General features: G+C 54.3%; 10 protein-coding genes across 28 annotated transcripts in view; 5 read left to right on the top strand and 5 right to left on the bottom strand.

Annotated features, from left to right (window-relative positions):
• The window catches only part of NR2F6 (nuclear receptor subfamily 2 group F member 6), a 12,126-nt gene extending 1,923 nt beyond the window's left edge, over window positions 1–10,203 (bottom strand). The window contains exons 1-4 of one of the 2 annotated variants that reach the window (XM_085012447.1): window positions 9,205–9,470; window positions 5,676–5,752; window positions 5,491–5,585; window positions 295–879 (exon numbers count right to left, since the gene is read on the bottom strand). In XM_085012447.1, the coding sequence (XP_084868573.1) occupies window positions 295–879; window positions 5,491–5,503 (598 nt within the window). In that variant the 5' untranslated portion in view covers window positions 5,504–5,585; window positions 5,676–5,752; window positions 9,205–9,470. Of the gene's footprint in view, window positions 1–294; window positions 880–5,490; window positions 5,586–5,675; window positions 5,753–9,204 lie in introns of both variants that reach the window. The other variant, XM_021083574.2, reaches the window with a different exon arrangement.
• Window positions 10,204–13,681: 3,478 nt separating this feature from the next.
• On the bottom strand, window positions 13,682–24,606 carry USHBP1 (USH1 protein network component harmonin binding protein 1). 4 transcript variants are annotated; one of them, XM_085012442.1, is made up of 13 exons: window positions 24,106–24,606; window positions 23,870–24,018; window positions 23,201–23,639; window positions 20,379–20,465; window positions 19,862–19,987; window positions 19,396–19,517; window positions 19,091–19,231; window positions 18,536–18,709; window positions 17,698–17,947; window positions 15,827–16,045; window positions 14,531–14,637; window positions 14,199–14,321; window positions 13,682–13,942 (listed from the first exon to the last, which is right to left on the bottom strand). In XM_085012442.1, the coding sequence occupies exons 1-13, from the start codon at window positions 24,265–24,267 to the stop codon at window positions 13,753–13,755; spliced, it is 2,289 nt and encodes a 762-aa protein (XP_084868568.1). In that variant the 5' UTR covers window positions 24,268–24,606; the 3' UTR covers window positions 13,682–13,752. The 4 variants fall into 4 exon arrangements, with proteins under 4 accessions (XP_084868568.1, XP_084868569.1, XP_020939232.1 ...); XM_085012443.1 differs by having other exon boundaries at window positions 23,201–23,482; XM_021083573.2 differs by lacking the exon at window positions 20,379–20,465.
• A 4,084-nt stretch (window positions 24,607–28,690) lies between these two features.
• Window positions 28,691–38,089, top strand: BABAM1 (BRISC and BRCA1 A complex member 1). 3 transcript variants are annotated; one of them, XM_021083572.2, is made up of 9 exons: window positions 28,691–28,765; window positions 29,680–29,986; window positions 32,075–32,133; window positions 32,751–32,871; window positions 32,954–33,032; window positions 34,158–34,182; window positions 36,167–36,296; window positions 36,746–36,832; window positions 37,587–38,089. In XM_021083572.2, the coding sequence occupies exons 2-9, from the start codon at window positions 29,693–29,695 to the stop codon at window positions 37,788–37,790; spliced, it is 999 nt and encodes a 332-aa protein (XP_020939231.1). In that variant the 5' UTR covers window positions 28,691–28,765; window positions 29,680–29,692; the 3' UTR covers window positions 37,791–38,089. The 3 variants fall into 3 exon arrangements, 2 of the variants coding, with proteins under 2 accessions (XP_020939231.1, XP_020939230.1); XM_021083571.2 differs by having other exon boundaries at window positions 29,642–29,986; XR_014837428.1 differs by lacking the exon at window positions 34,158–34,182 and having other exon boundaries at window positions 29,642–29,986; window positions 32,954–33,695; window positions 34,674–36,296.
• A 1,581-nt stretch (window positions 38,090–39,670) lies between these two features.
• ANKLE1 (ankyrin repeat and LEM domain containing 1) lies at window positions 39,671–45,151 on the top strand. Of its 3 annotated transcripts, none has more exons than XM_021083569.2 (9): window positions 39,671–39,939; window positions 40,017–40,169; window positions 40,592–40,697; window positions 40,802–40,940; window positions 41,336–42,067; window positions 42,210–42,387; window positions 43,233–43,392; window positions 43,506–43,635; window positions 43,881–45,151. In XM_021083569.2, the coding sequence occupies exons 1-9, from the start codon at window positions 39,719–39,721 to the stop codon at window positions 44,099–44,101; spliced, it is 2,040 nt and encodes a 679-aa protein (XP_020939228.2). In that variant the 5' UTR covers window positions 39,671–39,718; the 3' UTR covers window positions 44,102–45,151. The 3 variants fall into 3 exon arrangements, with proteins under 3 accessions (XP_020939228.2, XP_084868571.1, XP_084868572.1); XM_085012445.1 differs by having other exon boundaries at window positions 43,216–43,392; XM_085012446.1 differs by lacking the exon at window positions 42,210–42,387.
• Window positions 45,152–47,270: 2,119 nt separating this feature from the next.
• ABHD8 (abhydrolase domain containing 8) lies at window positions 47,271–55,507 on the bottom strand. 2 transcript variants are annotated; one of them, XM_021083570.2, is made up of 5 exons: window positions 55,351–55,507; window positions 53,458–54,205; window positions 50,265–50,435; window positions 49,913–50,129; window positions 47,271–47,971 (listed from the first exon to the last, which is right to left on the bottom strand). In XM_021083570.2, the coding sequence occupies exons 2-5, from the start codon at window positions 54,195–54,197 to the stop codon at window positions 47,801–47,803; spliced, it is 1,299 nt and encodes a 432-aa protein (XP_020939229.1). In that variant the 5' UTR covers window positions 54,198–54,205; window positions 55,351–55,507; the 3' UTR covers window positions 47,271–47,800. The 2 variants fall into 2 exon arrangements, 1 of the variants encoding a protein (XP_020939229.1); XR_014837426.1 differs by lacking the exon at window positions 47,271–47,971 and having other exon boundaries at window positions 50,265–51,431; window positions 51,531–54,205.
• A 1,904-nt stretch (window positions 55,508–57,411) lies between these two features.
• Window positions 57,412–58,355, top strand: MRPL34 (mitochondrial ribosomal protein L34). Its single transcript, XM_021083568.2, has 2 exons — window positions 57,412–57,520; window positions 57,704–58,355. Exons 1-2 carry the CDS (start codon window positions 57,447–57,449, stop codon window positions 57,915–57,917), a joined length of 288 nt encoding a protein of 95 aa, XP_020939227.1. The 5' UTR covers window positions 57,412–57,446; the 3' UTR covers window positions 57,918–58,355.
• A 936-nt stretch (window positions 58,356–59,291) lies between these two features.
• On the top strand, window positions 59,292–69,096 carry DDA1 (DET1 and DDB1 associated 1; the record flags this gene model as incomplete). The annotated part of the gene is made up of 5 exons (XM_085011688.1): window positions 59,292–59,427; window positions 63,978–64,054; window positions 64,224–64,275; window positions 65,108–65,169; window positions 66,368–69,096. Coding segments are annotated over 5 exons (438 nt in total), but the record flags the coding sequence as incomplete, so codon positions are not given.
• Window positions 69,097–69,185: 89 nt separating this feature from the next.
• On the bottom strand, window positions 69,186–78,963 carry ANO8 (anoctamin 8). Of its 4 annotated transcripts, none has more exons than XM_021083564.2 (19): window positions 78,679–78,963; window positions 77,799–77,909; window positions 77,554–77,686; window positions 77,233–77,371; window positions 77,056–77,152; window positions 76,302–76,418; window positions 76,097–76,224; window positions 75,837–75,998; window positions 75,357–75,509; window positions 75,112–75,238; window positions 74,931–74,986; window positions 74,753–74,827; window positions 74,394–74,525; window positions 73,184–73,996; window positions 72,749–72,940; window positions 72,516–72,647; window positions 72,325–72,435; window positions 70,542–71,208; window positions 69,186–69,713 (listed from the first exon to the last, which is right to left on the bottom strand). In XM_021083564.2, the coding sequence occupies exons 1-19, from the start codon at window positions 78,782–78,784 to the stop codon at window positions 69,334–69,336; spliced, it is 3,831 nt and encodes a 1,276-aa protein (XP_020939223.1). In that variant the 5' UTR covers window positions 78,785–78,963; the 3' UTR covers window positions 69,186–69,333. The 4 variants fall into 4 exon arrangements, with proteins under 4 accessions (XP_020939223.1, XP_020939224.1, XP_020939225.1 ...); XM_021083565.2 differs by having other exon boundaries at window positions 78,733–78,963; XM_021083566.2 differs by lacking the exon at window positions 74,394–74,525.
• Window positions 78,964–80,901: 1,938 nt separating this feature from the next.
• On the top strand, window positions 80,902–84,246 carry GTPBP3 (GTP binding protein 3, mitochondrial). Of its 3 annotated transcripts, none has more exons than XR_014837420.1 (9): window positions 80,902–81,005; window positions 81,345–81,598; window positions 81,709–81,795; window positions 81,889–82,091; window positions 82,243–82,315; window positions 82,408–82,551; window positions 82,703–83,007; window positions 83,099–83,377; window positions 83,550–84,246. XR_014837420.1 is itself a non-coding variant. In XM_021083562.2 (9 exons), exons 1-9 carry the CDS (start codon window positions 80,953–80,955, stop codon window positions 83,773–83,775), a joined length of 1,485 nt encoding a protein of 494 aa, XP_020939221.1. In that variant the 5' UTR covers window positions 80,902–80,952; the 3' UTR covers window positions 83,776–84,246. The 3 variants fall into 3 exon arrangements, 1 of the variants encoding a protein (XP_020939221.1); XM_021083562.2 differs by having other exon boundaries at window positions 82,703–82,868; XR_014837421.1 differs by lacking the exon at window positions 82,703–83,007.
• A 7,593-nt stretch (window positions 84,247–91,839) lies between these two features.
• On the bottom strand, window positions 91,840–111,047 carry PLVAP (plasmalemma vesicle associated protein). 5 transcript variants are annotated; one of them, XR_014837422.1, is made up of 6 exons: window positions 110,590–111,047; window positions 101,633–101,729; window positions 100,822–101,534; window positions 97,984–98,041; window positions 95,615–97,836; window positions 91,840–92,875 (listed from the first exon to the last, which is right to left on the bottom strand). XR_014837422.1 is itself a non-coding variant. In XM_021083560.2 (6 exons), exons 1-6 carry the CDS (start codon window positions 110,956–110,958, stop codon window positions 92,513–92,515), a joined length of 1,326 nt encoding a protein of 441 aa, XP_020939219.1. In that variant the 5' UTR covers window positions 110,959–111,047; the 3' UTR covers window positions 91,840–92,512. The 5 variants fall into 5 exon arrangements, 1 of the variants encoding a protein (XP_020939219.1); XM_021083560.2 differs by having other exon boundaries at window positions 91,840–92,519; window positions 97,755–97,836; XR_014837425.1 differs by lacking the exon at window positions 91,840–92,875 and adding an exon at window positions 94,207–94,287 and having other exon boundaries at window positions 95,691–97,836.
• Window positions 111,048–115,699: the final 4,652 nt, after the last annotated feature.

Here is a 115,699-nt window from a genome sequence, read left to right as displayed (position 1 = left end):
GGGTGGAGGTCTTCGGGAGCCTGGGAATCAGGGAGAAAGGTTTTTGGGACCTGAGTTACAGGTCAAGGGGATCCGAGCTCCTGGGGAGACCTAGCATCACGGAGTAGGGCCACCAGGGTGCCACATTGTATCACCTCCTCCACTATCCCCCATCAGCGCTCAAGCCGCGTGCTGGGATGCAGGTCTGGATGGCTGTGGGTCGGGGAGTTGGGGGCTAAGGGGGCCAGGATCAGGCTCTAGGTCGCCCCCTCCCCTTCCCATGGCCGCAGAGGCCCCCATTCCGGCGCGTCTCACCAGGCGTGAAGAGCGCGATGGCCTTGAGGCAGCCGTATTCGGCCGAGTCGACCTGGAGGCGGCCTAGCTTGTCCACCTGCTCCTGGAAGGCGCGCACCTGGTCCATGAAGGCCACAGCGCGTTCAGCGGCCATGGGTGCAGCGTGCAGGCCAGCAGCGGCCAGCAGCGGAGCCGTGTGCAGGGGCAGCGCTGCCTGCGCCGCGTTCAGCACGAAGAGCTCGCTCCAGCTAAGGCGCAACAGCGCCACCTGGTCGGCCACCGGCAGCTCGGGGAAGAAGGGCGCGTGGCGCGCCCACTCCACGGTGCTGAAGAGCAGCCTCGCCGCCAGCTCGCACACGTTGTCGATGCCCAGCACCGCGCCTGCCGCGCCACCCCCGGCGCCGAAAGCGCCCGCTGCGCCCGCGCCGAAGCGCCCGGCCGCCGCGGGATAGGGCTCCGCGCGTAGCAGCTGCGCGATCAGCTCCGACACCGGCTGCCCCGGGAAGAGGTCTCCGCCGGCCGCCGCCAACGCCGAGCCTGGAGGGCTTCCCGAGGAGGCTGCCACCGCGCCGGGCAGCGAATGCGGAATCCGGCCCCGCTGCACCGCTGCGAAGGGGCGATGGGGATAGAGGAAGAGGAAGAAGAGGCGGGGAGGGAGGGAAGATAGGCACCCCAGCAGAAGATGGGGTAGGAACAGGAGAGGGAGGAGGGGAAGAGGGAATGGGGGGGTCAGGAGATGCCAGAGGGGGAGTGACAAAAATGGGACAGGAAGGAGATTGGGGAGCAGAGAGGGAAGAGTGATGTGTGAGGGAGGAGGAGGGAAGGAATGAGGGGGAAAGAGGGTACCAGGAGAGTCATGGGGGGCGGATAGGGAGGAATAAAGGGAGGAGATAAAGTTATCAGAGGGTCATTCAGCCCCCTCCCCTCCAAGGCCTCCAGCCCAGCTTTTCCCTGGACCCCTCATCCCCCGCCTTGGTCGAATAGCTTGTGGGGAGACAGAGACCAAGGTCCTGCAGGCTCCCTCTGTTCTGGCCAGTGCCCTTGGCCTGAGTCCATGTCCAGTCACCACTAGACTCCTATCTCCTGCAAAGGACTCTGTAGGGAGGGTGGCGGGGGCAGTAGGGGCCTTCTCCTGTGGGAATGGGACCACTGGGTGAGGGCTGATTTAATTCACACCTGGCCCCCTCCTACCGGCCTGTGCTCCACCTGTCAGTCATGTCCTCATCAGTGAATCATAAGGGGTCCAAGAACTGAGAATGGGTCTAGGTTTGGGGCTTTTTCTTTTTTTTTTTTTTTTTTTTGGCCTCACCCCACAGCGTATGGAGTTGAGATCCGAGCCACAGTTGTGACCCACACAACTTTAACCTACCCTGCTGGGCCTATAATCAAACCTGTCTCCTGGTGCTGTAGAGACACCACCAATCCCATTGTGACATAGGGAACGCCAAGAATGGGTCTAGGGAGCAGCACCTTCCTAGGACTTGTGGCCAGTGGTCAGCCCACCTCTAAAACAAGTGATCAATAAGGGCTAGGCAGAGTTCCCACTGAGGCCTAATGGAATCGGCAGCAGTTCCTGCAGTGCCCTTCATTCACAGGATGAATCAGGCCCCACACAGGGGTTAAAGGATGTGGAGCCGCTGCAGCTACAGTGTAGGTCCCAACTGTGGCTTGGATCTCCCTGGCCCAGAAACTCCATATGCCCCAGGGCAGCCAAAAAAGAACAAAATTAGAAGAAAAAAAAAAAAAATCAAGGCTGGGCATTGACCTCTCCTATGGAGATGGGATTTTGCTCTATCTCCCAGCCCCACTCTCCAGGTCATGGCTCTCAAGATCTGGTCTCATCTGTCTGGGTCTCTGCAGTGACCTCAGTGCTAGGAGTGAAGTTCTGGCCAGTGATAGGTGCTCAATAAACATTAGATGCCAGAGTTCCCTTCGTGGCTCAACGGTTAACGAACACGACTAGGATCCATGAGGATGTGGATTCAATCTATGGCCTTGCTCAGTGAGTTGAGGATCCGGTGTTGCCATGAGCTGTGGTGTAGGTCGAAGACTCAGCTCAGATCCGGAATTGCTGTGGCTGTGATGTAGGCCATCAGCTATAGCTCCATTTCAGCCCCTAGCCTAGGAACCTCCATATGCTGCAGGTGTGGCCCTAAAAAGCAAAAAACAACAACAAAAACAAACAAAAAAACCATTAGATGCCATCAGTAGCCTTGCAGCCTTGCCTATGAAAGGGTTCCCTGCTGGCCTTGGCCAGTGTCCCCAGTGATCAGATAGTTAAGAAGAGGGAACCTGAGGCACAAAGGGGGGGTGGCTGTATGCCAGCCTGGCCTGTGCCACAGTGGGCGGGGTGGAGGGGCCGACTGGGCTGGATGCCAGGCAGCGGCTAATTAATGAGTTTTAATGACTGGCATGCCCTGTCTCAACACCTCCATGAACTCCTAGTCAACCCACCACAGAGAGGGGGAGGGGGACGTGAGTGGGAGCCAGGGGCTAGCAGGGCTGATCAGGGAAGTAAGAGCTTGGGTTCAAGCCTTGCTCCATGTGATTTCAAAGTCTTAGGATCATCTGTCAAGTGGGTGTAGCCAGATAAGGCCTGAGAATGAATCCAGTCAACCCCTGGCCCACTTGGTTCTAGACCCCACCCCAAACATTCCTCCATCACCCAGCCAGGTTTCCACCTCAGGGCCTTTGCACTTGCTGTTCCCACTTCCTGAGAGCCCCTTCCCCAGCTCTTCCTCCTTGCTCAGCCTAGACTCTGTAGGTTCAAATCCCAACCACAGTTCTACTGCTCTCCATACTGTTTCCCCATCTATAAAATGCAGATGATAATAATAGTTACTAAATAATAATATATAATTACTAAATTAAATGTGGATGTATCAAACTTGCCAGCACAGCACGTGGCACATAGTAAGGGCTAAATGGATAGTAATTCAAGCCAAGTAACATTTATTAAGCACCTTCTTAATGTTTTGGGATCTAGTCTAGGCACTGGAGATATGTCAGAAAACTAGACAGACAAAAAGTCTCTGACCTTGAGGAGCAGCCATTCTGATGCAGGAGCAAGTAAATTATTGAGCAAGATAGATGGCTCGAAATAAAAAGGGCATGGTAAAGGGTAATCAGGAGGGCTTCTATAAGGAGGTGTTGTCTGTGCAAATCTTTTATTTTTTTGTCTTTTTATTGTCTTTTTAGGGCCGCACCCATGGCATATGGAGGTTCCCAGGCTAGGGATCTAATGTGAGCTTCAGCTGCCAGCTTACACCACAGCCACAGCAACACCGGATCCGAGCTGCACCTGCGACCTACACCACAGCTCACGGCAATACTGGATCCTCAACCTACAGGAAGCCAGGGATCAAATCCATGTCCTCTGGATGCTAGTTGGGTTCCTTAACCGCTGAGCCACAACAGGAACTCCCCATCTGAGCAAATCTTTTTTTTTTTTTTGTCTTTTTGTTGTTGTTGTTGCTATTTCTTGGGCCGCTCCCGCGGCATATGGAGGTTCCCAGGCTAGGGGTCCAATCGGAGCTGTAGCCACCGGCCTACGCCAGAGCCACAGCAACGCGGGATCCGAGCCGCGTCTGCAACCTACACCACAGCTCACAGCAACGCCAGATTGTTAACCCACTGAGCAAGGGCAGGGACGAAACCCGCAACCTCATGGTTCTTAGTCGGATTCGTTAACCACTGCGCCACGACGGGAACTCCCATCTGAGCAAATCTTAAAGGAGGTAAGACAGGAAGCCATGCAGGTATCTGGTGGAAGAGTGTTCCAGACAGTGGGAACAGCCTATGTAAAGGCCCTGAGATAGGGCTGTGCTTGGGGTATGAGCTGAGATGATTATTTCTACCCCAAGACTGTGAAGATCTGAAACCCTGATTTGAAATACATCAGGGGAGTTCCTGTCGTGACGCAGCAGAAACGAATCCAAGTAGGAACCATGAGGTTGCGGGTTTGATCCCTGGCCTTGCTCAGTGGGTTAAGGATCTGGTGTTGCCATGAGCTGTGGTGTAGGTTGCAGATGCGGCTCGGATCCCGCGTTGCTGTGGCTCTGGTGTAGGCCGGCAGCTATAGCTCCGATTAGACCCCCTAGCCTGGGAACCTCCACATGCCTCCAGGGCGGCCATTAAAAAAAAAAAAGAAATACATCCGGAATTTTTTAGGTCAAATGAACAAGTGGAGGGAAAAATCCAGCTGGGGGGGTCAGTCACCCCCAAACTTAAAAGGACCGAAGGGAGGAGTTCCCTGGTGGCCTAGCCAGCTAAGGATCGGTGGCATTGTCACTGCTGCTGTGGTGTGGGCTCATCCTTGCCCTGGGAACTTACGTGCATGCTACTGGTGAGACCCCCCACCCCCAGCCAAAAAAAAAGAACCAAAGGGAGTGATCAGATTCTGGGCAGCTGCTGCCACCTTCTTCCACAGAGGCCCAGCAGAGAAGAAACCAACTTAAGAGCAAGAGACTCGGTTGAGATGCTGGGAAGAACTGCCGGCCCGGCTCATGAGACTCCAGGCAAAGTCATGAAGCTCAGCATGGTAGCCATCAGTCAATGAGCCAGGTTCTGCTACGGAGCCCAGGGAGGGCTGTGTGTGGAAGTGTCTGGGTTCCACTTGAATTCTAAAAGCATTTGGTGGAGCTCTAGACTCAGCTGCCCTGCACATACCCGCCCAAGTCTCCAGGGCAGGAACAAGGGGCTGGGCCTCCTTCTGGCTCCCAGTGCCCCAGGTCAGGGAGAAGGGTAAGCTGCCCTTTGCCTTAATCGGGTGAGTTCCTGCCTTGGGCAAACACAAGGCAGGGGGTGGAGGGTGGAGGGAAAGCAAATCAAATAAAAAAATATATCCTTGTTTAGAAAGTAGTGGCCAGACTAGAGGGCACGGGGGCTCACCAGGGTGTCAGGGCCAGGGAACCTGCCTCAGAGGCCAAAGGGGTCTGGGGAGAGTCTGGGGTGAGGTAGGGGGAGAACAACTCTAACACGGGCTGGACTCAAGGGAGTCCCTTGCATCCCAAGCTCCACTGCAGCCACCAGGCAGCCATGGATAATTGGATTCCTCCAGCCCAGGGCCAGACCCAGGCTCACAGGATCTCAGGATCGGTGCTAATGAGGTTAGCAGGCGCCAGACCCCGCCCCCTGCTGCTCCCAGACCCTGGGAGAGGGAGCAAAGGGCAGGCCGTTTGTTCACCCCCTGCCTGCCCCACCCCAGCGGGTACTCACCCTCCTTCCTCATGCCCACCCGGAAGCACTTCTTGAGGCGGCAGTATTGGCACTGGTTCCGGTGATGCTGGTCAATCTGGCAGTCACGGTTGGATCTGTGGGCATGCAGAGGTCACCACGGGGGTTACCGTGACACCCATATCCTGCCCTCGGAATAACCTTGTGAGCCACCTTGGAAGCTGTACCTGAGAACCACCAGTGCTCTCCCGAACCAGGGCTGGGTAGACGGCCCCAAATGGGCACAGGGGCTAAGCCTACAGGTCTGCCAAGAAGAAAAGAACTATTTGGGTCAGTGGTGAAAGGTAAAGAACAGTCTGTGGCAAAGGGGATTCGCACACACCAGGGAAGGTACGTTAGAACTGGGTTTTGAAGGGTGAGTAGAAGTTCCCCAGATGAATGGAGAGGCAATTCCAGGGAGAGAGTGCAACGAGAACAGAATGTCGGCAATGCCAAAATATGGAGGCCTCAATGCGTTCATTTTATTTGGTCACTGTCTGGCCAAGGGGCAGGGCCTTTGTCTCAAGGAGATGCCAGAGAAGAAACACAGTCAGGGAGCAGGGCCTTGACAACTGACTAAGAGAGGGGCCAGTCTTTTATGGGGTCACAGCACTGTGGGGCCCCAGCATTACTGCCCTGCACAAAGCCACCACTGATGAACAAATAAATAAATGAATGAAGAACTCTTGCACACTCCTTTCAAGATCCCAAACCCCTCCTCTGGACAGAATTTCCAACTCCTAACTGATCCCACGAAGCTTCCTCTGGGTGGCCCTCAGGGATTATTGTTGCCTCTTCCAGGGATGGAATAGGTGGCCCTGCCCTGTGAGGCAATGAGCTCCCCGTCCAAGGTCAATCCCAAGCAGGAAGGTTCAGGCCCTGGTTCTTCAAATGTCCCCAGCACTTTTTCCTGCCCCTGCCCCTGCCCCTGTGCTCCCTCCATCTCTCCCTCCACCCTGGGGTTGGGGCATTTTGAGGCCCAGGCCTGGGGCAGACACCTTGGAGTCCCAGCAGGGCATCAAAAGGGTACCCAGAGACAGTCACAAAGTACAATACATACTGAATGAAGTTAAAATCAAATACATCCCAGCTGCAGACACCCAGCCCCAACTCTTGGGCTGCGACCTTTCTGTGGAGTCTTGGATTCCTCGTTTGGACATGGGAGACCAGAGGCCAGCTCCTTATGGGACGCGCTCATTCTGGAGAAATTTGGGGCTTTGGGGAAGGGCATCAAGATCCAGGCCCCAGCTGCAAGTCCAGTGGCAGGTCCAGTTGCACTGAGGCTCTGGAGCGCCTTCGTCCTGCAGCACCAGCCTCTGAGACCAGGCCTCTGCCCCCTACCCAGCCCGAGCCCCCAGGAAGAGGCCCTGCTAGGGCAAAGGGAGCTCAGGCAGAACCAGAACAAAGCCCAGCAGGCAGGCGGTGGGAGGGTCCTGGGCAGCCGGGTGGAAACAGCGAGGCTTCAGGCAGGCAAGCAGGGGCCCAGCTCAGGGCCCCCTGACCTCAGGGGAGATGCTGAAACTTTTGCCTCAACTTCTCCAGTTGTTAAGTCTGGACAGATCTTCTGTCCCTTCGGATGGGGAAACAGTTAAGTTCTACCTGTTATCCCACCTAAAAAACATATGCTTTGCCCAACCCCAAAGCCCAATTCAGTCTTCTCCCTGGGCTTCTGGCTTCCAGTCCAAGCTGATCATAGCTCTCCCATGCTCACACACCCTCCAGGGCTCCCCACTGCCCTCAGTCCAGCATTTCAGGCCCACTCAGCTGTAACTTCTCCCACGCCTGGGTGGTCTCATCTTACATCACTGCTCCCCAAACCTGCCACTGAGCTGAGTGTTCGCTGGAGCCATGCTCTCTGCAGGAGTGCCCTTCCACTTGCCAAACCCCTCATGCTTCAAGGCCCACGTCCTGTGGCCTTCCTGTGACCTGCAGAGTCCCCTGCTCCCCCCACTGGGATCCCAGACCATCCCCCCCTCTGGCCCAACCCAGAACCCACAGACTGGGAACATCTGTGTCTCATTGTGTCTCCTCCAAACTGGAAGAAGGCTGGGCTCGAAGCTGGGGTCTCTCTAGTGGGCCTGCATCAAATCACCCAGGCCAGGCCCTGAAGGGACTTTGCTGAATCAATAAGGAGCTCAGAGAGGAGCAGTGACTTCACCAGGTCACACAGCACAGGCCTTCTGAAGAACCTGCCAGCCCCCAACAATGCCCCCTCTCCCCCACCTTAAGGCTCCCTGCCTCCAGTGTAAGGGAATCGCTGGGACCCCAAAACTACATGAGCCCCTCCCCTGCCCTCCCTAAAGACCTGGCCAGAGAGCAGACTGTTATATTCCAGGAGCAAGAATGAGGCCAAAGTCTGGTGGCCCAGTTACCTCTGGAGGAGGGAGTAAGCCAGCTCCCCCCACGACACACACAGCCACCCCAGACAGGCCTTGATACCGGACCAGATGCCAAATTCCTGTTTCAGGTGCCTAGGGCCCCACCCAGTGGCCCTGCCAACAAGCCCTCCATCAGCAGCTCTCCCCGGGGACACCCTGACCCAAACTCTCCTGTCCCTCTTCCCAGCCCCACAGTCCCTGGTGCTAGGCCCCAACCGGGGCAGGGTCTCTTCCCGGATGATCCAGGACAGCCACCAAGGCGTTCCTGGGCCTCAGTTTCCCCTATCTAGAAAATGGGACTCTCAATACTGGCACCAGAGCCCAAGCAGGTTCCTGGAGGACACAGAGTAAAGGTTTAAAAATGGAGCCAAAGAAGGCTGACCAAAGAGTGGTAGGAAAGGGGGTCCTGGGCTGGACACCCAATGCCAGCAGCTTCTCCCCCAGACCTAGTGCCCATTATCAACCGGAGAAGCTAGCAAGGCCACGCCCTGTCAGTGGGGGCTCCAACTGAGGATAGCTCAGGGTTCCTAGGTTTCCCAGGGGAGGAAACATTCACCCCCCACCCTGTCTCAGAGCCCACCAAAGTTTCAGGGATTTTCCAGGAGCCCAGGTCTGCACCCATTTCTGGCTGGGGGGTGGGGCAGCCAAAATGTGGTCAAATCCAGCCGTCCTCCCTGACCTAGAGCAGCAGCTTCCAGTGACCCAAGGCCCAGGGTGAGCTCTGGGGGGTAGGGGGGGGTGTTCCCCCCTGATGGGCAGGTCCGACCCCAGAGCAGGGGCCCCCATGCAAAGGAAGCTGCTCTGTGCCACCCCGGTTTCACTACAGCCGCCACCTCAGTGGCCAGGGCGACTTTGGAAGTGATATTTGACCCCAAGGGCGCGCCGTATCGATCCGCGCGGATGCAGACAATGGCCCCTCGAAGCTGCCAGCTCCACAGTCCAAGTTCCACGTTCGATTCCCGCGGGGTCCCCCGCGCACCGAGATTCCCAAGGGAAGGGATGCCCTGCGGTTGGGGGCCCACTCCTGACAGCACCCCAACCCTCCCCGCACGGAGCTGGCCCTTCTCAGGAGAAAAAGAAGGGAGGGAGGAGGAGCAAGTAACTGGGGCGGAAGCCACAAGGGACCACCTGATGGGGGGACCTGCAACGATACAGCGCCGACTGTATACACAATCCCAGGAATGCAATGAAGAGGGGGAGAGGGAGCTGTGCCCCTATCTCAGAGGGGGAGTGGAGGCCCAGAGAAGGTCAGTGCCAGGCCCAAGGTGACCGAGCAGGTCAGAGGCCCGGCCCAGGCCGGGCCGGGTGCCCAGCGGCTGTGCGCTGATAGGGGGCTCACCGGCAGGTGTAGCTGAGGTTGCGGCGGATGCTCCGCTTGAAGAAGCTCTTGCAGCCCTCGCAGGTGAAGACGCCGTAGTGCTTGCCGCTCGACTTGTCCCCGCACACCACGCAGTCCACCTGCAGCCCCGGCCGCTCCTCGTCGCCCGGTTCAGCGTCGCTGGCAGCCCCGGGGGGTGAGGCCGAGTCTTCCTCCGCCGCGCGCGGGTAGCCGCCCGCCTTGTCCACGCCGTTCGTGTCGCCGCCGCCGCCGCCGCCGGGGCCGCCCCAGCCGCCGGTCACCATGGCCATAGCCCCAGGGCAGCGGGGCCGGGGCGCCCCCTCCGCGCTCCTCCTTCGGGGCACCCCTTTCGGCCCGGGAGACCCTACCCGGTGCGCATCCGGCCCCGGCGCGCGGGGGGCACCCGACTGCACCCCCCAAAAAAGTTTTGCAGTAACTTCCTGCGGCCGGTCCGCGCGCCCGGGCGGAACTGGTCGGGCCGGTTCCAGGCCAACTTTCCCACGCGTGCGCGGGGCCGGGCCTGGGGCCGGGGGGGCAACTAGAGGTGCGGGCCGGGGGCCCCGGGGACTCGCGCCCCGGCGCCCTGGGGCCCCGGCGGGGGAGCACGGGCCATGGCCCGGCCCAGGCTGCGCAGGGGGCGCCCTCTGGCCCGGTTGCCGCTCGGCCGAGGGCTGCGGCCAACTTAGCGGGCTGCCATCCGAGCGCGGGAGGCCAGGGGGAAAGTTTGGCCGCAAGTTGCTCGGCCGCCCGCGGCGGGGGGGAGGGGCGGCGGGCACGCGCCGGGGCCGGTCACCGCGCCCCCTGAGGCCGTCGGGCCCCCGGGCGGCCGCTCCGGGCCTGCAGGGCCGCGGGCCGGCGCTTCCTGAGCTGCCGCCCCCGCTACGGCCGCGCCCGCCCGGCCTGGGCCTGCGCCTGGGCCCGAGCCTGGCTCTCGCCGCCGCCGCCGACCCCGCGCGCCGGCCTCGCGCTGCGGCCGGTTTGACACACAACGTTCCATTCGCGGGGCGGGCGGGGGGCGGGGGCGGGGGCAGGGGCGCGCGCCGCGGGCTGGGGGCGGGCGCTCGTTGCCCCGGCGACGACCGCCCTTATAAGGACATGGGTGGCCGTGCGCGGCGCCCGGCGCCCGGGCCGGCGGGAGGGGTGAGGGCGGAGCGCGGGGCCGCTCGGCCTGACCCTCCCCCTCCCCCTCCCACCCCATCCCACCCCCGCCCTCACCCCGCTCCAGCCTTAACCCCTGCCGGGCCGCGGCGGGAACCTGGGCGACTGCTGCCCTCTGCCCTTCCGCAGCCTCGACAAGATGTCTCTCTAAGGCCCTCCCCTCCACCTCCGGCCTTGGACGTTGCGTCGCTCTACCGCCCTCGAGGTGCCCCTCGGCACCACCCCCCTGCCTTCCCGGCATAAGCAATAATGGGGGGCCAGTTGCACGCGGGGGGCACGCCCCTGCGCAACACACACACACACACACACACACACACCCCGGGCATTTCTTTGCACAGTTGCATGATGGATTGTGTTTGCTTCCTCTTCCAGAAAGTCGCTGCGTCCGACCCCCACCCCACCCTTTCTCTGCTTGGGCTAACACCTGGTGCTCGGAATCTCCGGGGGGAAGGGATGTTGTGGTCTGCAGCCGGCGGGGGCATGAGGTCAGGGGCCCCCTTACCAGAATTTAAGGCCTCTGGGGGCAGGGCGCCACCCGCCCAGCCCAGCGAGGCTGGAAGCAACAGGAATGCCCACCACCCCTGCCGGGGGGCCTGCCCCTTTTCCCCTTTAATTTCCTTTTCTTTCTGTGCTTCACCGAAAGGGCCTGGCCAGGCAGCCGGCTGGACTACAGATGTCTCTTCCAGGGTCTCCAGAGCCTCCCAGCTGCCATTCTGCCTCCACGTCACCCACCAAGAAGACCCTGGGCTGTTGTGGCCAGCATTTATTAAGCACACTTTGTATGCCCCCTTGCCGTCCTGGGCAAGGAAGCCTGAGCCTCTGTTTCTGGGCCTGTTAACGTTTAACTGGCTGGAAAAGCCCTTCCTGCAGTGACCTTTCACCTTGGAGTCCTGCAGGTCCAGGCACCCAGCCTTATCTATCGCCCTGCCCTGGATTGAGCTGGACACCAGGACACGTGGCTGGGCCTCTGACGGCTGCTGGCAGGATAGCTGTGCCCTCTGCCTCCATGGACTCCTAATCCCTCTCCTTTCAGGAAGGGTCTTTGGAAAAAGGCATTCCCCTCTCCAGATGACATCTGGGGATACACACTCCATGGTCAGGGCAGGAGATACTTGGAGATCATACAGCACTAACCAGGACACCAAGGTTCTGGAGATGCCAGGCAGTACAATGGCCAAGCCCTGGGCCTCTGGACCTCCCTAGGGAGTCTGGCTGGGTGTGTGTGGTGGGGGAGGTTTCAGCAAGTACAGAAAGCAAGAAGGACTAGGATTAGACATGAGCAAGGACTTTCCATGGGTCTGACTAGAGTGGAATTCTCTGCAGGGTAAGGTGCTCTAGGAGAGAGGGACCAGGATGGTTAGAGAGGACCCTTTGGTTCTGGAGCTGCCTGGGAATCTGGGGGCACTGGTTGGGTATTTGGGGTGAGGACAGGAGTCCTAGGCCCCTGGTCTGGACTTTCCAGGATCTTTGATGGGGCTGGGGGTTGATCTCAAAGAAGAGATAAGAGAGGGAGACTTGGAAGAGAAGGCTCAAAGAAAGGAGTCAGAGGGGGGCTAGAGAAGGGAGGGGGCAGGGAACTGGGACTTGAAGGACACAAGTCTGGGGAAGGGGGAGGGCTAGTGAGTGGCGGTGTGGGGCCAGGTTGGAGTCTGGGGGAAGGTCTGTGGTACATCCCAGAACCTCGGGTGGGTTCAACGTCTCGGCGGCCGCACCGCCCCCTCCCAATAGCTCTGCCGCCCCCACACTCCCTGGGGCCCTCCTGGGGGGGGTGAGGTCCAGCCCCGCCCCCCTGACCCCTGCCCGTGGCCCCGCGGTGATATTTGACCTTGCAGCGGCCGAGGACTGGGGACAAAGAGGCCTGGGCCCATCTGCCACGGGGGCACCCGTGGGAACCGCAAGACCCAGCTGCCGGCGGCCTGGGAACCTGCCTCCGCCCCCCAACCGTGACCTCAGCTCCCGCCCCCACCTCCGGCGCGAACTCCGTCCCCATCTTCCAACAGGTGACCTTGTCTTCTCTTGGAACTCCCCCTCCACGGGCAACCTGGTGGGACTCGGGGCTAAGGTCATTTATGGATTCTTGTAGAGAGAGAGGGACAAGAAGGGCTAAAGTTAGCCCCTCTACCCCACCACAGGCGACCTTGCCCGCCTGAGTTTTCCTGCTTTCTGCAAAGCCAGCCTCGATCCAGAGAACGGGAGCAGGGTTCGAAGGTCACCAGTCCCAGCGCCTGTCCGAGGCGTCTGTGGGTTAGGAGGATGAGGCTGAGTCCCAGCGGCAGACTAGCGCCGACCTCAAGCCAGCCTTGCCCGCCCCTGAGAGAGGCAGCAGCGCCGCGCACACACCTGTACAGGTGCTGCCTGAAAATCCCACAACCACCACCACCACCACCACCAGGCTGGGAATGAAAATCTTCCTAATCTCTGACTTGGGTTTCAGCTACCGCCCAGGAGGGGACAGCTGGCCCGTAGTCCCAGGCGACTGGATCGAGCCCAGCCCCCACTCCCTAACCCTGCCAGTATCCGGGTGGAAAGGCAAAGAGGTGTGGCCTATTCAAATGACATGCTAATAACTTGCCTGCTATTAGTCTGACACTAACACCTACCACAGCTCCCATCTCCGGCAGGTGAAAGTTGCAATTTAGCCTGGCCAGGGGCGGTCCAGAGCCCCTAGGGCAGTGTGCCTAGTTGTCCAGCATTAGCACCACTCTGAATTTCCTCATCAACAGCTGGGATATACAAACCTCCTGATTTCCCACTTGCAGTTTTTTTTTTTTTTTCTTTTTCTAGGTTCGCCATCAGAAGCCCTTTACCTTAGCTCCACATTCTTTGCATGCAAGTTCCAAAGCCACCTCTGATTCCTCCTCCCCCTGACCTCCTCTCAGGGAGCAATGCTCTTCCTGCTGATGTTCCACACCCTGAACCATTCAGGACTCAGTCTTCCTTCTGGGTGATGGGAACCTTCCTCTGTGCCAGGCCAAACCCAGCATCTCCCTAGAAGAGGATGGGCAGGGGAAGGTGTGCCTGGCCCCAGTGGGCTCCTCCCTGGGCTCCTGGGGACAGATGAGGGCTGGAATTTCAGCTCTGGCTATGTAATTTCACTGAACCCTGAATCCCCCTAGCCAGCCCTGCGGGAGAGCCCAAGCTGCTTCTGGCATACCCAGCTGCCATGTCATATGCACATGCCATACTGTGTGAGGCCAAAGATACTGGGTTTTCTCAAATGCCCAGCCAACCACCTCTGTCAGGCCCCAGACCCAGTTACATCAGCCCACATCCCTCCAAATACGCCTCAACATGCAAAGTCATGCCCCATGACATAATATCACTCCGGGACAGTTTATGGCATGACCTGCCACAACTATTTGGCATGTCCAGGCACGGACAGAGCAAGGCTTACAGAAAGGTCTCCCCTGGCCGGGGAGGGTGACAGGGACGTCTGGCCCTCCCCAGGGCTCTTGCTGTGGCTTCTAGTGCTGCCAGCTCCTCTGCCTGTCGGGTCTCCATTAGTGCCACCTGCTGCTCCAGCTTCCGCCGTTGTTCTTCCTGCTTCCGGTGGGCACCCCGGAAGGCCAGGACCAGGACACTGGAGGGGGTAGGGAGGTGAGCCAGGAAATATCCCTCCATTCTGCCCAAGACAGAGGCTATGTATTCCCAGCCCGAGGTGGGTGTTCTTTGAGATTGGATCTTCCTGGGGTCCCAGCATCCCTCAGCAGGTGCTGACACACATCTGGCACCCAAGGAGGTGTGGAATGGTTTGAACCTGCCACCCACCTTACAGAGGGAGAGCTGAGGCCCAGGGAGAACCAGGGATGCTTCTGAGGTCACACAGGGGGACCCACCTGTGAGCTTGGCATAAATCACTATTCAGCTCAGTACTCTGAGCCCGTCTGGCTCGCCCCTTCTGAGCCACCTCTTCCAGCTCTTCCCACAGGGTCTGCAGCTGCTCCCTCAGGCCCAGAGCCCTGGTACAGGGGTGGAGAGAGAGGGGTTCATAGCCACGGCCAATGTCTTCTTTCTCCTCCTCCCACCCATGTGCCCAAGATGTTTCCATGTGAACTCAGCTGTACACAGGTGTACATCCAGCCACAGGTGTACACACAACAGTTCCATGAGTGCTTACATACCCACCCCCCAGTCTGCATATCCCCCAGTCCAGGACCCAGGCACAGACCTGGTAAGTGACGCTGACAGTTCCTGGGCCAGCTCCTCCGGGTCCTGCACTTTGCCCATCTGGCCTCCATCAATACCCCTGCTGCCACTGGGGACAGCAGGCAGGCTCTGTGGGAGGTAGAAGGGAGGGTAGCGACATTAGCATAGCCTGAGTGTGGGCTCAGCCCAAGCTGGACACTGAAATCACCCAGAATGTTGTGGCCACGTGGCCACAGCCCTCGCCTTCAGAGCCCCCACTCTGGTTAGGTACCTCCATAAGGGTACAGGTACTCCCTAACAAGGGAAAAAAATTACAGGGGATCTCCTTTTTAGGCAATCCAGGAGAACTTCCTGGAGGAGGTGATGTCTGAGTTCAGGCCTGTAGGAGGTTGAGAATTTAATTAGATAAGGAGGGAAGTGACTGGTGTTCCCAGCAGGGTCACAGCATTTCTAAAGGCTTGGAGGTAGGAGAGGTGATTCAAAGGAAGGTTCCGGAAGCCACTAAGGCTTTAAGCAGAGAACAGGCATGATTAGACAGTAAGGGGCAAAAAGGAAAGCCTCAGAGAGGAAGCTGGAGCCAAAACTTCGGAAGAAATGAAGCATAGGCTGGGACCGTTGGAATGGAGAAGGGGAAGTATGAATAAGACTGGGGGTGGGAAGGAGGAGGCACAGGTTTGAGTGGAAGACACTAAATCCCTTGGGGCTTATTGGGCTCAATAAATACCCTCAAAGAAAGAAACCCCAAAGTAGAAGTGGGAATTTTGAAATGTAGCTTAACCATTAGCTCTTTTTGTGTGTGAAGAAATGGAAACTGAGAGGTTCCCGTCATGGCTCAGCGATAATGAAACCAACTAGTATCCATGAGGACACGGGTTGGATCCCTGGTCTTGCTCAGTGGGTTAAGAATCCAGGGTTTCCATGAGCTCTGGTGTAGGTCACAGATGCAGCTCAGATCCTGTGCTGTGGCTGTGGCCTAGGCCGGCAGCTGCAGCTCCAATTCTACCTCTAGCCTGGGAACTTCCATATGCTGCCTGTGCAGCCCTAAAAAGCAAAAAAAGAAAAGAAATGGAAACTGAGACTCAAAGGGGGCTATGATTCTTTTTTTTTTTTTTTTTGTCTGCACCCACAGCATTCGGAAGTTCCCAGGCCAGGGATTGAACCCACACCACAGCAGTGACCTGAGCCACAGAGGGGATAACACTGGCTCCTTAACCTGCTGAGTAACCAGGGAACTCCCCAAAGGGGGCAATGATTAACCGGAACCACACAGTCACTAGTATACAGCTATTCCTACCAGGTCCAGGCACGGCCAACTCACCTGGGACCACTCCTCCTCTCCGCTGGTCGCGCCTCCACTGCTGTCTTCACCGCTGCTGTTGGCCTCACCCGTCTGGAGCTGTGCCCGCTCCCAGCGCAGCTGCTCCAGCAGGAGTACATGGGCTGGGACCTGTGCTCGGAGGGCAGCCTCTCGCAGCTCCAGAGCCCGCTTCTCCCGTCGCACCAGCTGTAGCCTCAGCGTCAGGTCAGCCAGGGTCTCCTGGCAGACCAGGGAAAGGGGAGAGAATTTTCACCTCTAGGGTCAACTGCTGGGGAAACTGAACTCCAGGGGGCACCCACTGAGGGCTGGTCAGGCAGGAACACAAACCGTCCCTGTGATCTTGTCTTTTTTCTTTTCTTTTTTTTTTTTTTTTTGGTCTTTTTGTTATCTCTCTGGGCTGCTCCCGCGGCATATGGAGGTTCCCAGGCCAGGGGTCGAATCGGAGCTGTAGCTGCCAGCCTACGCCAGAGCCACAGCAACGCGGGATCCAAGCTGCGTCTGCAACCTACACCACAGCTCATGGCAACGCCAGATCGTTAACCCACTGAGCAAGGGTAGGGACCGAACCCCACAGCCTCATGGTTCCTAGTCGGATTTGTTAACCACTGCGCCACGACGGGAACTCCTTCTTTTCTTTTTTTAAGGCCCGTACCTGTGGCATACGGAAGCTCCCAGGCTAGGGGTCCAATTAGAGCTGCAGCTGCTGGCTTAGATCACAGCCACAGCAACTGGGGATCTGAGCCACGTCTGTGAACTACACTGCAGCTCACAGCAATGCGGGATCCCTAACCCACTGAGCCAGGCCAAGGATCGAACCCGCATCCTCATGGATATTAGTCAGGTTCGTTACCGCTGAGCCATGAAGGGAACTCTCCCTTCATGATCTTGCATGATGGGAAATATCATCTTCCCATTAAAAACAACAGCTTGTGAAGTTCCCGTTGTGGCTCAGTGGTTAATGAATCCGACTAGGAACCATGAGGTTGCAGGTTCCATCCACGCCCCTGCTCAGTGGGTTAAGGATCCGGTGTTGCCATGAGCTGTGGTGTAGGTCACAGATGCAACTCGTATCCCACATTGCTATGGCTCTGGTGTAAGCTGGTGGCTACAGCTCCGATTGGACCCCTGGCCTGGGAATCTCCATATGCCACGGGTTCAGCTCTAAAAAGACAAAAAGACAAAAACAAACGAACAAACAAAAAAACACAACAGCTTGTAGGGAGTTCCCTTTGTGGCGAAGCAGAAATGAATCTGACTAGTATCCATGAGGATGCAGTTTGATCCCTGGCCTCGATCAGTAGGTTAGGGATCTGGCGTTGCTATGAGCTGTGGCGTGGGTGGCAGATGAGGCTCAGATCTGCCATTGCTGTGGCTGTGGCATAAGCTGGCAGCTGCAGTTCCCATCCTACCCCCAGCCTGGGAACTTCCATATGCCATGGGTGCAGCCTTAAAAAGCAAACGCACAAACAAAAAACAGCTTGTAGAAATGCCAGTTCATAGAGAGCAAGTATCCTAAACAAGGTCAAGTAGCAGCTCAGTGGAAGTGTCCGGAGTTTCTCCAAATTCAAAACCTCAGCTCTTTCATGCCAGGCTACAAACCTCAGATTATGGCCCCTTCCTCTTTCTTTTCCATAGGAGGGGCATTTTGGGAAGCTAGATTTGGAATCTTATGAGAAACTGAAAGCCGGAGGACAAATTCCTATTCATCCCTCAAAACCCCAGCTCCAAATCTCCTCCCTCCAGGAAGCTAGTCCCCAGTCCAGCAAAACGCTCCCTTTCTACTGGGTCCCCCAATCACATTTCTCTCTGACTCAGCAAAGAGTTTGGTTCCACCAGGAAAGACTGATACAGTGACCACAGCCCTTGTGTACCCGTGTGGCTGCCAGTTCCTGCTGGATCTGCGTCTTCTCTAGCCGGGGCAGCGACGGGCCAGGCTGTGTCCCCAGAATGGCCTGCACCATGGCTTCAGCATGGGGCACAGTGGACGTGGGTGCCGAGGTAGGGCCAGGTTCTGGAGGAATCTTCACAAGAGCACGGCGTTCCTGGAGACGCTGAACATAGCCTTGGAGCTGGGTAGCCACCTCCTGCAGTGTGGGCTTATCCACACTGTTGCCCTCGCGGCTACAGGAAACAGAAGAGGATCCTATGTCAGCACTGGTGGGCTCCATTGTCTTCCATCCTATTGACTGTGATGGGTCCTTCCTATGCCATCTGTGGTGGGCATGGTCAAACCAATATGGTGGGTACCACACTGTAAACCTCAATGATCAAAATCATCTATCAGTGATGAATGATGGATGAACACTATCATGCCAATGGGTACAGTCACTCATGCCATCGTGGTAGATGCCATCATGTCAACCCAATGGGCACCATCACACAACTTGCCGACCCTGCTAGGCAGCATCATGCCAACTCCAGTGGATACCAACATCAAGCCAACCCCACTAAGTACCATCATGCCAGTTCTAATCCATGGGCACCATCATCCATCATCATCATGCCAACTCTGATGCGTCCTAAACCAACCCCAGTGGGTGTCACCATCACCCCAACTTTGTTGAGTAGCAACCAGCCAACACCAGTCAGGTTTCATGCCAACCATAAGAGCCATGGAACTTCCCAGTGTGGGACTGATTCTGGGAGCCCAGTTCTCCAATCAGAACCTCACTCATTGGCTCACCCGGTACCCAGGGTTCCCTTGGGTACCTTGGATGTGGAGCCTGAAGTGTCCCTCCATCCATGGCAGCCTTCTCTTGCATCAGCAGCCTCTGAGCTTCCTTTTCAGCTGCCTCCAAGTCACTCGTGAGGGCTTTCTCTCCTGCTCTGGAATCTGCCTCCCGGAGAGTGAGCAGGGCTCCATACGCCTCCTCACAGTGTTCACTGTGGGACATGAGCTCTAAGCACTCCAGGACACCCATCTTGCTGTGTCGGTGACATCCCCACTTGCTCTGGGACCCCCTCACTTCTCCTCCCCTCCCCCACACCTGGGAGTTCATAAACTCCTCCAGCCTTTTTAAGGCTGCACCCACGGCATATGGAAGTTCCCAGGCTGGGGGTAGGATGGGAACTGCTCCTCCAGCCCTCTTGGACTAAAATCGCCTGAAGTTAAGTTCCCTGGTAAGGGAAAAGTACTTTTCTGTGAGGGCCCTGCCTCTCTCTAGGGACGTGTGAGGTCCCTGCCTCTCTCTAGGGACGAGGGCCATCCTTTGAGGATGCCCATTTCCTTCCCAGTCAGTGACATCATGGGTGGGGTGCACTGACCTATACTGCAAGGCTAGATGCAGCGCAGTGGCCTCAGCCTCCAGCTGGCCCAGCTGCATGCTGAGGCCCTCACACCGGCCCTTGTACTCCTGGAGCACAGCCGACAGCAGACGGTTGAAGCATTTGAGCTTTTCAATGTTCCTGCCTCCCGAAGTGGAAAAGAAGGAAAGTGAGATGCCTTGAAGGACAGTTAGGACCTGATTGACTTCCACCCTCCCTCCCCCTCCAGCTCCAGACTCCTGGAGACTCCTCTTCCAGCTGGGAGGCACCAGTGCCCTTACGAGCTCAGCATTTGTGGCTCTTACCCTCGCAGCTGCTCCATCTGGGCTTCCACGATGTGCATCTCAGGGGCAAGCGGTTCAAGCATCTGGGTGCTGGAATCACTCTGGAGGCGCCGAAGCAGGGGATGAGCTGGGGAGAAAGGATCCTGCCAGAAGGCAGAAGGAGGTGAATTTTTTAAAAAAATACACTCCTGTGTGAATCAATCTCTCTCTCTTTTTTTTTTTTGGAGGTGCCAACAGCATATGGAAGTTTCCATGCCAGAGATCCAACCAGTGCCACAGCACTGATAACACCAGATCCTTAACCCACTGCACCACCAGGGAACTCCAGAAGGTGGCTGGATTCACCCAGATTGTCACCAAGAGCCCAGCATCATGGCTTTAGGGCTTTTCCAACCTCACAAGCTATTGGATCCATGACCAGGAACTGAGTCCCATGGCCTAAACCCTAAGCATCTTAAGATCATGGTTTTCAGCTTCCCACACTCACCTGAGTGTCCCAGGTCTCCCTGTCAGCCCCAGAGCTGCTGGAACCACTTCTAGAGCCACCTGCTTGGTCACCAGAGGGCGATGAGAAGGGCTCCAGCCTCAGCAGGGAATCCTGCAGCTCCTGGACCTGTATGGGAAAGGGGGGTGTCAGGCCTGGGGGCTCTAGCATTCTTACCTAAGATCTGTTCCTAGGGCAGTGGCAAGAGCCCTGGCTGGAAGGCAGGACCCCAGATACTCATCCTACCAAATCCCTCACTATACAACCTTGGGCAACTCACTCAGCCACTTAAGACTTCCCTTTTTTTAGATATACAGATAGCCAACAGGTATGTGAAAAGATGCTTAATATCGCTAAGTCTCAGGGAAATGCAAATCAAAACCACCATGTGGGGAGTTCCTGTCATGGTTCAAGGGTAACGAACCCAACTAATATCCATGAGGATGTGGGTTTGACTCCTGGCCTCACTCAGGGGATTAAGGATACAGCATTGCCGTGAGCTGTGGTGTAGGTCACATACACGGCTTGGATCCCGTGTTGCTGTGGCTGTGGTGTAGGCCTGCAGCTGCAGCTCCAATTCGAGCTTCCATATGCTGTGGGTACAGCCCTAAAAAGACAAACAAACAAATGAACAAACAAAAAAACACAATGAGGAGTTTCTACTGTGTCACAACTATGGCGACCTCTTGGGAGCACTGGGACACAGGTTCAATTACCAGCCTGGCACAGTGGGTTAAGGATCTGGCATTGCTGAAGCTGTAGCTTAGGTCACAACTGCAGCTTGGATCTGATTTCTGGCCTGGGAACTCCATATGCCATAGAGCACCCAAAAAAGAAAAGAAAGGGAGTTCCTGTTGTAGCTCAGCAGAAGTAAGTCTGACTAGTATCCATGAGGATGCAGGTTTGATCCCTGGCTTTGCTCGGTTAGTTAAGGATCCAGTGTGTCCATGAACTATGGTGTAGTTTGCAGATGTGGCTTGGATCTGGTTTGGCTATGGCTGTGGCGTAGGCCAGTGGCTACACCTTCAATTTGACTCCAGCCTGGGAACCTCCATATGCCTCAGGTGCAGCCCTAAAAAGGCAAAAAAAAAAAAAAAAAAAAAAAGATAAACACTGTATGATCTCACTTATATGTGGAGTCTAAAGAAGGAGTTTCTGCTATGGTGCAAAGGGATTGATGGCATCTCCTGCAGCATGAGGACATACATTTGATCCCCAGCTCATGTGGGTTAAAGGATTTGTCATCGCTGCAAGTGTGTCATAGGTCTCAACTGCATCTCAGATTTGATCCCTGGCCCAGGAGCTCCATATGCCGCAGGCCAGCCAAAAAATAAAAGGAATAAAATAAAATAAAATAAATGAAATGAAATAATAAAATAAAATAAAGCAAAATTGGAGTTCCCTGATGGCTCAGTGAGTTAAGGATTTGGCATTGCCACTGCATGGCTCTGGTTATTACTGTGGCAAGGGTTTGATCCCTGGCCTGGGAAAGGAACTTCTGCATGCTGCAGGTGTGGCCAATAATAATAGTAATAATAATAAATTAAAATTTTTAAAAAATTAAAAAATTGGAGTTCCTGTCATGGCTCAGTGATTAATGAATCTGACGAGGAACCATGAGGTTTCAGGTTCAATCCCTGGCCTCTCTCATTGGGTTAAGTTGTCGTGAGCTGTGATGTAGGTCACAGACGGGGTTCAAATCCCAAGTTGTTGTGTAGGCCGGTAGCTACAGCTCTGATTAGACCCCTAGCCTGGGAACCTCCATATGCCACGGGTGCAGCCCTAGAAAAAAAAGTTTAAGAATTGAACATGCAGATACAGAGAACAGATTGATATTTGCCAGAGGCAGGGGGTAGGGGGTAGGCAAACATTTTTTAAAATATATTTTTCTTTTCCATCTTGGAAATGGGCCCCACTCTGTAGGGAAATGGGCCCCACTCCTTGCACTGGCACCTGCAACCCCTAGTGTCACCACCTGGGTCCTTCTCACTCTGACATCTGCTGAGTTCTGAACTCAGATGTAGGACTGTTCCTTTTTTTTTTTTTTTTTTTTTTTGTCTTTTTGCCATTTCTTGGGCCGCTCCCACAGCATATGGAGGTTCCCAGGCTAAGGACCAAATCGAAGCTGTAGCCACCAGCCTACGCCACAGCAACGCCAGATCCAAGCCGCGTCCTTAACCCACTGAGAGAGGCCAGGGATCGAACCCGCAACCTCATGGTTCCTAGTCGGATTTGTTAACCACTGAGCCACGATGGGAACTCCTAGAGCTGTTCTTTTAATGGCCCCATGTGGGTGGCTCATGGCATCTGGAGCTAATCAGAGACCACAACTCGGGTTTCCCTCCCACCAAAACTGCCCCTCTGGTAGACTCCCCATGCCTCCACTGCAGTCTCCCAAACCCCCAACCCAGAACTCGTTCTCAAGCCCTCTCTAGCTTTCACACCCACGCTTGCCAACTCCACCTTCAACATTATCTAGAACCTGCCCTCTTCTAGGCACCTGCACAACTTCCATTGATACACCTCTGGACCAGTGTCTCTTCCCTTATCTCCAAGATTCCACCCTCTCCCTCCACCAGCGGTTCCTCCCACAGCCGCCAGAGGGCGCCTGCGTGAGGTCTCAACCCTCCCTCCTTCATAATCCTCTGTGCTTCTCACCTACTGCAGAGCAAAAAAAAAGCTCAAATCCTCCCTGTGACCCACAGGCCCTGAAGAATCTGCCCCCATCACCTTCATACCCTGTATCCTCCCACTCAGCCCCACACCGATCTCCTCACTGTTCCTTGAACACATCAACCACACTTCAACTTCAGGGCCTTTACATATGCTGTTCCCTTTGCCTGGAATGCTCTTCCCAACACTAGCATGGCTCCTACCTTGCCTCCTTGTGTGTGTGTGTGTGTGTGTGTGTGTGTGTGTGTGTGTGTGTGTGTGTGTGTGTGTGTTTCTAGAGGTCAAATCGGAGCTACAGTGCCAGCCTACTTCACAGCCACAGCCACTGCAAGATCTGAGTCTCGTCTGCAACCTACACCACAGCTCACAGCAACCCCGGATCCCCAACCCACTGAACCAGCATCCTCATGGATACTAGTTGGATTCATTTCCACTGCACCACAACAGGAACTCCCCTCCTTGTGGTCTTTATTCAAGTGTCACCTCCTCAGTGGGCCTCCCTGATCACTTTACCTAAGATTGCAAGCAACCTTTGTCTGTTTGTGGTTCAGCAGCCAAGCCTCCATAAAAGCCTTACAAATACACAAATGATTGAACTTGATCATGTCCTGTGCCAAACCGCCTCCTCCCTCACACAGGGAACCCTGGGAGGCAGGCTGCCCCACTCACCTCTCTCTGCAGCCTCTCCTTCTCAGCCTGGAAGGCCTTCAGGGAGGACTGGGTGCGGATCAGCTCGTCCTCGCGGCTGCCCAGGGCCAAACGCAGCCAGGTGTTCCTTTCAGCCAATCGGGCTGCCTCCCGCTGGCAGCTCCCAGCCCCCTCCTGCTCCAAGCCTGGCATCGGTCCCCCCTCGCTTCTGTCCTTTGCCTCCATTGGCCCAGCACAGCTTGGGGGCCTGTGGCGCCAGGCAGCAGCAGCCGCTTCCAGAGAGCTCAGAGCATGCTGTAGAGTCTGAAACACATCGGGGGCTCCAGGTTCAGAAGGGCTGGTCTCCCTTTCCCGTGGGGCTGCCTCTGGGGCATGACGGGCTTCCTCTGCAGGCTCATGGGGCCTCTCTGGAGCTAGAGCTGGCCCCCCGTGAGAGTCCCCATCAACTTCTTTGTCAGGCCTGTGAAGAGGTGAGAGATGGAAAGTTCTAGAAATGGGGTCATCTGGGGTGGCTAACACACAGAGGCTTTGTAACAAGGCTGTGACTGCATTGCACAGGGCCTTGAAAGTCAGGCTGAGGGCAGTGGGAGCCATGACATGCATGTGAGTAGGGGAGGGACATAAACAGATCTATGGGTGGGAAAGATGTGCCCAGCCTGGAGTAGGGGTCACAGGACAAACAGGCCTTACCTGCTCTCCAGGCTCTTTGCTTTGGCCTCCACCTCATGGCCCAGCAGCTCCGGCTTACAGCTATCCTGAGATGGCACAGGGCCCAGGTGAGAGCTCCCACTGGCTGCCTCGGCCTCCTCTGAACTCTCTGCCACAGGGTCCAGCTCACCCTGCAAATGATCCCTAGGACTGAGCCAGGCAGGTCTGGGTCCTGAGGTCCCACAGAGATGGGTGTGGCAGGGACAGGGGACACTTACGGGCAAAGCATGCCTCCCTCGCCGGCTTCGGGGCCGCGTGGCCCTGGCACTCATTGTTATCCAGAAATCAGTGTCTTCTGAGTCTTCCTCACCCCCTAAAATCACAACCTGATCCCAACTCAAAGTGAATGCCAGCCTCAATTTCTTCTGTGTAATGGACATCGATTTCACTTCTCTGGAAGGATCTTGAGTTATCAATGATGGTTTGGCACTTTTAAATGCCTCCCTTGACGGGAAGCTCACTACCTCTCAAGGTTGCCCTGACCTCCCCATTCTCCTCTGCCTCTCTTATTCTTCACTGCGTCTTTGTTCCCCTCCCTCCCCTATCTGGGCTTATGGCAAGGACTTCAATGGTCCCCTCTCCCTGCCAGGGCTCTCCTGAACCGGAAGTTCCAATCCTGGGGTTTGGTCCCCTCAGCCTGCTCTACTTCTCTATTACTCTGGGGGCACTTTGGTCAGAGGACCAAGTCCTTGGACACTCTTGGGGTAACTCTGGCTACTGCCTGCTCAGACTTGGGCTGGCCAAGGCCAGCCTGGGAGGGGCCGGAAAACAGGAAACCCCCTCCCAGGGCCATGTGACTTGTTATTGTGCAGTTTCCTCCTGAAGGACAGAGGCTTCCTCGAGCCCCAGCAGGAGGACACATGTCTAGCTCCCAGGATGTCAGTCCCTCCTTGTCTCACCAAGCCCATGGCTCCTCCATCTCTGACTCTTGGATTTAATTTCCCAGAAGCCAGGATGTTCCCCTGAGCTGATGCTCTTCATCTTGCTCCCCTGCAAACTTCTTTTCTCTGCCTGTCAGGGTCAGAATTCTTTTTTTTTTTTTTTTTTTTTTTTTTTCTGTAATTTCTTGGGCCGCTCCCTCGGCATAGGGAGGTTCCCAGGCTAGTGGTCAAATCGGAGCTGCAGCCACCAGCCTATGTCAGAGCCACAGCAACGAGGGATCTGAGCCTCGTCTGCAACCTACACCACAGCCCACGGCAATGCCGGATCCTTAACCCACCAAGCAAGGTCAGGGATCAAACCCACAACCTCATGGTTCCTAGTTGGATTTGTTAACCCTTGAGCCATGACGGGAACTCCAGGGTCAAAATTTTTGTTCCACTTCAGTCACAGACCTGGGATTGGTAACCTTGAGCAAGTAATGATCCCCTCTGAGTCTCAATTTCCTTATCTTCCTACAGTGTCATAGGAGTTTTTGGTTTTTGTTTTTTTTCCCAATATCAACAACTTTTTCTTGGAGTTTAATTGATTTAAAATGTTATATTAGTTTCAAGTGTACAGCAAAGTGATTGTTATATATGTGTATATATACTATATATTCTTTTAAAGTTATTTTGAGGTTCTTTCCATTATACATTATTATAAGATATTGAATACAGTTCCCTATGCTATACAGTAGGTCCTTCTTGTTTATTTTATATACAGTAGTGTGTCTGTTAATTCCTCTCCCTACCTTTCCCCTTTGGTAACTGTAAGTTTGCTTTCTATGTCTGTGAGTCTATTTCTGTTTTGTAAATAAGTTCATTTGCATCTTTTTTTTTAGATTCCACATAAAATGATATCACATGATATTTGTCTTTTTCTGTCTGACTGACTTTTTTTTTTTTGGCTGTGCTTGTGGCATATAGAAGTTCCTGAGCCAGGGATTGAACTTGCATTATAGCAGCAACCCAAGCAGCTTGCAGTGACAATACCCAATCCTTAACCTGCTGTGCCACAAGAGACCACCTTGCTTTGTGTGTGTGTGTGTGTGTGTGTGTGTGTGTGTGTGTGTGTGTGTATTTCACTTAGTATGATCATCTCTGGGTCCATCCATGTTGCTGCAAATGACATTATTTCATTCTTTTATGGCTGAGTAGTATTCCATTGTGTGTGTGGGTGTGTGTATGTGTGTGTACTGGTATATATACATTTACCAGTGTTATGAGAGTTTTTTCCTTTTTCCCTTCTTTCTTTCTTTTTTTCTTTTTTGGCCGCCCTGCAGTATATGGAGTTCCTGAGCCAGGGATCATATCCGAGCCCCAGTTTCGACCTATACAGCAGCTGTGGCAACGCCAAATCCATTGTGCCAGCCATGGATCAAACCTGCCTCCTGGCACTGCAGAGATGTTGCTGATCCTGTTGCACTACAGAGAGAAGTCCTCACTTGAGTTTTGTTTGTTTGTTTGTTTGTTTGTCTTTTTGCCATTTCTTGGCCCGCTCCCACGGTATATGGAGGTTCCCAGGCTAGGAGTCCAATCGGAGCTGTAGCCACCGGCCTTTGCCAGAGCCACAGCAACTCAGGATGTGAGCCACTTCTGCGACCTACACCACAGCTCATGGCAATGCCAGATCCTTAACCCACTGAGCAAGGCCAGGGATCAAACCTGAAACCTCATGGTTCCTAGTCAGATTCGTTAAACACTGAGCCATGACGGGAACTGCCTCATGGGAGTTTTAACAAGCAATTTGCACATGGTCAGGCACCATCAGGGAAATGAATGGTTAGACATCCTCCTTGTTTCCTACTGACTCTTTATCCATCTCATCTCTGCTTCCTCTGCCAGCTGCTATTTCTCCTCTATAAATGTTGGATTCCTCAGAGCCCAGCTGGACCCTATATCCTGCTCATTTTTCCTGCATGTACCTCTAAAGGCCACCTCCTTGTCTCGTCTCCATCCACAATCACAGCCCAAGCCTCTCCTCCCCAATCTGGATGCCAGCCAGCTCCCTCCCTGGGCTTCCCGGCTACCCCTCCACTCCCTTCCCCACCCAGACTCCAGAGACAGAGATACCACTGTTCTCTTCCCCTGCTCATACACCCTCCACGGCTCCCCATTGCCCTTGGGAAACATTTCAAGCTCTTCAGCCTGGCATTCAAGGTCTTTAAAAACAATATGCTTTCTGCTAGCACCAGTATGTACTCCATGCTGCAGCCACAATGACCTCCTCTGTGAAGGAGGTCAATTCTCTCACACTCAATTCTCTCACACTCTGGAGACATTGGCCGTGCCATAACCGCTACCTGAATCACCCCTTCCTTCCTTCTGCCTTTGGTTTAAACTGTGCAGAGCCTAGGGCAGCATGAATGTTCTTGAATCTCCCACCGACAGACCCTAGGAGGCTGAGTCTTCCTGCTTCTGTGTCCCCAGAGACACAAGGAGAGAAGTTGAAATTCTCTGATATTAGGGGTGTGTACCCAGGGGCAATGAAATTCTCTCTCTAACCCTCTGCTCTGGCCATATTAACCTGTGAGAGGCTCCAGCCCTCCAAGGCTCCTCAAAGTCTCCAGACCTTTGCCCAGGCAGTTCTTTCTGCCGAGAATGACCTCCCTCTTCTTGTTTTTTTTTCCAACAAATTCTCCATTTTCAAAGCAGTGATAGCCCCTCTGGGCTACCACTGAACCAGAGCCTGGCTGATTTGGGTAGGCTTTTACAAATAAAGAAACTGAGGCTCAGCTTTAAAGTGGTTATGGTGGAGTTCCTGTGTGGCTCAGTGGTAACAAACCCCAGTGGTATTCAAGAGGGTGCGGGTTCGATTTCTGGACTAGCTCAGTGGTTAAGGATTTGGCATTGCGATGAGCTGTGGTGTAGGTTGCAGATGCGGCTCAGATGTCAAGTTGCTGTGGCTGTGGTTAGGCTGGCAGCTGCAGCTCGCATTAGACCCGCAGCCTGGGAACTTCCATATGCTGTAGGTGCTGCTCTAAAAAGCAAAATAAAATAAAATAGTTATGGGGCTGAAGAGTAAATTCCGCATGAAGAAGGAAGAGTAGTTTGAAATAGTTCTGGCTTAGTGTTGTTGGTTTTTTGTTTTTTGTTTTTGTTTTTGGTCTTTTTGCCATTTCTTGAGCCGTTCCCGCGGCATATGGAGGTTCCCAGGCTAGGGGTGGAATCGGAGCTGTAGCCTACGCCAGAGCCACAGCAACGCGGTATCCGAGCCGCGTCTGCAACCTACACCACAGCTCACGGCAACGCCGGATCGTTAACCCACTGACCAAGGGCAGGGATCGAACCTGCAACCTCATGGTTCCTAGTCAGATTCGTTAACCACTGTGCCACGAGGGGAACTCCTGGCTTAGTGTTTTTTAATTTCTGCAGATGTATGTAAAATAAGGAGAATTAAATAATTGGGCGGGGCCTTGGGATCTAGACCACGCCTACCTCCGCGGCAAAAAAAAAAAAATCCCTCACTGAGGTGCGGTCAACTTCATCAATCACCAACCAGCCCGCCCCTTCTGAACTCTGCCCAACTGTTCCACTCCATTTAATTACGCTGCCAGCTCGGACTCCTCCATTTTTCGAACCCAATCCCACTAAAAGTCCTACTCCCCTCTGCCTCGTTCCAGCCTATCAGGGTAGAAGCATTGACCAGCGCAGTGGGAATCAGTCAGAAACATGAAAAGTTCCTCCTCATCTCTCTTTAGCCAATCACTTTCCAGATCCCTCTCCACTCGGCTCCACTCCAGTTTATCGCAATCCAAACCCCACCGCCTAGCACAGTCCCAGCCTATCAGCATCCAAGACTCTCCGGCTTCATCCCATTCACATCTCCGCGCGGCTTGAGGCCTGATGAACTACATTTCCCAGGAGATGTGGCGGCCGCGCCATACCACTTCCGGCTGCTAAAGATGGCGGCTTCCTAGCGAGTCGACAGCCGGGTTGGAAGGAGGTTCAGGCTACGGTGAGAAGTTGGGTGGTGAATGCTTGTGGGATTCGTCTCCAGAGGCCTAACGTCCCTAGCCGCAAAAGTTTTAGCCCCTCGCCTGCCTTGAGGCTTCCGCCTTCCGTTCTGGTTTCTCCTGCAGTCTAGCCTTCATCCCTCTTGCTGCAGCTAAGCTTTGTTTTCCTTAGAGATTGTGGGGGCTGCAAGGCGCTCAGAGATCATCCCCAGCAGCCCGCACCCATTGCGCAGTTAGGCAGCCCGCTCCACTGGCCTCCTGTTTTTCCTCAGAGGAAATTGTAGCACACAGATCTGTTCCCCTCCCTAGGCAGCCAGCGCCCAGTAGGGAGAACCCTAGAAGTTATTATTCCTTTCTTCACCAGGACATTTTCAGTTTCAGGTAACAAAAAAACCAACTCAATCTGGCTTAAGCAAGAAAAAGAATTTAGTTATAGATGGATCTAGGTGCTCAGAAGTCTATTTGTTGTTTACTGGGTGAGCATCTCTTCAGGCTCTCTTTCCCATCTTAGAAGCTTCTACCAGCTCTCTACTTGTAACCTCCCATCTCTGCAACTCTGATGAGTTCCCCTTTTCTAACAGCACTTTTGCAAGTTTCAGAGCGACCCCTCACTGGCCTACATTGGGTCATATCCCCATCTCTGAGCCATTCACAGTGGTCAGGTGTGCTCACTGGACAAAATAGGGAGGGGTTGGGTTAGCCCTACAGGAAAAAATAGACTGTTACCTTGAGTCAGAGTGGATGCTGCACTAAGTGTAAAAGGTGTCCATCCCATAGATGGGGAAACTAAGACCCTGGGAGGAGTGACTCTTACTGTCAGTAGGCAACTCATGCCTTGTTCTCCTGCCCAGTAACTAAATGCTTTTAAAACCCTTCAGGGAAGAATCCTGGCTTCTCCCATCCCTACTCCATCTAGCCACTCAGGAGCCATGGAGGTGGTGGAGCCCAGCAGTCCCACTGAGGAGGAGGAGGAGGAGGAAGAGGAAGAGGAGCAGTCTGCTGAGCCCAGGCCCCGCACTCGCTCCAACCCTGAGGGGGCTGAGGACCGGGCACTGGGGGCCCAGGCCAGTGTGGGCAGCCGCAGTGAGGGTGAAGGTGAAGCAGCCAGTGCTGATGATGGGACCCTCAACCCCCCAGGAGCCGGCCCCAAGCCCTGGCAGGTGCCTCCACCAACCCCGGAGGTCCAGGTACGGACGCCAAGGGTCAACTGTCCAGAGAAAGTGGTAAGTGAGGGGCTTGGCTTGTGGCTTTGGGGTGTTAGGGAACCTTGAGTTAAATGTTGTCTTTCTGGATTCACTCTAGAACACAGTCCCTTTGTATTAGTCTCCTAAGTTTCCTACAACAAGTTATCACACTGGGGGAGCTTAAAGCAACAGAAATTTATTGTCTCACAGTTCTGGAGGCCAGAAGTCTGAAATCAAGGTGTCACATCCCCTCTGGAGGCTCTAGGGGAGGAGCCTTCCTTGCCTCTTCCAGCTGCTGGTGGCTCTAATTGTGCCTTGGCTTGTGGTTGCATCATTGCAATCTGTCTTCACACAGCCTTCCCGTCTGTGTCTCTGAGTCTTCTTTGTTATAAGGACATGTGTTGTTAGATCAGAATGATTTTTTTTTTTTTTTGGCCTCATCCATGGCATATGGGAGTTCCTGGGCCAGAGATTGATTCTGAGTGGCAGGTGTGACCTACACTGCAGCTGGGGCAACGCTGGATCCTTAAACCCACTGCGCCAGGCTGGGGATCTAACCAGTGCCTCCATAGCAACCTGAGCTGCTGCAGTTGGATTCTTAACCACTGCAGCACATGGAAGTTCCCAGGCTAGGGTCAAATTGGAGCTGCAACTGCTGGCCTATGCCACAACCATGGCAACACCAGATCTGAGCTGTGTCTGTGACCTGTGCCACAGCTTGTGGCAATGCCAGAGCCCCAACTCACCGAGCGAGGCCAGGGCTCAAACCTCCATCCTTCTGGACACCATGTCAGGTTCTTAACACCCTGAGAGGAGTTCCCGTCGTGGCACAGTGGTTAACGAATCCGACTAGGAACCATGAGGTTGCGGGTTCGGTCCCTGCCCTTGCTCAGTGGTTTAACGATCCGGCTTTGCCGTGAGCTGTGGTGTAGGTCGCAGACGCGGCTCGGATCCTGCGTTGCTGTGGCTCTGGCGTAGGCTGGTGGCTATGGCTCCGATTAGACCCCTAGCCTGGGAATCTCCACATGCTGTGGAAGCAGCCCAATAAATAGCAAAAAAATAATAATAATAAAATAAATAAATAAATTAATTAATTAATTAATTAACACCCTGAGCCACAATGGGAACTCCAGAATGATTAAAAAAATTTTTTTTTATTATACTTGATTTACAATGTTCTGTCAACTTCTGCTGTACAACAAAATGACCAGGTTATACATATATATACATATACATATATATGTGTGTGTGTATATTCTTTTTCTCACATTAACCTCCATCATGTTCCCTCACAAGTGATTAGATGTAGTTCCCTGTGCTACATAGCAGGATCTCATTGCTTATTCACTCCAAATGCAATAGTTTGCGTCTACTAGCCCCAAACTCCCAGTCCAGCCCACTCCCTCCCCCCCGCCCTTGACGACCACAAGTCTGTTCTCTATGTCCATGAGTTTGTTTCTTTTCTGTAGGTAGGCTCATTCATGCCATATATTAGATTCCAGATGTAAGTGGTATAATGTGATATCTGTCTTTGTCTTTCTGACTTCACTTAGTATGAGCAGAATGACTTTTTTTAAATCGAAGTGTAGTTGATGTACAGTATTGTGTTAGGTTCAGGTGTATAACAAAGTGATTCAGTCAGATTTTTTTTTCAGATTCTTTTCCATTACAGGTTATTGCAAGATATTGAGTATAGTTCCCTGTGCTGTACAGTAGGTCCTTATTGGTTATCGCTTTTACATACAGTAGTGTATATATGTTAACCCCAAAACTCCTAATTTATCCCTGCCCCCCAGACCAGAAAGATCATACTTCAAGATCTTTACCTGAATTGCATCGGCAAAGACCCTCATTCCAAATAAATTCATGTCCTGAGGTTCTAGGTGGACATATCTTTTGGAGGGACACAAATTACCCACTATTCCCTTGTTTCCGTGTTAAATGTTCTCTGGTTGCTTTATTCACTCATCAACCTGGACTCCTAGTCCAGTGCTCTTTTCCCTGAGCTGCCTGCTTCCAAAGTGGATGTCATCAAACAGCCTTTTCAGTTGGGGCTGCTTGGAGAGGCCCAGCAGAATGTCGTGGGGGCCAGTTGCCAGCCCTCATCTCCCTCCAACTTTGTTGCAGATCATCTGCCTGGACCTGTCGGAGGAAATGTCGTTGCCAAAGCTGGAGTCATTCAATGGGTGAGAGGGATATGGGGGTGAGGGTGGGGTACTTGAATGTGCAGCTATGGCTGGGAGGGGCCAGGCCCAAAAAACCCGGGGCTGTCTTTCTGAGACCCACACCCATGTGGCCTGGTCTAGGGCCTGGCTTTATTGGAGAGTAAGCAAAGCTAACTGGTAAGGATACAGCTGCAGCCCATTGGAGCTCTGTTCCATGCACTGGAGAGCTGTCACGCACTTTCCATGTCAGAGCAATGACTGGGAAACTCCAAGAAGCAGAGTGACTTGCCCAGGGTCTCACAGCAAATGGACAGAGCCTGGCTTGATCCCAAAGCCCTTGTCCTGAGTAGCTGGGTCGGGCAACAGGGTCTGGATGGGGCCTGTAGAGCCCTGGGAGATGCTGGGAATGAGCCCACTTTCCCCTCCATGGCCCTCCTGAAGGCCCATGGCTGAGCAGAGGTGGAATGATTCCCAAGGAGCAGACATGAGACCCTGGCTGGTCAGAGGGACCCATTAGGAGAGGGCAAGAGCTGGAGAGGGTCAGCTGGGCTGGCCTTGTGGCTGGGCTCTGCCACCTGCCCTGTTGCATGACCTGGGCCTTAACCCCTGTCCCTCTCTCATTCTCTGGCCCTCTCCAGCTCCAAAACCAATGCCCTCAACGTCTCCCAGAAAATGATTGAAATGTTTGTGCGGACAAAACACAAGATCGACAAGAGCCATGAATTCGCATTGGTCGTGGTGAATGACGACACCGCCTGGGTGAGGCTGGGCATGGGGCCAGGTGCCCTGGGGTCTCCTGGGGCTGCGGGAGGACCTCACTGAGTCCCATCCTTCCCTGCAGCTGTCCGGCCTGACCTCTGACCCCCGTGAACTCTGCAGCTGCCTCTATGACCTGGAGACGGCCTCCTGCTCCACCTTCAGTATCCTTTCCATGCGGGGGTCCCTGGGGAGCGGCCTGGCTGGGACCAGCTCGGTCCAGATCCCAGCTCTGCCACATCGGGCATGGGCCAGCCATCCCCTCTGAGCCTCAGTTTCTTCATCTGTAAAATGGGAGCCATCCTTAGGATGGCTGTGAAGACAGAGTTTGTATACAGAAGCACAAATAGCTGATACAGACTCGATATCAAAAGTGCACCCACATGAGGAGCACTTCAAAGGCCAAGCGCACCATCAGTGCTCAGTACGTGGCCATTTGAGACGGAAAAGTCACAGTCATTGCTACAGCCCCTTTGACCTGGGCACGGCACATTTTATTTTATTTTGCTTTTTAGGGCTGCACTTGTGGCATATGGAAATTCCAAGGCTAGGGGTTGAATCAGAGCTCCAGCCTCCAACCCACACCACAGCTCATGGCAACACTGGATTTCCAACCCACTGAGTGAGGCCAGGAATTGAACCCCCATCCTCATAGATACTAGTTGGATTCATTTCCGCTGTGCCACAGTGGAAACTCCTAGCACATTTTATGTTAAATTGAACATTCAAGGCTGGAATTCCATCGTGGCTCAGCAGGTTAAGAACTGGACTAGTATCTATAAGGATGTGGCCTTAACTCTGTAGGTTAAGGATCCAGCATTGCCCTGGCTATTGAATTGGCAGCTTCAATTCAACCCCTAGTCTGGGAACTTCCATATGCCACGGATGTGGCCCTTAAAAGGAAAAACAAAAAAACATTCAAGGCTCACTGCAGCCCACAATTTAGATATAGTATGAATCCTGTGAGTTACAGAGAGGGAGGAGGGACACAGGGAAACCCATGGCTCTTTGATTGTGAGGAGACTAGCCCCAGCCCTGAGGGAGAGGGGGGCCTTTGAATCACTAAAGGCCTTCAGGGCATCTCATGCCAGCCCCCTAGTTCATGATCTATGCTGAGGGAAATCATGCTCAGTGGTAAAGAGACTGGGACAAGAGGACCATAGCGTGTCTCCTGGCAACAGTTTCAGAAGCACCTGCGCTCTCTTGGCATGAGGAGGAGGGAAGCCACTCGCCCATGTCCACCTGTGTGCTGCTTTGCCATTGAGTCTTCTCCTTAGCATTCCCCCCAGATCTGGAAGGTCTCTTCAGCCTCATGTAAGTCCCCCATGGGGACATTGTTGTTCACCTTTGAAGAGAAGAAATGGGCCGGAAATAGACCTTTAGGGAGGCCTGAAATCTTCCTTTCTCACTCTCTGTCCCTGGAACAATTGCTCACTTACCTGTCTGGAAGCATTTTTGCAAAAGAGGCTCTTCCTGGTATCAGGGCCTCTGTGTTATTCTGTGACAGCCCAGTGGTCCTCCACTGCTTTGTTTAACTTGGGGGTAGCCAACTTTTTCTTTAACGGGCCAGATAGTAAATATTTTTGTCTTGGTGCATCACCCGGTCTCTGTTGAGGCAGCTAGACTGCTATTGAAATCAGAAAGCAGCCTTAGACCATAGGTATGCAGGTGGGTGGGGCTGTGTGCCAGTAAAACTTTATTTACAGGCACAGATTTGAAATTCACATCATTTCTACATAATGTAAAATATTATTATTATTATTTTGCTTTTTAGGGCCGCGCCTGCAGCGAATGGAAGTTCCCAGGCTAGGGGTTGAATTGGAGCTGTAGCTTCTAGCTCTGCAACAACCACGGCAACGCCAGATCCTTAACCCACTGAGCGAGGCCAGGGATGGAACTTGCATTTCATGGATACTAGTTGGATTTGATGCTGCTGAGCCACAATGGGAACTCCCTTTATTTTTCCCTTTTTTTCTTTTTTTTTTTTGCACCGGGGGCATGTGGAAGTTCCCAGGTCACCAGGTCAGGGATCATACCTGTACCATAGCAGCAATCTAGGTTGCTGGAGTGATAACACCAGATCCTTAACCTGCTGCACCAAAGGGGAGTTCCCTAAATATTCTCCTTTTGATTTTCTTCTTTCCAAACTGTTTACAAATGAAAAAAAAAAAACAAAAAAACAAAACAAAAAAAAAACTATTCTTAGTTTGTGGGCCCAAGTATTCCAAGCCCTGTTTTTGTCATCCCCCTGATGGTGGCCACAGAGCTTGTTTTGCCTTTTCCACCATGACTGAACTGGTACAACCATCTCAGCAAATTTTGCAAGTGAGTCTATGAGATAAATTCCCAGTGGAGGACACTCTGGAACACTGTGGTGTGTGTTTTTAATTTCACTAGACTTTGCCAAAGCACTTTCCCAGGAAATTGACCCTGTTTACCTCTGCCAGCACTGGGGTTGATCATATTGCTAAAAGTTCTTGTCTGATAAGTGGGAGGCGGCCACATCTTCTTTTGCTGTGCTTTTCTTTTCATTTCATTTATTTTCATACCATTCCGTATTCCCTCAGCAATTTGTCCTTTTGTCCCATTTAACTATTTTTCTAGGGGGATGTTGGCTTTTTTCTTGTTGATCAGATTTGCTTTTTGCATATTAAGGACATTAGCCCACTGTCTGCCTCTGCCTTGTACCCTCTGCTCAATGTGAGAGCCAGCTCTGGGTGAGTGGGAATCTGTTCCCTGCTTGAGAGTCTCCTGGCTTGGTAGGGCAGGTCCAACTCAACACAGTGATTGGGGACACTCATGGTGCTGAGGGTGGACTGTCAGGCTCTCGCTTTGGGGCCAGCAGTGGCTCTGATGGAGCAAGAGAGATCAGGCAAAAAGGCAAAGCTGGGAAGGCTCAGAGGCAACTGGGAGGGGTCAGGTGACACTTCACATACCCAGTGAGGAGCTGGGTTCTCCATGGGTGACAAGAGGGGGTGAGCTAGGAGTTCCCGTTGTGGCTCAGCGGTAATGAACCCAGCTAGTATCCATGAGGATGTGGGTTCAGTACCTGGCCTCTCTCAGTGGGTTAAGGATCCTGCATTGCCACAAGCTGTGGTGTAGGTCGCAGACTCGACTTGGATTTGGCATGGCTGTGGCTGTGGTGTAGGCTGTGGTGTAGCTCCAATTTGATCCCTACCCTGGGAACTTCCAAATGCCACAGGTGGCCCTAAGAAGCAAAAATAAAAAATAAAAAAGTGGGGTGGGCCACCAGGGCGTGCTCTGATTTGTCCCTCTCCCCAATCCCCCTGCTGTGCAGCCAGCAGAAGACGGAGCTGCCAGTCACAGAGAACGTGCAGACGATTCCACCACCATACGTGGTCCGCACCATCCTCGTCTATAGCCGTCCACCCTGCCAGCCCCAGTTCTCTCTGACGGAGCCCATGAAGGTGAGTGAGGCCTGGGAGAGGGATGCCTACAGCCAGCAAGATGGTTAGGCAGGAGTTCCCGTTGTGGCGCAGTGGAATCCGACTAGGAACCATGATGTTTTGGGTTCGATCCCTGGCCTTGCTCAGTGAGTTAGGGATCCGGCATTGCCGTGAGCTGTGGTGTAGGTTGCAGATGCAGCTCAGAGCCTGCATTGCTATGGCTGTGTCATAGGCCAGCAGCTGTAGTTCCTATTCAACCCCTAGCCTGGGAATCTCCATATGCCTTGGGGGTGGCCCTAAATAGCAAAAAGAAAAAGAAAAGATGGTTAGACACTAGGAGGGACTTTCTGACTACAGGAGCTGGGGTGCCTAGAGTCACATTCCCAGAGCCTAAGGCAGAAGCTGGGGAATTATGGTCATGAGAGAATGGGGTGACCGGAGTCCCAAAAGCTGGCTTTCTTCCCCTGCAGAAAATGTTCCAGTGCCCGTATTTCTTCTTCGATGTTGTCTACATCCACAATGGCGCCGAAGAGAAGGAGGAGGAGATGAGCTGGAAGGTGAGAAGTTGCTCTGTGTGTGGGTGGCAGATGGAGGTGTCTATGGCGTGTCTCAGAACCCACTTGCCCTGGTTGGGGGGTGGGGATGTGGATACACCTCCATTTTGCAGCCCTGGCCTTGCCTGATCATGGCCATTCAACAACCATTTTCGACATGTCTGCAGCGAGCCAGTGGGGCTGTTGGGACAGTGGCCCAGGAGTACATGGGTCCCTGTCCACCTCATCCCCCAGCATCCCCTGCTTCTCTCTTCCTGCCTTTGCCTTCTCTGTGCCCTCTGCCTGGAGCACCCTCCCCTCCCTGCCTCGCCAGGCTCAGCTGGGCCTTGACATCCCAGCCCTGAACTCATTGTAGCATCTTAAGTTGGCCACTGGTCTCTCTGAGCCTCCGTTTACCCAACTGTGAGCAGGGGGTGTTGGGGGTCTTGAGCCCAGCTCCTGCTTATACTTCACTATCCAAACCAGAAGTCCCTACACTGCCTTCCCTGCTCCTCCAGGCAGATCACCATGGGGGCTGGGGGTCATCGTATCTGACTGGGTCTCTCCAGACCAGGGGCATCAGTACTGGGACCTCTTGGGGTCCCTAGCACTGGGTGGGTGGCCAAGAATGTTTGCTGAATGTGGGAATGTTTTCTTCTCGGCAAACTCTTGTTTACCCTTCAGAACCTCTCCCTGAGGCCCCTCCTGGGAGGTCCTCAGGACAGGGAGGGGGCTGTTAGGGGAACTTCTATCTGAACAGCCATTCCTTGGCCCACAGGACATGTTTGCCTTCATGGGCAGCCTGGATACCAAGGGTACCAGCTATAAGTATGAGGTGGCGCTGGCTGGGCCAGCCCTTGAGCTGCACAACTGTATGGCCAAACTGCTGGCTCACCCACTGCAGCGGCCTTGCCAAAGCCATGCCTCCTACAGCCTGCTGGAGGAAGATGATGAAGCTACTGAAGTTGAGGCCACTGTCTGAACCATCCCCGTACAGCCAACCATCTTGTACAATGAAGCCCTGGCCTAGGACTCTGGTTCTTAAACTAGGCTATGGATGACCACCAGATGGGGTTTCCAGGAGGTACCCAAGGCACCTGAGGAGCCCTGAAGGATACCCAGGATTCCAGGAAACATCCCAGGGACTCTAGGCACCCCTTCCTCATGTTTCTCAGCCCACATCCCACCCCCAATTCTTCAGTTGTAATTTTTATTGTTCCCTCTGTGAGTTTTGACATCAAAATAAAAATCTCAGAATCTCTAACCCAGGTCCACAACAAACAATTTGTGTTAACTGGAATCTTTTTGGTTGCAAGTGATAGAAAACCCACCCACTGAACAGAAAGGAGAATGGCTTGGTTCTTGTGGATAAGAAACCAAGGTGCAGGGAGTTCCTGTTGTGGCTCAGCAGGTTAAGAACTTGACATAGTGTCTATGAGGATGCAGGTTGGATTGACTCAGATTGGCCTCACTCAGTGGGTTAAGGATCTGGTGTTGCCACAAGCTTTGGCGTAGGTCACAAATGTGATTGGATCTGATGTTGCTGTGGCTGTGGTGCAGGCCTCAGCTGTAGCTCCAGTTCAGCCCCTAGCCCAGGAACTTCCATATGCCAAAGGTGCAGCCGTAAAAAGAAAAAAAAATTTTGTTTTAATTAAAAAAACAAACAAGCAAAAGGAGTTCCCATTGTGGTGCAGCGGAAACGAATCCAACTAGGAACCATGACGTTTTGGGTTTGATCCCTGCCCTCGTGCAGTGGGTTAAGGATCCGGTGTTGCTGTAAGTTGTGGTGTAGGTCGCAGATGAGGCTCAGATCCCATGTTGCTGTGGCTGTGGTGTGCGCTGGCAGCTGTAGCTCTGATTCAACCCTTAGCCTGGGAATCTCTGTATGCCACAGGTGCAGCCCTAAAGAGAAAAAAGAAAAAAAAAAAAAAGAAAAAGAAAAAGAAACCACAGTGCAGCCTCAGGATTGGCTATATCCAGATGTTCTGATGTTGCCATTTTAGAGAGGGCTGAAATACCCTGCATTGTTGGTATTCAGCGTGCCCTACTTTCCTTCCAACCCATGGAAAGGGGTGAGATGGCTGTGACCACTCTCCAAATCCCAACCTAGGTGAACTGAGGGCTCTCCCAGCACCCCAGTATGACCGGCCATGCGTAGGTTACGTAATCTTGCAATGGGCCAGGTATGTGCCAGGGTTGAGGGATACTCTGTTTGCTAGGCCTTGATCAAACTTCTCTGGGAAGAGAGGTTTATAGTTCCATAAGCAAATAGTGTGGGTGCTCCCCAGAATAAGGAAGATAGGAGACAGATCCTATCTCTCCACCCCTCAGCTCCCTTCCTAGATAATGAACAACTGTGAAAAAAGTTTACCAGCCAGGTTTTCCTAGTTCCATATATAAAACAAAATCAATTTTATCGAGAAATGGCATTTTCTGCCATAAGCATTTATTGGCACCTGTATGCCAGTACCTCCGTTCAACTTCCACACCAGCCTGAAAGCAATTATTCTCCCATTCTTCATATGAGGGAACTAAAGTCCTAAGATAGACCTAGTGCTCCCAAGTAAAGAACTTCGGACTCCGCAGGACTGAAAACCGGCGACCCATTTCTTCTGCAGGCAGGAGCTATTAATTAAAGCCTTACATACTCTCAATATGGAGGCACTGTGCGCTAGCGGAGGCCACCTAGGTAGACGGTTCCGGAAGACATAACGTCCTGTGGGCAACACGGGTCCCAGAGATCGTAGCTCCACCCTCTCCAACAGGGCGCGTACATGTTTACATCGTTTTGAGAGATAATGTCACACACGGCGACCTCCACCCTCCCAGGTCCTTATCAGCGGCCCCAAGACCTGCCTGGGCATCACTCGGTGTCGCGAGCTCGGGTAAGCACTAAAGCCCCCGAACTCGATGTGGACAATGTGGCGCCGCTCAGCCCGTCTGGGGACCCTGCACTGCGCCGGGGCGCTGGCAACCGAGCCGAGGGGCGGAGCGGCGCGTGCGCACAAGGGCGCCGCGCGAAATTGGAACTCCACAGGCCGGGCTGTCGGCCTGGGAGACCGCCCGGGCATGGGCGCCGCGACTGGCCTGGCGCTGCGGCTTCGCGAGGCGCTGCGGGAGGAGGAGTTGCGGTGAGGGCGGGGCCCAGGGTGGGCGGGCCGGGGGTGGGGGGCGCGTGTCGCTGTCCACTCTGACCCTCCCTCTGTAGGACCGTGGAGGAGCTGCTGCGCCGCGGTGCGGACCCCAACCTGGTCCTCGAGGATGGCGCGGCCGCCATGCACCTGGCGGCCAGAGCACAGCACCCGCGGGGTCTGTGTTGCCTCGAGGCCCTGCTACGCCGAGGCGGGGACCCCAATGCTCGGTGAGGCAGAGCCTGGGCTCGGGGCGGATCTTCCGCGAAGGGGAGGGGTCTCTGAGTCCTAGGGCGAGATCTGAGAGTTCTGGAGAGAATGTCCCTCAGTCCAAGAATGGGGACTTGATGCCCGAGGCGGAGCTTGGGAGACCTGGGAGGGATCTTGAGAGTCCAAGGGCAGAGGCCGGGATACCACACCCAGGGTGGGCTAGGAGGTTGCGCCGGGGCCAAAGTGGGGATCAAAGGTTCCAATCTGGTGGTAGAAACACTAGAGGCAGAGATCAGAGGTTTGGGTCCCCGCCCGAGGATCCAGGATCAAGGTTCCTAGGATAGTGTCTAGGAGATGGGGGGCTGAGAGCCAAGGCTCTGGGACCTGGGAGGGGAGATCGAGTTCCCGCCTCCACTGACCCCTTCTTCCACTCTTGCCCCAGATCAGCCGAGGCGCTAACGCCGCTGCACGTGGCCGCTGCCTGGGGCTGTCGCCGTGGTCTGGAGCTGCTGCTGAGCCAGGGAGCGGACCCCACACTGCGGGACCTGGTGAGGGCCCCTGCGCTGGTTGTAGCAGGGCTTATCCCAAGTGAGCGAGGGAGGAAGGGAGGGAAGAGAACCTTGGGCGCCTCCTGCTGACCGTGCCGCTGCAGGACGGACTCCAGCCTGTGGACCTGGCCAAGCAGCAGGGGCATCAGAACTGTGTGCGCCTCCTGCGGGAGCTGGAGACCAAGATCAGGACCCCGACCAGGACACAGGCAGACACCCAGGGGCCAGAACCTGAGCCTGGAGGTGAGTGGGACCTGCGTGGCTGGGGGTGCTTAGCCTCTCATCTAGCTTTGTGTGTCTGTGTGTCCGCATGTCCATTCTCCCAACCGTTTCTGTTTCACATCCGGGGTCTCTGGTCTCAGCCTCTGGCTCCTCTCTCTTCCTTTCAGTTGTAGTGGCCTCTTTCTGTCTGATCTAACTTCCACCTTTGTCTCTCACTTCCTCCTCCTCTCCTCTTTCTCTCTCTCTCTCTTTTTTTTTTTTTTGGCTGCTCATGCAGCATAAGAAATTTCTGGGGCCAGGGATTGAACAGCAGCACCACCGCTGTAACTAGAGCCCCAGCGGTGACCATGCTGGATCCTTAACCCACTGAACCATCGAGCAGCTCCTCTGACACACACCCTTATCCCCTGCTCTAGGCCCAGGACCTTGGGGAAAGGGACTGGATGCCAGCACCTTTGGACCTCCCAATGTGACACTGGACTCCACAGCACTGGGCAGAGGTGGTGGCAAGGACATGAGCCTGCAGGCTGGCCCTCGACCCAGCAGCCTCCTTGACCACCCTGACACAGATCGCAGTTTGGAGTCCCCCCTAGGGCACCGGGACTGCAGCTCAGTTGCCTCCTTCATCACCGCAGTTGAGGCCTCTGAAGCTGAGGACCCAGCCCCCAACACCTCCTCCTCAGCTGGTGTCCAACGCTCCCAGAGGGTGCCAAGATCTTTGGGTACCCCACAGCTGGCATATCGAGCCCTCATGGAGGGCAAGGAAGAAGAACTAAATGCCCATCTACAGGCTCTGACTCTGACCTTGCCAGATGCCTCCCCCCCTCCCAAGTTCTTCCCAGACAGGAGCCCAGTCCCTAATTCCCCTTTGGAACCAATGTCTGGACTCTCCGACTTACACTTCCGAAAAGATGACCAGTTGTCCCTCGAAAGTGATGATATGGCTGCCCTATGGCTGACAGAGGATGAGGCAAGCTCTACAGGAGGCAAGGACTCTGTCCCCTCTTGCCGGTGCCCACCAGACCCCACCATATCTGACCTGGAGCTGCTGCGAGGGCTCCGGGCACTTGGTGAGAGCCCCGGCCCCATCACATCCTTCACCAGACCATTCTACCTCCGGCGGCTGAAACAAGCCCAGGCTGCTCCTGGTTAGTCTCTTCCAAGTGTCCAGAGTCCAAGGTGCCTCCAGGAGTCCTGGGAGGCCCCTGGCACTCAGTACAACCTACTTCTCCCTTTGTCTCTTGGAGCCACCCTTTCCTTTGTCTCTCTTGACCCAGTTTCCCCTCCCAGGCCCAGAATTTTCAGGGCACAGCCCAGAGCTGGCTGAAGCCCTGCGGACGGGCCGTATCCCAGATGCCCAGGCAGATGAGGACGCACTTGCCCAGCAGTTTGAGCGGCCAGATCCCACCAAAAGGTGGCGGGAGGGGGTTGCGAAGTCCAGCTTCACATATCTGCTGCTGGACCCCAGGTAACTGGAGCCAGAATGACCCAGAAGTAGGAGGTGGAAAATTCTGGGATTGATTCTTATATGCTGTGTGTCCTTAGGAAGGGAACTGGCCCTCTCTGGTCATTAGCTTCTTTATTTAAAAAAAGCAGTTGTTGGAGTTCTCGTCATGGCTCAGTGGTTAAGAATCCAACTAGGAACCATGAGGTTGGGGGTTCGATCCCTGGCCTCGATCAGTGGGTTAAGGATCCGGCGTTGCCGTGAGCTGTGGTGTAGGTCACAGATGCAGATTGTATCTGGCATTGCTGTGGCTCTGGTGTGGGCCAGTGGCTGCAGCTCCGATTAGACCCCTAGCCTGGGAACCTCCTCATGCCGCAAGTGGGGCCCTAGAAAATACAGAAATACAAAAAAAAATAAAAAAAATTTTAAAAACCAGTTGGTGCCAATTCAAGCTCTGAGTTTCCTTGGGGAAGAGCCACCCCCTGCCTTTTATAAAACAAGCATCACTGGACATGGGTTCAATTTGCTCTGTGACTTTATTTTATTTTTGTCTTTTTAGGGCTGTACCTGCAGCAGCATATGGAGGTTCCCAGGCTAGGGGTCATATCCAGAGTTGCAGCCGCTGGCCTGCGCCACGGCCATAGCAACGCCACATCTGAGCTGCATCTGTGACCTATACCACAGCTCATAGCAATGCTGGAACCTTGACCCACTGAGCGAGGCCAGGGATCGAACCTGTGTCCTCATGGATACTAGTCAGATTCGTTTCCACTGAGCCATGATGGGAACTCCCTGAACTGTGATTTTAGAAACTGTCTCTGGGGCAACTCTTGTCACTTTTCCCTCTCTGAGACACCTGCTTCATCCAGGGAGACTCAAGACCTGCCAGCCCGAGCCTTCTCACTCACCATGGCTGAATGCCTTCGGATTTTTGTTCATGCCATCTTCTACGTGGGCAAAGGAACACGGGCCCGGCCAGATGTCCACCTCTGGAAGGCCCTTAGCCACCGAGGGCAGCCAGGAAAACAGGTGTGAGGATAAGGTCCAGGGTCATGAGAGGCAGTCCGTTTGTGGGCACGTAGGAGAAGGAAGGAAGTGGTGGGCAGACCTCTGACTCAGCCCTGCACAACCCTTACTCCCAGGCCTGCCCTAAAGTGCGCCGCATCTTGGACATTTGGGCCAGTGGTCGTGGCATTGTCTCCCTGCAGTGCTTCCAGCATGTGGTTGCCGTGGAGGCTTACACTCGAGAAGCATGTCTTGTGGATGCTTTAGGTAGGTGCCTGGTTTGTGGAGTGGGAGAGTATATGAAGGGTACTTGATCTGCTGATTCCCTCACCCCTAACCTCTCAGGGTTATTTATTCATTCAGTGAGCACCAACTGTGTACTGGCATGTACACATATTTTGTTCCATTGATTTCTCCCTGCTCAAGGGCAATGCCTACTGGGTTCACTGGCATATACTTCTGCCACTGGTTCCTGGAGGCTACCTTTTTGACCTCACCCTCAATCTCCTCAGGGATCCGGACCCTGACCAACCAGAAGCAAGGACACTACTACGGAGTAGTGGCTGACTGGCCACCCACCCGGCGCCGCCGCTTGGGGGTGCATCTGCTGCACCGTGCCCTCCTTGTCTTCCTGGCTGAGGGTGAGCGAGAGCTACGGCCCCAGGACATCCAGGCCCGTGGCCGAGCACTGGGGAATTGGCTATCCAGCCTTGGTAGAGATCAGGGTGTCTGAATGTTCCAGCTGCCCTGTACTGAGAGCAGCCCATCTCCTGCTCCAGAAGGCTGGTGGGGGAACACCAGGCCAGATGTCCCCCGGAACAGAGGAAAGACTTTTATTACATATTGGAACTGCTGGAGAGGTAGTGACCTCCCTGTCATGGGATGAGAATAAGGGTATGTGGGGGGAGAAACATACATTTGGAACATTCTGGTGCTTTGAAACATGCCAGTGCTTTGGTAGTTTGATTCTATCTGGGCTTATCTCCCAGACACAGGGGACCCAAAATGTAGGCTGGCCTGAGGGCTTCCCCAGCCACCCAGCTCAAGAAGGGACTCTGCCCAGCTCAAGAGTCAGGCTTGGAGTTCCTGTTGTGGCACAGCGGGTTAAGACCACAGCGTAGTGTCTGTGAGGATGCAGGTTTGATCCCCAGCCTCACTCAGTGGGTTAAGGATCCAGCGTTGCTGCAAGTTGTGGCATAGGTCACAGATGTGGCTCAGATCTGGTGTTTCCACAGCTGTGGTTTAGGCTGGCAGTGCAGCTCCAGTTCGACCCCTGGCCCAAGAACTTCTGAATGCCTCAGGCGTGGCATTAAAAACAGCAACAACAACCAAAAAAAGGCAGGTTTTGCTGCTTCCCAGCTGTGTGGAACCTCGGACCAGTAATTTCTCTGAGGCTTAGAGTCCTCAGTTGTACCCAATGGGGAAAGCAGGAGGTTCCACCTTAGGAGGTCACTGAGGGAATCAGAGTACACCAAGTCATGGGGTAAAGTGTTTGGCTCAGGCCCTACAGCCCAGGTGGAAAGTCACTAGGGGTATGGCGCCAGAATGTTGTCGAGGGACCGACTGTGCATGGTGAGGGGTGGGCAGAGCTGGGGAGGTGGTCATGGTGTGGTGTGAGACACCAGCCCTCCTTGGGATGACTGTGTGGAGCTTCCTGGCATTGCTTCTCTGAACCAGTTTTTTTGTTTTGTTTTGGTTTGGTTTTTTTTCGCTATAAAATGGGGCTCACTAACTCCGACTTCATGCAGAGAGCTTCAGTAAATGTTAAGCGGCTATCTGGTGAGATGTTGGCGGAATCCTTCAGAGCCGTCCCGTGGGTTTATGGGCTTGGTGAGATCTACTGCCTCATTGGGTTCACCACCTGCCAGTCATCAGGGCTCAGCGAATTAGGTCCTGTAGGGGGCGGGCCATAGCTGCACCTGACTCCTTGATTCCACCGCTGAGCCCTGGCTACTCTGGCTATTACGGTAATTGGGGTCCCTGCCGCTGGAGTGGACTTGGGTCCTACCATTTTTTTGGGGGGGAGGCCTTTTTTCCCTTTCTAGGGCTGCTCTCGCAGCATATGGAAGTTCCCAGGCACTAGGGGTCTAATCAGAGCTGTAGCTGCCGGCCTACACCAGAGCCGCAGCAACGCGGGAGCCGAGCCGCGTCCGCAACCTACACCACAGATCACGGCAACACCGGATCCTTAACCCACTGAGCAAGGGCAGGGATCGAACCCGCAACCTCATGGTTCCTAGTCGGATTCGTTAACCACTGAGCCACGACGGGAACTCCGGGTGCTACCATTTTAACTAAACTGAAGAAGCCTCTCTCAGAGCTTCCCTTTCCTCATGTGTAAGACGTAATTCTTCTAGACACTGGGTAGTTGCTCCATAAATCAATAGCAATTAAAACAGCATGCTGGTGTTCCCTTCATGGAGGAGCAGAAAAGAATCTGACTAGGAACCATGAGGTTGAGGGTTTGATCCCTGGCCTCACTCAGTGGGTTAGGGATCTGGCGCTGCCGTGAGCTGTGGTGTAGGTCGCAGTTGTGGCTCGGATCCTGCCTGGCTGTGGCTGTGGCGTAGGCCAGCAGCTGTAACTCCTATTTGACCCCTAGCCTGGGAACCTTCATATGCAACAGGTGCAGCCGTAAAAAGCAAAAACCAAAACCAAAAAACCCCAAAAGACAGCATGCCATCTCCCAGGAATACACAAACAGAAGGAATACAGAGACACCCCTCCACACACACACCAAAAAAAGGCCCAGAAGAAAGTGGATTTGTCTAACACAGAGTTTTCCAATCTCGGCCCTACTGACTTTTAAGGCCAAGATACTCCCTGCAGTGGGAACCATCCTGTGCATTGTAGGGTGCTGGATGACATTCCTGGGCTCCACCCACTAGATGCCTGGAGCACCTCGCCCCCGCCCCAGTTGTGGCAAGTCTTCAGACTTTGACAACTAACAACAGTGCCCCTGTAAGAACCCCTGGTTTAAACTAAAGGTAGGAGGATTTGGGGAGTTCTCACTGTGGCTCAGTGGGTTAAGAACCCTGACATAGTGTCTGTAAGGGTTTGGTTCAATCCCTGGCCTCACACAGTAGATTAAGGATCCGGCTTTGCCAAAAGCTTCTGCGTAGATCGCAGGCGTGGCTCGGATCTGGCATTGCTGAGGCTGTGGTGTAGGCTGGCAGCTATAGCTCTGATTTGACCCCTAGGCTGGGAACCTTTTTAGGGTTCAGCCCTAAAAAGACAAAAAAAAAAAAAAAAAAAAAAGAACGGTAGATGCACAAACCAGTGGGGAAAGGACCAAAGGTGCAGCAACTGAGCGGACAAATCTCTCCTCCCACCATGTGCACAAGCCTCAGGTGAACCTAGATATACATATGTTAGAATAAAATATAGAAGAACAAGAGCTTGGCAATGGAGCAGGGAAGTCCTGCCAGGCCTGAAAAGGAAGATTCAAAAAAAAAAAAAATCTTTTTTTTCTTTTTGTCTTTTTGCCATTTCTTGGGCCGCTCCCACCACATATGGAGGTTCCCAGGCTAGGGGTCGAATCAGAGCTGCATCTGCTGGCCCACACCACAACCACAGCCATGCCAGATCTGAGCGGCGTCTGTGACCTACACCACAGGTCATGGCAACGCCAGATCCCTAACCTACTGAGTGAGGCCAGGGATTGAAACTGCGTCCTCATGGATGCTAATCAGGTTCATTTCCACTGAGACACAACGGGAAGGACAGCCTCTGCGTTTTCAGGAGGAAGGGGTAAACTGGAAGTAAGCCTAGATAGCTGATGTCCTCAGGTCCCTGTGGGCCAGCCCTGAGGGGAAGGCCCTCGTGTCAGTTCAGTCTGCATATGGGGAAACCGAGGCTCAGGGATGCCTCGCCCTATGGTCACCCAACACAGGCCTGGAGACTCAGATTGTCACTTCTTTTTATTGAGTTACAAGTTGAGATGTGCAGGTTCGGTGGCGCCAGCCCCCTCCCAAACCCTCCCCCCTTGGGCAACAATAGCTCCCAGCGCCAAGGAATGGGGGGGTTAAGGGGTCTTGGGCATTGGGGGAGGGTCCCTGTGGGGCTCATGGGTCCCAGGATCAAGCACGGCTGACACGGAAGACAGAGCGGGGGTGGGGGCCTACTTCGGCCCTGGGGTTGTGGGGGAGGGGGTTTCTGTACAAGGTCATCCTCTGCAGGGGTCCTGGCTATGGCCCGGAAACAGCGATGGGCCCTGCAGGACTAGCAGAGAGCAGTGTGTCCACCACCTGGCTCCCACGAATGCCACGTCCTGCCCAGCCGGCCTGGGAGCATCTCCGTAACCTGACCCTGCCTACTGGAGCGAATGGCACCCCAGGCGGTCTGCGCTGCAGACCTGATGCCGGCTCTGGCCTCCTCCTCCTGCTCCTCGGCTCACTAAGGCTCACTAAGCGATACCCAGCCAGCTCAGCGGCTACTTCTTTTCCTCCAGGGGCGCGGGCAGGGGCTCAGGCAGGGCCTTGGGCGAGGGCTCCGGCTCCCAGAGCAGGAATTCGTGGAGGAGTGTGTTGACCGTCTCTGGACACTCCAGCATCACCATGTGGCTGCCTTCGTCTATGAGCTTTAGGAAGGCCAGGAGCAGGATCTGCCGAGAACATAGGCTCAGAGTGGGCAGAGGAAGGATGGAAGAGCCGGGGTCGGATGGGTATGTGGCTGCTCTGGGATTCCCTATGCATGGTCTGCAGCATTAGGAAGTCCCTCTTGCAATCTACCCTATATTCCTCCACTTCCACCCAAAGGGGGTGCTGGAAGACGGCCTGTCACCCTGCTGGAGCCCAACTCGATATTCATTTATTCCACATTTATTAAGGGCCTACAGTATGTCCAGAGGATTTATCAACTAATGACATTTGGGGGGCATCATTCTCTGGGACGGGGGCTGTTCCATGCACTGTAGGACGCTGAGCAGCATCCCTGGCCTCAATCCACTGGATGCCAGTAGTAACGTCCCACTCCTCCACCACAGTGAGACAATTTAAAATTTCTCCAGACACTGCAAAATGTCTCTAGGGTGCAAAGTCACCTCAGAAATCGCTGAGACAGATGCCCAGGGTCTCTCATGCTAAAATACGGTTTCTCAATCTCCACACTATAGACACTTGGAGCTGGATCATTTTCTGTGATGAGGCAGTCCAGTTTATTGCAGGGTGGTGGGCGGCTCCCCCCCCAGTCAGATGCCTCCACCCACAAGATGCCAGTAGCACCTCCCTTCCCCATTCGACAATCAAGAGTCTGCAGACAGGAGTTCCTGTCGTGGCACAGCGGAAATGAATCCACCTAGGAACTATAAGGTTGCAGGTTCGATCCCTGGCCTCACTCAGTGGGTTAAGGATCTGGCATCGACGTGGCTCCGGCGTAGGCCAGCAGCAACAGCTCCGATTAGACCCCTAGCCTGGGAACCTCCATATGCTGCAGGTGTGGCCCTAAAAAGACAAAAGACAAGAAGAAGAAAAAAAAAAAAGTCTGCAGATATTTCCAAGTGTCCCCTAGGGGGCAGAATCATCCCTGGTTAAAAACTGCTGGCCCATAAATTTCCTGCTGTGGCTCAGGGGTAACAAACCAGACCGGTATCCTCAGTGTGTTAAGGATCCCTCATTGCTGTGAGCTGTAGTATAGGTCACAGATGTGCTTCAGATCTGACATTGCTGTGGCTGTGGTGTAGGCTGGCAGCTGCAGCTGCAGCTCAGATTCGACTCCTAGCCTGGGAACTTCCATATGCTGCACCTGCTGCCCTAAAAAGACAAGACAAACAAGCAATTGCTGGCCCGGAGCTGTTCTAAGCACCAGGGATACTGAGACCCTTTCTGGGAAATCTGATTTGAAGATCCCCAGCTTGCCCTCACAAAGTCAAATTGTCAAGAGTGCGTTTTAAAAAAAATTATTTGTTTTTAACTTTTCAGGGGCATGACATTTGGGGGGCATCATTCTCTGGGATAGGAGATGTGGAAGTTCCCAGGCTAGGGGCTGAATTGGAGCTGCCACTGCCAGGCCTACACCATAGGCACAGCAACCAGCTCAAAGCTGCATCTTCGACCTATGCTGCAGCTTGCAGTAATGCTGGATCCTTAAACCACTGAGCAAGACCAGGGTCTGAACCTGCATCCTCATGGGTACTAACTGGGTTCTTAACCCACCAAGCCATAATAAATAGGAACTCCCAAGAGTGCCTTTTTATGTGCAGTGGGGATAGCACATAATCTTACCACCTGTCCACAACAGCCCCGCTTTCTGGATTCCACCTTTGAGTCTTTTTTCCCTCTCTCTCTTTTTTTTGGGGGGGGGGGATTATGGCCATGTCTTGCAAAAGTTCCCAGGTGAGGGATCGAACCCTCGCCATAGCAGTAATCACAGCCACAGCAGTGACAATATTGGTTCTTTAACCTGCTGAGCCACCAGGGAACTCCCACTGCCTCTGAGTGCTGATCTAAGCTCTGATCTCTCTGGGGCTGGAGCACAAGGCAGAGTCCCCCTGGGCCACGCAAGGGGAGTCTGGGGGCGTGTGGTGGTCAGGGTGCCATGCTCCTACCTCGGCCATGCGCTGGTCTTCCTCCACCGGCACAAATTTGTCGTGCATGCCATGGACGAGCAGGACGGGCACAGTGAGCTCGGCGTGGTAGACCTCGTCGCCCTCAGGCCAGTACTGGCCACTCATCATGGCCCGAAGCACAAAGGAAGACACGTTGAACGCGTTACCCTCCTTCAGCAGCTGCTTTTCTTTGGCCCCTTGGCGAGCAAAGCCGGCCCTGGGGGTGAGGAGGCACCGCTGGAGCCCTCATGCCAGCTCAGCCACCAGTGGCACCCCCATGCCAGCCCCTACCAAACAGCCTTCCCTCCTACCCGACTTGGGGAGATGCCGGGGCCCGGCCAGGGTCACTCACTTGAGGAAGCTCCAAGCCAGGCAGGGTGACAGGCAGTGCAGGACACACGTGGGCATGTTGAAGATGGAGCAGAAGCTGGGCTCCAGTGCTGTGGGGCCCCCACCGTTGATCATGATCACTTTGTGCACCAGGTCTGGGTACTCGTGCGCCAGGAACGTGCAGAAGGAGACTCTGTCCCGTGAGTGGGTGGTGGGGAGGGTTGAAGGGCATTGGTCAGCAGGACACAAGCAGTGAGGGGATTCATGCCCTCCCCTCACCCAGAGGCAAGTCACTGAATGCCAAGATTCTTCCCCTGAGGTCCAGGGGCACCCAGATGGGGGGTGAGGGATGGACAGGTCATCTCCAGTGCCCTGAAACTGTGAGATTGTGTGTGTGTGTGTGTGTGTGTGTGTGTGTGTGTGTGTGTGTGTGTGTGTTGAGGGTGGATTTTTTTTTTTTTTTAAGAGAAAGGATCCAAATCCAAAACTTTTAGCAGTTTCTCAAAGCTCAAAGTCATCATAACCCCCACAGGAGTAAGGACTACTAATCACCAAGTGTTAGGAAAGGTATTTGATTAAATAAACCCTTTGGCTTCTCAGAGGTCACGGCTTGCAGCGTATCCCTTCCCTTTAAGGATCTCTCTATGGCCTCTGGGTGTGGCATATCTGCCTGCATAATGCAAAGTGCAAGGATGCAGGTACGGCTCCTCATTCCCCCTAAAATAGGATCTATTTGTCAAACTATGGCCTGTAGGCTAGCTGTTTGTTTTTGTAAACAAAGTTTTATACATAAAGATTTATGGGAACAAAGCCACGCCCATTTGTTTACAATTATGGCTGCTTTCCTGCTACAATAGTAGATTGTGAAGTTCCCATGGAGACCAAATAACCTGCAAACCTAAAATATTTACTATTTGGCCCTTTAAGAAAAATTTTGCCAGGGGTTCCCACTGTGGTGCAGTGGGTTAAGAATCTGACTGCAGGAGTTCCCGTCGTGGCGCAGTGGTTAACGAATACGACTAGGAACCATGAGGTTGCGGGTTCGATCCCTGCCCTTGCTCAGTGGGTTAACGATCCGGCTTTGCCGTGAGCTGTGGTGTAGGTTGCAGACGTGGCTCGGATCCCACGTTGCTGTGGCTCTGGCGTAGGCCGGTGGCTACAGCTCCGATTCAACCCCTAGCCTGGGAACCTCCATATGCCGCGGGAGCGGCCCAAGAAATAGCAACAACAAAAGACAAAAAAAAAAAAAAAAAAAAAAAAAGAATCTGACTGCAGCAGCCTGGGTTACTGTGGAGGCACAGCTTTGATCCCCAGCTGGTTCAGTGAGTTAAAGGATCCAGCATTGCCGCAGCTGTGGTGTAGGTTGCAGCTGTGGCTCGGATTCAATCCCTGGCACAGGAACTTCCATATGCCGCAGATGTGGCCATAATTTAAAAAGAAAAAAGAAAAAGTTTGCCAGGAGTTCCCTTGGCTAGTGGTTAGGATTCAGTGTTTTCATCACCATGGCTCAGGTTCAATTCCTGGTCTGAGAACTGAGTTTCCACATCAAACCACTGCATGCTGGGACCAAAAAAAAAAAAGTTTGCCAACCCTTGCTGAAAAGATGGACAGAATACAAACAGGAGTCAGGTGGACTTGACTGTGCTGGTGACTCATTGTGTGCCCTTTGGCAAATTACTTAACCTCTCTGATCTTCCATCACCACATTTGTGACATTGTAACTGTGCTGACCTCATAACATCATTATGGGGTCACAGGGATTTCCACAGATGGATGCTCATTTAATTTGAGCAATCATTTAGCATACACGTCCATTTTGGGGATGTTTTAGTAAAACCAAATAGGAGGAGTTCCCATCGTGGCGCAGTGGTTAATGAATCCGACTAGGAACCATGAGGTTTCGGGTTTGGTCCCTGCCCTTGCTCAGTGGGTTAACGATCCGGCGTTGCCGTGAGCTGTGGTGTAGGTTGCAGACACGGTTTGGATCCCCACGTTGCTGTGGCTCTGGCATAGGCTTGTGGCTACAGCTCTGATTCGACCCCTAGCCTGGGAACCTCCATATGCCGTGAGAGCAGCCCAAAGAAATAGCAAAAAGACAAAAAAAAAAAACAAAAAACAAAAAAAAAACAAATAGGAGCTATGCTACTTCCTAGTCTGGCTTCCTTTCTTTGGAAAACTTATTAACATTTCTTTTTCTTGTCTAATTGCATGGGCTACAACTGCTAAAACAGTGTTTCTCAACCTGGCTGGCTGATCAGACCCTGCCTTTCCTCCTGGGTAAAGGACAGAATGGTACCCCTTGGCAGTGATCAGGCACCCAGACCTAGGCCCTTCCACGGAGTAGGCTCTCGTTGAAATATTAGATAGTATTATTTATCATCCATTTAAGGGAGAGTGAATAACAGCAACTTATGCTCTTGTAAACAAAATTTATGGGATTCTAATTAGTTCTTCCTGGATTCCCCTTTCAGCTCTATATAACTACATGGCGTTGCTACTAATTAGTTCTTCCTTGGAGCCCTTGGGGTCTCCAGAGAAACCAATTTTTGAACTTAGTCAAAGACAGTGGTTCTCAGCCAGGGGTGATTCTGCCCACCAGAGGAACTTTCGTAACGTCTGAAGACATTTTTTTGTGGGGGTGGGGGAGTCTTTTTAGGGCTGCACCCACAGCATATGGAAGTTCCCAGGCTAGGGGTCAAATCCGAACTTCTCCTACCAGCCTACGCCACAGCCATAGCAACATGGGATCCAAGCTGCATCTGTGACTTACACCCCTCACAGCAACACCAGATCCTTAACACGCTGGGCGAGGCCAGGGATTGAACCCACATCTTCAGGGATACTAGTTGGGATTCGTTACTGCTGAGCCACAGTGGGAACTCCTAAAGGCATTTTTTGATTGTCACTATCATAACTAGACCATTGTGTTAGTGGCATTTAATGGGTAGAGGTCAGGAATGCTGCTAAACATTCTACACTGCACAGGAAAACTCCTCGTTGAAAAGAATTACCTGACCCAAAATGTCAGTAGTGTGGGGCTAGAGACACTTGCTTTAAAACAATGTGAAGCAATAGCACTGGTGGTAGGAATCTCTGTTTTGTTGCAGATGTTAATGGGATTTTTCAAGACGGGAAATCAGCATTTTGTGAGTGGGTGTCCAGTTCCTGCCAGCCCACACCCCTCACCCTCACCCCCGCCCCCAGTATTGGCTCACCCATAGGAATGCCCAATGAGCACATTTCGTTTCTTGGCATAGCGCTTGAAGATGGCACGCATGTCCTCTGCCAGCGCATAGAAAGTGTAGGCGGCGGCCACTTGGGGTGCTGAGCTGGCCCCATGACCGGCCAGGTCGGGCGCTACTACCTCGTAGCCCAGGCGCACAAAGAAGTCCAGCTGTTCCTTCCAAATAGCCAGGGACCCACCGACGCCGTGGATGAAAAAGAGCACCACGTCGGCCTGGGCGCCCTTGCAGCTGGTGATGCGCTTCTCACAGTCAATGTGGATGGTCCGCTTTGGGCGTCGGGCTCGCCTCCGTCGCCCACCACTGCCACTCCCAGCACTGCCTGTGCCCGAGCGGCCATCGCTACCGGCTGGGTCCGCCAGCTCTACCTCTAGGGCGGCTGGTGGCTCCCCGGAGCCATTCTGCCCGTGCAGGAGGTCAGCTCGTGGTGCCCGGCCCAGATTCTCCACCAGTAACCGCCCATTGCGGTACACAGTGATTCTGCGCTGGCAGCGGACCAAGCCGGTTTGGTCCCCCTGGGCAGTGTCCGACAGTGGTGGAGATGGGGTGGGGGCTGGAGCGGGTCCAGCATGCTTCACCCGCAGCACTCGGCCAGGTTTGACTTCCACAAAGGTGTAGCCATCGCTGGACTCCACGCTCTCCAATGGCCCCACTGCATTGGGTGGCGCGCCTAGCAGGCAGCAGAAGATCCCATCGGTCACCCCGGTCAGCATGGTGTGTCCTGTGAGTTGGGGGGTGACAGCCAGGTCAGAAGCCGTCTAAACAGGGGGACTTCCACTCCCATAGCACCCACTCCCCACACCTGGGTCAGGTGAGTTTCACTGGGAGGCCTCTGTCAAGCACTGAGACAGTGGTGGGCCACCCTCCTGGGCCAGCCTGGTCTGTCCTAGAGAGAAGGCTGTAGCTAGGGCTAACACCAAGAGGCATCCATAGGGAAGGTGGTGGAGTGGGGGTGGGGGGGGCTTCCCTGGAGGAAAGGGCACTGTGGCAAATGTGGCCCATTCCTGGGGACACTTCAGCTCAGGTATATACCAGGTATGCCTTCTTAAATCCTTTCATTCATTCGTCCATTCATTCATTCATGCACTCTTTCATTGACTGAATTTCACTAAAACAGCATATCCTGAGAGCTCCAAAGGCATCTAAAAAGGTGCATACCCCAATAAGCCCCCATCCCAGGCCTCTAAACATGGCTTCTGAAAGGTGTGGCCCTGAGCTCCAGAAGGCCCAACTCCCCAAGACCACAGTGCAATGGGTCTGTTTCACAGACAGACAAGTTGAGGCCCAGACACTCTGCTGCTGCTCTGTCCCCACTGGTCAATACCCTGGCTTCTGGGGAATCTGACACACAGCCCCCGGTGGTGGAAATGAGGATGAAGAAGGTAAAGCCCTGGCGGGGGCCTCCAGGCCACCATCCTGCTCCTCAGGCCACCCCCCCCACCCGTGTCCATGGCAACTGCAGGCTGTTACATAACTCGAGGGGGATACCCGCGAAGCGCACCCCCATTGTTTAGGCCCTGGAGATGGGACGAACCCCTCCCCATCCCCATCCTGCGCTCCGCGAGGATAATGAAAGCTGAACGCCCGGCCCATACTTGCTGATGAGGGGGGACCAGGCCGCACCCCCTACCTCCGGCAGGGTTCCAACGCGGGATTGCGGAGGGGGGCGCAAATGCGCCACTCCAGCCCCCTTCACAGAGCCGGGCCCCCGCCTCCCCGGTGCCCGTCAGCACTGTGGCGGAGTCGAAGCCACCGGGTCTCCGCGGCTTCCTAAAAGCCCGAGGGCAGGTTTTGTGGACGCCCCCCTCCATGGTGAAAGACCCAGGGGCCTCGATGTCCCCTTCCCGGGGCCCGCTCCTTGCTCACCTCATCGAGGGCCCCGGGGCCCGGGGCAGGGCAGAGGTGTCGCGGGCGGAGAAGCCAGCGTCCGCTTGCGGGCGCCGTTTACATGGTTGCGCGGGGTTGGCCCAGGCGCATCTACACGGGCGGGCACGGGCCCGGGGCGGTCAGCGCGGGGACATCCCGCTGCTGCTGAACAGCCGGCCCTTTAAGTGTCTCCCTTGAAGGGGCGGTACCGTGCGCCGACTGACTGGCGCCTCGGCCAGTCGCAGCTGCGGAAAGACCTGGCCTAGTTAGACTACCAATCAGAGGCGGAAGCTCCGGAGTGAGGGCGGGCAATTGGGGTAACGGCCCCGCCTCCCACCAGGGCTTTTGGAGGTGGAGGGAGGGATTAGGCCTGGTCCAGAACCGAGAAGGGGTCTCAATCTGAGATCCTGACAGGCGGCAGTCGAAGCCCCCTGCACTGCAAATAGGATCTCCTTGGCCGGCTTCTGCCTTCAAGCTGCCCTTCAAACGGAGCCCCCATACCCCTCTCCCTGTGCTATAACCTTTCCAATATACAATGTTCCAGATCCTTGCAATTTCAGTCGGGGAAACCGAGGTGCATAAAGGGCACAAGTTTACAAGGCAAGATGAGGGGCAGAGATGGGACTTGGAACCACGGCTTTGTGATTCCAACTCCTGCAAATTGTTATTCGTTAAATCATTAAACAGATGTCTTGGAGCTTTGGGTAAATAGGGAATTGGAATTTCACAGATAGGCCAACTGGTGGCCAATTTAACTGGGAGCTGTGGTCCCAGCTGGAGTCAGAGAGGCCATGGTCCAGCCTCTGCCTTTTGCTGATATGTGACCTTGGGCAAACCCCTTTCCTGAGACTCCACTTATTTCTCTATGAAATTAATCCCCTCATAAATTTGCTATGCAGGTAAAACACTCAGCAGGGAAAGTGCTTCATACATTACTGGTGTTATTATTGTACTGGTGTAGTATTGCAGAGGTTTGCAAAATGGTGGTTCAGGTAGGATGGGCTTCAGAGGACAAGGGGTTAAGCATCCCTTGCCCAGTCCTATTCCCTGGAATTTGCTGCCAGAGTTGGATTAGGTCCAGCCACCCACTCTTGCCCACTCAGGGTGCTCCTGGGAGACTACAGTTTATTCATCCAGAAAAAAAAATTCCCCTCCCCCTCTCCAAGCGGGGAGGATGCTGGGGTGCCTGCAAGTCTGGCTCTTGAGGACCCCCTCAGCTTCAGGGAGAGTCTGGGGAGAACTGGGGTTGGGGGGGCAGTGTTGAGCCAGAGGGAGGGGCAAGTCTGGAGAAAGGGGAGTATCTGAGGAGGATTTTTAAAAGATGAATAGGAGAGCACCAGCCAGAGGAGGGTATAGCTGAAATTTAGGATGTGTGTGTATGTCTGTCGAGAGGAGAGTGGGCTTCAAATGCCTGGCAGTGGAGCTGGATATTTTCCCGGGGACTATGGGGAGCCAGAGATGGTATGTGAGAAGGGAAAGGGTTCATATATGAATACTAGAAATTTTCTCCTAAGGTCTGAATGGGGGTACGACCAAGGGCAAGCTTGCAACCCTTGGGTTTTACAGATTGAGAAACTGAATAACCACCCAAGGACATACGGCCAACTTGAACTCAGACCGCCTGGGCTCACAGCCAAGAGGCAGAGACTTGGCTGGGGCTAAAGGAAAGCTGCCAGCCAGCTGTGTGCCATCTGCCTGGCTCCCGCTGGGGGTGGGAAATTCAACCAGCCGTCTCCTGAGGCTGCCACCAGCTGCGCCACCGTCACCCAAGTGTACCCTCCTCGGGTCTGCAGGAAAAGAAACTACAACTCCTAGCAGACCCGGGGACTTAATGCTCTGTACGCAAGCGTCTGCTGAGGAGGCGCCGTTCTCCTGCCACCTGCTGGTCCATCTGAAAAATTACATGCGCCTGTGTGCAAGGACGCTCACGCCTAAGGTGTGGGCGCGCAGACGTAGAACTACAATTCCGGGAGGCCCCCGCGGCAAGGAAGGCTCCGCTGTAGGAAAAACTACAACTCCCAGAAGTCCTCGTTCGCAGCTGCGGAACCTACGGGTTTCGGAATAGCTGCCACTGGACGGAGTGCCGGCGGCTGGACATGGCTTTCTTGGCTAGATCCGTGGGTCGCCTCTTGGACCCCGTCAGTAGGTCAGCGGCGCTAGTAGGTGGCAGGTGAGTCCTCAGTGGGTCCCCTTCCCAAATCTGGGAGTAAGAGCGGAGTCGAGGGGCTGACCCCAGCTATTTACCAACGACATGACCTTCCTTCCAATGCCTTGCGAACTCGAGGTTGAGCGCCACGCAGCAGTCACACAGCAATCTTTTCTGACCTTTCTCGCTTTTTCTCTGACCGGGCAGGTGGCTCCAGCCCCAGGCCTGGCTGGGGTTCCCGGATACATGGGGACTCCCCGCCATGCAGCAGACCCGGGGCAAGGCGCGCGGGAACGAGTATCAGCCGAGTAACATCAAACGCAAGCACAAGCATGGTTGGGTCCGGCGCTTGAGAACGCCAACCGGGGTCCAAGTCATTCTTCGTCGCATGCACAAGGGCCGAAAATCATTGAGCCATTGAGAAGGGCGACGCTGCCGCCTGGACCCCTCATTAAATCATTTCCCTCGCTTAGCCTGTGGCTGTTTTTGTGGAGAGCTGGAGAGCAGGACGACTGGGATTCGGACGGACATGAATATCCCTCACATTGGCCCAGGGGAAGAAATCTGGTATTATACTGGAAAAAGGAGTGGAAGTCAGACCTTGCCCGGTGCTTTTTTACGCTTTTGAATTAGGAAGAATTTCGAACTTAACGCAACAGTCTAGTGACCAATTACCCACAACCCATCCTGCCCCCTCCTGAGATGCAAATCTCAGGCGTCAGATTATTCTGTAAATATTTCAGAAGGCACCTCTTCAAGATAAGGGCTCTTTAATACATATTCACAAAACTTTTCACAGCTGAAAAAAAGTTATCAGTTCTTTTAGTCATTGAAAGTCTAATAAATGTTCACATTTTCACTTGTGTTGTAAAATGTCGTGATTCCCACGGTTCTAGGAAGGCTTGTGGAGAGTTGGGAGGGATATGAACCCAACCACCTGCCCCTTGGGGATGGGCTATGTGACTTTGAGCAAGACCTTAACTCTCTGAGGCTTATCTGGCTTCTACAAAATCAGGTGCTCGTTTCTCCCTTGCTGTGTTGTTGCTGGAGTAATAATACTAACTTCCCCTTAGTAACCTGAGGAGTACTTCCTCAATAAATCCTTGTTCTGTCCAGGCTGTCAGGCTGGTGAGGAGTTGGGAGGTAGATTCGTACGCAGGCAGTTTGGACATAGTGGAGTCAGGGCTGGTAAGAGGGTGGTGAGGGCTATGGGGCCATGAGGAAGCACCCGACTTGGCATTGGGAAGAACACAGGGAAGGCTTCCAGGAAGAGATGGCAGGGTGTGGGAGGGCCGAAGGAAGGAGGGACTAGAGAGGGGTCAGCATAAAAGGTGGACGAATTTGGCTGGAGGGGCCCAGGATATGGGGCCGAGGAGGTGGGACTGAACCCTTGGGGTAATGAGGAGTCACGGGAAGTGTTCGAAGAAGAGTCTGGGTTGTCAGTTCAAAGATAATTCAAGCAGCTAGTGTGGGAATAGCTTAGATATGCTGAAACCTAAGATTGGGACCCTGGGGAGGAGGCTGAGAGTGTCATGGTGGGTCCCCACCTCCGGGACCTCCAGGTGCCGCAGACTACAAATTCCAAGAGGCTTTGGGGGCAGCCTCCGCCCACTTCCGGAGTTCGCTGCCCCTCTCTTGCAATTCCCGGGCGGGGTTTTGCTCCCTCAACCGAACTTGACCACGAAGGGAGGAGGCGTGACGTCCAATGGGCGCGTGACTTAGTTAGATCAGGCCAATGGGAGCGCGCAAAGACCTTATAGCCTAGAGGCGGGGCTAGAGGGCGGACCAATGACGGACGGGCGGCCACACCATCAGTGTGGGCTGTGCGGTGGCTGGAAGTTACTGTGCGGCGGCGGCTAAGAAGGCGGCTGTGGTGGCGGCGGCGGCAGCAGAGACGGTGGCTGAGGAGGCGACGGAGGAAACAGAAGATGGTGAGGGTGGCTGCCGGGGCCGTACTCCCCCCTTCTCTTGACAAAATGGCGCCGCGGGCCCACCCACCCCCAGTAATCCCCCTGGCCCCTCACCGTCCTGCCTGGCCCCCTCTAGCCCGGCCCGCCCCTCCCTTTGACCCGTGCCCTTCGACCCCTAGACCCCTGCTGCGAGCTTCCTGCTGACCTCGCCCTGGCTCCATCTCCGACCCCTGACCCACCTAAGCTTTCAGGCCCTGACAAGTCATTCATTTCCGGGTCGCGGTCCCCCCGGAAATAGCCTAGGGGTGGGTATGGGGTCCCCCAAGACCCCCATCTCAGGTCCCGTTCTCCGCGCGGTAGGCCTGGGCTTTTCCAGTTTGAGAGGGCTTAGGAGGCCGGCCTGAGCGTCGGGGCGGGGAAGGGGCTTGATGCCTTGACGTGCGGGGCTTTGTCGCCAAAGGAAGTGCGACATCGCAAACTGCCCCAGTCCCCCGACCCCACCTCCAGATTTCTGCCCTGACCAGCTCTAAGAGGGAGTAACTTCGTCTCTCCAATCACCAGGCCCTACCTCTGTTAAATGGGGGTAGCAATAGTTCAGACCTCATACGATTGCGATAATTTAGGGAACTGACGTCTTAAAGAGCTTGGGATGGTGAACGCTCAACAGATGAGCTGGGTTACTCAGGGATGTTGACATCCCCTCTCAGCTGTCTCCTCATCTTGAAGTTGGGTTAATGCCAGCTCGTGGTTGGGAGGTTAAAATCCCCCCTGGGCCGCTCACTCATCCTGGGATTTGGGTCTGATGGTTCTTTGGGGTTTCCTGTCTCCACCTGTGAAGTGTGACACAGCCTCAGAGTTGGGTTGAAGCCCCCTCCGTTCCCCACACTACTTGACATCTTCAGGGCTGACAGGGGTAATGAAAGCTTTTGTCAGGGCAAGTCAAATCCCATTGGTCCTGGACTCAGGGTCCCAGCCCACAAGCCACAGTCCTTGGGGTGTGGTGGGGGATGGGCAAAAGAAGACTTCTTGTCACAAAGGGTATAGGAAACTGATAAGTGCATTCCTAGCACGTGGATCCCCAAGCCTGGGTGTTGTCCTTGATTCCTTGCTGCAGCCTCATTGCCCACGCCCAGACCATAGTGGGTTTTGTTGGCTCTGCCTCCAGAATGAATTCTAATTTTGTCCTTGGCTCCCCACCCTGGTCCAGGCACCTCTACCTCTCACCTGAACACCTGCTGCAGCCTCCTCCCTGGTCTCCTTCTCTCCATCCAGCCCCACTGGCAGTCCAGAACCAGAGGGAGTTTTTAAAGATGTCAGTCAGATTATACCACTTTCTAGCTTACAAAACACTCCAGGGGTTTCCTGTTGTAACCCCAATGAAACCCCAGCTCCCCCTCAGTCTCCAAGGTCCCTGCCCATCTCTGTGACCTCATCTTTTTACCCCCCACCCCCTTGAGCTTCAGCCACAGTGGCCTTGTTTTCACATTTTCACGCTCCAAGTCCCTGCCATCCCAGGGCCTTTGCACTCATTACTTCTTCTGCCTGGAATGCACCTTCTCCTGTGAACATCTCAGAATCCCCCATGTCTCTCCTCTCTCTGCACACCATTTCTTTTCCTCGTCTTGCTTTGGTTGGGTCACTGGCAGGCTGCCTACACAGGGACTGGCACACAGATAATCAGTGAGTGTTTGCTGAGGCAGTGGATGATAGCTTCTGGACCCAACTGTAGCTAGGATTTGTCTGGCTGAGTGAGGATTTCTCCCCGTTTCCAAGACCTTATTTTCCTGCTTAGCTGACAGGAAGTACTGGCCATACCCTGTCTTCATTCATTTATTCAGCACAGATTGATGCTAACAGCTGCCCTCAAGGGAGCTCTGTGCAGAGCTCTCTCCCTGTGTTGTCTTACTGAGACACAGAACAACCCTGGAAGGGGTCCCTGTTGTGGCCCTCGGTTCACAGCAGGGGTGGCCAGGCTGAGAAGTCACTTGTCCCAAGTCACACAGAGAGGGAAGGTCCCATCCAGAATTGAGTGCAGGCCCGGGGCTCCCGCATCTCTCACCACTCTGCCTCCAGGCCCCATGTGAACCCTGTCAGGGGCCCAGGGTTGAGCCAGCCTCACCCCGCCCTCTGCCTCAGGGAGGCAGATATGTAAACAGATGATTTCTTTGGGGTATGAATGTGGCTCTAGCAGAGGCTCCCAAGGTGTCAGGAGAGGGAAGGGGCAGGGGGTGTTTTGAGCTGGCTGGAGAGTTGGTGGGTGTTTTCCACGTGGAAAAAAGAGGGGCATTCCTGGAGGGTGGCACAGGCTGAGGAGTTGTGTGGCAGGAGACCAGCGTGTGCCAAGCTGAGCCCGGGCTGCGAAGGACTTTGGGTTGGGGCAGGGACCCCTCCTCTCCCTTCAGGTCTCAGGCTTGCATCTGGGCAGCACTCCCTATCCCTCAGACCAGCCAGCCTTCCCCACCCCCACCCCTGCTGTCATGGGCCTCACATGGCACCTTGTGGTGCCCTGTCCTCAGGCCACTGTGCATTCACTGCACAGCTCTTTGATCCACAGCCATGTCCCCAAACACTGGCTGCTTCCTGGGGCCGGGAATGGGTCTGCTGTGGCTTTCCACAATGCCCTGGTCCCTGGTGTGGGGCCTACCACATAGCTGGATCCTGAGAAGACCTTGCTGGGTTGCTGGATGGCTGAAGCTGGCCCCATAGTCGGGCTAAGCTGAGGCTGAGATCCTGGGACAGGGGAGGCAGGTTTGAGGGGCTCTGAACTGGCTCCAGGGCAGCAGGTCACCTGGATGTGAGGACCATCTCCTGGGTAGGAGCAAGGGGGCCCAACCATGTTCTGGCTGCCCTAGTCAGCCCATCCTGCTGAGGTCTTGCTGGGGCCCAGCAGAGGCGGGATTAGGCCCCACGGAGGTGAGGACTCCTGTTCCCACCTGCCCCAGAGGGTGATGAGGGATCACCTGAATAGTGACTTCTGCGAGGACACTGCCTGGTGGAGGGTTCCTGCAACCTGCAGGGGAGCCCTCGGCATTCCAGCAGGGAGACGAGGCGTCACATGACAGGAGCTTGGCATCTGAGGTTGGGCAAATGGGGGTGGACTCAGCTTCCTTGTCTTCTCTTTGGGTCTGGGGAATCTCGAACGAGTGTTACATGACCTTGCTTCCTTACTTTCCTTGTTTGTGGGGGGGGGGTGACTCCAGCTGGGGAAGACCTTGGTCCACGTGGGAAGCCCCTCCCAAGCTGTACCACTCCAGTCCTGATCTGCTGGGAAGTCCCTCCCTGCCCCCAGCTCTCAGTCTTCACCTCTCCTTGAGCACCCTGAGGCTCTTGTTGCCTCAGGAAACTGAGGCAGACATAACTCCCATTGGCCTTTATTCACCCCATCTTGTAGCAGAGACCCACACCCTACCCAGACTCAGGGTTTTCCCCTTCCAGAACCCCCACCCTTCCTTGCCCAGCTGGTGCCTTGATGTCAGAGAAAAAGGACTTTCTGGAGCTTCCCGTGTTGGGGCACAGTGGGAAACGAATCTTACTAGTATCCATGAGGATGCATGTTCAGTCCTTGTCCTGGCTCAGCAGGTTAAGGATCTGGCATTGCCGTGAGCTGTGGTGTAAGTTGCAGACACAGCTGGGATCCTGCAAGGCTGTGGCTGTGGTTTTGGCCGGCAGCTACAGCTCTGATTTGACCCCTAGCCTGAGAACTTATATATGCCCTAAAAAGCAAAAAAGAAACGAATTTTCCAAGAGTCTGGGCTGTGAATGAATTCTCTCCCTGGCTCCCTGGCATCTTGTGGGCCTGAAACCTCTGGTGCCCAAGCCCATGCCCCAGGCAGCGGGGGGCAGGGAGGAGCCAGCCTTCAGGTGTCTGACCCTCCCCCCTTCACAAGGCAAGCATCTCCCCTCACAGGGCAGCCTCGGGATGTGGAGACCCTGGTTCACATGGTGTTTGATGGAAGCTCACCCGGGTTTAAAAAGCTGGCACTGACACTGAAACTTAGATTTCTAAGTTTCCTCTGGCCTCAGAAGCTTGATGAACCCCGATCTCTGGGTCCTCTGTCCTGGCAGCCCCTGTGTCCCAACTGTCCTTTCCCCTTCACCCAGGCTCCCGTCCCCCATTTATTGTTACCTGAGCCCTCGGGGTTTCTTCGGGTGGGCTCCTCTCTCTCCATCTCTATACAGGTGCATAAATGAAGGTGCGACCCAGAGTTTAATGTCAACAAGCACAGAGTCTGCAGTCAGATGGGCCTGGGTCCAGCTCCCTACCCTGCTGCTTACTCCTGACTTGAAGCAAGTGGCCTAACTGAGCCTCAGTTTCCCCACTTCTTGCCTGGTTACAGGGCTGTTGTGAGGGCCCTGTGGGAGACCCTGGGGTCACTTACTTTGTTCTGGTCATAAGAGTGGACACATCAGGTAGGCAGCTCAAGGGTGCGTTCTGGAGAACCTGAGTGACAGAACAGAAGGAGGAAAACTGGATATTACCTGGTGGCCCATCCCCCCACAGCTGCTCTGGGATGGGGGGCCAAGGTTGCTGCCTGGTTTCTCATTTACCGTCTTCCCTGTCTTCTAGGCAGATTTTTTGAAAGGACTGCCTGTCTACAACAAAAGCAATTTTAGTCGCTTTCATGCCGACTCTGTGTGCAAAGCCTCGGTGAGTGTGAGGGCCATGAGCTGCCCCCCCCCCCCGGGGGGAGGGGCCAGGAGGGATGTGTACCCCCCACCTCTTTTGTTTTGCATTGGAGAGTGGGTGCTGAGTGAGGGGTGAGGGGACCCTGGGTCTGTCTGCTCTCTTAACCCACGCCTTCCCAACCCTCCCACAGAACCGACGTCCCTCAGTCTACCTGCCCACTCGGGAATACCCGTCCGAACAGAGTAAGTGGTCTCTGTCATTCTCCTTCGTCCCGGCTGCTGAGGAGAAGGGCCAGAGGGTGGTGTGGGAGGTGACCTGTGCGAAGCTGGGCGGCTCCCAGCCCTAGGGAGCAGCAGGAAGCCTAGCTTTCCCTGTGACCCTGCTGATCTCCATGCTGGCATCCAGAGCCAACCCCGCAGGCTCCTGAGTTGGTCCTCATCTGCTGCTCACTGGCCCTCTCCTCTCCACCTCCCATCCACTTAGGTGTCCCCTGCTGGCTCCATGTCAGATTTAGCCTCACCCTGTGGGGTGGGGGATCCAGCCCAGCCCAGGGTGAGCAGCTTGGGGAGGGGACATCTAGGTAGACGAGCCTACAGCAAAAGGCCCCGAAGCCAGCAGAGCAAGGACCTCAAGGTTGTTTATCATGGTCATGGTGTTTTATTTTAAATCCACCTGGACCCTGCTGGGTGTGTTCTGTGGTCACTAGGGCACAGCTATGTGTATCTGTGCTCCTGCTCTGCCTGGGGAAACACCCACGTGAGCTGGCGTGCCGGGGCTCGTTCCCCACCCGAGGGTGGAATCCGTGCTCTTGCTCGACTTAGAACTTGGCCTCTCCCTGGGAAGCAGGGACCCCCTTGGGGCAGCCAGCTCAGGCCCCTGCTAGTGGCCTGTGCTCGAGAGGGAGAATACTTGGCTTCCTGAAATCTCCTGCTGGATTTGGGGTGGTGACTTAAGTCCCAGAAAGGCCACCTAGGGCAGGAATGGCCCAGAAGCCAGGAAGGGGTAAGCTGGTCCTGGGAGGGCAGCTGGCTCCCCCAGCCTCTTCCTGCAACTTTGTCTGTCTTTCCTCCTCAGTCATTGTGACAGAGAAAACAAACATTCTTTTGCGCTACCTACATCAGCAATGGGACAAAAAGGTGAGGGGCTTTGGGTGCTGGGACTTGGGGAAGGAACATGGTGCCCGGCAGGGGGGCTCTGAGTAGGGGAAGGACTCGAGTGACTAGGAGACCTAGAGTGTTTGAGTCGGGCCTTGAGGGTGGAATAGGAGTTCACTGGGTGATCCAGGAGAAGGAAGAATGTTCTAGAGGAAAGAATGGCTGTGCAGAGGCCACAGGGCTCTGGTGCTCAGGGACGGGCAGGGGTTTGGTAAGCTGTACAGAGGCCCGGCTCCTCACAGCTTGTGGGGAGCATGGCCCTGGTGGCAAATAGACACAGTGTTGTTACTTGGAATCTTTGTTCAATGGTGAAAGGTACATACGATTAAAACTCCAGGCACTACTGGGAGGTGTAGCTGCAGCGAAAAGTCACGGTCCTCATCCTCCCCTCAAGAGGCCACCTTTCTTTTCTTTCTTTCTTTCTTTTTATCCCCCTTGTTTGGCCTCCCCCTGACATATGGAGTTCCTAGGCCAGGCATCAGATTGGAGCCACAGTTGCGACCTAAGCCACGGCTGTGGCAATGCCTGATCGTCTACCCACTGTGCCAGGCCTGGGATCAAACCTGCGTCCCAGGGCCCCCAAGATGCTGCTGATGCCATTGCACCATAGAGGGAACTCCAAGAGGCCACTGTTCTTACAAGATATTTTTTTCTTTTTCTTTCTTGAAAATCTGCACATGTTGTTTTGCGTGTGGTCAGGTTGTTTTTCCCCTAATTTCCCCTAATGTGGAGCATTGGATCTGCTCTGAGCCAGGTTGAAGGGGATCCCATGACAAAGTGCTGCTCAGAAAACCCCAACTCCTTGGCCCTCCCCCTCCCTCCCCAGCCTCACAGGCCTTGAGTCCCACCAGTGGGGAAAGCAGATTTTTCCAAAGCAGCGCACTTCCTTCTTTGGCAATGTGGGGGCTTCCCCAGGCGGCTCTGCCCTCCAGGAGGGTGGATGGCTTCTCTGAGTGTCTGAGAAATTGGCTGTGTGTGGGTCACTGAGGGTGCTTGTGACTCTTTGAAGTGCCCATCACAGGCCGGTGTTCCCCGGGGACTGAGGCACGGTGGGGCAGGTCCAAGGGTCTGCCCAGCCAGGCCCTGGGTCAGCTGCCCCTCTCCAGGGCCAGCACCAGATCTCAGGAGCTCCCTCCCCTCCTTGGAGACTCACAGCCCATCTCCTTGCCCTGCTCCCCAGAATGCCGCCAAGAAGAGAGACCAGGAGCAAGTGGACCTCGAGGGCGAGAGCTCGGCGCCCCCCCGCAAGGTCGCACGGACCGACAGCCCAGACATGCATGAGGACACTTAAGACTCACGCTCCCCCACAGGCGCCTCTTGTCTTGTCTGCTCCTCGCCTGCCCGCCTTGTGTAAGCGTCCCCCCACCCCTCCGCCGGCCCGCCCACGCCCCGCCATCCACACCACTTCCAACCTCATAGGAGCCGATGTATTTATTTTCCTTGAGTTTTTATTTATGCTGTAAGATGTACCAAGCGATGGTTAAAGGGGACGTCAGACCCAGTAGTGTGATGTTGATAGATGCTTTTTAAAAAACAACGTTGTTATTCTCCTTCCCCCCTCCAGTTCCCCCTCCTGCCCCCTCTGCAAGGGTCTAGAGCTGGGGCCCTGCTGCGGCCGGGCGGCAGGTGTGGAGGCCTTCCTCCTGACCCCCACCTGCCGTTCTGGGCCTTAAAAACTTTGCCTTGTCTCGAGTTCCACCGGGACCTACTCTGTGCCCAGACCTTGCTCTGAGCATGCGTAAGGGGGAGAAGTCAGCCCTTCTGGATTTTTCTCTTAAGTCATTTTATCATGGACTAGTGCGTGCTCCGTGTCCACCCCAATAAAAGGATCTTTCCTACCCGACCTCGAGTCTTTGCTCGGCGTGCCTCAGCCCCAGAGGACGGAGCCACTGAAAGTCTTCCCGTCATCAACAAGACGAGCCGAGAGAGGCCCCCAGACACTGGGGCCCCAGGACCAGCTGGATTCTCTCAGGGCCCTGCCACGGCTATCTCACTCAGAGCCAAGACCTGCCTGGACCCGGCCCTCTTCCTCACCCGCCAAGGTGTCCCCAGGACCAGGACACCCTGGAGAGACAGACAGTCCATGCTGCCAAGGATGGAGCTGTGGTGGACCCCACTCCCAGGACCCTGGCGAGCAGGGCGGCATGCCCATCAGCCACCATGGAGACAACCCAGGTGGCCTGGCCTCACACCCTGGCTCAGAGAGGAGACACACGGAGCGCCTTGGATCACCCAGCCCCAGTGCTGTTGGTCGGCAGGTTCCGCGACCACTCACGGGCACCAGCTGGGCTGGGTCTGGGCCTGAGCCTGGGGACGTAGGGGACATTTGGGCTCCAGGAAGAAGGTGTGAGGCCCTGACCACTCCATTTGGGTACAGGACCAGCAGGGTTGCCCCTTCTCCCCCCACCAGCACTGAACGGGAGCCAGGGTGTTGAAGCTGATTGCTGGGGTGTTGGGGGTAGTGAGGGATTGGGCCGTGGAGCTAGGGAGGCAGCAGGCTGCAGAGGAGTGCCTGCCTGCCCCAGATGATCACTGTGGAGGGCCCAGCCTGAGGCAGACTGCTTGGGCCTTTGTTGCCCAGCGCCTCCTGAGTGCAAGTTTCCAGGGGCAGCCGCCCAGCTTTGCTGTGGGGCCCAGCTCTGGGGGCGTCTACAGCAGTGTTCAGTTCTTGTGGTCACAAGGCAGTTGCTAAGGAAATGCAAGCTTGACCGTGGTCATGCCGAGGTGGGCTAGGTCCCTGGAGGTTCTCAGACCAGCCTGGAATCCCCATTCCGGGGGGGTCGGCCTAACCCTGGGCAGGTGCCTGGTGTGGCCATTTGTGGTGGGCTGAGTTGATGGCAGGACTTCTGCTTCAAAGGCCATGGGACAGGGTGGGAGCAGGCTGCAGCCTGTCCTTCCCCGAGGCTAGCCTATGCCTCCCTGGCCCCAGGTCTCCCTTTGAAGAACTGGGTTCTGTGTCCGGCCAGGGCTATCCATGGTGTGGGTGGGGGTCCATGGTCTCCCTGTGGTCTGCCCAGCACAGGCCCCTGAGCTGGCCTCCTGCCTTTGGGGCTCCCCTTACTCACTCTGCTCCTGAAAACACCAAACTCTGCCTTCCCATACCTCTGTGCCTTCGCACAGGCTGCTCTCCTGCCTCCAGTGAACCCTGATTTCTCTTTGCCAGCCCCTCAGAGCGTCCCTTTCTCACACTGGCCCCCCCAGCCCTGGGGCGGGGCCTGTCAGGCACCTGAGCCTTAGGATATGGACACGCCTGAGGGTGGGAGAGGCCACGTCCATCCTTGATGACACAGTAAAGAGTTCCAGTGACTCCGGTTGGACAGCCATCCCACAGTGGGGCATCCTGGCCCTTTTCTGATGCCAGCCCCAAATATGCCACCCCTCTCAATATTGAGACTTGGCACCAGGCGCCTTCTGATTTCCACACCCCAAGTTTTCTCCTCACTGCCCCTGACTCCTCAGATGGCAGCCTGAGAGGCAGGTGTGGCAGAAGGGGCGCCCCTGCAGGTCAGAGGCCCAAACTGCTGAATCCTAGCAGCACTTTGAGATTTCTTCCTTTGTCTAGGAGGCTGAGGATGGGGCCTGAGGCTCTGCAGCTCCTCCCAGGGGCTCCTGGGCCTGGAGTTGGTCCCCAAATCTGGGCCGTCTTAGAGGCAGGGCAGTCTGGAGTTTTCCATCTGTGGCCTGGAGACCCAGTTCTTAGGAGGAATTCCCCAAGGGTCACAAAACAGGAGGGGAACCCACCCTGGCCTGCCAGACCCCCAAAGAGCTGGCACAAATCTCAAATCATTGGGTCCCTTGAGTTCCCTTTCCACGGCTCCGTCCTTGGGCACTGTTGAAATATACTTTTTATTGCATCTCTGCCGTTTTACAAAAATATGACAAAATAAATTAAAAACAAATAAATAATCACCTATTCTGTGTGTGTTTTCTGTTGGTTTTTTGGGGTTTCCTTTCGCTTTCCCCCATCCTGGTCGAAAGGAAAACGGCAGATAGAGGGGCTCCAGGCCCCTGGCCCTGCCCCAAGAAGGGGCAGCCAACACTGGGGTACATTGGCCCGACCCAGGCGATTTCTGGGTGGCGGCCGCAACCCCCACCCCGTCCAGGATTGATATTGCATATGAAAACAGGAAGGCAGGGCGGGCGGAGCTAATGCCAGCCACTGGGCCAGCACACCGTCTGGGGACTGGGGCTGGGGCTGGGGTTGGGGCTGGGGCTGGGCGAGGGCGCCGGGGGCTCCGAGGTGGGAGGCAGTGGCGGCGGCGGGAGGCTGTAGAAGCTGGCGTCCCCCGGCAGGGGCTGGGGGGCGGGCGGGGGCCCGGCAAGGGCGCAGGGCGGGCACTCGGCGGCGGCAGGGGCCTGGCGGGGGGCGGCGCCCTCGCCCCCGCAGCCCCACGGCCCGTCCCACTGCCAGCAGCCGGTGGGTGGCGTCGGGGGCCGGGGCAGCGGTGTTGGCGGCGGCGGCGGCGCAGGGCTCCGGCTGAGGCGGGTGCGGAGGGCGGGGGCGCCCACGGGGGCCAGCGCTGTCCCTGCGGAGGCGAGAGGGGCCGTTCCGGGGAGATGCCGCCCCTGCCGCTGGACCCCGCTGGGGACCCTGCCCGCGCTCCCTCCCGGGCTTTCAGGCACATGGAGGGCCTTATTGCTTCTGATCAGTGACAAGGGGTGGGCTTCTTCGGATGCGTCCCCCGCCTCTGGGCACTGGGCCCCTCCCCCTCACAGAGAGGACAGTCTGAGGAAGTCCCTCTGACTGCTGGCCTATGTCCCTGGTGCTACAGCTGCCACCTCTGGGGCTCCCTGGGATAGGCTGCTGGACCTGGGGCTGAGATGAGGTGGGAGAGGCCGCGGTGAGGCTTGTGGCTCTGCTGCAACCCTGAACTCCCTGTGGGTGGGCAGCCCCAGCCCCACCTCCAAGGAAGGCCTGCTCGAACAGCTGGGCTGCAGAATGGGGACTTGCATAGAGGCCTGGGGGGTCCAGTCCCCCCAGAGTGAGCTGGGTGTGGGGTCTCAGGGGGCAGGAGAGGCTGGGCCAGGTAGTGAAGGGAACTTCCTCATCTCTCCTGGCACTGGAGCACGGCAGGCTGGCGCCCTGGGAGGGGCACTGGGACAGGGGGCTTTGGCATCCCTCCCTGGGGGTGAGGAGGGTCAGGCACAGGGCTCCAGGCTCTCTGGGGTCCTGGAGAGACTGAGTTGGCTTTGACCAAGAGGCTCCAGGTACCAACCACATCCCCAGGTGCCCAACTGGGACCGGAGACTGGACCTCCTCTGTCCCCCTCAGCCCCTCTCCCCAGGCCTGGACACCCCACCCCTACTCCCAAAGCCCAGCCCAGAGTCCCCACCCCCGAGTTAAAGCTTGTGACCTGAGCCTTCCTCTTCGGGCCGGGGTGTGTCCGGCTCCTCAGCTGAGGCCTCGTCCACCGGCCCACTCCGCTGGGCCCGGCCACCGCCACTGCTGGGAGTCCCGTCCTGCCGGGCCTGCCCGCCCGCCCCGTTGGACCCAGCCTCAGCTCGGGCCCCGCCGAAGGGGAAGAGCTTGCCGGCATGGAAGGCCTTGGGTGGCGAGTGGCTACGTTCGGGGTCCCGCCGGGTCTCGGGTGACTTGAGGAATTTGAAGCTGAGGAAGGCTGGCAGGCGGGTGTCACTGCCTGTGGGCGACTGGGCAGGGGGTGGCCGGGTGGTGAGGCTGGTCCCCGTGCCAGCCAACGAGGACGTGGCCCCAGAGGACAGGAACTTGCCCTGCAGCGGGATGATCTGCTTTAGCTTCATGACGTTGTTAGGTGCCAGCAGGGACCCTGGGCGCTTGGGCCGCTCTGGCCCATGGCCACCTGCCCCACTGCCCTTGGCCTTGGCTGAGGCCTTCTCAGGGGCAGTAGGGTCCAGCCCGGAGCCCTCAGCCCGAGCCTCCTCCCGGCCACTGGCGTCTCGCTCCTTCCGGGCGTGATGCTCCGCATGGCGCTGGCGTTCCTCCTCCTCCCTCCTCCGCCGCTGCTGCTGCTGGTAGCGGTGCTGGGCTTGGCGCTCGTGTCTCTGCGGGCAGAAGGCAGAACGGAGCCTTTATAGGGACTGGGAAGAGGAGGGGGAGTGTGAGCACCAGCCCAGGTGCTCTTTGCGAAAGTGGGGAGAGATCTACACACTTAATGGGCACCAAATGCATCCCTGGACCCACACCGGTGCTTTCTGAGAATTGAGAAAAGAATGAACATTTACTAGCCACCAACTCTGTCCCTGGTCACATGCCAGACACTGTCTTAGGAATTGGGAGAGTGTAAACAAAAAAATGGACCTCAACGTTTCCCTTCTTTCTGGAGAACTGGTGAGAGACAGCTGTGACTGGGGCAGACCAGAGACTTTACTGGCCCAAACAGTGGCCAGTAGTCACACGTGGCATTATCAATGCCAATTTAAATAACTGAAATAAAATAAGATAAAAATTCTGTTTCTCAGTGCACCAGCTAGTTTCAAGGTCTCGTTGGCCATCTGCAGTGAGGGGTGACACGGGCAGCGCAGATCTAGAATATTTCCATCACCATGCAGAGCTCCACCCATTGGCGCCAGTGAGCTCCTTGGCCTGCTTGGCAGCTTTCTGAGGAATGCAGCAGAGGCTGGGCTTCTAGGAAGCATCAGCCATGTGCCTGGCCCCAAAAGGGGCAATGCCGGGCAAACTGGCAGATGACAGTACATGCATGCCAGCCTGGGGCTGGATGTCACCAAGATTCTGGAAGGGACTGGACCCCTTTGGAGCGCTACTTATCACACCAGGCTCTGCACATTTGCCTTCCTACTAAGGTTTTTTTTTTTTTTTTTTTTGTCTTTTTGCTATTTCTTTGGGCCGCTCCCGCAGCATATGGAGGTTCCAAGGCTAGGGGTCGAATCGGAGCTTAGCCACCGGCCTACGCCAGAGCCACAGCAACGTGGGATCCAAGCCGCGTCTGCAACCTACACCACAGCTCACGGCAACGCCGGATCGTTAACCCACTGAGCAAGGGCAGGGATCGAACCCGCGACCTCATGGTTCCTAGTCGGATTCGTTAACCACTGCGCCACGGCGGGAACTCCCCTACTAAGGTCTTGACTGCCAGCCAGGCAAGGCAGAGAAGCCCCATGGAACAGAGGAGTAAAGCGAGCTGGGGCTGACCCACATACCTTGAAGGCTTCTCGGCGCTGGTACTCCAGCTTGGCCATCTCCTCGGCCACCCAGCCTGGGATGTCGGGGATGGCCACGTGGATGAGGTACTTGAGGAGCAGAGCGAAGTGCTAAGGTGACAGAGGAAGAGGCTGCAGGCGCGGGGATGCCCACCCACCGCCTGGCTCCCCTGCCCGGCCACCAGCCCCACCTCGAGCACCACCACGGACACGATGGCCGCCTCGGGGCTGAGCCAGGGGAAGAGGCGCTGCAGCTGCCCACACTGGCCAATTAGGTAGCAGTTGACCACGATTGCCAGGACACCCATGACTTCCATCACCTTCTGCAGGGGGACACTGGGACTCAGGTGGGGTCCGGCCACCCTCCCCAGCCCCTGCTCCTCCTCGCTGCACCCTGGCTCGGAGCCCTTGGCCCTCCTCCCACCTGCCACTGGCCAATGCTCTCCACCCGCTGCCCAAAGGGCCGCTGCAGCCCCGTGCACAGCTTGAGGGCGTCGCTGCGGATCTCGATGAGGTTGTTGACCAGGGCACAGAGGGCAGCCAGGGGGAAGGCAGACGAGAAGAGCACGACGTAGCCGAACTGCACGAACATCTCCTGGTAGTCCTGGAACGTGTCCTGTGGGCAGGCACCTGGGTGTAGCCTAGGGCTCTCCTCTTCCCTCAGACCAGGATCCCTCTTCCCCAGACCAACTTTCCTCTCATCAAGCCTGCCTCCCTCAGATTATCCTGCATGGACCCGGAGCTTCCCCCTCTGGCAGGTTCCCGACCACATCGAGGGTCCCATTCTTCCATCCTTTCACCCTCACCCTCCTCCACCCTCAGACTGTGCACTGTGCCCCTCTAAAGATGCCCTCTGCACCTCGTATTTCTTCATACAGCTCTCGAGCTCGGCCTGGGTGAGCTGGGGCGAGTGTTCCTCCTCAGGTGGGTCGATCCAAGATGACCGGTTCTGCCGCCGCTGCCTCCGGGCTGAGTCACCCGAGCCCGGCTCTGGGTCCGGGCCCCCATCAGGCCCCTGGTCCCGGCCCTCACCTCCGGCCCGGCGGAGCAGGACAGTCGGGGGCTCACGCTCAGGGCTGCTCGGAACCCCCTCGGCCTCGTCGTCCTCCTCAGCCAGCGTGAACACACCAGGTTCCAGCCCCTTCTCCACCATGGTGGGGCTCCCCTCCTCCAGGAGGGCCTCTGGGCTTGGGCCAGGCCGCCGCCGCCCAGCCCCCCGCTCAGCAAAGCTGACTTTTTTTAGCCGGAGCCCGCAGTCCAGAAGGCTGCCCTCCTCGCCTTCCTCTTCGTCCTCCTCCTCTTCATCCTCCTCCTCCTCCTCATCTTCCTCCTCCTCCTTGCCCCCCAGGGGCCCATCCCCCACCTCCCCACCTTCCCCCGCTGGCCGCCGCTCCACTGTGGCCTCCTCCTCCTCCTCAGGTGCCCCACAGCCCCCGCTGAGACACCTGCGACCTCCCCCGCTGCTGCCGCCACCGCCACCCTCTTCAGCCTGGGTTTCGAGGCGGCGGGGTGCAGGGCGCCGGAGGCTCAGCAGGCCCAGCAGGGCACGGGCCAGCTCCCAGGCGGCCCGCAGGCCAAGCTCGCCACGGCCCAGCCGCCGGTACAGGTGTGGCTGCAGGACCTCGCGAACATTCTGGAGGAATTGGCGGGTGATCAGCAGAGTGGCCAGCATCTGGGGACAGGAGGGGGCAGAGAGAGGCCACGTGGGGGGAGGGCAGGGCCCTGGGCACCAGGACAAGCGGCGGGAACTGGGCACCCACGCTCCTGGAGCATGCTTCCAGAAACATCCTGAACCCAATTTGGACATCCCTGGATAGGGAGGCAGCCCCAAACTGCAGTCAGTCTAGCCAATCTCCCGGGCCGGCAATACGTGTTTTCAGGCCTCCCTGCTTGCAGCACCGGCCAAGAGCTGAGCTGGTGCCCAGGGCCCCTAGGGGCCCCTGCTACCTGCACCCCATCAGCAGAGCCATGTCCCCTCAGAGCATGCACCCTCGGCTTGGCATGAGGCCCCCAGCACAGCCACACTGCCCACCCCGGCGAGGCCCTGAGGGCTCGCCACCTGCCCATACTTTGGCCCGGGCCATGAGCAGGAGGCCCCGGAGGGAGAGGAGGAGCAGACGGAACCGCAGGGCCACGAGCGGGACCAGCACCGCCCAAAGCTGCCGCTCGAGGCTCTGGGACAGGGACAGGACGATCAGGAGCTGTGGAGGGACCGACGGACAGGTGGACGGACAGATGGGGTGGGGGGGCGACAGGCAGAGAGAACACACAGACAGACAGAGAGGAGAGAAGGATGGAGGAGGGGGGAGGGGCTGGAGAGCCCATGGACCCCAAGAGCCAGGTCTGGCCCCCCCTGCTGGCTGCCATAGTGGGAAGCGGGGGGGGGGGGGGGGGCGCGCGCCGACACTGCCTCAGGCCAGGGTCTCACCTCTTTCAGGCGCTCCATGTCCTTGAGGTAGAAGCCAATGTAGAAGAGGCTCAGGTATGAGTTGACGAATTGGAACTGTGGGAAGCAGGTAGGTGAGTGGTCACCCTGCCACCTCTGATCCCAGGAGCCCACATGTGCTCTCCACAGAACCCCTGCCTGCCTGCTGGCCACCACTCACCAGGACGACCTTGATGATGAGGTGCTTCTCATAGGCGCTCTCCAGCCGGTAGTTTTCTGGGGGCCAAGGAGGCAAATGAGGGGGTAAGCCCAGATCCCCATGGGCAAGCAGGGACCCCATAGGGCAGTGGGGCCCTGCCTCATGGGGGGTAGGCAATGGGACCTCCCCTCCCAGGGCGTACCCATGTCGTTGAGCCAGATAGCCAGCTTCTTGTAGCCCTCGGCACTTGCGCTGACCAGCAGGGCCAGCATGACTTTGGGCAGGAAGCGGGCAAGACGTGGCAGCCCCTTCACGCTCAACACTAGCTCCTGCAGGGGCAGGGGGTGGGTGTCACAGGTCACCCCAGCAACTTGGCTCAGCTCTGGGAACACCTGGACAGGTGGTTGTCAGGTGGAGGCCAAGGCCAGGGCTGGGGCCGGAGGTCACCTGTAGCTGGAAGCAGCCGAGCATGAGCAGGAACACGCAGGCCAGGCAGGTGAGGCACAAGGGGAGACTCACAAGCAGCTGGAAGAGCAGCCGCTTCCAGGGTGGGTAGTAGAACTCCTCGGCCCGAGTCACGGGGCTGATGCGTCGCACGCCCTGGCAGAGGGTGGGGGCCGGGCCCAACATGAGATCAGAGGGGCTGCCTCTGCCCTGTGCCCTTCCCAACTCGGTGTCTCTCTGTCATGCTTTGCTATCTCCATGCCCCCACCTAGTGCACCCTTCCCATTCCCTCAGATCTAATTGCCCACCCCTCACCCTCAGGGCATGCAGAGCCCTCCCCCCACTAGCACATCCTCTTGGAGCTGCAGCCCTATTTCATCCTTCCCTTTGTTCCTGCAGTGCCCCCACCCCCTGCCCATTGTACTTTCTCTCTTTTTTACCCCATTCTTGAAGTCCTTGGACTCAGACTCCATACCAACTGACCCTGAACTGGGGTCGTGGCTCCTCCACGGCTTCCCCAGGTGAGTCCAGCGTCCCCCACTTGTAGGCCAGCTCCGCCCCCCTCCGTTTCCACTCCTCCAAGAACAGTGTTGACCACACCACATTGAAGAGGGCAAAGACCACGCAGGATACATCCCGGCTTGTCTGGGGGTGGCAGAGGAAGGCTGACATGTTGGCTGGCCCAGCCCAGGAAGGAGGGATGTCTTGGGCGTCCCAGCCCCTGTCCAGTCCACACCCGGCACCTGGTCAGCCTCCGTGAAAGTGTACAGGACAGAGCCAAAGACGGCCGGGTACACCATCGCCGATGTGTAGAAACCCAGCCAGGCGAAGTACATGGCAATTTTCACGCCAAAGTAGTCGCAGATCTCATCTGCCAGAGACAAGAGGGTCCCAGTCAGCCCTGCCTGCCTCCTGAGACCCCCGCCCACCCCTTGGCCCGGGCCACACCTAGAGGCTGGTTTTCACACACAGCCTGTACCCATGACTTCATGAGGCGGTTCAGGATGCGCTGCTCATGGACTGGGAACACCTGCTGGATGATCCCGCGGGCTGCCAGTTCAGGGACTGTTGGGGGACAAAAGTGGATGACCCTACCTTTCTGCCAGTGCTGAGCTTGGCCATCCCCTCTTGGCTGAAACCCGTCACAGATTTTTGCCTGCTCTTAAGCGTGCAGAGGCTTTTCCCAGGAGAGAAGTTCTGGATGGAAGTTTCTTCTTCAAAATTTGGGAGGTGCAGGGGCAGGTGGGGAGGTACAGGAAAACTGGGAGGGTGGGGGTACCAGTGGAAACCATGACTTAAAATAGAGCTATTTGGTCTCAGCTCATTGCTCCAAACATCTGAAGAATGGTGCAAAGCTGGCATTAGAAGGTGAACCTGAAGCAGCTGATTTTCTGGAGGGGAAACTGAGGTCTGCGGTTGCACCACACAATACATGGAGTGCTGTCCATGGTCCTGCCCCAACCTGCTAACCCAGAAAAGGGTTTCCCTTGGACCTGCCTCGGAGGCGACAAGCTCCACCCCTTTGCTGAGGCCACACCCTTCCAATTCATTGATCGATCTCCAGGCCCCTCCCAACTCCTCGGTAGCCCCTGATTGGTTGCACTCAGGCCCCGCCTTCCTACCCCTCCTACTTTGAGAGCTGTCCTCTAAGAGCCCCCGCCAACTCCCCACATGAGTAGAGTGTTGGCCCCGCCCCACTCACTGATTGGCTGGTCCTCCAGAAAGCGCACATTGTGCAGTGCCTCGCCCTGCTTGGCACGTAGGTTCTGCAGCCAGAAGCGGATGATGCTCTGGCGCTCCTGCAGGGGACAGGGCGTGAGCACAGGGAGCAGCCGGCCACGGGCTAGGAATGTGCGCTGGGGGCCAGAGCCGGCCGCACCTGGGAGGTGAAGAAGCGCAGCTCACTCTCCACATTCTCGTAGATGAAGTCCTCCTCGCAGGAGAAGCCGCGGGTGCCCCCGCCAAACTCAGCCTTCACTGCTTTGCGCAGACCCAGCTCGTCGGCCCCTCTGAGTAGGCTGCGGGAAGGGCAAGGGAGGTGGGATCACAGGGAGACCCTGGCTCACCATCCTGGAACTAGGGATGGTGTACCTGGTGGCCGTCTGGGACAAATGCAGGGTGGCTGGATCTCGCAGTTGGCACTTGTAAGGGCGGGGAGCTGAGTAGCAGGGTCAGCGAGAGGCCAGGGACAGGGACTCGCCTCTCATACGTGGCGGTGACGAAGAAGGCATAGGCACGCGTGTGGCGGTGATGGCGGACTTGCACGATGAGCTCGGGGATGCCCACACGGATGTGGTTCAGCAGCCACAGCAGCGTGTGGTCATCGGTCGTGTCTGCCAAGGGTACAGGGACAGATGGGTCTTGCCACGAGTGGTCCAAGACCTCCTACAGACTCCCACTCAGAGAAGCTTAGCTCAGGGGCCTTGGGCTACTGGGCAGAAGTACCTGGGAAGGTCATCAACACATCGCAGTTCTCTGTAGGCACTGTCTTCATCCATGCCTTGTGGGACACCAGGTACCGACCCACCTGCAGGAGCCGCTTCCCAAAAAGCTTATCTGGGGAGCAGGCAGGGCAGGATGGGGTCAGCCCACTCCTGGATCAGGACCCTGGCCTCCAGTCTCCGCCCCTCCAGCCCTGGCACCTGATCACACACTCGCCAGGGCTCCTGGGCATTCAGCCTGGCATTCAAGGCCCTGTGAGCTCTGGCCTTGGCTTGTTTCCTTCCCTCCACGTCCTTGCACCAGCCAGGTCCTTCTCCAGGAATGCCCTTCCCCCAGGTCCTTCCTTACAAATCTTACTCATTCTAGAGGCCCAGCTCCGCCTCCAAAACCACAATCGCTGGGCACTCACTAGCAGCTCTGAGCGCCTCACCACATTATGTCATAGCTTCCTCATAGCAGGGTGCGGTTCTTACCCCCATTTCACAGGTGAGGAAACTGAGGCAGAGAGCATCTAAGTCACGCGCTCAAGGTCACACAGTCGAAAAGGGATTTGAACCCAGGACTATGTGATTCTGTATCCTCTATGGAGAGGGCCTCCCAAGCGCATCACTGCCGGGCCGCGATCCCGTAGCCCAAGGGGTGACTAGGCTCAGCCCGGGGACGGGGCTCTAGGAGGGGCGTGTCCGTGTCTCTGCTCTGGGACCCCTTAACCGCTGCACGGTCACAGCCGCGCCCGCCGGGCCGCAGCCGCAGTGCCGGAGGAACGGGCCCCTCGACTGGACTCCAGGCCCGGGACCGCTGAGTCCAATCCCGCTCCCCGTACAGCCGCCGTGAACATCCCAGGCACCTGCAACCCTGTCATATTCAGGCACTGCACACATACCCAGAACTCCAGACGCCGGGGCTGCAGGCTCGCCCTCCGGCGGAGGCCTCTTACCACGTTCGTCCTCCAGGGACGTGCCCCCGGCGCCGGAGGCGGATTCGGCCATGGCGAGGGCAGGGCGGGTCAGGAGCTGCGGGTGGCCCAGGCGCCGGGGGCCCGCGGGCTCATGGGGCCGGTGCAGCAGCCGAGTGCGCTGGAGGTGGAGACAAAGGCCGCGCCCGCCCGCGCCGGCCGCCGTCCCCGCGTGCCCGAGATTGTTTCTCGTCCCCGTCCGCGCCGAACCTCGATTCTCCTGGGCCCAGCGCCCGTCGTTCTCTGGTTCTCGACTCCGCCCGTGTTGTTTTCTGAGTTTCGTTCTCGCCCGCCCACCTCGCTCTCTGGTGCTCGTCCCCGCCCGCACCGAACGCGAATTCTCCTCCTGGTCCCCGCCCGCACGGTATTCTGGGTCTCGTCCCCGCCCGCCGTGGACCTGGATCCTCCGCCTCCTAGCTTTAGTTTCCACATCTGTTTGGAATCCGAGGTGGACGTGGGAGGGGGCGGACCTAGTCGGGGGAAATTCCTGGTAGCAGAAATTTCAACCACCGCAGCAGGGATGAGAATAAATATATCAGAGCCTGCCTTAGGGCCTTAGCACATGCTGTTCAGCTATCTAGGACTCTCTTCACACCCTTTGTCCAGTTAACTCCAACACCTTTAAAGATGTAACGTCCTCAGAGAGGATCTGATTGTGTTACCAAATTTAGCAAATAAAAATACAGTCCTTCTGGAGTTCTCAACGTGGCGCCGGGGAAACGAATCCGACTAGGAATCATGAGGTGGCAGGTTCGATCCCTGGCCTCGCTCAGTGGGTTAAGGATCCGGCGCTGAGGTGAGCTGTGATGTAGGTCGCAGAGGTGGCTTGGATCTGGCGTTGCTGTGGGTGTGGCATAGCCTGGCAGCTGTAACTCCGATTCGACACCTAGCCCAGGAATCTCCATATGCCGCGGGTGCGGCCCTAAAAAGCAACAACAACAATAATAATATTACAGTCCTCCTAGTTAAATGTGAATTTCGGATAAATGAATAAATTTTCAGTATGTCCCAAGTATTGCATGGGATATAGTTACACTAAAACGTTACTCATTGTTTATCTGAAATTCACATTTAACTGAGTGCCCTGTATTTTGCCTGTCACTTGGACCTCCCGACCACCCTGAATGGCCTCCTCCATTAGACTGAAAAGCCAGCGCGCGCAGAGTCCCAGGCAAATTCTGTTCTCACACAGTAGGCACTTGATGTATACTTTCGACAGACAGAACTCGGAGACGGCGAATGTCATCGTTTGCCCTTCTTTACAAATGAAAAAATTGAGCAGAGCGAGGCATGGGGTCTTTAGACCTGTATCCTGTTCGTCTTCCCAAAGTATATGAGCGCCGCCCTCCCGCTCCGTCCTAGAACCAGAGAATTAGTCGTGCGAAAGCGTCCTGCTGAGATCCCACCCGTCCGGTGCCTGGAATTCCACCATCTGCGCTTTATTCCATCAGCCGCCGCTGTCCTGGGTTAACCTGAAAGTAATCTCTGAGACTCCCCTCTGGCTTTCGGGGAGCCATAGACCAACCGAACACTCAACTCTGCAGCAGCAGACCTGGGCCAGAGTAGCCCAGAGGGGCGAGAGGACTGTGCTGGGGGTTCTAGGGAAGCTTCCTGGCAAAGGGGACCTTGGAGCTAGGCACTGAGGCTGAGCTTGTCAGAGGAAGAAGGGTATACGAGGCCATGGAGACAGCGGGAGGAAATCTAGGGAGGGGTGAGAACTGTAGAGTTCCGAGAAAACTAGAAATCTTCCCAGAAGTATGGACAAGATTTTCCCAGGGTCAGTGCATAGGTTCCCCGGAATTCTCTCCCGGTCACTGAGATGCTCTTGCTTCGCCTAAGGCTATGTAGTGGCCAAACGGGACTCAAATCCTTTCTTCTCCATAATTCCCACCGCCCTAAGCCAAGCCCTGTTCTTACCCCCACCCTCTTTTCCGGTATCTCAGATCCCTGCTGCTCTAGGATCCCAAAAATTCTGTCTAATGTTGCAGGGGGAACACCATTTAGCTGCACCCGGAGTGCTAGCACCCTGTCCTTTCCTGGAATCAGCCAATAGAAGCTAAGATCTTCAGTGGGTGGGCGGTACGTCTTCTACGGGGCCCAATGGTAACCGAGAATTGTTGAGCCCTTTACGGATCACGCCGCGAGGTGGGCGGGGCTAGCCCCGGCTGGGCGCTGCCAAGGCTGGTCGCTGATTGTGAATCCATGTGGCGGGTACTATGGACCCTGGTAGCCCGGGCGGCACGTGGGCCTCTCAGGTGGGGCTTCTCACTTGGGGGAGGGGGTGTGACGGCGTAGGGCGCTGCTTGGGGCCCAGATCCTCTCCCTAGGATCTGGAGGTCCAGTTCCCTTTGGCAGAGCCGTATTTTTGGTCTTCTTCCAAGGCTCTGTCCATCCCCCTGCCGCAGAGCCCACATGTGGATCAACTTCTCTCAGACATCTCTATTCAGTCATCTTACGGCCTCAAACCTTCCAATCTTTTCATCCCCCCGGCCGCAGAACTTACACTTGGGGCATCTCCTGACCATCTAGCCTTCGATCCACCTGCCACTCTGGCGGCAGAGTTTCTCAGAACACTGACTCTCCTCCTCTTCCAGTTCCAGGCCGTGCCCGCGCCAGAGCAGTGGCGCCCCGGCCCTGGGTCCCGGGTCCACTATCTTCGCACTGAGCTCTGGCCAAGGCCGCTGCGGCATCGCTGTCATTAGAACCAGCGGCCCAGCCAGCGGGCACGCCCTCCGGAGCCTTACGGCGCCCCGGGACTTACCCCCGGCCCGCAAAGCCTGCCTGCGCCTCCTCAGCGACCCCTGCTCTGGGGAGCCTTTGGACCGCGCGCTGGTGCTTTGGTTTCCAGGTGAGGGACTTCAGATCTGCAACCTCATATAGCTTCTATGACCCAACTTCCTCCTTCCGGACTTTTACCCAGGTGGTATCCTCCTGACACCTATCTCCTCACCATACTAGGTCCCCAGAGTTTCACCGGTGAGGATTGCGCGGAGTTCCATGTGCATGGAGGCCCAGCTGTGGTGAGTGGTGTCCTGCAGGCCCTGGGTGAGTCTGCAGCCTTGGGTTTAAGGTGTGGCTATATACCAGTGGGCCTGGATAGGAACCAAAAGGGGCTTAGGACCCTGAACCTTCCTGCAGGCAGTGTGCCAGGGCTGCGGCCAGCAGAGGCAGGCGAGTTCACCAGGAGGGCATTCGCCCATGGGAAGCTGAGCCTGACTGAGGTAGAGGGGCTGGCAGATCTGATCCATGCAGAAACTGAGGCGCAGCGGCGGCAGGCCTTGAGGCAGCTGGACGGGGAGCTGGGCCACCTCTGCCAAGGCTGGGCAGAGACCCTCACTAGGGCAAGTACACCATTTGCTCATCACTTGCCTGTCTAACCTGCATGAGAGCTTCCTGTGAGCCCACAGTCGGGCACCTTGGGCCGGGCCAGACCTGGGGACACTGGGGGGTGGGTTCCTGGGTGATCACACTACCCAAACTCACCTCTTTCAGGCTCTGGCCCATGTGGAGGCCTATATTGATTTTGGTGAGGATGACAACCTAGAGGAGGGCGTCCTGGATCAAGGTGGGTCTGCCTGGGGGTGGGAGGTGGGGACATCTGGCATCTCAGCCCTTAGAGACCCCCTTACTCTCCCTCCTGCTTTCTTCCATCTACAGCTGACAGCGAAGTGCGGGAGCTAGAGGTGGCATTGGGCACACACCTTCGAGATGCCAGGCGTGGACAGAGGCTTCGCTCAGGGGCGCACGTAGTGGTTGCTGGACCTCCTAATGCCGGCAAGAGCAGCCTGGTGAACCTGCTCAGTGCGTGGGCAGGGGGGCGGGGCCCGGGGCAGGGGGTATACTAGGAGCTGGGGTACTGAGCTTTTAGGGGTGAGCAAGGGGCCAGGGAGGTAGAACACCAGCCAGCTCCAGCCCTGCCCCCGCCTCTGACCCTACCCCACCCCACCCCCAGGCCAGAAGCCTGTGTCCATCGTGTCCCCTGAGCCGGGGACCACCCGAGACGTGCTGGAGACTCCCGTGGACCTGGCCGGGTTCCCTGCGCTGCTGAGTGACACGGCGGGGTTGCGGGAGGGCGTGGGGCCTGTGGAGAAGGAGGGCGTACGGCGCGCCCAAAAAAGGTGGGCAATCAGGGTGGTCGGAAGGGGAAACAGGGCCCTTCCTCTGCTGTTTCAACCCCTTGCCTTTATTTTTCATTTTTCCTCAATGAGGAAAGGCCACTAGACCCCAAGTGGAGAGTCTGCTATTTGGGGAGGGCAGGTTTGTAACGTTCTGCCTCTGTCCCTGTCCCCACCCAGTGCTCGTAATGGCTCAACTCTGGGGTCCAAGCTCCATTCTCTCACTCCCCCAGGCTGGAGCAGGCTGACCTCATTCTAGCCGTGCTGGATGCTTCTGACCTGACCTCTTCGTCTAGCTGTAACTTCCTGGATACTGTTGTCATCCCCACGGTTGCTGGGAGCCCCCATGGGAGCAGCCAGCGCCTCCTGCTGGTGCTGAATAAGTCGGACCTGCTGCCTTCTGGGGGCCCAGACCTCCATCCTGACCTGCCCCCCTACCTGCTACTATCCTGTCTGACCGGCGAGGGGTTGGATGGCCTCCTGGAAGCGCTGAGGAAGGAGCTGGCTACATTGTGAGCCCCCTTTGCACTCCACAGCCTCCCTCTCTCCAAGTTCAAGTTCAGGGGCTAAGCCACTGGCTCTGGGCAGGAACCTGCCCTATAGGCTCAGTTTCTATATCTAGCAAATCATATGAGCACCCTTCCTTTGAATGTTGAGAGAGACTCCATCCTTTGTCCCTTCCAGGTGCGGGGATCCATCCACAGGCCCACCGCTTCTCACACGGGCGAGGCACCAGCATCACCTTCAGGGCTGCCTGGATGCCCTTGGTCACTACAAGCAAGCAAAAGACCTAGCTCTGGCAGCTGAGGCACTCCGGGTGGCCCGAGGGCACCTGGCCCGCCTCACCGGCCGAGGGGGCACCGAGGAGATCCTGGACATCATCTTCCGAGACTTCTGTGTGGGCAAGTGAGAGGACAGCCGGAGCTCAGGCCCAGGCTGAATGGACACCCAGAAGTCTTGATACAGCTGGGAACAGCTTAGGCCAAGTGGGAGTCTCTCCTCCTCGGGGAAGAATTTGACCCCAAATGGTAAAGCCTCTGTTGCTGGTGGTACTCAAGCTGCAGCTGACCAGGTTCCCTAGTGGGGCCTTGCTGGGAGTTCAGGCCCTGGAGTAGGACTGAATGCAGGAAGCACCTGATGCTGGGAGAGTACGGGTGAGCTGGAGGTTGGAGGGTCTCAGGGGTCTTTGTTTCATGGTTTTTAATTTATTTTGCAAATACCAAAGGAATGTTAAAAAAAAAAAATACACCTCAGAAATGTTTAACTACCCCCTCCCCTGGGGTCAGGGCTTAACTTATATCCTTTCGGAACTTTCTCTGCCTGTTTTCATACCTGTGGATGCACCTATAAAACATGTTTTGTCTTGTATTTTGTACACAAATCAGTGGTTTTTTTTTGTTTTTTTTTTTTGTCTTTTTGCTATTTCTTTGGGCCGCTCCCGCGGCATATGGAGGTTCCCAGGCTAGGGGTCCAATCGGAGCTGTAGCCACTGGCCTACGCCAGAGCCACAGCAACGAGGGATCCGAGCCGCGTCTGCAACCTACACCACAGCTCACGGCAACGCCGGATCGTTAACCCACTGAGCAAGGGCAGGGACCGAACCCGCAACCTCATGGTTCCTAGTCAGATTCGTTAACCACTGCGCCACGACGGGAACTCCTCAAATCAGTGTTTATGGCGCTGCAAACTGTGATTCCTTTTGTGTTACTAATCTTGAAACGTTGCTGCTTTTATCTTAAAAGTGACTTGCAAAGGAATTCCCATTGTGGCTCAGCCAGTTAAGAACACAGTGTCCATGAGGATATGGGTTCGATTCCTGGCTTCGCTCAGTGGGTTAAGGATCCGGCGTTGCCATGAGCTATGGTGTAGGTCACAGACGCCGCTCAGATCTGGTGTTGCTGTGACTGTGGCATAGGACAGCAGGTGTAGCTCCGATTAGACCCCTAGCCTGGGACCCTGCATATGCTGTGGGTGCGGCCCTTAAAAAAAAAGGAAAGAAAAAAAAATGACTTGCAATGAGTTTTTGTCATGTCCTAGTGGTTAACGACTAGTATCCATGAAGATTCGAGTTCGATTCCTGGCCTCGCTCAGTGGGTTAAGGCTCCGGCGTTGCTGTGAGCTGTGGTGTAGGTGGAAGATGCGGCTCAGATACCCAGTTGCTGTGGCTGTGGCATAGGCTGGCAGCTGCAGCTCCGATTCAGCCCCTTGCCTGGGAGCCTCTGTATGCCATGGGTGCAGCCCTAAAAAAGACAAAAGACCAAAAAAAAAAAAAAAAAGCCTTGCAAAATCCTGAGCCTTACGTCCTCTCCAAGCTTATTCATTCAGTGATTCATTCACTCAGCAGATATTTGTCAAGCATTTACTATGTGTTAGAGTTGTTTGATTGGATCTTTATAACAGCAGTGGGTATTTTGTTAGTTTTACAGATGGGGAAACAGGCTCAGAGAAGAGGTTAGTTGCCAGAGGTCTCCAACTTTGGGATGGCACAGAGGTTGGCTTGACTGCAATTTGAGTTCATTGTGAGCTTCCTGTGCAACAGGGTGCTGGGAACCAGAGGGGAGCAAGCAGGCATCACTCCCACCATTGCTGAAGAGACACAGCAGCTGTGCAAGCTTACAATGAAGAGATGTGGGAGTTCGAGTTGTGGCTCAGCAGAAATGAATCTGACTAGTATCTGTGAGGATGTGGGTTTGATCCCTGACCTCACTCAGTGGGTTAAGGATCCGGCATTGCCATGAGTTGTGTAGGTTGTAGACGCAGCTCAGATCTGCGTTGCTGTGGCTGTGGCGTAGGCCAGTTGCTATAGCTCTGATTCAACCCCTAGCCTGGAAATTTCCATATTCTGCAACTGCAGCCCTAAAAAGCAAACACACACACACAAACCAGTGGAGAGACCTGACCTGGTCAGGACTTGAGAGCAGACGGGCGCCACAGAGACACCTTGGCCTGACACCTAACTGGTGATGAGTTCTCTTGTGGCACAGAGAGTTAAGGATCCAGCATTGTCACTGAAGCAGCTTGGGTCTCTGCTGTGGCACGGGTTCGATCCCTGGCTGGGGAACATCCACATGGCCATGCTGAGGGCATGGCCAAAAAAATTTAAAAAGTGAGAAGAAGGAAACCAGATGGAAGAGGCTGGCAAGACGTTCCCAGGCAGAGGGCAAAGAATGTGCGGGAGCATCCTGGTGAGTTTGAGGGACAGAGAGGTGGCTAGTTTGGCTGAAGCCGGGTGAGTGAGGGCTAGAGAGGAGAGGGATGAGGTTGGGTGAGGGGAGAAGGGAGAAGGGCCTAATAGGTTTTTGATTCCAGGACCTCGAGGTGGTAGTGAACAACCAGCAGAGGGCGCTTTGCTCTAGCGAATAAAATGCCTACCGGTCCTCCAGCGAAGCTCGGGAGGAGTTCCGGTATGGTGCCCGGGATCCAGTCTTCCACACCCACTTGGTGGCCTAGCAGTGGTTAACTCCACTTGCCACAGGCGGAAATGGAGTCTCAAATAGGGTCAAGATCTTTTCTAGCATCAGAAAAAAAAAAAAAAATCTCTACCTCCAGTAGTTGAAGATACAAGCTCTCCGGTTCCAGGGGACGCATGAGCAGAGGCTGGGAGGTGTCTGGGGCCATCACCCAGTGAAAGGAAACCTCCGACGCTCTTTCTTCAGGACGTCATTGCAATATGTCGCTATCTGTTGATTTGTTTGCTTGTTCGCCAGCTGGAGTCCCCTTACTGACTGGCGGGAGGGGAGCTTCTGGAGGGAAAAATCACTCCTGTGGGCTGAGTCCCCAATATTGTTATTACATCCATTTTGCAGAAAGTCAAAAAGAAGCAGCAATAATGTAGGTCTAGAAGGGGTGGGTGCCCAGAGGTCCCCCGTGGGGGGAGGGTCTGGAGGGTTTCCAGAGGGGTGAGTGGGGTCTGAGTGAAGAGAGAGACTGAAGCTCTTGGAGAAGGATGCTTGGCCCCGCCCACCTATCCCGGGCCCTGGCACACAGCTAGACCGAGGTCCTTGGCTCCAGTCCCTTTTTTCCAAGAAAAGAGAGGTGGTTTGTGGGAAACAGTCATGGAGGTTATTTTTAGAGGTCACAGGAAATCCCTAAAGAGTCAGAACCTCACGCAGAGACTGGACCACAGGGTCAGGGAGGTCTGTCAATTGCTCCCTGGCTGGTACTCAGCTCCCACCTGCACTACCACCCCCACCTCGAAGGGGAGGGCACCGGCCTGGGAGAAGTCAGAGCTAGAGGGTTGGGGCTGGGAATGAGGGAAGGCAGGGGCTGGCACGGTACCCAGAGGGAACAAGAACTATGTCTAGGGCATCTAGGAGGGCTGCCTGGAGGAGAGATCTCTAAGGCCAGGCCTTGGGGGAAGACTTTGCAGGCAAGAAAAAGTCAGTCTAGTCTAAGGGCACAGCACAATTGAGTCAGTGAGTCTTTGGGGAGGTGCCTATTGGTGTTAAGGATTCGACATTGTCCCTGCTGTGGCTGAGGTTGCTGTTATGGCTCAGGTTTGATCCCTGGCCCTGGAACTTCTGCATGCTATGGCCGTGGCCCAAAAAAAAAAAAAAAAAAAAAGTGAGTCTTTAGTGAAAGAATCAAATGTCCAGGACAGGGAGTCCTGGTTGTGGCTCAGTGGGTTACGAACCCAACTGGTATCCATGAGGTTTCAGGTTCGATCCTTGGCCTCACTCAGTGGGTTAAGGATCTGGCATTGCTGTGGCTGTGGTGCAGACCAGGAGCTGCAGCTCCAATTCGACCCCTAGCCTGGGAACTTTCATATGCTGTGAGTGTGGCCCTAGAAAGACAAAAAAAAAGTGTCTAGGACAGCTGGAGGCAAAAGTGGCACTGTGCATGGGGAAGGAGGGCACAAGAGAGTTGAGGCGCTGGGCCCTGTTCCCAGGGTAACGAGGAGACAGAGAGGGTGTGCAAGCAGGAGAGGCACATGGTCAGATACCATGATGAAAAGATCCCTCTGGACCAGCACAGAGGCTCTGCTGGAGGCAGAGGCTGAGGTCCAGGTAGTTGAAGGACTGAGCTGGAAACAGGAATGGGGGCTGGTTAGAAGGGTGATATGCTAGGAGATCCTGCTGTGGCATCTCGGGAGCACTGGGACGCAGGTTGGATCCCTGGCCTGGCGCAGTGGGATAAGGATTGGTTGTTGCTGCAGCTGTGGATTAGGTCACAACGGCAGCTCAGATCTGATCCCTGACCCAGGAACTCCAGATGCCATGAGGCAGCCAAAGGAGAAAAAGAAGAAGAAAAAAAGAAAAAGAAAAAGAAAAAGAAGAAGGGTGATATCCTAGGATGCTCTGAATGGGAGAGACCAAGAGTCAGAGAACCAAGGGTCCACAGAGTTTTGGATGATTTTTTTTTCTGGTTCTTTTTTGGCCACCCCTGCAGCATAGGGAATTTCCCAGGCCAGGGACTGAATTTCAGTCACAGCTGCAACTTACACCGCAGCTACAGTAACATCGGATCCTTAACTGCTCTAGGCTAGGTGCCTCCTCAGAGACAAGCTGGATCATTAACCCACTGAAGCCACAGCAAGACCCCCCAGCATGATTATTATTACACTCATTTCTAGGTGAGTAAATGGAGGCTGATACGACTGAGTCAAGTTCCGATGTGGGAATGTCAGGGTCTGGAATCCAGACTCTGGTGTTGTCCTATGGTTGCTGGGACTGGCCTCTGTCAGCATCCTCATTAGGACTCCAGGCTTCTCAGGCAGTAGGCTCAGGGTCAGGGACGTCCCTGCTTCCTTGGGGCTTCCAGACTAGCCTGTCTGGGCAGCTGGGCCTGGCTGACCCGCCTGCCCTGGCTTGGCGGGGCCCCAGCCGAGTGTTTCCTGCAGCCGCCTGTCTCTCGCCCCGGTTTCCGTATCCAGGAAATATCGCTCCTTTGTCCCTCCTGACTAGCCTGCCCTAAGCGTGGCGTTGCCAGCCCTGGCTCCTTGTGACTCATCCCTCCCCGTCCAAGGTCCTGGGGGATGGGCTGGGAGGGAATCAAGGTGGGGGGACAGACAAGCTGAAATTCTAGACAACAATTTTTTTTTTGTCCCAACCAGAGGCATATGGAGGTTCCCAGGCTAGGGGTCAAATCAGAGCTGTAGCCGCCGGCCTGCACCACAGCCACAGCAACGCCAGATCTGAGCTGCATCTGTGACCTACACCACAGCTCACAGCAACGCCGAATCCTTAACCCACTGAGTGAGGCCAGGGATAGAACCCAAATCCTCATGGATACTAGTTGGATTCATTTCCGCTGCGCCACAACGGGAACTCCTCCAGACCACGTTTAGACTATTTCCCTAAATGGCCATTTGTTTTGTTTCCTAGAGTTTTTACTGCTCAGGGTAAAGTCTTAGGAGTGGGGTTGTTGAGTCACTAGTTTTGTGTGTCTTTATGTTTATTAAATACCATCAAACTAATTTCCAGAAGGGCCATGATGACATGTACATTTTTAACAGTCCTATCAAAAAATACCCTTTTCTCTACATCTTCACAAGCAGTAGATATTACGGCTTTTAACTTTTTCCCCCCAGTCTGTTGGGTATGATATGATTTCCTTGTGTTCCTCTAATGTGCAAAATTTCCGCAGTTTCCTGCTAATTTAGTGATGAGTGAGTTGAAGTGCTCCCAAACTGGATGCTGATGCCCTTTCTAACATCTCATCTCCCCACAGAAAAACCCAAAACGAAACAAATGCCTGAGACTTTTGTGATGGTTTTCTGGAATCATTTGGAGAAAAGGAGTTCCTGCAAATCATGATAGACTGTGGTACCTCAACAATTGTTGTCTGTTCCTGGGGGAATCTCTGCAAAGTTAGCAAAAACTAAAGCTGCAAAGAGATAATCTGCTTTTTGAGAAATGGCTTATTTGTATTTATTAAAGAAACTGGAGTTCCCGTCCTGGCTCAGTGGTTAACGAACATGACTAGGAACCATGAGGTTGCAAGTTCGATCCCTGGCCTCACTCAGTGGGTTAAGGATCCGACATTGCCATGAGCTGTGGTGTAGGTCGCAGACGTGGTTCGGATCTGGTGTTGCTGTGGCTCTGGTGTAGGCCGGTGGCTACAGCTCTGGTTAGACCCCTAGCCTGGGAACCTCCATGTGCCATGGGAGCGGCCCTAGAAAAGGTGAAAAGAAAAAAAAAAAAAAAGAAACTGCCTTTTATTTATTTATTTTTAAATTTTATTTATTCTTTTTTTTTTTTTTTTTTTTTTTGTCTTTTTTGTTGTTGTTCTTGTTGTTCTTGTTTTTGTTGCTATTTCTTGGGCGGCTCCCACAGCATATGGAGGTTCCCAGGCTAGGGGTTGAATCGGAGCTGTAGCCACCGGCCTACGCCAGAGGCACAGCAACGCGGGATCCGAGCCGCGTCTGCAACCTACACCACAGCTCACGGCAACGCCGGATCGTTAACCCACTGAGCAAGGGCAGGGACCGAACCCGCAACCTTGTGGTTCCTAGTCGGATTCGTTAACCACTGCGCCATGATGGGAACTCCTATTTATTCTTTTTTTGTCTTTTTGCCTTTTCTTGAGCTGCTCCTGCAGCATATGGAGGTTCCCAGGCTAGGGGTCTAATCGGAGCTATAGCCACTGGCCTACGCCAGAGCCACAGCAACACCAGATCCGAACCGTGTCTGCGACCCACACCACAGCTCACAGCAACGCCAGATCCTTAACCCACTGAGCAAGGCCAGGGATAGAACCCACAACCTCATGGTTCCTAGTCAGATTTGTTAACCACTGTGCCACAATGGGAACTCTGAAACTGCCTTTTAAATATCTGCTTTTGGGGGGCAGGGGGCAGGGGTAGGCCACGCCAGTGGCATAGGGAAGTTCCTAGGCTGGGCGTCGGACTGGAGCTGGAGCTGCCAGCCTCTGCCACAACCACAGCAACACCAGATCTGAACCAAGTCTGCAATCTACACCACAGGTCACAGTAATGCCAGGTTCTTAACCCACTTAGTGAAGCCAGGGATTGAACCTGCAACCTCATGGATGGTAGTAGGATTCGTTACTGCTGAGCCACAATGGGAACTCCAACATCTGCTATTTTATTTTATTTTATTTATTTATTTATTTATTTATTTATTTATTTTTATTTTTATTTATTTTTTTTATTTATTTTTATTTTTATTTTTATTTTTTTTTTGTCTTTTGTCTTTTGTTGTTGTTGTTGTTGCTATTTCTTGGGCCGCTCCCGTGGCATATGGAGGTTCCCTGGCTAGGGGTTGAATCGGAGCTGTAGCCACCGGCCTACGCCAGAGGCACAGCAACGCGGGATCCGAGCCGCGTCTGCAACCTACACCACAGCTCACGGCAACGCCGGATCGTTAACCCACTGAGCAAGGGCAGGGACTGAACCCGCAACCTCATGGTTCCTAGTCGGATTCGTTAACCACTGCGCCACAACGGGAACTCCACATCTGCTATTTTAAAGAGACACTAAATTGACAACAATGCTGTAAAACCGGGTTGGGGGGGGGGCTTTATAGCCATTTCATGCACCTGTCATTGACTATAATTTTATCATTTCTCTTCACATACAGAAATGCCTGGGTCTTGGGGGTAGCTGGCTTGGGGACACTGGGGACTGGGTTTTCCAGCTTTCTTTTCTTTTCTTTCTTTCTTTTTTTTTTTTTTTTTTTTTTTGTCTTTTTGCCTTTTCTAGGGCCGCTCCAGTGGCAAATGGAAGTTCCCAGGCTAGGGGTCTAATCAGAGCTGTAGCCACGGGCCTACGTCAGAGCCACAGCAATGTGGGATCCGAGCTGCATCTGCGACTACACCACAGCTCATGGCAATGTCGGATCCTTAACCCACTGAGCAAGGGCAGGGATCAAACCCGCAACCTCATGGTTCCTAGTCGGATTCGTTAACCACTGCGCCATGGTGGGAACTCCTCCAGCTTTCATTTTATTTCTAGTTCTTTTCTCTTCATAGCCTGGTGGTGCCTTTTCAAAGCAGGAATCATGACGCTGGGGTCTTTGAAGGGATTCGATAACATTTATTTTGTGCCACTAACATTTATAAGGGCGGTAGAGGCAGGGCTGAGTATGGAGGGAGGGTGTGAAGGGGCAGCTGCCTTCGTGGGCTCTAAGGAGGCCAGGGGGCTACACTCACCCTTGGACCAGATGTCCCCCTCTCGAAGGGGACCCTGGAAACTCTCAGGGGCAGATGAAGGCAAAAGTCTTCCTGTTCTCACTTCTCCTGGCCTGGAGCGTGGGGATGCTCCAGACACGAGGAACGCTTCGGGTGCTTTGGCCCACATGCGTGGAGGGGCGTAATTTCTCTCGAGGTGTTGGGCAGAAAGGGTGTGTGATGTCGCCACATATTTCTGCGATGTCATCATCTAGACAATGTGTGGCGTTACCACCATGTCTATGTGATGTCACTGCATCTGTGACATCGTCACGGCGTCTATGGGTGAGGGACTATGTGGCGCAGGCGCAGCCTGTGAGAGAGTATGCGGGGGTGTGGGGGAGGCGGAGAGGGTGGTGGGTGGGGGCACAGGCCAAGGGTTCCCACTTTAGTGTATGTGCGCGGGAGGTCATCTGACTTGGCCCTGGCTGCATCCCGCGACGTGGGCGTCTCGCTGCACCTTGTCTCCAGACAGGTGAGTCAGGGCCACCCCTCTGTCCTTGGGGCCTGGAGCCGCCTCAGCCACTGGGACAGGAAGGAGATGGGAATACATAGTCAGACAGATGGAAGGATAAACCTCACTTGGGCCTGCCTCTTACCCCGGGTCCCGTCTTGCTCCCGGGAACCCTAGGACTCCTTAGACTTCTACTTGTTGAACCTCTGGGGAATGGCGGGACTGAGAGGTGCACCTGTCCATTATACAGTTGAGGAGACTGAGGTTCAGAGAGGCCACCTGCTATGCTCCAGGCCTCTGCTGCAGTCTGTCTGACTCTTCCCTTTGCTTCTTAAGGCCCTGAGGATCCTGAGATTTTGCTCAAAGCCCTTGGCCCCCCTTTTCTTTTCTCTTTAGGGCCGCACTGTGGCATATGGAGGTCCCCAGGCTATGGGTCGAATCAGAGCTACGGCTGCCCGCCTACACCACGGCCACAGCAACACCAGATCCAAGCCACGTCTGCAAACCTACACCACAGCTTGGGCAACGCTGGATCCTTAACCCACTGAACAAAGCCAGGGATTGAACCCATGTCCTCATGGATACTAGTCGGGTTCTTAACCCGCTGAGCCACAACGGGTACTCCCCTCAGTTTCCCTCTTTCGCCTACACAGAACTGACCTAGAGCTTTTTTTTTTGGCTGCCCCCCGTGGCCTGTGGAGTTCCCGGGTCAGGGATCAGAATCAAGCCACAGGATCTGTGGCAACACTGGATCCTTAACCCACTGTGCTGGGGCTGGGGATCCAACCCCGCTCCAGCGTGCGTCCCAGCACTCCAGAGATGCCACAGAACCCACTGTGCCACAGGGGGAACTCCCCCAAGAGAGTTCTTCTAATGAGCCTGCCCCTGCTCACAGGCTTCCATGGCTCCCCAGGGCCCTCAGGACAAAGCCAGATCTTCTCTATCTGGCATCCAAGGCTCCACCCCCACTGCCCCCACCAGGCCTCCCCATGGGGGAATCAAAACCTGCCAAAGTACCCCCCCCATGCTCAGGGTCATCGCTTCACTTCCGCCCCTCCCCCTCCTTGCCTTTGCAGGAGCCATTCCACTGGCTGGAATGCCCTTCCCCCACCCTGGCCTGGCAAAGGTTCTCGTGAGGGGTCAAGAGTTGGCGCAGAGGCTGTTTCCTGATGGGGGAGGTGGGGACCTGAGCCAAGTGCCGCTTCCGCTGGCCCCCTCCCTTCCTTCCCCGGCTCTTCCCTGGGGCCCCCCCGCAGCCTCACGTTCCTTGGCTGGCTCTGGCCACCCCACCCCCCACACCCCCCCCACCACCCCCCTTCCCAGCTCGAGTCTCTGTCTGCTACCAGCATTTGCGGGCGCTGGGCCAGCCCTGACAGACATTCTTGAACCACTTCTGCCAGCCAGCCAGCAAAAGAGGGTCATCCCTGGCCATTTTTAGAGACCGAGGCTCCTAAGCCCTGTTCCTCACCTGGATCCAGATTCCCAATGTCACCCCCTCAACAGTGACCAGAATGAGTCTTGTGAACACCTGAGTCAGGTCATGTGCGCTGCTGCTCGCAGCCCTCCCAGGGTTCCCCAAGTCCTCGCTGTAGCCCTGCCTGATCTGCCCGTCATCACCCTGATTCTCTCCTGGATCACTCCATTCCAGCTGCACCTGCCTCCTCAGTCAAACTCACCGGGCACATGGCAGGTCCTGCCTCAGGGCCTTTGCAGGGCTGTGCTCACTGCCCAGGGCACCCTGCATGGGTCCTCCCTCATCTTTCTTTCTCTTCTTTTCTTTTTTTTTTTGTCTTTTTGCCTTTTCTAGGGCCACTCATGTGGCATGTAGAGGTTCCCAGGCTAGGGGTCTAATCAGAGCTACAGCTGCTGGCCTACACCACAGCCATAGCAACGCCAGATCCTTAACCCACTGAGCAAGGCCAGGGATCAAATCCGCAAAGTCATGGTTCCTAGTCGGATTCATTAACCACTGTGCCACAACGGGAACTCCCTCCATCATCTTTCTTTGTTCACTTCTCAAATGTTCACCTTCTCAGTGAAGCCTGCCTTGGCCCCACCGTGGAAAATTCCAACCTCCTCAAGCTCCATCTTCCCTTTCTGGTCTCACCCATCACCTAGGGGGCCTGTCCCATTTCATTTATCTGGTTTGTCATCTGTCTTCCCCACTAGACTATGAGCCACACAAGGGTGAAGTTTTGAATTTCTGTGGCTTATTTCTTCCTGTGGCCTCAGCACCTGCAGCTGTTCAAAAAATACAGGTTGAATGAAAAAACAAATCATCATAGCAATGGCAGTGAACTTGAATTGACACTCAGAGCCAGGGCTGGTCTCCCATCTTCAACCTTCCACACTGTGACTTTTGCCATCTCCAGCCATATAGCCCCTAAACCAATATTTACTTAATATTTGTCTTCATGTCTATTATGGGGTTTTCTCCGTTGGCCATGCCCGCTGCATTCAAAAGCTCCCGGGGCCAGGGATTGAATCCAAGTCACAGCAGCAACCAGAGGCTGTGACAATGCCAGATCCTTAACCTCTGGGTCACCAGGGAACTTCCATTGTGTTTTTATTTTTATTTTTTAACTGAAATAAACTGATTTCCAAGGGACACTCAGTCTTACCAAGTAAAGGAAAGCTGGTGAACTTGCCCTTAACAGAAAATGACTTAAAAAGTGTTCAATTAGGAGTTTCCATTGTGGTTCAGTGGAAATGAACCTGACTAGTATCCATGAGGATGCGGGTTTGATCCCCGGCCTCACTCAGTGGGTTAAGGATCAAGTGTTGCTGCAAGCTATGGCATTAAGTTGCAGACACGGCTTGGATCCTGCGTTGCTATGGTTATGGTGTAGGCCGCAGCTGCAGCTTCAATTTGACCACTAGCTGGGGAACCTCCATATGCCACAGGTGCAGCCCTAAAAAGAAAAAAAAAAAAAGGTTTTGGAGTTCCCATCGTGGCGCAGCAAAATGAATTCAACTAGGAACCAAAGGGTTGCGGGTTCGATCCCTGGCCTCGCTCAGGGGGTTAAGGATCTGGTGTTGCTGTGAGCTGTGCTGTAGGTTGCAGACTTGGCTTGGAGCCTTCATTGCTGTGGCTGTGATGTAGGCTGGTGGCTGTAGCTCCAATTCGACCCCTAGCTTGGGAACCTCCATATGCCATGGGAGCAGCCATAAAAAGCAGAAAAAAAAAAAAGTTTCAATAAAAAAGCAACATCTTTTGCTTTTGCTTTTTCATGATTTGATGCCAGGTCTTGGATCTGGGCCCCTACTGGATGCATCTAAAATGTGGATGTTACGATTCACTCACTGGCTGCCCAGTGAGTGACTGGCCAAGTTAGAGTTTGAACTCAGAGCAAAGACCCCAGCCTGCTTGTCCCTGGCCCCTTTCTCAGGAAAAGACGAACTCAAGGCTGGAGCCCTTGGCCCATGAGGCCCTTCCTGCAACCCTGAAGAGAGAGGCAGGAGGGGCCCGGGCTTAAGTACTCATTGTTTCCTTGTCAAAGGGTGGGGACTTTGTCATTTGGGGTAAACAATGTCCAGAGCTTCCCTGTTCTCAGCTGAGACCTAGATAGGCCAGGGCCGGGAGCCTGGCTCCAGCCCTGACTTGCTGACGCATGACCCCAGGCTGATCACTTCCCTGGGGCCTCAGTTCCCTCCTCTGAGAAATGGGGATAATAATAGAACCTCCTTCCTTGCCATATGGCTTCAGGCCAAGGTAGAGGAAACCTCTGTCTTCCCTCAACCCCCCTTGCTTCCCTCTCCTCAGGCCGCTCAAGGCTGAGGGATCTCTCCAGGCAGAGCCATTCGGAGAGAGGGCATTGGTTCTACAAGGGGGTGAGCTCCCCGTCAGAGGGGGTATGTAAGAAGAAGTATCGTGGAGATGGAGCTGGATATGGAGGACCCTGGGGATTTGGTGACAGACCTCTGGAAGTCTTTTTGACCCCAAGGGCTTTGTTGAGCACCCTGAGGCTGAAATAGATTTGGTTGACAGTAGCCTGGTGGCAAAACCACTAACAGCATGGGCTTTGTGGTCCAAAGGATCTGAAAAAAAAACCCAGATGCTTTCCCAAGCCTCAGGTCCTAAACTGCAAACGAGAATGCCCATCCCTGGCTCCTAGGTCAGCAGTGTGGTTCCAAAGAGGAGGCAGAACTGTGACCCTGGAGGGAGCACAGGGTGTTCTTAGGGTTGTGGCCTGAGTCACCACCCCATGACGCACAGGGTTTGTACAGCGGATGACTGGGCCCCTGGGAGGTGGTGAGGGGGGTGAAGGCAGTGAGCCAGACCCTCTTGATGCTCACTGCTGAGGCCCTGGGTCCCCTGCTCCAGCCAGCACTTTACAGTTGGCAATGCATTTCCATGGTCTTGATTTTGGAGACCCCCGTTTTTTGTTTGTTTTTCTAAGGGTCATACAGCTGGCATAAGGAGGTTCCCAGGCTAGGGGTCCAATTGGAGCTGTTGCTGCCGGCCTACACCACAGCAATATCAGATCAAAGCCACATCAACGACCTACACCACAGCTCATGGCAATGCCAGAGCCTTAACCCATTGAGCGAGGCCAGGGATCGAACCTGCCTCTTCATGGATGCTCGTCAGATTTGTTTTCCATGAGCCACAGTGGGAACTCCCGGAGACCCCATTTTTGTATTGGTAGAAAGTGAGGCTCAGAAAGGGCCACCCTTGGACGCAGCTTTCCCTCCTCCCTTTCCTCAGCTCCATTCACTTCTGCCACCCTTATCTGGCTACAGGGCCTTTGCTCTGGCTGTTCTTGCTGCCTGGAGCACTTCCCCCTGCCTTACCCCAGGCTGGGCCCCTGTCCCACCTCCAGCCCAAAGGCTTCTTCCTCACTGAGGCCCTCCTGCCTCTCTGAAGTCTAATCACCTAGGTGTGTCCTAGCTCTGGCTGTGTTACCTGGGGCATGATGTACACCCTCTCTGTGCCTCATTTGCTTCATCCAGAAAGTGGGGATAGCTCACTTATAGGTTAGGATTCTAAGGATTAAATAAATCAATCCAGTAGAGTGCTTAGGACTGTGCCGAGATCACAGTAAGCACCCAGTAATGGAAGTCATCCTTCTTACCCTGCCTCCTCCATTATTTCTCTGGCCCACAACTCATGGAGTTTCATGAATGGAACTTGTGTGTCTTGGTCACAGCTGTGTTCCCTGGGCCCAGCATAGGGCGTGGTATACAGCAGGAGCCCAATTAAGGAAGCAACCTGTGTGAGATAAGCCTCCTCCCACCCCTAGTCCTGTACCCAGCCTTGTCCAAAGTCCTGAGTCTAAAATGTCTCAGCTCGCCCAGAACCTTACCTGGCTGAGGCTATGGCATTGCTGGCAGGGGGTCGCTGGGACTCCAGGATCCTCCTCTTGAATTCCTCCAGGGTAGCTGAGTCTGCCGTGAGAGGGAGGGGTCAGCCCCAACCTGATGCCTTAGTAGCATGCACCCCACCACCACCCATCCCAGTTCCCCTGGGCTAGCACCCCAGGGTACAATGTGGAATCCGCCCCCTCTTTCCTGGCTCTGCCCTCTGTCACTCACCGATCGGAGGGGGGTTGGGGACAGGGCCCACAGGTCTTGGCCCAGGTATCGGCTGAGACTGTGGGAAGAAGGATGAAAGGAAGTTGGTGGAAGCCAGGGCCCTTGAACAAGTCCCAGGGTGGCTCCTGCCCCTAAATGCCCTTGGAGACCTGAGTTCCTTCCAGGGCAGAGAAACAGACAGATGCCCATGGAGAAGGACACGAGTGATGATGGATATACAATCACTGCAGCCACCTGCCCTCAAAGGATTGGCTTCCCTTGGAAGCCCCACAGAGACCCCACTCTTCAGGGGTCCTGCCTCAGTTTCCGTGACAACTTGACTCCAATCCATGACCCCAGTTGAGTCCATCCACTCAACCCAGCTCCCTGCCAGACTGCAGTTGACCCTCTCTGTAAACTAATGCCATCTCTTGATTCTTTTATTTTTTTTTCTTTTTGTCTTTTTAGGGCCACACCCGTGGCATATGGAGGTTCCCAGGCTAGGGGTCTAATCGGAGCTGTAGCCACTGGCGTACACCACAGCCACAGCAACACCAGATCCAAGCTGTGTCTGCGACGTACACCACAGCTCATGGCAATGCTGGATCCTTAACCCACTGAGCGAGGCCAGGGATGGAACCTGCCACCTCAATGGTTCCTAGCGGGATTCGTCTCAGCTGCGCCTAGATGCATCTCTTGATTCTTAATGCCATCCCTCAAGCAACTCTGAGCTAATCCCCCCAAACCTGAAATCCAAAGCCAGTTCTGAACTCAGTCACCTAAAAGCCGATCCCAGCATGAAAACAGAACCTTCCTCAGAATCAAACACTGACCTAAACCCACTCTCCATGACAAACCTGATCTAACCATAACTTTATATCCCATCCCCTAGACCCAGACACTATGAAAACCCTACACCACTCCCCTTTCCCCCAGCCCTGGGCTCCACTATGGCCACCCATACATAGCTTCCCAACACCATGCTCAACTCCAACTCAACCTTGACTCCAGCCTCTACTTGAGTTAGAACCTCAGCCTAGCCCCAGCCAAGATCAACATCCACCCAGCTTCTACTCTAGACCCAGCCTTGACCCTGACCCCAATCCCACTCTAATCCAGGGTCACCTAATCCTTCACCTCAAATATATCCCAACACCAGACCAACTCAACTCCCCAATCAGCCAAACCTAAACCCTACCTAATCTCAATGCCTAATCCATGGTCAATGCCAATCCCAATCTCATTTGCCCATGAAGTTCTGAATTTACACTTGACCCCAAACTTCTAATCATCTCTAGACCCATCAGCCACCTACACCCACCTGAGCCTCAACTCCAGTCTCAACACAACCAATCCCCAAACTACTGAAGCCCTAGATCCACTCCTCCCCCAACCCTAGACCCAACATCCACCCGGACACAACTTTTAACCTTTCCTTACAATACATACTCCAAATTCAACCTAATTCTAAGACTAATGAAATCTTACACAGAACCCCAATCTTAACCCAAACCTTCAGTTCAACTCAAATCCATCCCAACCCTGACATCAACCCTTGAGGAGTACCTGATCCTAACTCCAAGCCAATTTCGAGGTCCACTAGTCAGACTAAACCCCAGACCTTAACTTTTTTTTTTTCTGGCCACACCCATGGCATGCAGAATTTCCTGGGCCAGGGATCGAACATGTGCCACAGCAGCAACCACGCCAGACCCTTAACCTGCTGCATCACCAGGGAACTCCCCTTAACTCTTTCTTAATGTTGTGCCCAATCTCAAACTTTACCCCAATCCTAATGCCAAAAAATCCTACGTTAATAGAATTATTGGAGTTCCCATAGTGGCTCAGGGGTTAACGAATCCGACTAGGAACCATGAGGTTGGGGGTTCGATCCCTGGCCTTGCTCAGTGGGTTAAGGATCTGGCTTTGCTGTGAGCTGAGGTGCATGTCACAGATGCAGCTTGGATCCTGCGTTGCTGTGGCTCTGGTGTAGACCAGCGGCTACAGCTCCAATTCAACCCCTAGCCTGGGAACCTCCATACGCCACGGGTGCGGCCCTAGAAAAGACAAAAAAAAAAAAAAAAAAAAAAAGAATTATTAATGTGTATGTTATCCTACACATTATCCTATGTTATCCTACATATTTAGGATTATGGATTACAGTGACCATAATCCTAAAGCCAACTGTAGACTCTCAGCCACTCATGTTTGATCCCAGCCCCCAGTCTAAATCCACCCTCATTGCCCCATTGCCTCAACTCACTCCAATCCCAAAGCAACCACAGTAGATTTGCCCCCCACTCAACCCTGGACCCGACAGCCACCTCACTTCCAACTCCAGTCTTAACCCCACACCCTTTCTCAAAGCTGATCCCCATTCAAAATGCTGCCCCAATCCTAACATCAATGAAACCAGTTACACTTTTGAGTGAGCCCTAACTATTCCAGCCTAGCCTGGGGAAGCCAAACTCAAAAAACTAAGTTAAAAAAAACAACAGGAGTTCCCATTGTGGCTCAGTGATAACAAACCCAATGAGTATCCATGAGGATGCTAGTGGGTGAAGGATCTGGTGATGCGGCAAGCTGCATCTAGCTTGCAGATGTGGCTGGGATCTGGCGTTGCTGTTGCTGTTGCTGTGGCTGTGACATAGGCCAGCAACTATGGCTCTGATTTGGACCCCGAGCCTGGGAACTTCCATATGCTGCAGGTGCAGCCCTAAAAAGAAAGAAAAAGAGAAAGAAAACAACAACAACAACAACAACAACAGAAACAAGTTCACATCCAAAGTGAACATCACCACCAACTTGCCCTCCAGCCTTGCCCCCAACACAACCCAAATTCAGGGTGCTCCAGCCCACCTTGGCCTTGATGCAGGTGTCCAGTGCCGATTTGCTGATGGCCAGCTCCATCTTGAGCTGCTCAATCTCCCGCTTCTTCTCCTCCAGCTCCTTGGCCAGGTTGTCCTTCTCCTTCCGCAGAGCTGCCTTCTCCTCCAGGGCCAGCTGCGTCTGCCGGGTACATTCAGCCTGCAGCTTGGCTTCCCGGGCCTGGGCCTCCTTCTCCACCTTCTCCTTGGCCTCCTGAGTGGCTTGCAGGCCCTGCTGGACCTCCAGCTTCTGGCGCTGGAGATCCGAATTCTCTCGGGTCACACGCTCGATGCCGGCCCGCAGGCTCCGGGCCATCTCCTCCACCTTGGCGCTCATGAGGGTAGGCATGTGGTCACAGGTTCTCCGGATGGAGGCCAGTTCCGAGCCGAGGGGATGGTACATATTGTAGCCCAGGCTGTCGAGGGATCTCGAGATGATGGAGTCCCTCCACAGGCTTCGCAGCTCCGTCTCAATCTTGTCCTTGTCCAGCAGGAGGCAGAGGGTCTGCACCTTCTGCAGCCGCTCCTCGGCCAGCTGTCGCTCCTGCCGCTGCTGCTCGCGGGCTTTGCTACACTCCACCAGCTGTTCCTCCACGACTCGCTTGCTCAGCACCAGGCTCTCCTTGTCTTTCATACATACCAACTTCTCCTTCGACAACTCTACCTCCAGTGTCTTGACTTTCTGGTTCAGCATGAGGTTCAAATCTGTGGGTATAGGACCATAAGGCTCGGGAAGATTGGGGGTTGCCAAGAGACTGGGCGGGGAGTCCACTACCCTGCTCACCACAGCCCACACCACTCACCATTGCAGCTTTTGTTTGTCTCCTTGAGTTGCTCTTGGCATTGTTTCTCGCTCAAGATAATCGCAGCCATGTACACCTGGTTGTTCAAGTGTATCGCCTGCCCAGATAGGATACAGGACAGAACTCAGTGTCTAGCTCCTGTGGAAACTCCTTTCCCCTGGCTGTCCAGACCCTGAGGGCTGGGGCCCCAGATCCAGCACCCAGGTGGTCTGTACTTTTACAAGGACATGGCTTCTTTACCGGCTGATCTTCAAAAGCTTTAACTATTATAGACAACGGAATACTACTCAGCCTTAAAAAATGAATGAGGAAGTTCCTGTCGTGGCGCAGCGGTTAACAAATCTGACCGGGAACCATGAGGTTGTGGGTTCGATCCCTGGCCTTGCTCACTGGGTTAAGGATCCGGCGTTGCTGTTGCCGTGAGCTGTGGTGTAGGTCGCAGACATGGCTCGGATCCTGCAACGCTGTGGCTCTGGCATAGGCTGGTGTCTGCAGCTCCCATTAGACCCCTAGCCTGGGAACCTTATGCCAAGGGAGCGGCCCTAGAAAAGGCAAAAAAAAAAAAAAAAAAAAAAAAGAATAAAGCGTTGCCATTTTCAGCAACATGGATGGACTTGGAAGGCATGATGCTAAGTGAAATAAATCAGAGAAAGTGATATGATATCATTTACATGGGGAATCTGAAAAACACAGCAAACTAGTGAATATAACAAAGTAGAAGCAGACTCACAGATAAAGAGAACAAACTAGTGGTTACCAGTAGGGAGAGGCAAGGGGGGAGGGGCAGTATAGGGGTAGGGGATTTTAAAAAAGTGTTATTATGGGATTGTATGAAATCATGTTGTGAAACTTAAAAATTGTAAAGCACTATAGAATTTAAAAGGGAGTTCCCATCATGGCTCAGTGGTTAACAAATCCAAGTAGGAACCATGAGGTTGCAGGTTTGATCCCTGGCCTTGCTCAGTGGGTTAAGGATCTGGCATTGCCATGAGCTGTGGTGTAGGTTGCAGACTCGGCTCGGATCCCACATTGCTGTGGCTCTGGCGCAGGCCGGCAGCTGTAGCTCTGATTAGACCCCTAGCCTGGGAACCTCCATATGCCGCAGGTGAGGCCCTAGAAAAAGGCAAAAAGACAGAGAAAAAAAAAAAAAGAACTTAAAGGATCTCATTTGATTTAAAAAAAAAAAGTTAAAAAAAAAAAACAAATCACTTCTTCCCCAAGGCATTCTAGTTAACCGAGAAAAAAAAAGTTGTTGTGATTAATACTATTTGGCTATAAAAAGGAACAAAGCATTGACAGCATCTAGGATGAACGTTGAAAACATTAATTCTCATTTATGGCCAGTCAAAAACTGATTTTTGACAAGGGAGCTGTTATGGGCTGAATTATGTCCCCCACTCCAAACTCATATGTTGAAGCCTCAACACTCAGGACCTGAGAATACAAGGGTATTTGGAAACAAGGTCTTATTTATCTATCTTTTTGGCCATGGCCATGGCATGCAGAAACTCCCAGGCCAGGGATGGAATCTGTGCTACTGACTTGAGCCACAGCAGTGACAACGCCAGATTCGTAACCTGCTAAGCTATCAGGGAACTCTGGACAGGGTCTTTAGAGAGGTGGTTAAGATGAGATGGTGAGAATGGGCCCTAATCTAATATGACTGGAGTCCTTTTAAGAGGAAATCTGGAAATCTGGACACCCAGACTTGAACAGAGGGAAGATGATTTGAAGACATTAGGAGAAGACAGCCATCTACAAGTCAAGGAGAAAGGCATGGATACTTCCCCTGATGGCCCTCGGAATGAAGCAGTTCTACCAACATCTCGATTTTGTGCGTGCATGAAAATTTCTGATACTTAAGCCGCCTGGTTTGTGGTACATTGTTAAGGCAACCCATGCGAACTAATTCAGGTGTCCGGGTCATTCCATGGGAATGAAGTCTTTTTTTTTTTGTATGTCAATGTTTTGTAACCTTTATTTGATTATAAAATATCTTTATTCAGAACAGCTAATTTCAGATAGAAGCCTGAATAAAACCCCAGAATTTTCCTCATTCTTGATGATGCCATAGTGATTCCAGATATAGAAATCCTTTTCTTTGCTGGTTTTTGAAGAGGTGTCTGCCATATAGAAATCTGAAGAAGAGACTGTGGTTGATAAGATTTTTTTTTTTTTTTGGTCTTTTTTTTTTTTTTTGCCATTTCTTGGGCCGCTCTCTCGGCATATGGGAGGTTCCCAGGCTAGGGGTCTAATCAGAGCTGTAGCCACCGGCCTACACCAGAGCCACAGCAATGCAGGATCCGAGCTGCATCTGTGACCTACACCACAGCTCACGGCAACGCCGGATAGTTAACCCATTGAGCAAGGTCAGGGATCGAACCTGCAACCTCATGGTTCCTAGTCGGATTCGTTAACCACTGCGCCACGACGGGAACTCCCGATAAGATTTTTCTAATACAAAGGAAATAAAAGTGTCCCATGGTAAAAAACAAATCCTCACTTGCTCAGGTGTCTGCTAAGGAAAGTCTTTGCAGCAAATGTATTAGCACAACTGGATAGCCGCATACTGAGAAATTAATTTAGACTCCAACCTCACACCATATACAAAAATTAGCTCCAAAGAGATCTAAGACCTAAATGTAAGGGCTTAAACTTAAAACTCCTTAGAAGGAAGCACAGGTGTTAACTCTGCAAGACCTTGGATTCTTAGATAAGACACCAAAAGCATAAGCAGCCAAAAAAAGAAACCTAAATTGGACTTCATCAAAATTAAAAACTTTTATACTGAAAGGGGAAAAAAACAACCCATAGATGGGAAAAACACTGCAAATCATGAATCTGATGATGAGACTAGTAACCAGAATACATAAAAGTAAAATCAATTTTTGTTATAAAAAGACAACCCGATGGAAAAATGGGAAAAGCATCTGAATAGATTTTTTTCCAGAGAAAATATGCAAAAGTCAATAAGCACATCAAAAGATGTTCACCATCTTCAGTCATGAGGAAATGCAAATGAAAATAACAATGACATATCACCCCACAACATTTAGGATGGCTATAGATAAAACAAAACCCCAAGAATGAACAGTAACAAGTGTTGGCGAGAATGTGGAGGAAACAGCATTTTCTGTACCAGCGGGAAAATGATCTGGCAGTTTTTCAAAAAGTTAAAGAGAATTACACTATGCTGCAGCAATTCCACTCCTAGGTATATGCCCAGGAGCGGCGGAAGCATATGTTCACATAAAAACTTGCACGCAAATACAGGAGCACTAACCGCAATAGCCAAAAGGTAGAAACAATCCAAGTGTTTCATCAAGAGATGAATGGATAAAATGTGAACCATCCATATAGGGGATTATTACTCAGCCATAAAAAAGGAATGAAGTACTGCCATATGCTACAACTTGGATGAACCTTGAAAACACCGTGCTGAGTGTGAGAAGCCAGACACAAAAGACCACATGGTGTATGATTCTGTTTTGATGAAATATCTAGAGTAAGCAAACCCATTGAAACAGGAAGCAGATTCTTGGTTACCAGGGGTTGGGGGGAGGGGGAACAGGAAGTGACCCCTAATGGTATTTCTTTTTGGGGTGATTAAACTATTCTTTTTTTTTTGGCTGCACCCAGGGCATAAGGAGGTTCCCAGGCTAGGGGTCCAATCAGAGCGGTAGCCACTGGCCTACGCCACAGCCACAGCAACACCAGATCCGGGCTGAGTCTGCAACCAACACTACATCTCATGGCAATGTTGGATCTTTAACCCGCTAAGCAAGGCCAGGGATCTAACCTGCGTCCTCATGGTTACTAGTTAGATTCATTTCTGCTGAGCCACAACGGGCACTCCGAGAATGTTCTGTTTTTGTTTTTGTTTTTGCCCTTTTTGACATTTTTTTGGGCCACTTCTGCGACATGGAGGTTCCCAGGCTAGGGGTCCAAGTGGAGCTGTAGCCGCTGGCCTACATCACAGCCACAGCAATGCAGGATCTGAGCCACATCTGCAATGTACACCACAGCTCACAGCAATGCTGGATCCTTAACCTAGTGAGCAAGGCCAGGGATTGAACCTGAAACTTCATGGTTCCTAGTTGGATTCGTTAACCACTGAGCCACAACGGGAACTCCAAAAATCATTGTTATGTACACTTTTTTTGCGGGGGAGGTGCCCACACCTGCAGCATATGGAGGTTCTCAGGCTAGGGGCTGAATCCGAGCAGCAGCTGCTGGACTATACCACAACCACAGCAATCCCAAATCTGAGCTGCAACTTCGACCTATACCACAGCTATGGCAATGCCAGATCCTTAACCCACTGTGAGGGCAGGGATTGAACCTGCATCTTCATGGATACCAGTCAGGTTCCTAACCTGCTAAGCCACAACGGGAACTCTGTTATGTACATTTTATTATTATTATATTCTTTTTAGGGGTGCACCTGCAGCATGTGGAAGTTCCCAGGCTAGGGGTCGAATCAAAGCTACAGCTGCCGGCCTATACCACAGCCACAGCGATGCCAGGTCTGAGCTGCACCTGCGACCTACACCACAGCTCATGGCAATGCTGGATGCTTAACCCACTGAGCGAGGCCAGGGATTGAACCTGTATCCTCATGAATAGTCAGGTTCTTTACCACTGAGCCACAGCGGGAACTCCTGTCATATGCAATTTAAATGGGCCAACCGCATGGCATGTACGTTATGTTTTTATGAAGTTTTAAAGTTTTTTTTAAAACAAAGTTCATGCCTTTGAAACTTTGGAATAGAACCCTCTGCAGAAATATAACAAGGAAAGATATGAAGGGTGAAGAGGGTTTGCCCTTCTGTCACTTCTTGTCCTCACTCCTTTGGAAGCTGGCCCTGTGCTAAAGACCTAGGGCTGGAGGAGGACAGAAATAACTCCAGAAGTTCCAGTGACTTCCTTTTTTTTTTTTTTTTTTTGGTCTTTTTGGGCCACACCCGAAGCTTATGCAGGTTCCCAGTCTAGGAGTCCAATCGGAGCTACAGTTGCCGGCCTACACCACAGCCACAACAACTTGGGATTTGAGCTGCACCTGTGCCCTGCACCACAGCTCATGGCAACACCAGATCCTTAACCCACTGAGTGAGGCTGGGGATCGAACCCGTGTCTTCATGGATGCTAGTTGGTTCACTAACTGCTGAGTCATGACGGGAACTCCAGTGACTTCCTTTGTAAAAGCCTTCCCTGCAGAAGAAGAGCTACTGGTGTGACTGAGAGCCAAAGATGAAGTGAGAAAGAGGTTTTCTTGCAGTTGGAGGAAGTGAAAAAAAATGGCCCCTAAATGCAGTTTCATTCTCCTGTGGGCATCCTGGGTCTAAGTTCAGGCACGTTGACCCCATGCAGGGGTGGGGCGGTCCTTCAAAAAAACCCACTGAGTTGATCTCCCCTTTCTCTTCCAGGGTCTCAGTGCCAGAAATACAGTTGCATTTATAGAGAATTCAAGAAAAAAATCCCTGTTTTGTAGCACCACCAGGATTGGGGAAAGACCAAGATTCGTACTGGTTACCATCCGACATAAGGGGTTGCAGAGCAGGGATGGGGGTTCTTCCTCAGCATCAGCACCCCCTTTCTGGGGGGTCCTTGGTGAAAACCCTGAGAGGTTCCAGGCCAGAGGAATTTGTCAACTTTAAGGGAGATTTTAAAAAAAGCTATAGGAGTTCCTGTTGTGGTGCAGCGGAAACAAATCTGACTAGGAAACTTGAGGTTGCAGGTTTGATCCCTGGCCTTGCTCAGTGGGTTAAGGATCTGGCGTTGCCCTGAGCTGTGGTGTAGGTTGCAGATGCGGCTCAGATCCTGTGTTGCTGTGGCTGTGGTGTAGGCCAGCAGTTGTAGTTCTGATTTGACCCCTAGCCTGGGAACCTCCGTATGCCACGTGTGGCCCTAAAAAGCAAAAAAAAAAAAAAAAAAAAAAAAGGAGAAGCTATGATTTTGAAGTTGTAAAGATCCAGATTTGATTTGATTTTCTTTTTGGCCACACCTGCTGCACGCGGAAATTCCCAGGGCCAGGGATTGAACCTGCATCACGGGATCATCCTTGACAACACCGGATCCTTAACCACTATGGCAACAGGGAACTCACCAGATTCTTAGATTTTTATTATTATTTTTTTTTTTTGTCTTTTTGTCTTTTGTTGTTGTTGTTGTTGCTATTTCTTGGGCCGCTCCTGCGGCATATGGAGGTTCCCAGGCTAGGGGTTGAATCGGAGCTGTAGCCACCGTCTTACGCCAGAGCCACAGCAACGTGGGATCCGAGCCGCGTCTGCAACCTACACCACAGCTCACGGCAACGCCGGATCGTTAACCCACTGAGCAAGGAGCAGGGACCGAACCCGCAACCTCATGGTTCCTAGTCGGATTCGTTAACCACTGCGCCACGACGGGAACTCCAGATTTTTATTATTTTTATTTTTTTGTCTTTTTTAGGGCCGCACCCTTGGCATAGGGAGGTTCCCAGACTAGGGGTCCAACTGGAACTGTAGCCACCGGCCTACGCCAGAGCCACAGCAATGCCAGATCTAAGCCTCGCCTGCCATCTACACCACAGCTCACGGCAGCGCCAGATCCTTAACTCACTGAGCGAGACCAGGGATCAAACCTGCAACCTCATGGTTCCTAGTCGGATTCGCTAACCACTGAGCCGCGACAGGAACTCCTTAGATTTTTAATAGTCTCTGATGGGGACATTCAGGATTCCGAGGTACGTGTGAGTGTCTAAAACTTTATGATTCTGCCCTGCTATATAGCACAAGGAATCATATCCAATCACTTGGGATGGAACATGATGGAAGATAATATGAGAAAAAGAATATATATATATACACATATATACATATACATATACATATAATAAATATATATGTCTGGGTCACTTTGCTGAAATTGACAATCAACTATAATAAAAAAGTAAAAAAATCTTTATGATCCTGGGAGTCCTAATGGCTCCTGGACCCAAAAACCTTGCAAGTCCTGCAAGATCCAAATGGGCCAATTCCTGGGAAATGGGAAGTCTGCGGGGTCTGCCCTGGTCTGGGGGATCTGTGGTGGGGCCATGGTCCCGCCCTGGGGATCTGAGTGGGGACTCCCCTACTCTAGGGATTGAGGGCAGACCTGCCCTGTCCTGGGGGTAGGAGAGGGGGAGGTGTGACCCTTGCCTGGGCAGTTTTGAGGGGGGCTGTGCAAATCCTTCCTGCCCCAGAAAAGGCCTTCAGCCCCCCACCCCCACCCGACCGTCCCCTACCCCAACCAGCCCAGACCCCTCCTGTGGGAGAAACCAAGGTGCCCCAACCCTCTTCCCTCCCTTTCCCTGCCCCCCGACCCCTGTCCTCTCACTGTGTTCCAGCCAAGGCCTGAGGAGGGGCACCTCCTCAGGGGAATTTCATGTGTAAGAAAATGGGGGACACTGAGTTCGACAGGAGCTGGGGGTGTGAGGGGTGACAGTCTCCACAAAACCCCCCCACCCCTCCACCCTCCACTCCCCCCACCCCACCCCCTGGCCCCGGCAATGCCAAACCACCTCTTCTCTTAGGCCTCCGTTTCCCCTCAGCCAAAGGGTTTAAAGCTTCTCCCGGAGTTCCCGTCGTGGCGCAGTGGTTAACGAATCCGACTAGGAACCATGAGGTCGCGGGTTCGGTCCCTGCCCTTGCTCAGTGGGTTAAGGATCCGGCGTTGCCGTGAGCTGTGGTGTAGGTTGCAGACGCGGCTCGGATCCCGCGTTGCTGTGGCTCTGGCGTAGGCCGGTGGCTACAGCTCCGATTCAACCCCTAGCCTGGGAACCTCCATATGCCGCAGGAGCGGCCCAAGAAATAGCAACAACAACAACAAAAAAAAAGACAAAAAAAAAAAAAAAAAAAAAAAAAAAAGCTTCTCCCTACCTCCTGGCATTGGATGAAGAGATAACTTTTCCAAAGCTGACACCTAGCCTCAGGCCAATCTGAGCCATTCATCCTTACTACTGAGTAAGAACCACATGCTCTGAACATTTATCAAGCCAGTTCTTTTTTGCAGTTAGTGTGTGCTGGCACAAGCTGGGGGCTTTGTGTGTATTTTGAGTCACTGGCTCAGGCCTGTTAACAGACCAGATGCCCAGTTAAACTGGAATTCTACCTAGACCACACATCATTTTTAAAAGTTTTTATTTATTAATTTTTTTCTTTTTCCTTTTTTTTTTTTTTTTTTTTTTTTTTTTTTTTTTTTTTTTTTTAGGGCTGCACCCTTGGCATATGGAGGTTCCCAGACTAGGAGTCGAATCAGAGCTGCAATCGCCAGCCTACGCCACAGGCTCAGCAACGCCAGATCTGAGCTGCATCTGTGACTTACTCCAAAGCTTGCGGCAACGCCAAATCCTTAACCCACTGAGTTGAGGCCAGGGATTGAACCCACATCCTCATGGATACTAGTTGGGTTCTTAACCCACTGAGCCACAAGAGGAACTCTCCACAAATCGTTTTTTTTTTTTTTTTTTTTTTTTTTTTGTCTTTTTGCCATTTTTTGGGCCGCTCCCACGGCATATGGAGGTTCCCAGGCTAGGGGTCTAATCAGAGCCGCAGCCACCAGGCCTACGCCTAGAGCCACAGCAACGCGGGATCCGAGCCGCGTCTGCAACCTACACCACAGCTCACGGCAACGCCGGATCGTTAACCCACTGAGCATGGCCAGGGACCGAACCAGCAACCTCATGGTTCCTAGTCGGATTCGTTAACCACTGCGCCACGACGGGAACTCCCACAAATCATTTTTTAGTCTAAGTATGTCCCAAATGTTGAATGGGACATATTCAAGCAAAGTATGCATTGCTTCTCTCCATGGGCTCCTCAGGCACTACGGGACTGTCTGGGACTGTTGCGGTCTCTCGGATGAGGAAAGTAAACCTCAGCGAGGTGAGGTGACCAGCCCCGGGGTTCCCAGGGTGAGTGTCGGGCCTGCAGCCTTACCCGGTCGGCCTGACACTGGCGGAAGCTGGAGTTGATTCGGTCCTGTTCTCGGCGGGCGCTCAGCAGCATCTGCATGATGGCATCTCTGGCGCGGGTGGTGAGGTTGAGCTCCTTGGACAGGTTGGCCTGGGAGGCTGTGAGCCCCATCACCTGGCCGTAGAGACCGTCAGCCCGGCGCTCCGTGGCCTGCAGATTGGACTCGGTACTCACGTGCACGTTGCCGTAGACCATGAAGAGGACGAGGCCCAGGATGATGAGGAATTGGATGAGCGAGAGGAAGAGGAAAAAGTAGCGCATGTAGTACCAGCAGCCTCTCGGACTGCCCCCGGCCCGTGAATAGGGCCCCCCGTGCTCCATGGCCAGGCCCATCTTCCTCCCAGGCTCTTCCCGCTGCACCGGCGCTGCTCCGCTGGTTGGCCTGGGCTGGGTGGTGGCTGCTGCCCCTTCTAGACCTCGCCTCGGCGGGGGGGAGGGGAGAGTGTTTATATTACTCCTCTTAATACTTCCTCTGCCTGGCTCCTTCCTGGCCGGGAGGAAACGGGGGCTGTGGGTTATCACAACACTCCCACCCGGGCTGTGAAGGGAAGGGGGAGGGGTGACACCAAGGCCCGACTGGGCCTCTCTGATGAACACTGGGTGGGGCACTGAGCTAGGTGACCAGGCGTCTGTGGCCTGGCTGAGCCTCTGTTTCCCCACCTGCCCCTAATATATGCTGAGTGCTGTTCTCAGCGGCATATGACCTCATTTGAACGTCCCTGTCGTGCAGAGGAGGACACTGGGGCCAGGGAGGAGAAGGGACCACCTTGGCAGGGAGTGGGGGTGGGGGTGGGGGGGTGTCTCACTCTGCTAGGGGGTGGGGGATGGGGGGTCTCTGTTGGTTCACGGGAGCTGGACTTACCTCCCCTCTGGGAGGGCTGGCTCCAGATGTGGGCGATTACGGGGGCTAAATTGTGCCGCGTGCTTAGCCCAGGACCAGGCACACAGTCAGTGCTCAGTAGTTGGCACAGGAATGCCTCACCCAGTGCTGATCCCGTGGATGGTGGTGGCACAGGTTTCCCAAGTTGTCATCCCACCCAATGCCTGGCTCAGATGGGCGCTTAGTAAGTGCTCCCGGAACAGCAACACAAGCGTCAGTGAACTTGGGGCTGGTGTGAGCTTGAGTGAGGGACTTCTCCTCTCTGACTCTTAGTTTCCCCTTCTGTGAGATAAGGTGTAAAGGAGGCGGCTGGGAGAAAGGATTGGTTGTTGCTCTTGTCATTACCATTTCCTGCTGGAAACCTCCTCTTGGGGCTCTGTCAGAGGGTGAAAGAGAAACACCAGATACTGGGGGTCAAGCTTCACTGTGGGTCACCCCCAGGTGGGACATGGAGGGGATTTCAGGACCAAGAAGCAAAGGATTCTGGGTATCCTGCCCATTCCCCCCAGAAGTTTTGGAGAAACCCTCTCAGCTGGGTGATGCCAGAGGCCCCAGGAGCTTCAGGCCTGGACATGGGGGGGGGGTGTCTCCTCAGGCTTGAGCAGACAGTGGGACACATACCCTAGCCCCATGGGATCAAAGCTGACAAGTGGGAGGGACAGGGCACAGGTAAGGAGATGGAGAGGAGTCTGGACCATGGGTGGGTAACAATAAAACAGTTGCTGTCCCCTGCCTGGGGAGCAGGGGGAACAGCTGGGGGAACAGCTGGATGAAGGCGTCGGCATGAGGACCAATTGCCCCATCAGCCAGGATGATGGAGTTGGGGGTAGTGGAGCGGGGAGGGGTCCTCCAGGGTGGTGTTGATCAAGGAGGCAGAAGTTGGGTCAGGAAGGAGGAAGTTCCCAGGGGTGGGCAGGAAACCCCTGTCTGACCTCTGGCCTCTACAGCTACCCAGTGGTTCCTGATTCCGGACCCTTCCCAGTCACTGCTGGGAGGGAGGAGGGTTGGGGGCTGCAAGTGGTGCCCAACCAGCTATTTCTCCAGGTTGGTCAGGCCCATCCAGATTCCCAGGGGGTGAGTGGGGGTGGGGAGAGGACATCTTGCATCTTCATTAATGGGGGGGGGGGCATGTAGGCAGAGTGAACGTATAGTTTCAATTTAGATTCTGGAGTCAAGTTCTGGCTCTTCCATCTATTGCTGTGTAACCTGGGACAAGTGACTTCTTGAGCCTCAGTTTTCTCTTGTCTAAAACCAAACACCATGGCCAGTTGTGAAACACGTGTCATGGTGCCTGGCACACAGCCTTATAATAAATGTTTGTTTTTTTTTTTTTTTTTTTTTTTTTTTTTTCTGTCTTTTTGCTATTTCTTGGGCCACTTCCGTGGCATATGGAGGTTCCCAGGCTAGGGGTCAAATCGGAGCTATAGCCGCCGGTCTACACCAGAGCCACAGCAACACGGGATCCGAGCTGCGTGTGAGACCTACACCACAGCTCATGGCAATGCCGGATCCTTAACCCACTGAGCATGGGCAGGGATCGAACCTGCAACCTCATGGTTCCTAGTTGGATTCTTTAACCACTGAACCACAACGGGAACTCCAATAAATGATATGTTTTTAAGGTGGGAGGAGCTGGATTATGTGCAGCCTCTGCCCGTAGGCTAAGGAGCTGAGACACAGGGGAGAGGCACTGCCCCAGGTGCTATTGGGATCACCAGGTGAAAGGGGCATGACAGGGATAGAGCCTGGGTGACAAGGGTCCAGCTAAGGAGCTCAGACATGGAGGTGGTGCCTGGGCCAATGCCAGGAGGTGTGACAGTCTTGGTAATGTACTTAAGATCCTGACTGTTCTTCATGACATACTGAAGATGTTGCCCATATGTATATATAAACATAATATCTGTTGTCAAGAGAAAACAAAAGTATCCATAAACTCCCAGAAAACAAAAAAGCTACTCTAGACCCGATGGTGCTGATGTACTACAATTCTGAGCAATTGTCACAGTGTAAAAACAAGAGTGTTAGGAGTTCCCCTCATGGCGCAGTGGTTAATGAATCCGACTAGGAACCATGAGGTTGCGGTTTTGATCCCTGCCCTTGCTCAATGGGTTAACGATCCGGCGTTGCCGTGAGCTGTGGTGTAGGTCGCAGACACGGCTCAGATCCTGCGTTGCTGTGGCTCTGGTGTAGGCTGGCAGCTATAGCTCCGATTCGACCCCTAGCCTGGGAACTTCCATATGCCGTGGGAGCGGCCCAAGAAATGGCAAAAAGACAAAAAAAAAAAAAAAAAACAAAAACAAAAACAAAAAAAAGAGTTTTAAATATATACACTAAAGTCTTTTGTATCAAGCTCAAAAATAACATTCTGTTTCTTTTTGGCAATTTCATCTCACAGTTTTGATTTGTAATGTTTCTTTTTCTAATAACTTGTTTTAAAATCTAGTTTTTTTAAATGGAAAAGGGGCGTTCCTGTTGTGGTGCAGCAGAAATAAATCTGACTAGGAACCCTGAGGTTGTGGGTTTGATCCCTGGCCTTGCTCAGTGGGTTAAGGATCCGGCGTTGCTATGAGCTGTGATGTAGGTCACAGACACGGCTTGGATCTGGTGTTGCTGTGGCTGTGGTGTAGGCCAGCAGCTATAGCTCCGATTGGACCTCTAGTGTGGGAACCTCCATATGCCACAGGTGCAGCCCTAAAAAAAAAGCAAAAAAAAAAAAAAAGGAAAAGGTAATGATGAAACCCTTCTTTTGTTCAACATTATGACTTTGAGATGTGTTAAACAAATTTTTTTTTCTTTTTTAGGGATGCACCCACAGCGTATAGAGGTTCCCAGGCTAGGTGTTGAATCAGAGCTGTAGCTGCCGGCCTACATCACAGCCACAGCAGCGCTGTTGATTTTATTGATTCCTTTTGACGGCTGTTTAGGTTTTCACTATATACATTGCCATAATTATCAGTGGGCACTTAGACCATTTCTAAATTTTTTGTTTCAGTGAACAAATCTCCACAAGTGAAGTTGCTAGGTCCTAAAGCAGTAACTTTTTTTTTTTTTTTTTTTTGTCTTTTTGCTATTTCTTGGGCCGCTCCCGCGGCACATGGAGGTTCCCAGGCTAGGGGTCCAATCGGAGCTGTAGCCACTGGCCTACACCAGAGCCACAGCAACGCGGGATCCGAGCCGAGTCTGCAACCTACACCACAGCTCACGGCAACGCCGGACCGTTAACCCACTGAGCAAGGGCAGGGACCGAACCCGCAACCTCATGGTTCCTAGTCGGATTCGTTAACCACTGCGCCACGACGGGAACTCCATATAGCAGTAACATTTTTATATTTTGACAGCTGTCACCAATTTGTCCTCCATAGAAGTTGTTTTCATTGGCACCCCTGCCAGCAAAATTTCTAAAAACAGACTCTCTGAACATGTTCTGCCTGCATCCCTGGCCAGAATATTCCAGAGGGAGGAGGTGAGCAATGGGTCCTTGCATTCACATGAGGTCAAATGCATCAAGTGATGTGAGTGTTTGTTTTTTTTCTTGAAAACTGTTTATCATGGTCACAGGAAATTTTGTGCATGTATCTCTCTGAATTCCCCTGGACGGTCATCATAAAATCAGACTTTGATTTTAAACTTCTTTTCTAAGCTAGAAACTATCCATTTAGTTTCATTTGATTGTTTAGGCAGAGACAGGAAAGCTTTCATGAGGAAGTCAAGTCCTTGTCACTCTGAAGACTGATACTGAGGATCTCAAGGAGACAGCAGGTTTTAAACAACTCCCACAGAACTTCAGGAAGGTTCTGGAGGAAGTGAGAATTCCAGCAAAGAAAAATTTCAGCAAAGTCCAGAAAACCCCCCACTTGTACGCCAATGTATTTGGTTTTTGGTTCAATGCAAAGGACGTTAAGTTTTGGGCCTTTGGAGTTGACGAAGGAGGCAAAGAGCCCTGTAGAGGGGGATGAACCCCTCTTCCCCAGGTGTCCGTGTTCTTGGCTGAAAAAAGCTGAGCTATTTTCTTAACTGGGACTGAGCACCAACAAGATCAGGTTGCTTCTCACCCCAGCGCCCTCCACCCAGTTTGTGCTAGGCCTTCCCTTTCCATCCATCCTCTGACTCCTGTTTCTGCAGCCATGGAAGGACTCTAGGGTGACCACGAATAGGGGAGGCCAGCACAGGGACCTGGGAGAGTGTGCTGGGGAC

The sequence above is a fragment of the Sus scrofa genome, chromosome 2, assembly GCF_054392235.1.
Source record: "Sus scrofa isolate SSC_HxYL_T2T_F1_AM1 chromosome 2, Sscrofa_HxYL_maternal_Yorkshire_Landrace_v2.0, whole genome shotgun sequence".
NCBI classification, from domain to species: domain Eukaryota; kingdom Metazoa; phylum Chordata; class Mammalia; order Artiodactyla; family Suidae; genus Sus; species Sus scrofa.
The sequence above is the reverse complement of the archived record's forward strand: the minus strand, read 5'-3'. Positions and strand labels throughout refer to the sequence as shown.

Coding starts and splice junctions, on each gene's coding strand:
- USHBP1 (XM_085012442.1), bottom strand. CDS start 24,267: ATGTCCATTACACAGAAGAAATTGAGGCTGGCATTCACTTTGAGTTGG. Junction 23,640..23,869: donor GCAAAGAGCCTGGAGAGCAG/GTAAGGCCTGTT, acceptor ACCTCTTCACAG/GCCTGACAAAGAAGTTGATG. Junction 17,948..18,535: donor CTTCAGGCTCCACATCCAAG/GTACCCAAGGGA, acceptor TGTTTCCTGTAG/CCGCGAGGGCAACAGTGTGG.
- BABAM1 (XM_021083572.2), top strand. CDS start 29,693: ATGGAGGTGGTGGAGCCCAGCAGTCCCACTGAGGAGGAGGAGGAGGAG. Junction 34,183..36,166: donor GAAGGTCTCTTCAGCCTCAT/GTAAGTCCCCCA, acceptor CCTGCTGTGCAG/CCAGCAGAAGACGGAGCTGC. Junction 36,297..36,745: donor CTCTGACGGAGCCCATGAAG/GTGAGTGAGGCC, acceptor CTTCCCCTGCAG/AAAATGTTCCAGTGCCCGTA.
- ANKLE1 (XM_021083569.2), top strand. CDS start 39,719: ATGTGGACAATGTGGCGCCGCTCAGCCCGTCTGGGGACCCTGCACTGC. Junction 42,068..42,209: donor ACAAGCCCAGGCTGCTCCTG/GTTAGTCTCTTC, acceptor TTCCCCTCCCAG/GCCCAGAATTTTCAGGGCAC. Junction 43,636..43,880: donor ATGTCTTGTGGATGCTTTAG/GTAGGTGCCTGG, acceptor CAATCTCCTCAG/GGATCCGGACCCTGACCAAC.
- ABHD8 (XM_021083570.2), bottom strand. CDS start 54,197: ATGCTGACCGGGGTGACCGATGGGATCTTCTGCTGCCTGCTAGGCGCG. Junction 50,436..53,457: donor CTCATTGGGCATTCCTATGG/GTGAGCCAATAC, acceptor CTCACGGGACAG/AGTCTCCTTCTGCACGTTCC. Junction 50,130..50,264: donor CTGGCTTGGAGCTTCCTCAA/GTGAGTGACCCT, acceptor CCTCACCCCCAG/GGCCGGCTTTGCTCGCCAAG.
- MRPL34 (XM_021083568.2), top strand. CDS start 57,447: ATGGCTTTCTTGGCTAGATCCGTGGGTCGCCTCTTGGACCCCGTCAGT. Junction 57,521..57,703: donor GCGGCGCTAGTAGGTGGCAG/GTGAGTCCTCAG, acceptor CTGACCGGGCAG/GTGGCTCCAGCCCCAGGCCT.
- ANO8 (XM_021083564.2), bottom strand. CDS start 78,784: ATGGCCGAATCCGCCTCCGGCGCCGGGGGCACGTCCCTGGAGGACGAA. Junction 77,910..78,678: donor CCCGGCGTCTGGAGTTCTGG/GTATGTGTGCAG, acceptor CCTGCTCCCCAG/ATAAGCTTTTTGGGAAGCGG. Junction 72,436..72,515: donor TGTCCGTGGTGGTGCTCGAG/GTGGGGCTGGTG, acceptor CTGTCACCTTAG/CACTTCGCTCTGCTCCTCAA.
- GTPBP3 (XM_021083562.2), top strand. CDS start 80,953: ATGTGGCGGGTACTATGGACCCTGGTAGCCCGGGCGGCACGTGGGCCT. Junction 81,796..81,888: donor TGGTGTCCTGCAGGCCCTGG/GTGAGTCTGCAG, acceptor ACCTTCCTGCAG/GCAGTGTGCCAGGGCTGCGG. Junction 82,552..82,702: donor CAGCCTGGTGAACCTGCTCA/GTGCGTGGGCAG, acceptor CCCCACCCCCAG/GCCAGAAGCCTGTGTCCATC.
- PLVAP (XM_021083560.2), bottom strand. CDS start 110,958: ATGGGCCTGGCCATGGAGCACGGGGGGCCCTATTCACGGGCCGGGGGC. Junction 101,730..110,589: donor GCCAGTGTCAGGCCGACCGG/GTAAGGCTGCAG, acceptor CTATCTGGGCAG/GCGATACACTTGAACAACCA. Junction 101,535..101,632: donor GACAAACAAAAGCTGCAATG/GTGAGTGGTGTG, acceptor CTATACCCACAG/ATTTGAACCTCATGCTGAAC.